This window comes from Zalophus californianus, chromosome 13 (assembly GCF_009762305.2).
Source record: "Zalophus californianus isolate mZalCal1 chromosome 13, mZalCal1.pri.v2, whole genome shotgun sequence".
In the NCBI taxonomy this organism is placed as follows: Eukaryota; Metazoa; Chordata; class Mammalia; order Carnivora; family Otariidae; genus Zalophus; species Zalophus californianus.
This window is the reverse complement of record NC_045607.1, coordinates 74984552-75128730: the sequence shown is the minus strand read 5'-3', so window position 1 is coordinate 75128730 and position 144179 is coordinate 74984552. Positions and strand designations below refer to the sequence as shown.

Sequence of the window (144179 nt, the reverse complement as noted above, 5' to 3'; positions counted from 1 at the left end):
TTTGGAGAATGTTCCATGCTCGCTAGAGAAGAATGTGTATTCTGTTGCTTTGGGAAGTAGTGGCAAAATTCTGATTTCAAATGTCCTATCCCTCTGCCTAATTGTCGTTTTTCCTGACTCTGCTGGCTGTGGATTACAGATCAACAAAGGAAAACAGTTATAGTCGTACACATCTGAAGAATTTTAAGATATCAGAGCTAGAAAAGATCCCTGAGATCTCCCATTTCATACCATGTAGGGCCAGAGGGGCCAACCTACTCCTTAAGTCAGAGAAGATTACTAAGAGAAAAAAAAACAAAAACAAAAACTAAACTTCAGACATCCTGACTCCCAGCCAGATAGACTCTTCTACCAAATTTCTTCTCTGCCTTCCTCAGAGAACTCTATGTTTGATGACAAGTAGGGTGACCAGCCACCCCAGCTTGTCTGGGATTCTGGTTTAGCACTGTATGTCTTGCATTGTGGGAAACCCCATAGCCCAAGGCAAACTGGGACAGTTGGTCACTCTAAATTGATAAGGCGCATAGAAGTATTTATGTGGATGAGTATTGCCACTCATAAGACTGTTATGTCATTCACTAGTTTTCTTGCTACATGTTCACCAAAAAATGAGTTTTGTTTCCGTCCTACTAGTGTGAGGTCAGCTGATTAAATTTGTGCCTCTGGAGAGATGATGGACTCTGAAAAACAAACTGAGGGTTCTAGAGGGGAGGAGGGTAGGGGGATGGGTTAGCCTGGTGATGGGTATTAAAGAGGGCACATTCTGCATGGAGCACTGGGTGTTATGAACAAACAATGAATCATGGAACACTACACCAAAACAAATGATGTAATATATGGTGATTAACATAACAATAAAAAATTAAAAAAAAATTTGTGCCTCTGTCCAGGAGTCTACTCAAAATCAATCCTTCCTATCTCCATTATTACTGGTCAGCTTTATCTGTCTTTCCTAGTCAGTTTCCTAATTAATGATTTCCTATTATGAGAATGTTGTCTTTATTCATTAGGATCCTATCTTTGGGTATCAACTTATAGCATTTCTACAGCCTGCTGAAATATTTTCTGAATGAACACTGGTTACCCAGCATAGAAATCTGCCTACTGTCAGAGTGGTATAAGATGTGAGAAAATAAGATCAAGGGGTCATGGGCATGTCGAGTAAGAAATAGTAGGAGATATTGCAACATCTCCCATATATATGAAACATCTTTTCAACAATGGACAAAGGTTGTTTGTTTAACATGTTCCATTAACACCAGAAATAAAATCCCAGTCTACTCACAAACATAGGTCTTTGAGATGATTGGACCTATTTGCCAAGAAAACCGGAATTAACCCCCAAAGTTAGTAAAATTCTACTTTGAGTCTCTAAATGTCTAGAGAAGAGAGCAGATGTTTTTTGTTAAATTTTTTATTTAAATTCAGTTTAATTGACATATAGTGTATTATTAGTTTCAGAGGTAGACTTTAGTGATTCATCAGTTACATATAACACCCCACACTCATTCCATCAAGTGCCCTACTTAATGCCCATCAAAACTTTTGGAATGCAGCAAAAGCGGTCCTAAGAGCGAGGTATATAGCAATACAGGCCTTTCTCAAGAAAAAAGAAAAGTTTCAAATACACAACCTAACCTTATGCCTAAAGGAGTTGGAAAAAGCAAATAAACAACAAATAAAGCAAATACACCTAAAGGAGCTGGAAAGAGAACAGCAAATAAAGCCTAAAGAAGAGAAATAATAAAGATCAGAGCAGAAATCAATGATATAGAAATAAAAAAAAAAAGCAGTAGGACAGACCAACGAAACTAGGATCTGGTTCATTGCAAAAATTAGTAAGATTGATAACCCCCTGGCCAGACTTATCAAAAAGAAAAGAGAAAGGACCCAAATTAATAAAATCATGAATGAAAGAAGAGCGATCACAACGAACACCGAAGAAATACAAACAATTACAAGAGAATATTATGAGCAATTATACGCCAACAAATTAGGCATTCTGGAGATAGATGTTTTCATTGAAATGTGAGAATCTTCCATCTTCTTGAGAATATGGCAGTATTATTAAAATTATTTGCTTGAAAATCTTAACAATCTTTACAGCACAATGAGATACCACTTCACGTATTAAAAAAAATGGCCACAATAGAAAAGTCAGATGGTAACAGTTGTTGGTGGGGATGTAGAGAAATTTGAACCAGTGGTACAGACAGTCATGTAAAAACATAATTGGTGTTGACACAAATGAAGTGCTAAGAATGTAAAATGGAACAGCCATTTTGGAAAATAGTTTGGCAGTTTTTTAAAATGTTAAACAGAGATATTTTTTATCGCCCAGCAGTTCCACTCCTGGGTATCTACTCAAGAGAAATAAAAACTCATGTCCACACCAAGACTTGCACATGAATGTTCATAGCAACGTTGTTCAGAATAGCTCAAAAATGGAAACAACCCAAATGTCCATCGGCTGGTGAACGGGTAAACAAAATGTGGTCTATCCACACAATGGAATACTATCTGCAATAAAAAAGAATAAAATACTAATACATGATACAATATTGTACCTGAAAAACAGCTAAGTGAGAGAAGCTGGGTGCAAGACGTCACCTGTTGTATGATGTCATTTATATAAAATGTCCAGAAAACTCAAATACAGAGAGACAAAAAGTACATCAGTTACTGCCTGAAGCCAGAGGTGTGAATGGGGAGTGACTGCAAGTAGACACAGGGCCCTTTCTGGGGTGATAGCAGGGTTCTAAAATTAGATGGTTGCACAAATCTGTGAGTTTATTGAAGATTGTTAAATTGTATACTTGAACAGATGAATTTTATGGTATGGAACAGAACAGTATATCTCAATAGAGCTATTTTTTCAAAAAAGAAAGCATGCTCATCTCAATTTACTGTCCTTGAAATGACAGAGGGCCAGAAAAGGACAACGAGCTTAGAAGACCAAGATAATTTGAGATTGTGCATGGAGGGATTTCTTGAAGTCCTTGTTTCCTTTTCCACGGTTATTTTACAGAAAGAATTGAACCTGTGCTGCCTGGTAGACCTTCCCTGTCAATGCATTTTGGAGAGCCTGCATTGCTTTTTCTAGTCTAGCTTTTTAGTTCTCTCTCCCTCCATCTCATCGCCTGTATCCATTTGGTGGCACTTAGAGCAAGGGCACAGTGCATTTTCTTTATATAAGTTTGAACAGAGTTTGGGGCCTCTGTACAACGAGAGAACCAAAATTGAGACTCCTTGTCATACAATAATGGAGTCTTATTATCCAGAAAAAAATGGCATCCTCCATTCTTTCTTCGCTCCACTGAAATCACCTGCAGTGAGGGAGAGCAGAGGCTCCATTCCACCAGAATCGAAGTGAGCTGTCCCAGCCCAGCGGGCACAGGCAGAGCATGGGGAGAGGAGGGAAGAGATTTGCAGTAAACAGTTGAAAAGGGCAAAAGAGGCCGACAGCTTCAGATTTTTTTCTTGAGGTTTCTTAAGATGCCTGTCTACTTATCGCTTCGCATTGAAGTTTCCAGACCAGTTTGGCTCACACATAGACTTTCCCTCTCCTCCCCCTGCCACTGCGGCTCCCTGCCCACACTCTGGCTTGTTTTCCATTGCCAATACCTGGAAGTCAGCCCTTTGTACAAGTTAGGGACCAAATCAAAGCCGGCAAATGGAATGTGTAGGTTATTTACGGATTGTTGCCGAGCAAATTTAATCACGGGCCTGCTGTAACTCCATCATCATTTCCCTTGACGAGAACATCACAGACTTAAATTTTGCAAAGGAGGGAGAAGTGGCCATAATCCAACTATAACAGTAACAGCCAATTCTGCTGTGATGGGAAGAGGTGCTGTATTAGTGCCAATACATTAACCAACTTTTCAATTGCAGCAGGGAAACTGATTGCCATTACAATTCCCACAGCACTCCTCCATGAAGGTAACAGAACTGCTTGAATGAGCATTCATTTCCAACTCTGCTGGAGTGTGTGTGTGTGTGTGTGTGTGTGTGTGTGTATGTGTGTGTAAGAGGGAGTGTGAAAGACAGCAAGTAAATGACTGGTTAAGGCTTGAGATTAGGCATGAGGGCTAGGCATCCTGATTCATTCTTTCACCTGTAGTTGTGTGGTCTTGAGCAAGTCAATGAGCTATGATGATACTTGTGCTGTATTTGCAAAATAATCATGATAATAATTAATAATGTCACCTATTAGTTGATTATAGAGGTCCACAAATTCTTGAACACTCCTCCCATCGAGAGATGAAGTCTCTGTCCCCTCCCCTTGAATCTAAGTAGGTTCTGTGACTGCTTTGACTGATAAAATATGGTAGAAGTGACTCTCTGCCAATTTCTGGGCACAGGCCTTTGAGGACTGGCAGCTTCTACCTCCTGGCTTGCGGGGAGTCCCGAGCTGCCATTTATGAAGTCTGACTGTGCTGGAACTACCAAGCTGGAGAGGCCATCTGTCGGTGTTTCAGTCAACTATCCTAGCAGAGCTCATCTTCCAGCCCTCCCGACATACCAGATGTGTGAATGAAGCCATCTTGGATTCTCCAAATTAGCCTGGTACCACCCCAAGTGACCTCAGCTGCTACCACATGGGGCAGGAGAATTGCCCTGCTGAGCCCTGTTCGAATTCCTTCGCCACACTTCATAAGGTCTATGAAATTAGTTGCTGTGTTAAGCTGCTAAGTTTGGGGATAATTTCCACAGATAACCAAAACACCTACTACAGAGCTGTTGAAAAGATTAAGTGCAATAATAAAAGCATTTATTAAATAGTTTTTAATGCTGTTTTAATAATGATAATAATAAAAAAGAATATACTCTCGCCTTGGCTAATGTAAAGAAAACTGACCTCTTAAATAACTTAAAGAACTAAAATCCTTCCTGACCTGCAGGTTTCACCTTTAACAACAGATGATATGAATAATTGAAGAGTCACACACATCAAGATGAAGCAAGCATTTAGGCACCATATACACATGTTCATATTTAATTCTCAGCAAACTTATGAGGTGACACTGCGGGTCCATGTCTTACAGTGGACTCAGAAAGGCTGAGTAACTTGCACAAAGTTTCACAGCTGAGAAGTGGATGGAGCCAAAAGCTGAACAGGAGGTTGCCTGCCTCCAAGGTGCAGAAGATGCCTGAATTGAGTTGGTTCTTGAAGGATGTGAAAAGTGGAATGACAGCTGGTGGGAGACCTGGAGACCTTGTAGGGGGATGTCTGCCCTGGGAATGATGAGGAGATGAGCTGCAATGTTTTCTAGAGCAGAGGGAAATGAGCTCCAATCAGCAGACTCTTATTCTCAGGGCTGAATGGGAAGTCCACATCCCCAATTCGCACCAGAAGGTTGGCCTGATGAGGAAAGGTGTGGCAGTGGGCCTGGAGAGACAGGCTGGGTGCTAGAAGTCAGGGTGAGAATGATCGAAAGCTCAAACGTTGCGTCGACTCACGGTTTCTGCTGAGTCTGACTTTCATCTCCTCTCTTGGCTTTCGGCGAAGTGATTGCTGGCAGAGAACAAAGTCGGCTTCCTTCAGTGCCTAAGGGATACAGCCAATATCAGAGTTGATGAAGAAACAGATTGGACTTGTCAGGATATCTTCTGAACTCCTTGCCAAATCATTGTAGCCCATGACCTAAAATAACTCCCACAATGAAACTTCTGGCCCATGCTTGCCCCCAGTCCTCGGGGAACAGCAAGGCTCCCCTTCCTGTGGCTTCTTATAACTCTGAACTGGGCAGATGGAGTGGGAGGTTCATGGTTGACAGGAGCACAATTCCAGGCTCAGTAGTATGCCCCCGCTTCCCTCCTAGGGCACAAAGCCTCATGCTGCACTTGACTCTTCCAAGTACCTCATTCTTGATGCTCTGCCCTCCCATCTTCCCCAAGTAGCTTGACCTGACAGATAGCCTCTCATTGACCTCCTCACACTTTCTTTTGTACTTTGCTGTTACAAGAGTGAAAAATTAGGAAGTACTGATGCTAGCTCCTCCCCATTCCCCGGCTTTGGAGCAGTCACTGGGTACAGCAACTAAAACGAAAGCCCACACCATCTGGAGCAATCGTGTTAGCAAAATAAAAAAAAAAAAATAAAGAAAAGAGAAAAACAGTCCAGCTGGATTAGAGTTAAGACAACTTTCCTACCTTTCTTTTCTCTGGAGGCTAAAACATCCTAAAATATCATAAGGACGATCTTGAACATGATGGCCTCTGCAGTGCTGTCATCTTATGTTTGCTGGGGACATATATCCACAACAAAACATTGTTTTTAATTAAATATAATAGGTATTACAAAGTAGAAATTAGATCTGGGCATAAAGGCTGTTTAAGAGGATCATTCCAATGCTCTTGAAAGCGAGTAACTAGTTACTTTATTTGTGGCATAACATAATGGAAGAGCTCATTAAGGGAGTGAAGGCTTTGGTAGACTATCTGGGCTCTGCTTTCTCTTCTGAAATTTTGCTGACATTTCCATTCTGGGTTTTGCAATATCTAGTCAAGGGTCTGTTGCCACGTAGAGGGGAAATGTTACGCTATACGCTTAAGATCCTTTCCCTAATTTTGTGAGATGACCTAGAGTTTTCATTCCCCACAGCAAAGTCAGCCTGTTTGTTCAATTCTTCCATTTTTGTGTTTTTCTGTTCCCCAGCAAGTCATTTCACTGTCTCCAGACTTAGATGATAAAAAAGACCCACATATCACTACATTCACTTTTTACCCAGTTTGGATGTATTAGTAAGACTTTGGGAGTCATAATTTTTTTTTTCTTTTCTGCCAGAATAGCTTCTTGGTGGTAGAAAGGAGACATGCCCTGATATTATAGAATCTTGTGTATCTTTCTTAACATTTATGGAATGAATGTGCCCCTCTTTATAGTTGCTGCTAATGAGGTTTTGTTGTGGTCATGGGTGTCATAGTTAGGTGTTTGGGTAGAAAGAGTCTGTGATCTATATTTACCCTGTTGTTCTTATACAAAATATTTAGTCCATATAATTTTAGAAATTCCTCTATAAATAACCAATCCTCAATCTTACAGTCATAGGTGTTGTTATCATTTGTTAACATGTTAATTTAATAAATCCTAGCCCTTCTGTGAGCTTTGCATGTATTAGTAACTTTAGTCTTCATAGGAACCCTATAAAGCAGCTTACTGTTATCATCATACCATTTTCCAATAAGACAGTAAGGAACAATATGTTTAAACAACTTTCCTAAGATCAGACAACTAATGAAAGGTAGGACTGAGATTGTGTCTTAGATGCTCTGGAATCTATGCCTGCAAGCTTAGGCACTGTTTTGTTTTCCTTCATGAACTCATAAGGAGGAATGAGCTGTGTTCCATCAAATAGTGCCATCACCAAGCAAACGTCTTTGTGTCAGTTCCTGGCTTTATCCAAATTTGGCTCATATAGTACCTATTATTCACTTTAAGTGCTTAGAAGTTGCATTAGGGCTAGATTTACACATATGATGGAAGCATCCTTCCAGAGACTCGCAATATCTTGTGTCATGGTAGAGAGAGCCATGCTTCTGAGTCTTACAGGGCTGTGTCCTTTGTTCTTTAAAAATTATGATACACTACTGTCACCTACTCTATTAAAATAGCCATTATTTATTTGGACTTGGAATGCTTTCCCTCTCCTGTTGCTTTGGAGAATAAACATCTCATGTCCTTAGTTCATTGCTTTTCACATTCCATTTTCCCAGATGCAACACATATTCCTCATTCTGCTGAATTCCTTCCTATGGACCAGGGGTGAGTTATTCTTCAATGAGTACATGAAAGAAGAAAGCTATAACTGACAGCAAAGAGCAGAGATAACTTGTGTCTGTTTGCCCTCATAGCCTTCTTAGGACATCATTTCAGAACTTTGGCTAGGGAAGTGGAAAAAAATAAATGAAAACATGAGTGAGGGTTTGAGTCATCCTTCTAAATAAATAATTGTTCCCCTTCTCCCAGCCAGTATGTCAGCATAAAGTCTCCCTTGACCCAGGAACCAAGAATTATATTAGTGATCAGTAAATGCATCACATTCAGGAGAAAAAAAAATGAGATCATGTGCAGGAGAGAACAAAAGTCATCTGAGAATCTACCAGGGGGTGGTCCGGGGACTGATTTCCTGTGTCTAACACTTCATTCCAGGGACTGATTCACATTCTCTCCTGGTGTCAGTGCTAGAAAGACAGGCTTTTGAGTAAAAGTATTTCAGAGCCCAGTATAGAGAGAAGCCAAGATATTATTCTATAGCATGAGCTTTGTGTAGATTCTGGAATGGTTGTTTATAATTATTTGGTAAAGAATGAAATTAGAGAAAAATTTGGGTTGCTCTTCCATTTTGAGCACAGGCAAAGAAAGGAAAGCGGAACCGTGTATCCTCAATGGCTGTAGACCTAGGAAGACTGTTGATTCTGAATAAAAGAGGGAAACTTCCAGGTGGCTAACTTGTAAGGAATAATGATTTATACTGCCTATATTTGGATAGGCACTTCTTTCTCCAATGAAATACGTAGAGGGATTTATAAGTGGTATTTTTTTAGGTTCTAGAGACAAGAGAGTGTGGTTTAAACCTACAGGGACTGGTGCTCAGCTGTGATTCTACCTGAGCTACACTACTTTGGGATCCTGGATTACCTAATTTCTCAGAGTTTCTTTGTTATTAAAATGGATATGTTAATATTAATTTACAGGGTGGTTGGAAGTATTAAATAGACTGAGTGTCTGGACCAGTAATAGTTTCTGGCATGTAACCAGCACTCAAGTATTGTTAGTGACAGTAATTATCATCAACATCTTGTGACTATCCCGTACCTGGGAGCCCCCCACTTGGGATGTCATTCATACAGAACACAGGTGGTTTGGAAGCAACCACCATTGCGCATCGTGGTTTTGTGTCCCCTTCTTCTTTTCCACATGCCCAGGTCTAGCACCATTGTAACCCCCACTGGGAGTCTTTGCCAAAGTCTTAACCTTTCAGAGCCTCAATTGGCTCATCTGTAAAATCTATTCAGTTTGCCCATTCCGTCTTAACAAATTTAAAACAGGCTCACATCTTGTGTTGCCCTCAACTCTACCCTAACTTTGTTTTTAAAGGAAGGAACAGATTAACAATCTGTAACGTGAAAGACTACCCTCAGGGACTTATTACTCTGTTGCCCAAGAACCACACCTCAGCCTGAAGGAGGGAAAGGGGTGACAAGGACAGTCACATACAAAGGTATTTTCAGTGAATTTCATGGAACAAATGAGGTATGCAGCACACACCTGCCTCTTAGGATTAATTCTCAGGTTACAGTGAAGCTCGGAAAATTGCTATTTCTTGACCTAAAAGGAGGTTAAAACACTTTCAGTGGAAATCGATTCACTTTAAGGTCTTTAGCCCTGTTCATATTTTGTAAAAGTCTCTATGACAGGACTGGTTTCAACGGGCACTTTATGTAGCGGTTGTAGGAAGCTCATCACATCCAGAGTGGGATCTGAATGAGTGTTTAACGAGATGGCCTATTTCCTTTGTTTCATTCCCAAGATAAAAGAGGAACATGCCCCAGACTCCCAGACAGCTGGGGATATTGGGAGTCTCATACATGTCTGCTATGTAAGATGTGGCAAAAATAATTGCTGGAAAAATGAAATTAATTCTTCCTGCTGCTTTTATTTTTTCTTTGCTAGGGGAATTTATGTTATACATGGCCAAGTAGCATTATGTACAATGAGGGAAATGAGGTGTGAGGAGATCATTCAATTAAAAAAATGATAAATCATAAAAGATCATTTGGAGAAAAATGCTGTTGGCAAGAGTTTGAGAAGTACAAAGATCCTTTTGCATAGGTTTTTAGGAAATGCTATCCCAGGTAAACTGGGACATTTATACAGTTATTCTTCTCTTCCTTGAAAAGAGAGTGATACATTTTGAATGAAATTAAATAAGAAATAATGCAGGCTGTCAGTCACGGACTGAGATTGGTTGGGGAAATTGCTTTGTGAGGAAACACAAAGTATGATCATGGTCATGACCAACAAATTAGAAAACAGAAGTCAAGTTATGAGAATGAGCTCACTGACTAAGATGTATGTGACCAGTGAGGGATACAGAGCGGCTAGGTAAGCTAAACCAAGGAGTAGGGAGGATGTAGAGAATGGGAAGCTTCATGCATCTCTTTGGAAGAAGGATAAGAATTTGGCAGGTGAATTTGAATATGTGCGTATCGAAAAGCCCAGTATGGCACAGTCAGGTGTATACTGGAAAATGTCTTGCCCAGGTACACAGAGTAACATGTATGAGAATGTTAATGATATTTGGAGTAGCAAAGAGATGAAAACAAACTAGAAATAAACAAATAGAAAAACAAACGGAGTATAAAATATTCTTATGAGGGCCCACTACGCAGGATTCCCCCAAAATAAACTGGGTGTACGTATATTAATGTGAAGAGATCAAAATATTAACAATAAACTGAATGACTGTATAGCTCATTGCTATAGCAAATAACTAAAACATGTACATACATAATGCATATACATAAGAAATAAAATTTGTAGGAGGTGGATCCAAAGCACCAGCATATAAAAAGGCTGACTTTGAGGGAGGAAAATATGAACAAAAATAAAAGAGAAAAGGTAGACAAATTTGAACCAAATGAAGAGGTAAGATAAATCTAGTTCTGTATGTCAGAAGTCAAAAGTTCTATCTGTATCTACATATAAAGGATATCTATTTATATATGTATAGATATATAAAAGCATATATACGTACAGTATATAAAATATCTTCTGTTTTTATATATATATAGAGAAATCTCTCTCTATATATAAAATCTGAATGGTATTGAGTTACAGTGTGGTAGTTTTGAATCCTCAGGGGAAAATCAGAAAAATTGGGGTGGTTATTCCCCAGATGAACGGAAAAGGTTGCACGGAATGCCAGAAAAACAGATGTCTACTTCTCAAACCGTGGAAACTTGAAGAAATAAAGTGATGAGATACTGTGGAGTGATTTTGGGGAAACTAAAGTTTTGGAAACAGTTTTTTTCCAAGGAATCTATAAAAAGTGAAAACATTTATTGATTTTTTAAAATGATCAGGCTGATGATGACTCTACCACTTGAGTCCCCAGAGCATTTAAGGAAACAGAGTATTTGGTTGGTGAAGACAGGGTGCCAGTTATGTTAATGCAAAGAGTTGATTTTAGCCATTCTGACTGGTATGAGTGGTATATCAATGGCTAAAATTAACAAGTCAGGAAACAACAATATTGGTGAGGATGCAGAGAAAGGGGAACCCTTTTATGCTGCTGGTGGGAATGCAAGCTGGTACAGCCCCTCTGGAAAACAGTATGGAGGTTCCTCAAGAAGTTAAAAATAGAGCAATTGCACTACTAGGTATTTACCCCAAAGATACAAATATAGTGATCCGAAGGAGCACCTGCATCCCAATGTTTATAGTAACAATGTCCACAACAGCCAAACTATGGAAAGGGCTGAGATGTCCTTCGACAGATGAATGGATGAAGAAGATGTGGTATATATACATATACATAATAAAATATTACTCAGCCATCAGAAAGGATGAATACTTAACATTTACATCGACGTGGATAGAATTGGAGGGTATTACGCTAAGCCAAATAAGTCAGTCAGAGAAAGACAATTATCATATGGTTTCACTCATACGTGAAATATAAGAAACAGCTCAGAGGATCGTAGGGGAAGGGAAGGAAAACTGAATGGGAAGTCATCAGAAAGGGAGAAATACCACGAGACAGTCAACTATAGGAAACAAACTGTGGGTTGCTGGAGGCAAGGTGGGTGGGGGATGGGGTAACTGGGTGATGGGCATTAAGGAGGGCATGTGATGTGATAAGCATCTGGGTGTTATACACAACTGATGGATTGTTGAACACTACATCTGAAACTAATGATGTACTATGTGTTGGCAAATTAAATTAAAAAAAGTTACTTTTTGTTGTTTCAGATGACACAATTTGGACAATTAATAGATAATAAAAGGGATTAAATGACAGGGTAATATTTTCTAACCGTCGGGGCGCCTGGGTGGCTCAGTTGGTTAAGTGACTGCCTTCGGCTCAGGTCATGATCCTGGAGTTCCGGGATCGAGTCCCACATCAGGCTCCCTGCTCGGCAGGGAGTCTGCTTCTCCATCTGACCCTCTTCCCTCTCGTGCTCTCTATCTCTCATTTCTCTCTCTCAAATAAATAAATAAAATCTTTAAAAAAAATATTTTCTAACCCTCTTCTAACGCAGTGGATTGGGGGTGGTGGATTGTTAATCTCTCTATTGCTTAACACCTGCCATGGGTGATGTTGACGATCTTGAGACAGGGTGGACGGAATGGCCCCCCCAAATCTTCCATCTTTAGTAGTCTGTGACTCTATGCAAGTTAAGCTGTACCCATTTTGGAAGTTGCTGAACATGATGTGGTTTCCTCAGCAGCACTGAAGTTTTTATATTGAGAGAGAATTTTTTTAATTGATAAGTTTGTAAGTCCCAACAGTCTTTATTTTTTAAGATTTTATTTGTTTATTTGACATAGAAAGAGAGAGCACAAGCAGGGGGAGCAGCGGGCAGAAGGAGAGGGAGAAGCAGACTCCCTGCTGAGCAGGGAGCCCGACGTGGGGCTCGATCCCAGGACACTGGGATCATGACCTGAGCCGAAGGCAGACACTTAACCAACTGAGCCACCCAGGAGCCCCAGTCCCAACAGTCTTTTTCACTGAGAGATCTTGGTATATGATTTTTCCTCCCCTGTGATTCATGGTGCATCATCTTTACAGTAGCCACCCAAATAACTCAGATAATTAGAGAAAAGCTATATGAACGGAAAACCTGTCCCCTATGATCACCCACACTAGAAATACAGATGACAGCCTCTTCTAATTTTGAATGTTTAATTTAAAAAATATTTTTCTATTACCAATTCAGAGTTGAGATTTTGCTACCTGCTTCAGGAAAACACCAAAACTATAACGCAAGTGTCATTTTAAGAAGGAGTTGTAGAGCTATTTTACTGCTCTCCAAGGGATAGGGATGTGGGAAAGAACTCTTTATATTTCAGGAAAATGAGACATATGATCTGACATCCTGGGGAAGCACCTAAAAGCTTGTAGGTATTCTGAGAGACAATTCCCAAGTGATGAGGGAACAGGAGTTGAAGTTATAAGAGAGAGAACAGATTTGAGAATATTAATTTTAGAGGAATGATAGTTCTGAAAGAACCGTGGGTTGAGAAATCTGGCATTATAATTGCTAATTCGCATGTGAGTCACCTGTTTCTAAATTCCTGTACATTATATATCTTTAAATGTATATGTCTTTAAAAAGTGCACATCCTTGCTTTATGGCATTCCCCTCCTTTAACTGGGACAAAGATAATAGCATTATCTAGACATTTTTTTAAATTAACATATATTACTTGTTTCAGAGGTACAGGTCTATGATTTGTCAGTAATACACAATTCACAGCGCTCACCATAGCACATACCCTCCCCAATGTCCATCACCAGCCACCCATCCCCCCCAACCCCCTCCACTCCAGCAATCCTCAGTTTGTTTCCTGAGATTAAGAGTCTCTTATGGTTTGTCTCTCTCTCTGGTTTCATCTTGTTTCATTTTCCCCTCCCTTCCACTATGATCCTCTGTCTTGTTTCTCAAATTCCTCATAGCAGTGAGATCATATGATAGTTGTCTTTCTCTGATGGACTTATTTCGCTTAACATAATACCCTCTACTTCCATCTATGTCATTGCAAATGGCAGGATTTCATTCTTTCTGATGGCTAATATTCCATTGTGTGTGTGTATACACACACACACACACACACACACACACACACACACACCCACCACATCTTCTTTATCCATTCATCTGTTGATGGACATCTAGACTCTTTCCATAGTTTGGCTATTGTGGACATTGCTGCTATAAACATTGGGGTGCACGTGCCCCTTCGGATCACTACATTTTTATCTTTGGGGTAAATACCCAGTAGTGCAATTGCTGAGTCATAGGGTAGCTCTATTTTCAACTTTTTGAGGAATCTCCGTATTGTTTTCCAGAGTGGCTGCACCAGCTTGCATTCCCTAGACATTTCTTAATTGCTTTAGCTCTAGCTCTGCCAGGAACCTGTATCCTTGTTCTGGCACCCTGAAGATGACACAATGTAACTACTTGTTTTGATCAGGTCTTTAAAAGGAGGTGGCCTCGGACACCAAGATCATGGTGGTCAGGAACCAAGATGCTATCATTGGAGACACAGGTTCCTGAGTGTGACTTCCTGTGGAAGGAGGATCAGAGTCTGCATGTAGGTGTGCCGTGGGTCTGAGTGAACTGCTTATCAAGAAATGTGTTATCTGTGCAAAACACAAAGCTGGCTGGATGTAAACATTAAACACATGGTTTATACATAGGAAATTTATCAATATATTTACAACTATATATGATTTGTATGTATGAAATTGGTCTAGCAAAGGAGCTCCTGGGGTGTAGGCTAAGTAGCAATGAGGTGAATTCTCTTGGTATGGGATGCTTGTTTCCCATTCCTGATGCTGCCTTCCATGGGAAGTGAGCTCAATCTGTCTTGCCTTTCCTCTACCTTTTACTCACTTTGTCCTAGAGGAGGTATAAGTTTCTCAGCTGGCAAAACTGGGGAGAAAAAGCCGTTCCTGGTCCGGCTCCCCTTTTTTTCTCTTATGATCCCATCTGGTCATAAGGATCATAAATCCTTCCCATCTCCTCTCACCAATGGTGTCCCTAGGTCAGCAGAGAGTCTATTTAATTCTGAAGTTCAGTATTTGGAAACCCATATGGCCTCATCCTAAGCTGTATCTTCCCAAAGCTGTTAGCAGAAATGATAGCCGTAATTTGACCTTCCATTAGCCTTAACGGTTTGTCTTCTCAGTTTATTCAGAACCTAGCATGAGGCTGAGAGCTACCACCACGGAGGATTAAAAGGCCTCATGTTTCAACATACAAGTTTAAAGTGACTCTGAGAGCTCATGCTAGGTTGGCATGTGAGAAACAGCTGCTCCTCCTTTTCTCAGGAAGAGGAGTGTGCCCCTGAGTTCAGTGACTCGTAGGACAGAAAGTTTTTATCCCAAGCAAGATGGCTGCAACTCTCTCTGGATCCTAGGTTCTGTATGTGCTGGGTTTACCAGCAGTTCCTCTGAGCAGTTAACATACAAACCAATACTGTCTCACACCTAAATACTCTGCTGCTTTCCCACTGACCTGTGTGTATTCTTGTGCCTATCTTATAAGAAGGGAGAGGAACAGGGGAGCAGAGACCTGCCCTCAAGAAGACACAGATGCATCTCACATGAGAGTGGTATATTAACTTTATTACATTTTCAGACTGATTTTTATAATAGATGTACTGTGTTCAGTTTTCACCAACCATGCACGAGATTTCCAGTTATACATTTTCACAAGCACTTTGTAGTAATATCAGTCTTTAAAATTTTAGCTGTTCTAGTAATATGTTGCTATGGTGATTTTAGTGTAGTTGTATAGTGTTATCTTAGGGTGGTTTTAATTTGCATTTACCTGGTGATGAAAGAACTTTCACAGCTTTTTACACATGTGCATATATCTTCCTTGATGAAGTAAGTTCAAACCTCTGATTTTTAAAAATTTTTATTTTTTTACTGCTTTTTAAAAAATTGCATAGCTTGTCTTAGTATTAATTTTGAGGTTTTTAAAATTACACATTCTGGATACAAGTCCTTTGTAATACATATATTTTGTAAATATTAACTCCCAGTCAGTGGTTGACTTTTTTTTCCTAACTGAATCATTCAAAGAAAATAAAGTTATAATTTTGATGAAGATTTGATGAAGGCCAATTTATCAATTTTTTTTCATGGTTTGTGCTTTTTAAATCTTATCTGAGAAATTGTTGTGTTACCCAAACCTTCAAAGATTTTTGCCTATCTTGTAAAGGTTTTATAATTTTAGCTTTTATATTTAGGTGTGTGATATATTTTAAGTTATTTTTACATGCTGTGTAAGATATGTGTCTTTATTTTCACATGACATGGGTAACTAATTGTTCCAGCATCATTTATTGGAAAAAGTGTCCTTTTACCATTGGATTACTTTGGCATATTTGTTGAATAGTAATTGACTATATATGTTGGATCTATTGCTGGACTCTGTTTTGTTCCATTGCTATGTATTTATGTTTTCTTTATTCCAAAACCACACTCTCTTGACTACTATGATTTTATAGTAAGTCTTAAAATCAGATAGTGTAAGTGCTCCAATTTTATTCTTCATTTAAAAATTATTTTGGCTATTCTACATTCTTTGCACTTCTACCTAAATTTTAGAATTGCAATGCCAATTTCTATAAGACCAGGTGAGACTTTGTTTGGGATTGCCCTGACTCTATGTATAAATCTGGAAAGAACTAACATTTTGACAGTATTAAGACTTCTGATTCAGGAACGTATATAGCTCTCCATTTATTTTTCTTTAATTTCTTTTGGTAGTGTTTTATAGTGTTTAGTGGATAGATCCTGCATGTATTTTTCTAGCTGGATCCAAAAAAATTTTAACTTTTGATGTTATGGAAGTGTTTGTCAATTTCAATTTCCAATTATTTGTTGCCAGTAGGAGAAAAAAATTGATTTTTGTGTATTGTGAATTTTATATCATTGGTTGCTGGATTTTGTTGTATTCCTTCAAAGACTGTTGGATTTTATTATAGTATGTAACAAAATTAATTTGAACCCGTTAGCTCTTTTTGAAAATTATTTTTAAGGTTTGTTATGATATTCCCCAAATGATCTTTAACCTAGGGCTTTCATCCCCATTACTAAGGTGATACTCTCCTGAGGATTCTTTTTTTTTTTTTTTAAGATTTTATTTATTTATTAGAGAGAGAGAGCACAAGCAGAGGAGCTGCAGAGGGAGAGGGAGAAGCAGACTCCCCACTGAGCAGGAAGCCCAACATGGGGCTCCATCCCAGGACCCTGACTGAGCTGAAGGCAGATGCTTAACCCACAGAGCCACCCAGGTGCCCCTCTTCTGAGGATTCTGTCAACACTTCAAGTATCACAAAGTCTTTCAACTCTAACTGGTTCAAAAGTTAGCTATTCCTAGAGCTCCATATGAACTCCAGAAATTGTTCTTTCTACTGCTTTCTCGTTGTTCTTACTCTGGCATCAGTTTTCTCTCCCTCACTCACAGATCAGCAGTTAGTTACATCTTCAAGGGGAGATTGCTCTCTTTCTGTACGGTTTTCTCCTTTCCTGGATAATGCCTCACAAATTCTAGCCATTCTGTTTCCTCAACTCAGTGAGACCACTGTGCTCCTTTGGGTTGCTCCTCTTTGTGCTGTAGCCAAGAACATTCTCTAGGCAATAGGGTGGTGCAATCTTTGGGCTCCCCTTATTTGTCTCTTTTCTCAGGGATCGCCATCCCAAGCTGCCTGTGTCCAGTGTCTGAAAACTGTTACTTAATGCATTGTATTTTGTCCAGTTTTGTAGTTGTTTCCTGTGGGAGGGAAACTGCTGCAGCTGTTCGTCTTTCATGGGAAGAGGCAGAAATCAATACTTTTTTGACCTTTTAAATATCCTAGAGAGAAGATATCCATGACTTTTGTGCAGAAAGCTGCACTAGGAACCTCATGGTGGCTTGTTCTGGAAGGACTGACACCACCCTCCACCAAGTTTCAGTCCACTCTCTTTCCTCTTGGTATGGGACAAAATAACTTTTTCTTCATTTGAATGGGGTCTAAACTTATTACAAGTCCTTTGAGCCTTCCTTGAAGAAGAGGGATAAATCTCAGGATGACAAAAATCGGCATCTGTACTCTAGAGAGGAGAGCAAGGAGCTAGATGGATTTTAAGATTGCATTCTCTGTGCCTGCTCAAGATACGATTGTCCTGGTTCCTAATAAAAGGAGACACATATTTTTATCCTGTAATCCCTATGCAGGCATGATACTGCATGATTAGTTCTAGAGATAACTTCACAAAAGAGCAGTTGAACAAATTTCAGGACACATTGCATCTGTACCACTACATACAGTCATGAATTTAGCAAGTATCTACCCCAAAGAGCTGACCTAATGGAAAGCAATTTCTGAAATCAAGAAAATGATGACATCCCACAAGAAGAAAATTTACTGATTTTTTTTTAACCTCAGCTGAACATTATTTATATTTAATTTGGGTTCCTTCCTAGTCTTGTTTGCCTAGGGACATGATGTGGAAATAAGCATATTTAATAAATGCAGTCGTGTTTTATTAACAACACCATCAAAATCATGAGTTGGCAGCAGTGTATGTGTGAAATGTGACTGGTTTAAACATGGTTTGATGTAAAATTTACCCATATCCTGGCTTTGCACATTGGCTCTTTCATTACTCATCGGTGTGACAGTGGACAACTGTCATTCTCTCTATCCTTCACATTCTTTACCTGTAACATATCTTGGTTGGTCTAGATCAACAGTTTGCAGAAGCACAAGGGATGGAAGTGGGAAGTGGTTTAAGTTATTAAAGTTGGTAATGGGCTCCTTTAAATAGGGCAGCTGGAGATTGCCCATGTTTAGGGAACAGTTAGTTGCAATGAGGTGTTCTCATAACTTAGCTCATCGTTAGCTCAAAGCCTATGGTCATTTTCTATATAAACTTGTGAGTGCTGCTTTATCTACATCGCTTAAGTTATTTTTTTTAATTTTATTTTTTATTATTATGTTAATCACCATACATTACATCATTAGTTTTTGAGGTAGTGTTCCATGATTCATTGTTTGCGTACAACATCCAGTGCTCCATGCAGAATGTGCCCTCTTTAATACCCATCACCAGGCTAACCCATGCTCCCACCCCCCTCCCCTCTAGAACCCTCAGTTTGTTTTTCAGAGTCCATCATCTCTCATGGTTTGTGTCCCCCTCCAATTTCCCCCCCTTCATTCTTCTCCTCCTGCTATCTTCTTTTTCTTTTTCTTTTAAACATATATAGCATTATTTGTTTCAGAGGTACAGATCTGTGATTCAACAGTCTTTCACAATTCACAGCACTCACCATAGCACATAGCCTCACCAATGTCTATCAGCCAGCCACTCCATCCCTCCCACCCCCCACCACTCCAGCAACACTCAGTTTGTTTCCTGAGATTAAGAATTCCTCATATCAGTGAGGTCATATGATACATGTCTCTCTGTAATTGATTTATTTACCTCATTATAACACCCTCCAGTTCCATCCACGGCATTGCAAATGGCAAGATTTCATTCCTTTTGATGGCTGCATAATATTCCATTGTGTATATATACCAACTCTTCTTTATCCATTCATCTGTCGATGGACATCTTGGCTCTTTCCACAGTTTGGCTATTGTGGACATTGCTGCTATAAACATCAGGGTGCACGTACCCCTTGGGATCCCTACATTTGTATCTTTGGGGTAAATACCCAGTAGTGCAATTGCTGGATCGGATGGTAGCTCTATTTTCAACTTTTTGAGGAACCTCCATACTGTTTTCCAGAGTGGTTGCACCAGCTTGCATTCCCACCAACAGGGTAGGAGGGTTCCCCTTTCTCCGCATCCCCGCCAACATCTGTTGTTTCTGGACTTGTTAATTTTAGCCATTCTGACTGGTGTGAGGTGGTATCTCATTGAGGTTTTGATTTGGATTTCTCTGATGCCTAGTGATGTTGAGCACTTTTTCATGTGTCTGTTGGCCATTTGGATGTCTTTGGAAAAATGTCTGTTCATGTCTTTTGCCCATTTCTTGATTGGATCATGTGTTCTTTGGGTGTTGAGTTTGATAAGTTCTTTATAGATTGTGGATACTAGCCCTTTATCTGATATGTCATTTGCAAATATCTTCTCCCATTCTGTCGGTTGTCTTTTGGTTTTGTGGACTGTTTCTTTTGCTGTGCAAAGCTTTTTATCTTGATGAAATCCCAATAGTTCATTTTTGTCCTTGCTTCCCTTGCCTTTGGTGATGTTTCTAGGAAGAAGTTGCTGTGGCTGAGGTCAAAGAGGTTGTTGCCTGTGTTCTCCGTTAGGATTTTGATGGACTTCTGTCTCACATTGAGGTCTTTCAACCATTTGAGTCTATTTTTGTGTGTGGTGTAAGGAAATGGTCCAGTTTCATCCTTCCGCATGTGGCTGTCCAATTTTTCCAACACCATTTGTTGAAGAGACTGTCTTTTTGCCATTGGACATTCTTTCCTGCTTTGTCAAAGATGAGGTGACCATAGAGTTGAGGGTCCATTTCTGGGCTCTCTATTCTGTTCCATTGATCTCTGTGTCTGTTTTTGTGCCAGTACCATACTGTCTTGATGATGACAGCTTTGTAATAGAGCTTGAAGTCCAGAATTGTGATGCCGCCAGCTTTGCTTTTCTTTATCAACATTCCTCTGGCTATTTGGGGTCTTTTCTGGTTCCATACAAATTTTAGGATTATTTGTTCCATTTCTTTGAAAAAAGTGGACGGTATTTTGAGATGGGGATTGCATTGAATGTGTAGATTGCTCTAGGTAGCGTTGACATCTTCACAATATTTGTTCTTCCAATCCATGAGCATGGAACGTTTTTCCATTTCTTTGTGTCTCCCTCAATGTCTTTCATGAGTATTTTATAGTTTTCTGAGTACAGATCCTTTGCCTCTTTGGTTAGATTTATTCCTAGGTATGTGATGGTTTTGGGTGCAGTTGTAAATGGGATTGACTCCTTAATTTCTCTCTCTTCTGTGTTGTTGTTTGTGTATAGGAATGCCACTGATTTCTGTGCATTGATTTTATATCCTGCCACTTTACTGAATTCCTGTATGAGTTCTAGCGGTTTTGGGGTGGACTCTTTTGGGTTTCCCACATAGAATATCATATCACCTGCAAAGAGTGAGAGTTTGACTTCTTCTTTGCTGATTTGGATGCCTTTGATTTCATTTTGTTGTCTGATTGCTGTGGCTAGGACTTCTAATACTACGTTGAATAGCAGTGGTGATAGTGGACATCCCTGCCGTGTTCCTGACCCTAGGGGGAAAGCTCTCAGTTTTTCCCCATTGAGAATGATATTCGCTGTGGGTTTTTCATAGATGGCTTTTATGATATTGAGGTATGTACCCTCTATCCCTCTACTCTGAAGAGTTTTGATCAAGAAAGGATGCTGTACTTTGTCAAATGCTTTTTCTGCATCTATGGAGAGGATCATATGGTTCTCGTTCTTTCCTTTATTAATGTATTGTATCACGTTGATTGATTTGCGGGTGTTGAACCAACCTTGCAGCCCAGGGATAAATCCCACTTGGTCGTGGTGAGTGACCCTTTAATGTACTGTTGGGTCCTATTGGGTAGTATTTTGTTGAGAATTTTTGCATCCATGTTCACCAAGGATATTGGTCTGTAATTCTTCTCTTTGATGGGGTCTTTGGTTTGGGGATCAAGGTAATGGTGGCCTCATAAAATGAGTTTGGAAGTTTTCCTTCCATTTCTATTTTTTGGAACAGTTTCAGAAGAATAGGTATTAATTCTTCTTGAAATGTTTGATAGAATTCCCCCGGGAAGCCATCTGGCCCTGGGCGTTTGTTTGTTGGGAGATTTTTGATGACTGCTTCAATTTCCTTAGTGGTTATAGGTCTGTTCAGGTTTTCTATTTCTTCCTGGTTCAGTTTTGGTAGTTGATACATCTCTAGGAATACACCCATTTCTTCCAGGTTATCTAATTTGTTGGCAGATAGTTGTTCATAATATGTTCTTGTAATTGTTTGTATTTCTTTGGTGTTGGTTGTGATCTCTCCTCTTTCATTCATGATTTTGTGGATTTGGGTCATTTCTCTGTTCTTTTTGTTAAGTCTGGCCAGGGGTTTATCAATCTTGTTAATTCTTTCAAAGAACCAGCTCCTAGTTTCGTTGATCTGTTCTACTGTTCTTTTGGTTTCTAGTTCATTGATTTCTGCTCTGACCTTTATTATTTCTCTTCTCCTGCTGGGTTTAGGCTGCATTTGCTGTTCTTTCTCCAGCTCCTTTTGGTGTAAGGTTAGGTTGTGTATTTGAGACCTTTCTTGTTTCTTGAGAAAGGCTTGTAGTGCTATATACTTTCCTCTTAGGACTGCCTTTGCTGTATCCCAAAGATTTTGAATAGTTGTGTTTTCATTTTCATTTGTTTCCATGAATTTTTAAAAATTCTTCTTTAATTTCCTGGTTGACCCATTCATTCTTTAGTAGAATGCTCTTTAGCCTCCATGTATTTGAGCTCTTTCCGACTTTCCTCTTGTGATTGAGTTCTAGTTTCAAAGCATTGTGGGCCAGAAATATGCAGGGAATAATCCCAATCTTTTGGTACCAGTTGAGACCTGATTTGTGACCTAGGATGTGATCTATTCTGGAGAATGTTCCATGGGCGCTAGAGAAGAATGTGTATTCTGTTGCTTTGAGATAGAATGTTCTGAATATATCTGTGAAGTCCATTTGGTCCAGTGTGTCTTTTAAAGTCTTTATTTCCTTGTTGATCTTTTGCTTAGATGATCTGTCCATTTCAGTGAGGGGGTGTTAAAGTCCCCCACTATTATTGTATTGTTGTTAATGTGTTTCTTTGCTTTTGTTATTAATTGCCTTATATAATTGGCTGCTCCCATGTTAGGGGAATAGATACTTACAATTGTAGGATAGACCCTTTAAGTAGGATATAGTGTCCTTCCTCCTCTCTTATTACAGTCTTTGGTTTAAAATCTAATTTGTCTGACATAAGGATTGCCACCCCAGCTTTCTTTTGGTGTCCATGAGCATGGTAAATGGTTTTCCACCCCTTCACTTTCAATCTGGGGGTGTCTTTGGGTCTGAAATGAGTCTCTTGCAGACAGCAAATAGATGGGTCTTGTTTTTTTATCCAATCCGATAGCCTGTGCCTTTTGATTGGGGCATTTAGTCCATTTACATTCAGGGTAACTATTGAAGGGTAGTTTAGTGCCATTTTATTGCCTGTAAGGTGACTGTTACTATATATTGTCTGTGTTCGTTTCTGGTCTATGTTGCTTTTAGGCTCTCTTTTTCTTAGAGGACCCCTTTCAATATTTCTTGTAGAGCTGGTTTTGTGTTTGCAAATTCCTTTAGTTTTTGTTTGTCCTGGAAGCTTTTTATCTCTCCTTCTATTTTCAATGATATCCTAGCTGGTTATAGTATTCTTGGCTGCATATTTTCTCGTTTAGTGCTTTGAAGATATCATGCCAGTCCTTTCTGTCCTGCCAGGTCTCTGTGGATAGGTCTGTTGCCAATCTAATGTTTCTACCATTGTAGGTTACAAATCTCTTCTCCCGAGCTGCTTTCAGGATTTTCTCTTTGTCTCTGAGACTCGTAAGTTTTACTATTAGATGTCGGGGTGTTGATCTATTTTTATTGATTTTGAGAGGGGTTCTCTGTGCCTCCTGGATTTTGATGCCTGTTTCCTTCCCCACATTAGGGAAGTTCTCTGCTATAATTTGCTCCAATATACCTTCTGCCCCTCTCTCTCTTTCTTCTTCTTCTGGGATCCCAATTATTCTAATGTCGTTTAATCTTATCATATCATTTATCTCTCGAATTCTGCCCTCGCGATCCTGTAGTTGTTTCTCTCTCTTTTTCTCAGCCTCTTTATTTTCCATCATTTGGTCTTTTATATCGCTCATTCTTTCTTCTGCCTCATTTATCCTAGCAGTTATTGCCCCCATTTTTGATTGCACCTCATTAATAGCCTTTTTGATTTCGACTTGGTTAGATTTTAGTTCTTTTATTTCTCCCGAAAGAGTTTCTCTAATAACTTCCACGCTTTTTTCAAGCCCAGCTAGTATCTTTAAAGTCATGATTCTGAACTCTAGGTCTGACATCGTACTAATGTCAGTATTGAGTAGGTCCCTGGCAGACGGTACTACCTCTTGTTCTTTTTGCTGAGGTGATTTTTTTCGTCTGGTCATTTTGTCCAGAGGAGAATAGATGAATGAGACAACAGAATGCTAACAGGTTAAGAACGTCTCCAGCAAATATACTCTATACAAATCAGAAAAGACCTGAAACCAGGGGACAAGAAAGGGAAAGAAAGAAGAGAAAAAAAAAAGGGGGGAAGAAAAAGATAAAAACAAAGAAAAACAGAACAAAACAAAACAAACAGAATATGACCAAATATGATCAGGCTAGTGCATAGATCAGTGCCACACACTAGCTTTTGGGCATATTTTGGTCTGTTAGAAGAAAGCGCCTGCTAAAATTTTAAAGGAAGAAAGACTTATATATGTACAAAATAAGGGTTGATACAATGAAGTGATGGCAGATGACTGTAAAGATGAAAATTATAAAAGATTTTATAAAAGGAATTGATAAGAAGTTTTTTAAAAAGAAAGAACATTTAAAAAGAAAAAGAAAAAAGAAAAAAAAAGGGAGAGAATGTGATCAGGCAGGAGACTAGAACAAAGCAATACACTAGTGATTTAGGGTATATTTTGATCTGTTAGAAGAAATTGTATCTCAAAATTTTAAAGAGAGAACAACTTATATGCCAAAAATAAGGGTAACTACTATGAAGGGATAAAAATATGACTCTAAAAATGAAAAACAAAAAATGTTTTTTTTAAAAAAGGTATTGATAAGATCTTGTTTGAAAAAGGGTAAAAGAAAAATTAAAAAAAAAAACAGTTAAAAAATTAACTTTGAAAAACTAATGAATTATGGTAAAAAAGCCATGAATTCTATGTGCAGTATTCCCCTAGCGCTGGAGTTCTCCCGTTCTCCTTGATCGGTAGACTTGGTCTTGGCTTGCTGGCTGTTCCTGCTGATCTTCTGGGGGAGGGGCCTGTTGCCGTGGTTCCCAAATGTCTTTGTCGGAGGCGGACTTGCCCCGCCCTTGTGAGTCCAGGCTAAGCAAGCTGCTCATGTTTGCTCTCAGGAGCTTTTGTTCCCTGCAAGCTCCCGGTACAGCTTTGGAGGACCAGGGTGAAAATGGTGGCCTCCCAGTCTCCACCCAGAGGAGCTGAGAACTCGGGGCCCCGCTCCTCAGTGCACCCCCAGAGAAAAGCAGTCACTCCCGTGTCCCCGGTCTCCGGCCGCACTCCGTGCTCACCCGGCCTGTGACCGAGTGTTTCTATGTCTGGCACCCGACCCCGTGTGGAGTCTCCAAACCCAGCAGATCCCTGCGGTGCGCTCCCGCGCCGCTCCTCCCCGGGAAGGAAGGGGAGTCTCCCCGGCTCTGCCGCTTTTTGGGTCCCTGCTGGAGGAGCAGTGGCCCGACTGTCACCAATCACAGTTTATGGCAACCCCGAGCTGAAAGCCCACTCCTCGGCTCCGTCTCTGCAGCCGGCTTCCCCGCTCTGATCCCTGGGAGCTCTGCCACACTCAGGCACCCTCGGTCTTTCTGTGACCCCGAGTGTCCTGAGACCACACTGTCCTGCGAGGGTTCCACCCCCTGCTTAGCCACTGGAGCGACGTCCCTCAGCAGAGCCGGCTTCTAAAAGTTCTGATTTTGTGCTCCTCGGCTCTATCACTTGCCAGAAGCGGCCGACAGAGGCCCCCTCCCCTGCCGTCTATCCTCCTGAATATCGCCTCGGATTCACTTCTCCGCACGTCCTACCTTCCAGAAAGTGGTCGCTTTTCTGTTCAGAGTGTTGTTACTATTCTTATCTTCCATCTCCTGTTGAGTTCGTTGGTGTTGAGAATGGTTTGATCCCTATTCAGCTGAATTCCTGAGACCAGACGAAATCCAGGTCTCCTACTCCTCTGCCATCTTGCTCCCCCCCCCCCATAGTTTTACCTTTTTAAAAATATTATATGGTTAGAATAATATGGTATGTAGCCTTTTCACATTGGCTTTTTTCACTTAGTAATATGCATTTAAGTTTCCTTCATGTCTTTTCATGGCTTAATAGCTCATTTCTTTTTTTTTTTTTTAAGATTTTATTTATTTATTTCACAGGACAGAGACACAGTGAGAGCAGAAACACAAGCAGGGGGAGTGGAAGAGGGAGAAGTGGGCTTCCTGCCGAGCAGGGAGCCTGATGTGGGACTCAATCCCAGGACCCTGGGATCATGACTTGAGCGGAAGGCAGATGCTTAACGACTGAGTCACCCAGGCATCCCTTAATAGCTCATTTCTTTTTAGTGCTGAATAATATTCCATTGTCAGGATGTATCACAGTTCATTTAGTCATTCACCTCCTGAAGGATAGCTTGGTTGCCTCCAAGTTTGAGCAATTATGAATAAAGCTGCTATAAAGATCTGTGTGAAGTTTTTTGTGTGGACATGAGTTTTCAGATCCTTTGGGTAAATGCCAAGAACTATTATTGCTAGATCCTATGGTAAGAACATACTTAGTTTTGTATGAAACTGCCAAACTATCTTCCAGAGTGGCTGTAACATTTTGCGTTCCCATTAGCAATATATAAGGGTGCTGTTTCTCCATACTCTTGCCAGCATTTGGTATTGTCAGTGTTTTGGATTTTGGCCATTCTAATAGATATACAGTAGTATCTCATTGTTTTAAATTGTATTTGCCTGTTGACATATGACGTGGAGCATCTTTTCATATGCTTTTGCCATCTGTGTAACTTCTTTGGTGTGGTGTCTGATAAGGTCTTCTGCACATTTTTTAAAAATTGTGTCCTTTTCTTATTGTTGAGATTTAAGAGTTATTTGTACATTTTGGATAACAGTCCTTTATGAGATATGTCTCTTGCAAATATTTTTCCCAGTTTGTAGTTATCTTTTCATTCTCTTGATATTATCTTTCACAGAACATTTTATTGAAGCCCGTCTTATCAATTATTTCTTTTGTGGATCATGCCTTTGGTCTTAGGAGGCATCACCATACCTTTTAGGTTTTCTCCTATGTAATCGTCTAAGAGTTTTATCATTTTGCATTTTACATTTGTGTCTCTGATCCATTTTGAGTTTTTTTGAAGAGTATGAAGTCTGTGTCTAGATTTCTTTTGCATGTGGCTGTCCAGTTATTACAGCACCATTTGTTGGAGACTATCTTTGCTTTGCTCCATCGTATTGCCTTACCTCTTTTGTCGAAGAGCAGTTGAGTAGATTTATGGGGGGGGCGCTATTTCTGGGCTCTTTATTCTGTTCCACTGATCTATTTGACTGTTTTGTTGCCAATACTATCCTGTTTTGGTTACTATAATTTTATATGACGTCTTAAAGTTGGTTGGCATCAGTCTTCTAACTTTGTTCCTCTTCTTCAATGTTGTATTGGCTATTCTGGGTCTTATGCTCTCCATGTAAACTTTGTAATTAATTTTTGATATCCACAAAATAACTATCTGGGATTTTGACTGGGATTGCATTGAATCTATAGAATCAAATTGGGAAGAACTGACAACTTGATAATATTGATTCTTCTTTTTCATGAACATGGAATATATCCCCATTTACTTAGTTCTTTGATTTCAGTCACTGAATTTTGTAGTTGTCCTCATTTAGATCAATTTACATATTTTGTTAGATTTATACCTAAATATTTCTTTTTCTGTGACCATGTAAATGGTATTGTGTTTTTAATTTCAAGTTCTACTTGTTTATTTTTGTATTTAGGAAAACAATTGATTTTTGTGTAATAAGCATGTGTCTTGTAACCTTAATTGCTTATTAGTTCTAAGCATTTTTGTTGTTATTCTTGTAGATTCTTTCAGATTTTCCATGCTGATGGTCATGCTACCTGTGAACGAAGACTGTTTTATATCTTCCTTCCCAATCTGTATACCTTTTATTTTGTTTTCTTGCCTTATTGTATTAGCAAGGACTTCCAGTATGATGTTGAAAGGGGTTATGAGAGGGAATTTCCTTCCCTTGTACTTTATTTTAGTGAGAATGCTTTGAGTTTCTCATCATTAAGTATGATGTTGACTATAGGTTTTTTGTAGATATTCTTAATCAGGTAGAAAAATGTCCTCCCTATTCCTAATTTACTGAGAGCTCTTATTATGAATGGGTATTGTATTTTGTCAGATATTTCTTCTGCATCTCTTGATATGATCATGTGATTTTTCCTTTTTGGTCTGTTGATATAATGGATTACATTTATTTTTGAATGTTGAACCAGCCTTGCATACTTGGGATCAATTCCACTGGTCATGGTGTATAAATCAAATTTTTTAACCTAAATTTGCATTAGAAATGATTTTGAAAATTTGTGTTTTGAAAGATGCGAATGGGGTTTATGAAAAAAAACTGCTCAGGAAACACTGGACCAGACAGTCTGAGTCTTCACATGAGTATATATTTAGGGCCAGTTTTTGGTCCAGCAGAAACTCAGCCTCTTGTCAAGGAAGAGAAAGGAGGATGTGCAATAAACAAAATTGTAATCATTTTTGCTCCCTTAGGAAAAACAGGTTATAAAACTATTTATTTATAAACCTTCTTCTAATTCCTATTCTATGTAGGTTTTTACATTTGACCTTCATGGTTATGTTAAATGTTTTTATCTATTACTTAGAGTGTGATGTTGGTTTTCTCAAATGCAAGTTCTGCTGTCAAAGACAAATTACCTAATCCTGCCTCCAATTCAGTATAGAATGAAACCAAAATGTGGATACAAATGTAGAACAGATAAACCAGGGGGTCAGAAACTAGTAATAGATTTACTACTTCTCATAATTTCTTGGACTGTAGACAATCAATTATACTGCTCTGTGCTTTAGTTTCCCATTTTGTTTAATTGGGAAAATATCATCTGAAATATCAGGGAGTTTGATGACTTTTTTATCCAGATCTTTTTTATATTATGTGTTGGGACTATCATCATATATCTTCAAGGCAAAAGTATTTCCTGATTACATATTTCACTTTCTTTTCCAAGTGTGTACAGACTTTTGTCTTAATTTTCAATTTAGGGGCATTTCTATTTTCCTTAAACACACTTTTTAGTGCTAATAATTTACGTGTGATATTCTTTAAAATCAGTGGAAGTTAGAGTCACAACAAGAAAATGGAGAGAAAAATGAAGAAATTTAGGCCCCTATACTTCTTTGTATATTGTATCCTTTTAAATACTGATCCTCTTATTAGCCCAGACAAGTTTCAGGAGAGATTAGGAAGAAGAAAAACTTGTCTTTGCTAACTTTCTTTACATCTTTTATTTTTCCCTCCAAAAATCTGATACACCTTCTGGTATATTGTGTCTTAGTGCTTTGCTGCCCTCAGACTAGTACTGTGTTCACTGCTCCAGTCATTTATCCATTCTAGAAGTATTTATTGAGCAACTGCTAGGTTCCAGGCTTACATTAGGCTCCTAAGATCTTACAGTGAATAAAAGAGACACAAGTCTTTCTTTCAAGAACCTAATATTTTCTGGGTGAATCCACACACTAAATACAAACATATATTTTCTTAGGCAGTACTCAGAGCTAAAGAAAAATGAAGAAGAACAAGGAGGTTAGAAAAGAACATCAGTGGAGTGGGTGTCATTTTATATAGGGTTGTTAGGAAGGACTTCTCTGATAAGACGATGGTAGAGTGGACATATGAAAAAGTGAAGGGGTGAGACATGAAGATATCTGTGGAAAGAATATTCCAGGCAAAGGGAATAGCAAGTGCAGAGCCTAACTCCGTTGGAAGCTTGACATGTGCAAAGACTAACAAATAGTCTGATGTGGCTGGGGCAGAGAGAGAGAAGGGGAAAGAGTGGGAGACGAGGCAAGGAGGTAGCAGGTGGCCAGATGATGGAGGCCACTGTATGAAATTAGTTTCTTTTGCAGATTGAGGTGGGAAACCATTGGAGTATTTTGAGTAGAGCAGTGGCATATCTAACATATTAAATAACTCATTTGGCTGTAGTGTGGAGATTAGATTGTAGGGAGTGTGGTTTCAGTAGTGCTGTTCTAATGGTACACTTCCTGGCCCTGTTGTACGGGGAGCCATGTATCTGTGATTGGTCAATGCATTATGAATAATGGGACCATGATTCACTTTCAAGTTGGAGAATCTGATTTCTGTTGTGTAAAACTCTGTATTTTTACTTTACTACAGTAACTGGGGAATTTAGACAGTGACTGCTCTGTCATTGAGAGTGAAGACCAGGGGCGCCTGTGTGGCTTAGTTGGTTGAGCATCTGACTCTTGATTTTGGCTCAGGTCATGATCTTGGGGCCCTGGGATTAGCCCTGTGTGGGGCTCTGCACTCAATGGGGAGTCTGCTTGAGGATTCTCTCTCTCCCTCTCTCTCTCTCCCCCCTCACCCCACTTGTGCTCTCTCTCTCTCAAATTAAAAAAAAAAAAAAAGAGTGAAGACCACATGGAGTAGAGCCCCTGGCTGACCTGCAATGGACATATGATATGAGTGAGAAATAAACCGTACTGTTTTAAGCCATTGAGCATTTAAGGTAGTTAATTTGCTAATTCAAAGTAGCATGCTGCCATAATAAAAAAAAATATAAAATATGTGCATTATCTTCGGGACTAGATGTAGACAGCAAGATTATTATCAGAATCCAGAAGGATGGTATTTCATGTTTTGCAATGGCAAGTTATTTGGTAAGATCTTTGATAATATGGAAGGCAGATCAAGTAGCCCCAGGGAAAGACTTTGGAAAAGTAAATATTAATAGTGTGTGTTCACTGATGTTGGCTACGTTTCATAAAATAACACACACACAGATGACCTTAGAAAAGAATATCCCAATTCATAAGCATGAATGAAAGGGATTAGAGAGTATTCACAAATTTGGCAGTATGCAGGGTTGTAAGGCACTCATTCTCAACACCAAATAGTAAAAGATAGAGCTGAGAAATGCTTTGAGGGATAAAATTCAATTAAAATTGAGAGTTACAGAAATGATCAAATCAAAAGTCTAGCTGCCCCACTCATTGTTAAAACCTCTCTATGGATTAAGTAATGACTAGAATATGATTTCAACTGGGCAAAAAACTTAGAAAACAAAACAAGACTGAAAGTCCAGCTATCTCACAGAAGTGAACAAGTCCAAGGTGTTCACCACTCAGTCTGGAAGTAGGGGGTTGGAAAAACAAAGAAATATGGTAAATTAAGTCTGTTAGGAAAACAGAACAAAACACAACTGTGTGTGTGGCTTTTGGTTCATGAGCTGACTACCTACCATCCAATGGGTAAGAAGTCTACTAAGCTTTTCAGACTGTTGTACCGTCAAAGAAACCAAGAGCTAGGCTATCCTGTCTCTCACTGTTGGAGACCATGACCCATGAGCCCCCAGCATCCTACATGCAGGAAATACAAAATTTAAGTATAAAACCTGCTTCGTCCCCAGGGATACCAGTGTCTATTGCATATGTGGTCAAGTAGAAAACTGCAAAATATAGCTCCTGGCACAGATTGGAGCCATGAACCTCAAAGGGTTGCTTGGAAGTATCATTTCAGCACACTTAGAACAGTGCCTGGTATGGAGTAAGTGGGATGTAAGTGTTAGTTGCTATTGCTGATACAGTTCTTCCCTTCTTCCTCCTCTTCTTGCTCTTTCTTCTTCTTTTTCTTCTCCTTCTCCTCCTCCTTTTTTTTTTTTTTTTTTGGCCTCCACAGGACCAGAACCTTGTTGTGAAATCAGATGTGCTTGACTGGAGCTGATGTCTCAAAGTTTTGCTGCCTCTTCCTTCCCTCAAGGTAGGTTCCAGGGTATTCCAGGGGTTGAGAATTTAGGTTTCACGTGGCCATTGTCAGTTTATGGGAAGGTATGTTTTGTTTCTAACCCAGTATTTCTCAAGCATTAGCTATATATTAGAATTACCCAGAGTCCTGAAAAAAAAATGGTAATGCTTAAGTCTCATATGTTTATGTAACCTTCTGGCTTCTAGACTTCAAGTTCTGGATATTTTTAGCTCTCTGATTCCACTTGTTTTGATGTTCTTCTTTCTTGCACATGAGAAGTTCCCACTTAGGTCTGTTCTTGGGCCCTGACAAAGAGAAAAGAGAGGTGATTTTGGACAGCTGAGCTGAGCAAATGGCAAAAGGTTTTGTCAAACTGCCTTTGCCTCAAACTTTTGATAAATTCTGTTGGAGAGAAAGGAAAACTGAAGGAAATGAACCAAATGGGCCTAATTTTTGTTGGATTATGTTTGAAGGTTTTTGTTTGTTTGTTTTCATCCAACAAATATACATTGCAAGCAACCAGCCAAATCCCTTTAGTCCTTATTCTATTATATGTGCTTTCACATCTGCTTTGGCTAACATCTGCTCTCTTTCTTATGAGCTTGAATATTGACTAAGTAGTAATCAAATGTCAAGGTGGTTCCCCATTCTCTTGTCAATTTCATATTATTAACAATTACCATATTTCTCCAAGCTTATTTGTTCTGCATCTGGGGAGCATGGACTGCTCTTTCCCGCTAGGCTGCTGCTGCCACTTGCGTATGTGATTTGATTCTGTGTATACAGCCCTCTCATAGCTACTGCCCCAATTATATTACTAAAAGTTCCAGATTCTTTGTTTTACTTCCAAGTTGCAAAAGGTAGCTTGTCTCATACATATATATTTCGTTCCCAGTATTTAATTTACTTTGCTTTTCGGTCACTCCATAATTCAGCCAACATTTATTGAGCACTTGCTGTACACAAGGGATGTGTGCTAGGTATTGGAGGCATGCAAAGCTGAGAAAGTTGTGATCCAGTATTGAAAGCATCTTTCAGTCTGAGGTGGCAAAAGGCATGTGCATGTTTAGCACAAGACAGACTTTTGTTATATGCTTTGATAGTAATTCTGTGGACAGAATGCAAAAAGTTGGAAGCAGCTAGTTCAGTTCTGACATACTGACATTTGATGTGTTCTAAATCTCCAGTCGTGAGGTCACTACGCTAATCAAAAGTGATAGTTTTCCATTTCGCTTACCTATTTGCATACCTCATATATTCATGAGTATTCATGAGGGATTGTATTCCCCCAGGCAAGTCTGTGGAGGAAAACGATGCCCATAGGCATCCCTTTTTGCTTGACCTATTTTCCTTTCCTTCTAAATGGGTATATGCTCTCAACTCTACAGTAGATTTTATGGGTGCTGAGCATTTGAACTTGGTTATTTAATTCAGTTCATACCTCACAGCAGTGTGTATGGAAGGCATTATTATTCTTGGTGAAAAACTGGGTAAAAAGAGGGGTGCCTCTGTGGTGCGATTGCTGCAGCATCCAACTCTGCGTTTCGGCTCAGGTCATGATCTCATGGTTGTGAGGTGGAGCCCCGCATCGGGCTCCATGCTCAGCGCAAAGTCCGCTTGAGGTTCTTTTTCCCTCTCCCTCTGACCCTTCCACTCGTGCTCTCTCTTTCCCTCTCTCAAATAAATAGATAAATCTTAAAAAAAAAAAAAACCTGGGTAAATAGAACAGAAAGTTTAAATGAATTTTGTAATAGCTACATATGACCAAGCCATGTTTTGAGCACTAATGTCTTGACTAAATGTCCAGTGGCCACATCACAGGTGCCACATGAATAAATTATCAGGAGAGCAACAAGGGGTGAAAGTTTTCCTTTCTTGGTCTGTGCTCAGTGCTGCCCCTGTGCCCACCTTTGATCTGTTACACAATTCTGGGGGGCATGGAACACAAAGGTTCCTGTGCCAAGGTGCACCCTGACCTGTCCTCACCACAGAATAAAGGAAGCAATGGAGTGTGACCTAATAAACTCTAGACCAGTTTTTGGTATATGTTTTAACTCTACAGAATATGTTGATACAAATTAAGATGTTTTTTGGTAACTTTCAAATCATAAATATTTAAAATACCCATCTACATTATTCATAAAGATATGAACGGCTCTGTGTGCATTTATAGTTTGTGTGTGTGTGTGTACACATATATATGTGTATTTGGAGGATCTGCCTCTTAAAACTGAGCTATGTATTCAAAGGCAAAGAGTATATTTAACTCATTTTATATGACAATATGTTTAGTCAAACTTTCCCTACTATATGTTTGTACAAATTCTGAGGCAGGCTGTGGTACCCAGAATGAAGGTGAAAGATGATTTATCCTTCCTGTGTGTTTTCTGGAAATTTGACTTCCTTTCACATTGAAGAAATTTGTGTGGTCTTACAGAGGTGCTCAATTCATTTTCTGCTCTGATATTTTATATATGATGGCTGCATTCTTGAAAAAGTACAAGCATCTAGAGGCTAAAGCTGTGCTCCCAGATTGGGCAGAACCTATTATACATCTAAGCCGAAGTAATTATATGCATTGATTTTTTTTTTTAGATTCCTTTTTTTGTAACTTGCTGTTAGATATGGAACAATAATTATAGAACCCTTTAATTTTTGTTCAGCTGCTGTCTTTTGTACTAGCAAGTTCAGTTTATAGAAGGCAGATGCTTCTCCTGCAGAGTTAGAATAAAGTCAGATGAGCAAAGGCTTTTTTTTTTTTACATTTTTAAAATTTTTATTTTAATTTTATTTTTTTCAATTATTTGTTTCTAATTTTATTATGTTATGTTAGTCACCATACAATACATCATTAGTTTTTGATGTAGTGATCCACGATCCATTGTTTTCGTATAACACCCAGTGCTCCATGCAGAACGTGCCCTCCTTAATACCCATCACCGGGCTAACCCATCCCCCCTCCCCCCTCCCCTCTAGAACCCTCAGTTTGTTTCTCAGAGTCCATAGTCTCTCATGGTTCATTCTCTCCCTCTGATTCCCCCCCTTCATTTTTCCCTTCCTTCTCCTAGTGTCCTCCATGCTGTTCCTTATGTTCCACAAATAAGTGAAACCAGATGATAATTGACTTTCTCTGCTTGACTTATTTCACTTAGCATCATCTCCAGTCCCATCCATGTGGATGTAAAAGTTGGGTATTCATCCTTTCTGATGGCTGAGTAATATTCCATTGCATACATGGACCACATCTTCTTTATCCATTCGTCTGTTGAAGGACAGGGAAAGTAACAACAAATGTTGGAGAGGTTGTGGAGAAAGGGGAACCCTCTTACACTGTTGGTGGGAATGCAAGTTGGTACAGCCACTTTGGAAAACAGTGTGGAGGTTCCTCAAAAAGTTAAAAATAGAGCTACCCTATGACCCAGCAATTGCACTCCTGGGTATTTATCCCAAAGACACAGATGTAGTGAAAAGAAAGGCCATATGCACCCCAATGTTCATAGCAGCAATGTCTGCAATAGCCAATCTGTGGAAAGAGCCAAGATGCCCTTCAACAGATGAATGGATACAGATGGGCAAAGGCTTTGAATCTGACTTCCCTTTCATGGTAGGTTAGAAATCTTGGTTTTTCTCTATAGTGCAGATGGCTAGACTTATACATCTCTCTAAAATGGGGAAATCAGACTCCTGATAGTAAAATTTAGATAACTGAGGTGCTGTTACAGCTTCATGACAAATTTGGCATCAGGATATCATGAATGGTGCAAACAATCTTAGAATTTGAAAAAGAAATTAAGGAAAAGATAGACTGAGTATATTTCCCACTTATCATAGACTGGGAAAACCTGATCTCTTGTTAATGGACTGTGGTCCATCATGTATTGAGAAGGAGTGAGAACTGGAGGAAATTAAGATAAGATGTTAGAATGTCAGGTCTTTGTAAAATCCTTCTATGTCTGTCTTAGGCCAATATATTTATAGAGTGCAATGGAGAATGAATGCCATGGGGTCATGTGGCACGTGACTATAGATCTGAGAGCTTTAATGGACTAACTGATGTGTTGTTGCAGAAATTATGTACTTCTTCTTAAGGGTCTCCCTGACTTTGGCTTCTTCCTTACTGGTTTTCATTTGTTTTAGATTTGGCCCTGGCGCTATTCTACCCCATAATGTAGAGATTTCTTGGGGAGCAGCTTTCTATACAAGGATTACAATTCCCAATACCCTTTGCACTTAGGTGTGGACATATGAGTAGTTCTTATCAATGGCGTAAGAATAGAAGTGGGTTCTATTACTTTGGACCAAGTGTATTACCACCATATTTCTTTGCTCCCTTTCTGCTGAGTAGATGCTAACAATCATGAGGGCTTTTTTTTTTTCTTCTTTTTTTTCAAGATAGAAGGAAACTGCAATCCTGAATTAAACTGAGAACCATCAAGTAGAAACACGTAGTCTGCTAGAGGAGGGAAAAAGCCCTCAAAACTTATATTGTGTTATCCACAATTTGTGGCTTTATTTGTTACTGCAGCTGGTGTTACCTAACAAAATATGTAAGACATTTTTGAGTTAATATTCTGAGTGGTGGAATTAGGAGCTAGAATACCAAGGTACAGTGAGAGTAGAGAATGTGAGAGCACTAAATTTGGAAATGATTAGCAATGAAAGCAGGGAAACTGCTGGGATGATGAATAGCTAGAGATATGTACAGAATTGGCCCCGCCATCCAGTGTCTCTCAATGAATTTTTTTTTTTTTGCTTTAATTTTACTTGTTTTAAGTAATCTCTACACCAAACATGGGACTTGAACTCATGACCCTAAGATCGAGAATCCCTCGCTCCTCTGACTGAGCCAGACTGGTACCCCACTCTCGATGAAATTTGAAAACAAATTCCTTCACAGTGTTGATATTTACTTTAGTGAAAATCTTCTAATTGATTTTGATCCAGACATCTGTTGCCTGACTTGTTTGGCAATCAAATCCAGATATGAATCTCCGTTATATTAGAAAAGTGTCCTGGTTTGAATTTTAGACAAATAATACAATTGTGTCACATTCTGATTGGATGGGGGCTGGCAGTGTGGGCAGTAAAAGAATTCACCCAAAGCAGAACAAAGAGACAGAAGTTTAGTGAATGCACTGCAAGGGAGAAGAAGGCAGGACAGCAAAGGAGAGACTGTCTGCCCCGAGGTAGTGGTGAAGGACTATAGTTACAGAGTGGAGTGAGGAAGTTCAGGAAAGTATGGAATTTTCCCTTTTTTGGTAGTATTAGGAACTGTGCCTGGTTGTAAGTAGTTTATTGGTCAGTTAGAGCCTTTGGTTATTTCAAGATGGGTCACTTATGAGGCTGTTTGTGTCAGCTTGGTAGTGACTGTGGGCCCTTTTGCCTTGCTCAAGTTTCCATTGCTCAAGCTGTTGCCTAAAAGTAGCCTCTACAATAATGATTTCAATTTTTAAATGCATATAAAGGTATCAATAAATTCCTAGTCTTAAAACCAATTCCCCTTGGAAGAAAATACTTGTTTACAGTGATCCTCAGAAAAGGCACTCTCTGACAGTTTTAGTGTCACAACATCTGTTTTGCTTTGTTTTTTTTTAAAGATTTTTATTTATTTATTTGACAGAGAGAGACACAGTGAGAGAGGGAACACAAGCAGGGGGAGTGGGAGAGGGAGAAGCAGGCCTCCCGCTGAGCAGGGAGCCCGATGCAGGGCTCGATCCCAGGACCCTGGGATCATGACCTGAGCTGAAGGCAGACGCTTAACGACTGAGCCACCCAGGGGCCCCACAACATCTGTTTTTTAAAGCTTCATTTAAATGTACTTTTTTTTCTACCACCAAACTTTAATGTATTGATGAATTGTCTATAGCAGTTGCTGGGGCCAAAGAAACTCTAAGATTTTTTTTTCCCCCAAGAGATAAAATATCTACAAAGTGACAACACTCTACAGAGGATCAGTGGAGAAAAGCAAGTCAACAGTGATAATTGTAACACATGTCCGATCTCTAAAGAAAACAACTTTATTTGGAAGGCTTTAGTTTGGTTCAAGTGCTCAGTCTGTTTTCTGAACAAGGACTAAAGAAATAGTGGGTTGACCTGTTGCTGCAAAAATTATATGGTTCCTCCCATAGAGAATGTGAGCTGGGTGGGGGTAGGAAGAGGGGCAGAGGGAGAGAATCTCCAGCAGACTCCAAGCTGAGTGTAGTGCCCAACTCAGGGCTCAATCTCACTACACATGAGATCGTGACCTGAGCCAAAATCACAAGTCTGAGGCTCAACTGATTGAGCCACCCAGGTACCCCACAGATTTCTTTTTTAAAACACACTCCTTAAAGTGACTTAGTACTTTAAAATGATGCAGATTTTATTTCTTTTTTATATTCTGACCAAACATCTTTCAAAGATAATGTACTAAATTATTTTTCCATCTATGACAGAATTTGTTTCCATATGTATCTTTCGTATAAAGAGATATATGTAAAAAATTCTAAATGTGTCTTTGTTTTAATTTATATTTCTTTGCTCACTAGCTTGGTGGTTTCTGGCCATTCCTTTTTTACAATTTGCTCCTGCCTTTGCCATTTTTAAGATAATTACCTTCCTTCCTCCCTCTTTCCTTCCTTTTTTTCTTCCTGTTTTTCTCCAGCTTTTTAAAAAGTGTATTCATTTTGAGTGTACCATTTAAATAATTATGTACACTTTTGGTATTATCCCATAATTGAGACATGGAAATTTTCATCACCCCTGTAGCAGGCAAAAAAAAGAAAAAGACCTCCCCCACCCTCACCCCACCGCAAAAAAAAAAAAAAAAAAAAAAAATCTCCATGTTCTAATCCTTGGAGTGTTACCTTATAAGGCAAATTAAAACAAAAAAGACTTTACAGATGTGACTGAATTAAGGATCTTGAAGTGGGGAGATTTAGATTTTCAGGATGGGCCCTAAACGCGATCACACATATCTTTATAAGACAGAGGCATAGATTTAATAGGCAGAACCATGTGACAGAAACAGAGAGAAGCAGAGATAGAGGAATTTTATGCCACTGGCTTTGAAAATGGAAGAAGGGCCATGAGCCCAAGGAATATTCTACACACTGGAAAAGGCAAGAAAACAGATTTTCCCTAGAGCCTCCGAGGGAGGGTGGCCCTGGTTGATGTTAGCCCTGTAAGTCACATTTTAGACTTGTGTCCCCTTAGAACTCTAAAAGAATACATTTCTGCCCCCCCCTTTTTTTAAAACCACTGAATTTGTGGTAATTTGTTATAGCAGCCATAGGAAACTAATACTGTCCCCAAGAAACAGTGGGTGCTTTTGTGCCCTTAGCAGTCAGCTACTGAGTGACTGAGTGATATTCTGGGTGATCTACTTTCAGTTTTTATGATTTTGCTTTTTTTATAATTTCATGTAATGAAATCATAAGTGTGTAGCATTTTATGTTTCTATGGAAGTATAATGTTTTTGAGGCTTCTCTGTGTTGTTCTGTGTGTCAGTAGTTAATTTTTTTTTATTGCTAGGTAGTTTTTTATCATATGCATATACTGCATTTTAACTGTCCATTCTCCATTTGGTGGTCATTTGGATTGTTTCCAGTTTTGCACTACCACGAATAACACTGTTATAAACATCCATGTAAACATGTTTGTGAATATATGTGTTCACTTTTCATATGTAGGTACCAGGTTGTGTGCTCCACGTTTAACTTTTTAAGAAACTGCTAAACCTTTTCCCAAAGCAGTTTTAATATTTTAACTACCAACAATGTATGAGTTTTCAAAGTGAGAGAAGGAGAGAAGGGGGGTGGGGGTGTGGAGAGAGGGGGTGGAGGAGAAGGAGGGAAGAAGAAGAAATTATAAGAAAAGTATCAGAAGATATTAAGGGTGAAGAATTATCCTGATCCTTTGTAGTCTGGCCTGCCAGAAAAAAGAGGTGGTTTCCTAAAAAACTCTGTGGTAATTATCCATAGCCGTGTGCATAAGGCAATCAATCCTGGTCAACCTGAAAGTTTGAACTCAGCCACTGTTATGGACTGAACGTTTGTGTTTCCCCCAAATTCTTATGTTGAAGTCTTAACCTCCATTGTGATGGTATTTGGGGGCCTTTGGGGAGTAATTACAGTTAGATGAGGTCATAATTGTATTAATGCCCTTATAAGGAGAGACATGAGAGGCTTTCTCTTTCTCTCCCCATGCACACACACGGAGAAAAGGTCCTGTGAGCACACACTGAGAAGGTAAGCATCTGCCAGCCAGGAAGGGAGCTCTCACCAGAAACTGAACCCTTGATCTTGGACATTCCAGCCTCTAGAACTGCAAGAAGATAAATTTCTGTTGTTTACACCACACAGGTTATGGTATTTTGTTATGGCAGCTGGAGGTGTCTCTCAGTCAAGCCAGAGAATGGGCTAAGCCATTGCCCTCTCTCCCACTGTGAGTGAAGAATGAAATATCATGTCATTCACTTCCTGGAGGCACAGTTACAAAGCCTGACTCCTAGTACTGTGCTCAGGCCAGGGAAGGAGTTGGTGCTTTCTTAAGCATAATATAAAGCTGATAGAAAAAGGCTAGAGTTATGTTTCCACTGTGTCATATCACTAGTGTACCACACTCAACTGTTAATATATAAGGACTTATTTTCAAAGATGTTTATTATAGCATCATTAGTCTTGGCATGAAATGAAATACAGAGGAAATGCCCAACTAAAAAACATGGTTCCATAATTTATTATTCTCGGCCCTATGGAATATCATGCAGGAATTAAAAAGAATGAACTAGAGCCGGTTGAATTTGAAGGATCAATATTTTTACCAGATATTTATTAGGGAAACAACTTAGGATGAAAAGAGGTATGTACAAAATGACCCCATTTAAAAATATAGTGAACAAAATTGCAGATGATATTAAATATATTTATGTTTTTAAATGATTATTAAAAAAAAAAAGGAAGATACTCTCCCAGAAATCAAGATTCTTTTACAGGCTATTCTAATCTTACTCTTTCACTGACTTCTAATATCAGGTATATAATGAGGACCCCCAAATCTCCATCTCTTGCCCAGATCTTTTTTCTCTCTTCATTCAAACTTGCATTTTCTACTGCCTACTCAGCATCTCAACTTTGAGATTTATAGGTCCTGGGAACTCTGCCTGTCCAGACTAATACTTTCTTTCACCTCTACTCTTCCTCTCTTCCCTCTGATCTCAGTGAATGACATCAGTCACCCTCCTGCTCAAACCAGAATCCCCAGCTCCATCTGTTATCCTTCCTTCTCCTTCGTACCCGCATTCAGTCAACCACCAATAGGCTGACCCTGTTTCTAAAGTATCTCATAAGTGCATCCATGTTTCTTCATATCCACTGTCCTTTATTTCAGGCTACCATCATCTCTTGCCTAGATTACTCCATATATCCTTAACAAATCTTTTTGTATCTAATCCTGCTCCTCTGTACTGCCTTTTTCACATGGAAATCAAAAAGATTTTTCTGTAGTAAGATGTGATTGGTCCTGTCCACAGTTTAAACCCTTCAGTGGTTTTCTCAATTACTCCCAGGTTAATAATCAAGCCTATTTATATGGATTCATAACCATAATAGCATGTAATTGTATGATCTACTCTGGAAAATCACAAATGAAAAGAACAAACACAACAAGAATCAATCATTAAGAAATAAAAAAAATTACTCTCCAGAATAATTCTTGTAACAAAATGATATCAAAACTATAATTGCATACAATAAAAAAAATAATAACAACACTTCAACCTAAGCTGTACTCAGAGGGAAATCCATAGTCTGGAATCCTTTTATTATGAAACAAGAGAAAATAAAACATTCAGATACAAGAAGCTACAAAAAAAAATCAAAACACTGAAAAGCATAAAGAATGAATTAATAAAACTGAAAACAGAAGTTAATGATTTAGGAAACGAACAAGAGATTGATAAGTAATTGAAAAGTTAATAAAATAGTCAATTTCATGAAAGGTTTACTGAAGGGAGAAAGTGGGGAAACAAAACTATAATGAAGTGGAGAGAAGATAGAGCCACATGTAGGGAAGATACGGAAATGTTTGTGAGAAGATATCTTTTAAAGCTTATATTAATAAGTCTTGATAAAATGGATAATTTTAAGGAAAATACAAAGTGAACCAAACTGTCTCACCAAGAAGTTAAGTAAGAGGAACAGACTAATAACCATGGATATGTTTAGAAAAGTTACCAAAAATTACTTCCCCAAAATGCCTTAGGCCATGTGATTTTACGGTTGGATTCCCATCCCCTCCCACACACACATTCTAAAAAGGCTTAATTCTTCTATGTAGAAAATAGTATGATCCTGTATTCAGTCTCTAAAGCTAACATTACCATACCCAAACCAGGTAAAGAGATCAAAAGGCCCATAGACCAATCAAATCATGTGCGTGAAAAACTCCTAAATGAGATCTTTTTAGGTCTTTAATACGAGAAAAATAGACAATGACCAAGAAGGACTTAGACCAATTATTAAAATTTAAACCATTAATACAAAATAAAAAGACCATATGATCTTTATCAAAACAGTGCCTTTGAATAAAATTCAGCATCTGTTCCTAATAAAATTCTTTAAAAACTAAGAATATCATATTAATTATATTATTCCTCAATATTGTAAAAAATTGTTTAGCTTAAATTAACAGTCAACATTATAGTTAATAGTAAATGTTATGCTACATTAGAGGTATCCCCTTTAAAGCGAGAAAGTTCGCAAGGATGTTATTTTAGAAGTTCTGGAGGTTTTATTCTGGAAGTTTTATTGTAATAACTTGGAAAGCAAAATAAATGACTACTGATAGTGGAAAAGAGGAAGTAAAAATTGCCCTGTGAATATGAAGACAATGATTATCAACCTGAAAAGCTCAAGAAAACCAGATGAAAAATGATAAGAATAGTATAATTCATTAAGTTACAAAAATCAAAACAAAACAAACATAAAACTCTGACATTTTCAGCCTACTATATATTATCACAGGTCTGTTGGTAAACATTATTTGAGAGTCCCATTTTCAGTTCTAAGGATGAAAGTCCCATTTATGTTGAGGTGAAATAGATTTCAGAGGAATTGAACTGGGGAGAAGCAAGATGTCGATTTGAATATGTCAAGTTAGGGACACCTATGAGATTCAAATGCTATTGAATTTAATCTATCAATATAGAGTTTAGTGGGCTAGAGATACAAGTTGGGAGTTGTTGGGATGTGTACAATATTTAAAGTGGTAAGACTTGATGAATTCACTTCAGAGTGAACGTAGTGAGAAAAAAACTGATGCAAGGATTGAGCCTTGGGTTGCTTCAAAATTTAGAGGTTGCTAAATGAACCAGCAAAGGAGGCTGGGAGACTGATAGATTTAGAAGTGATCCAGGAGTTAGTGCTATTCTGAAGGCCAATTTGTGTTTTAAGAACAAGGGGGTGATCTTCTTTGTCAAATGCTACCCGCTAGTCAAGTAGGATGATTGGATTTGGTAATGTGGGATTATTCATGATCTTGACAAGAGGCATTTTGGTGAAATGGTATGGATGCACAACCTGATTAAAGTGAGTTCAGGAGGGGTGCCTGGGTGGCTCAGTCATTAAGCATCTGCCTTCGGCTCGGGTCATGGTCCCAGGGTCCTGGGATCAAGCCCCACATGGGGCTACCTGCTCGGCGGGAAGCCTGCTTCTCCCTCTCCCACTCCCCCTGCTTCTGTTCCCTCTCTCGCTGTCTCTCTCAGTCAAATAAATAAATAAAATCTTTAAAAAGAAAGCGAGTTCAGGAAAGAATAGGAGAGGAATTAGACATGGTAAGAACAACAGCAGAATCTCTTAAGGGATTTTTCCATAAAGGGAAACAAAAATGTTAGAACATTAGCTAAAGAAGACTACAGTTGAGAAGTTTTTTGTTTTTTTTTTACCTTTTTGAAAGATAGAAGATATCACAGCACTTTTATTCACAGGTGGGAGTAATCCAGAAGAGAGTGTAAAATTGATGTTGTATGAGAGAAGGGTAGAGTTCGTAAAACTAAATCCTTGAATAGGTAGGAGGTTATAGATCTAATTGGCGTATAAGCAGAGCAGATGGCATCGGAAGCAGAGACAGTCCATTTATGACAACGGTAGGAGAAAGTGTCGTGATGTTTATAGATACAGGTTCGAGTAGGTTGGTAATTGTGATAATTAGAATATGTAGAAATTTTCTTCATCTCCTTCTGATTATAATTTTGCCTTTTTTTTTGTATTCCATTTATCAGGTTTGGCAATAAAAATTTTAAGAGCTTTGTAACCTAAATGGGGGACTGTTTATGTTTTAACATTTTTAAAATAAATTTTTAACAGTCTCTTATTTAAACACCATAGGATATTTCCTTGTGAAACTGGTTTACCTGGGTATGCAGTTTTGAACATTTTTGTACTAAGCTTGTTTCACTTTAATGTATTTATACTTGCTGCTTCCTCTGCATGGCTCATCTTTCTTCCGGATTTATATATGGCTGGCTTCCTGTTATTATTTATACCTCTGCTTAAATTTCACTTCATCTGATAAAATTTGGCTGCCCTGCCCAAAAGAACCTGTATCTTTCAATCATTTTCATTCCTATTGTCTTGATATTTTTTTCATAGAATTTATCACTCCCTGCAATTATCTTATAGACAGTCTTGCTAGTTTCATTTCTGTCTTTTCCCACAAAACTGTAAGTTCCACGAGGTTAGCGATATTGCTGGTCTCTTTTGTCACTGTGCACCCAGCATCTTTGTATCCCTTGTGTCTTCAGCAATTATTATTTGTTGAATGAATGAATTAGTGCATGAATGATCAGGAAATGGTGGAGTAAGGATACTGAAATGGTAACCCATGTCGTATATCTAATCATTTTTATGAAAGGATGAAATTATAATCGTTCTAGAACAATTGTATAGATAAACACACTGGGGACTCAGTGAGGGAAGGGATCATTTTATTTTACCTTGTAGCTTCCATATTAACTAGTGCAATGTTTTATAAATAAAATCATTTTGGCTAACACTCATTGAACAAATTCATATATTAATTGGCAAAATAATGAAATATGCTAAAACTGAGGTATACTTTAGGTTTGTTACTTTATTTTTCCAAAACCAGAATTTTACTGTGGGTGCTACTTTAAAAAACAAGGAATAGTACATGTGACAATATACCTGATCTTTACAGCAACTTTGGGTCTTAAAGACATTAGCATCTCCTCCTAGGTTCTAACTTAGAGAGTTAAGGAACATATAATTAGCTTTATAAAAAGCTGATTATAGAGTATCACCAGTGTGGAGCAACAAATCATCTTATGATCTAGAGTACTGTTTGAGACTCAGGGAGAGAAACACTATTATATTTTAAAAAAAGAAAAGTTACATTTCCCATTTAGTACAAGAGAACTACATAAAACTGGCAGTGTTAACAGAGAAAAATGCTTAGACACAATTTCCATTTCCAGGTGAATTTTGCATTTATATATTAGTATCGTACTGAAGTTCTTAGGATAGAAAGCAGTTATGATTACTGGCAGGTGTTCATAGGCATATTTTATTATGAGTAGTATGGGGAAAAACTAAAGGTTGCCTCTTCTCAACAAATCCTGTGCAAGAAAACTATTCAGAAGGTTTTGGCATAGTCAAGGTCGGCTTCTTGGCCTATTTGTGATGCTGGGGTTGGCATTGTGGCATTCGGATGGCTGATTTTTAAATTCCTAAACAGAAAATGTTGAGGGTCAGTGTGAGTGCACTGACATTATATAAAACAAACTCACTCAGTGTCTAGCTCCTTCATTAATTTGTTAAGTAATTCATTTAACATTGTAGAATGCCTTCTATAAGGCAGTCCTAAGCATTGACGATAAGTGAATAAGCAGTCATAGAAACTGCCCTCCTGAGCATATAATGGGCCAGCAATCCTAAGTGAAGAAAGAAGAATTAGGTGAAATTAATTTTAATAAGCCTATGAATCACCTAGGTGGAGTTTTATTACAATGATTATTGGTTAAATAGGTCTGTGGTAGGAACTGAGCTTCTGCATTTCTAAACAAGCTCCCAGGTGCTATTTTTGATCCTTGGACCACATGATAAGTAACGAGAAAATATAAAACAACAACAACAAAAAAGGGGAGATCTTTGGTTTTCTGAAATTCTCAGTGATCTGAGGGCATACAAGGGTCAAAAACATGTTTACACTGAAATGCTGAAGAGCCATGTATGCCCTTGTGAGGATATCCTAACCTGCACCTCCAAGCCCTGTTTACTATCATAGGCAAATAGTTCTTTGGGCATTCTTCACGTGTTAGAGCCCCACCACCCTTGAGAGGATTAGACTGGTAGCAATGCCCACCTAGGCCCTAGTGACATACTTGAGGCTATTTAGGAAAAGAATTCTAGATGCTTCACAATATAAATTGACTCTAGTGGGTGGGAGCATGAGATCGTAGATCCAGATAAAATAGAATCTACAGACATGGAACTGAGTTCATAATGTGAATGGACTCAAATCCTCAAGTATAATTGCGTATACATACTTGAGTGGAATGTAGGAGTTGGGTCTAAGGTCCCCTGAACAAGGATAGAGAGAAAAGAGGAGAAAGTAGAGCTCTTCGCTTTATATTCTCAATTCTGTACTATGTATATGTCTCAAGGATTCTCCGGTATATGACAGAATGAGGGTCCATAGCACAGAGTAAGAGATAAAATATCAGTTAGCCTGGAGTTCCTAGAACTTTAGAATGATTAATCATCATTTTTTTTTCACTTTAGTCAATGGCTCACCATTCCAGTGAGAAAAAGCCCTATCACTGGAAGATCTATTAATAGTTTGTTGCCACTAGTCCCTTCTTTGGGTCACCTGGGTGGCTCAGTCAGTTAAGTGTCTGACTTTGGCTCAGGTCATGATCTCAGGGTCCTGAGACTGAGCCCGGCATTAGGCTCCCCACTCAGCAAGGAGTCTGCTTCTCCCTCTCCCTCTCCCTTTGCCACTGCCCCTGCTCATTCTCTCTCTCTCTCAAATAAATAAATAAAATATCAAAAAAAATAGTTTGTTGTCACTGATAAAGTGCTTTTAATAAGTACTTTCCCTATTTTCTGCTCTCATTTCCCATTATCCTCAAGAAAAGATATGTAAAACAAAGACACAAATTAGATTATAAGCCAAATCGTTTATGACAACAGAATTCTGATCCACAGCCTTGGTGGCAGTCAGCCCAAAAGGCCAAGGACACCTCTATGGTCGTCAGCCCAGAATGGTCAGGACATGATCAATGACTACCACCTTCTCTATGTTTTTTGCCCTCACTTTCAAATCAGAACCAATCAGAGATAAAAAAATCCTCTGAAAGTAATCATATAAGATGTCTTATGTCTCCTTAGCTTACCTACAGCTTCTGCCTCTAGCATGAAGTGTAGAAGCATTACTTATGACCAATTGTTGCTAGCTCTCATGGGGTCTTCTAAGTCTAAATCCTCTCCCAATACAGGAAAACCTTCTGCTTCTTATATATATTTTCATTATAATTTTAATTCTTGTGCCTCTCTCTCTAAATGGTATAACTTCACCAAGGATGCTTTTGACCTTGTGTCCACTCTAAGGAATAATTGACTGGAACAAAAATGTTCATTGGAGAATCAGGGGAAAAAAATGAAAGAGAATGTGGGCAGCATTTTTTACTGTTATGTAGAGGCCAACAAACAACATTCTTATTCAGAAATTGCTTCACTAAAATGTTCTTTGGCCAAATCTAATGAGCAACTTGACAAGCTTATGCAATAAGAAACCAGGCTCATTGCCCTCATTATCTTCACTCTCCTTATTCTCCATTTGACTCCCTAACATCTGGTTCCCTTCTTCCCCTTTGCTACTGTGTCTGCTCTCCTTCCACATTTCCCATTGACTACTTCCTTCTCTTCTTTTTTCTTTATTTTAAAAACAATTTTTTTAGAAAAAGATTTTATTTATTTATTTATTAGAGAGAGAGTGAGGGGAGCAGCAGAGGGAGAGGGAGACAAGCAGACTCCATGCTGAGCACGGGGCTTGATTCATGACCTGAGCCAAAACTAAGAGTCGGACATTTAATCCACTGAGCCACCTAGGCTCCTTTTCTTCTTGTCCAGACTCTTTACCCTTTTCCCAGTGACTGTCCTAAGACCCCAGAATACAATTTGCCTCTAAATACACATCCATTCCATGAGCTGAGTCTGCAAGCTACTGTAGATTTCAAACCTTAAATCCATGTTAAATTTAAGGCTATAATTTGGGACTTGCCCAAACACAGAGAAGGCCAGTAACTATTTATAGGAGCATCAGAATTCTTTTGGATGCACATGACCCAGGGCTGCCTGACCTATATCACCTTGTATACATATGGGTCAGAACCTCAGATGCTAAAGTTTGAATGGCAAAAGATGGTGGAACTGACCCAGAAAGGGACCTCCTTTCTGCAAAGTAAAGATTCTTCTTTCTACAATAAACCCAAGGGTTAAAAGAGACCCCAGACGTAGAAAAACATATCCTGAAAGTCATACTGAAATATTTCCAATAAAAATCAATTGGACCATAATTCAATAACGCAAATAGAGAAAAGATGATATTAGAGTGGGATATATCCCCTTACCTGAACTACAGGTGTTGTAACACCTAGCAGAACATTTTGAGATTGTTTTTGAAGAATAACAAGGCAAGATTCAAACTGTGGCCTTGCCAATCAGCCAGGGGGGCATTTCCCAACAGACAACCTATTGACAAGGACACTTGTAGGTATTTTAAACAGAAGGGATAGTTTGAACAAAAGATAAAGCAAGACAAAAAAAATCTCAACTCAGATCAAAGACGACACACCAAGGAAAGAAAAAACATCCATTATCCTGCTTTACCTTTAAACACTCAAGGTGAACTAACTATAAATATATATGGCCAATCTCATCAATTTCTGACACATATGGGCACTACTTCCTACATTAAATCCTGTGACTTTTGCTCAAGTTCTTCCTTGGCATAAATACAGCACACAGGTGTTAGGTATTTATAATAGCCCACAGGTTTTTCCTGTCTTTTAGCCCTTAAATGTAACCCTTAGGTCTTCGACTAAACAACATTAGTTCCTGTTCTTTGATACCACCCTTGAGAATTTAATAGGGAGAGATTTATTTTGAAAATGGAATTGTAGGGGCACCTGGGTGATGCAGTCAATTAAGCTCCTGACTCTTGGTTTCAGCTCAGGTCATGATCTCTATGGCCTGAGATCGAGCTCAGCGTGGAATGTGCTTGGGATTCTTTCTCCCTCTCTCTCTCTGTCCCTCCCACTCATGCTCTCTCCGATAAATAAATCTTTTTAAAAAGAAAGAAAATGGAATTGTAACATTAAATGCACGCCAGAGAGACTATTTCTTGGGGTTTCAGAGGACTCCAATATTCAGATCAAGTTGTGTCTGCTCTGGATATAGCTCTGTCTTCTCCATTGTATGTATTTGATGCATACCCCAGCTGACGATCTTACACCCTACCAGACACTATATAAACTAAAAATTCTACTGACATAGGAAAAACAACTGGAGCAGAACCTATTAAAGTTCAGATAGATCCTGCCAACCTATAACACAAACTTACTCAGTATCTTTTGGAGCCAGAGGCAAAGAAAAGGAATCAGACTTATAGTTGAATACCTTATGTCCAAGGGCCTTCTCATACTCTGTAGTAGTCCTTGTAACACTTCTGTCTTGCCAATAAATATACTAAAGGGATGAAGATCCAGATTTGTTCAAGATCTTAGACTATTTAAAAAAAATTATGTCTCTCTCCCCAGTAGTACTTAGCCCAAATACCATCATGGCATCAAATATGCCTAGAGTGGCCTGTTTCCATACAGTGGACTTTTTTTCTGCTCTTTTCAGGGTACCCCTAGCCCAGGACAGTTAATACCTGTGGTTACATGTGGAAAGTTATGCTCCAGGGGTTCACTGAAGCCCCCTCCTATTTTTCCCAGATCTTCATTCAAAAATTGGATCTAAATTTCCTGTGTGACTCAGTTTTGATACAATAAGTGGATGACTTGCTCAAAGACCAAATACTTTGTTCAGAGAACAAGGAAGCCTATAAAAAAAATTCCATTTGTTTGCTCTCAGCCTTAGCAGAAAAGGGACATAAAGCTTCAAAAGATAAATTACAAATTTGCCAAAGTACAGTCCATTATTTATCCAAGAGGGAAAAACACTCTCCAAATAGACTAAAGATTATCCAAACATAGTGTAGACCCCTCATCAAGTGATAACTTAGAGAATTTCTAGGTTCATCTGGATATTGAAAGAAATGGGTGTCAAGTTTTTCTGAGATTGCAACAACTCTATAAACTGAACAAGTGATCAGTAAGAGATCCTCTACTTGGGGAGCCAAGCATGAACAGGTCTTCTTACCTACAAAAGACCGTTTTATCTACTTATGCATATGCAATTTGGGATTTTAACTCAACATCATGGGAACCATGAAAAACCTACCATGTAAGGATGCCTGGGTGGCTCAGTCAGTTGGGCATTCAACTCTTGGTTTTGGCTCGGGTCGTGATTTTGGGGTCATGGATCAGGCTCTGTGCTCAGCATGAATTCTGCTTGAGAGTCTCTGTCTTCCTCCCTCACCCGCTGCCTCTACTCACTCTCTTTCTCTATTTATAAATAAATACATAAAATTTAAAAAAAAATCATGTATGGTAACTTCACCCTTGACTTGAATGTAAGACTTATCTTCCTTGTAGAGCGATTGCTGCCATTTCAAAACTTGAAGCTTTTGTGGAACTAGTTCTAAACAACCCATTTGGCTTTATTGTTCCTCACACCATACAGCCTCACTATTGTTTGAGAACATACAGTGTTTTCCAGCAATCCAGTTAACCTCTTGTGATGCTGTTACTCTTTCCTTCTCAAATACTGTTCCCTGTTGCATCATCCTGAAACCTACCATTCTCTGCTCTCCTCCCTTCCGGAAAAAGGAAACCTCACAGTTGTCTTACTTCAGATAGGGAACTTTCTAGAACTTGCTTAGATTTATGGAGACTTTCATTGAGAACTGTGACTTAATATTATTTCTTAATGGATCATACCTCAAGGGTGGAACTGGAGGCTATGAAAACAGGATATATTTTCACTAAATTAAGCTCCCCTTTAGAGTATAGTTCTCTATCTGAGATAAAAATTACCCAAGAAGGCATAACTTTTGGCACTTACTAGAACCTTTAAACTAGCCAAAGAACAGAGAGTAACCATCTCTATAGATACTATGTTTTTCGAGTAGTACGTGACTTTGGGATGCTTTTGAAACAAAAGAGGCTTCTTATCTCTGCTGCAGCATCCACAAAAATGCCCAAAAAGCTGAGAAACTTTTAAATGCACTGTTACTTCCTAAAGAGCTGGCTGTTATAAAGTTTGAGACCCATGTGAAAGGAGACAATATGGAAACTAAAGGAAAATATCAGATGATTATGCAAAATAAGCAGCCTTAACTAAAGATATGATCCCATTTAAACCCTTAAAAGATATGCTCTTTAGGGGTTGAAAGAGGCTATTAGGCAATATCAATGTATAGGGAAGGAAGGAAAGGAAGAATGGAAAAAATCTGGTTGTACCCTTCACTCAGGTAGTATCTGTGATCACAAGATGGCTGGTTGGTGGCACCAGATGATTTCAGAGATATCAACTAAATTTCTCCATGAAGCCACTCATCATGTTATAGACAGATTCCTTATTATCTTAAATCAGCATTGGCTGGGAAACTAAAAATAACCAAGAGAGCTTATATTCAGGTCTTGTGCCACACATGAACAATATAATATTTGAAAAACATGAACATGAAAAAGCCTTAAGAGCCATTTGACCACCTCAGATGAGTTTTATCTAGCCCCCATCCTCCATGGGATCTGAACATGTTTCCATTATTATTTCTTTTCAGAATGGGTTAAACCTTTTATTTGCTCAAAAGATGCAGTCTCCGAAATGCTGTTTGATTTTGTGTTTTCAACCTAGGTTTACCAACTTTTGTATCAAGTGACTGCAGCACAAATTTAGAGGAAACATAAGAGAAATCTGTAAGGTGTTACCTCTTACTCAAAGACTACACCGTCTTTACTATCCACAACCTTCTGGAAAGGTTGAAAGAACCAATGACATCTATGGATATACCTAGCAAAATTTTCAGAAACCCTTGCGCTCCCTGGGGTAAAGTTATTCCCATTGTCCCTTATGATGTATGGTTCGCTTCCTTGGGGACACGTCTGTTATTCTTCTATGAACTGAGAACAGGAAGGCCCAGGCATTTACAGATTTAGTGTCTGATACTAGACTCCGCTGCACAGGCCCAGGCATGACAAAATATTTCAAGGGACCTGGGTACTATACTCAATCTTATTATTGACAAATTAAGGCTGCCTTTCTACAACATCAATATGATCTTTCGTCTCTTCCTGACCTTCAATCAGGAGATTTGTCTGTGGGAGGCGACATCAGAGAAGAACTTCTCTTGAAACTCCTAGGAAGTAATCTTACTAGGTAACTGTTAATAACAAATGCAGCAGTAAAACTCCAGAAGGTCAGTCCTTGGGTTCGTGTTTCACAACTAAAGAAGCCATTGGGAATTCACACAATTAAAGAGCTACCAATAGGGGAACTCAAACCGAGAATTCTCAGAAATCTTAGCTGCTTATCTTATGAAATAGCTCAACAAGCCGATGACCTTGGAATATAGATAGCTTCTGCTCAAGATATCAGACCAAGACCCCTGTGTAATGTCTGTCTTGTTTTTCTGTTTGCTTATAATCATTTCTTTTTTATTTTCCTTGACTATGGAGTAATGGCCTTTTTCTCTTTCCTTTAATTTTTATTATTATTTTTAGGTCAGAATATACTAATACCTTACTAGTGCCATACTAATTCTTAGATAAACCAAATAGTAGCCACTGCCCTCAATCTTACCATGCTGCATATGCCACCCATCACTGGATCTTATGATAAAAACCTTCTGGCAATTCCGATCTCATCATATGAGACCATAGGGAATTACAGCTGATGGCATTTCCACTTGAATCTAGGTGAAAATGACTTTCAGCAACTCAGTCTATACCTTTGCTAGTATTACTTTCTCTCAGAAAAAAACAAAAACAAATTATTACCATCTATTGATCAGACCCTAGGTAAATCTAAATTTAATTCAACAATTTTTGCAAGGCAGTGAGCTAACTACTTGCCAAATGAAAAAAAAAATAATAGAGATTCAAATATGTAATCCAGTTAATGTGAGGTATTGGCTCTGACCTTTTGTCACGTACAATTCATCTTTTTTATCCTGGATCTCCATGTGCTCCTACTTCCTTTGTCAGAGATGCCTGGTCCTCACTGCCTCTTATTACTACCTCATGCACCTTTGGAATTCCAAGACAAAGTGTGTATGCAGGGAGTCTAATTCTATAAAATCTGGGAATTCTTATTCATGTATGAGCTCCAAAAGGAGATCACCTTTGATTACTGGTACACCCCCCCATGGGAGGATTACTGACTCATTATTTATATAAGCTATCAGAGCATTGTTTCCCATGGTGGCAATCATACAAACAGAAAAGGCAGTAAAAAAAACTTATCACTAATTGACAGAAGTTGTTAATGATATGGTCAATGCCCTACATGGAATACAGATCAATTGTAACTCATGGGCATGGGTAGAGATGGACAATTGTATTGCTTGAGGTTTGTTGTTGGCTAGTCATTTTGGTGTCTAGGCCATTGGCAGTATTTCTCCCTCCAGTTGGATCAGTAACACAGGCAAGATAGAACAGGTGGCATGTATCAGCTTTGGGATAAAGCTACTTGGCTCTCAGGTTAATTCTTATGGCCTATGATTTAGTTCTCCTGGCTTGAGTTGAGCAATTGGGGTTTCCTGTTCCAAAGATTTAATAAAGAGTATTAATTGTTCTTGCTTTAGTCAGAGTGATCATGATGCTGGTTCACTGCTTTGTTTCTGGAGTCTTAAGAGATCCTGTGTAGTTACTTTCTTGTCAGTTGTTTGCCATGATGATATAACAACACAAAGGTCAAGAAGATCTCATGATGCGATGGACTGTGGAAAAACCCATTAAATGCCTGAGCAGTGAAGACCTGGATCTTTCCTCTTCCCTGAATTGTGCATTCTCTCTCAAGTGTGAAAATGACCAAAGAGGCGGAGTTGGAGGTGGGGGATGGGCTGTGAGGCTAAATATACCAACAGACAGTGGCCAGACCAAATGTGATAATAGGACTCTGATCCACCAACCTTGGTGGCATCTATTCCAGTAAGCCAAACCACACCTCTGTAGCAAGTGGCCCAGAATGGTCAACGATTGCCAGCTTCCCTCTTTTTAAACCCTGCTTCCAGCTCAGAACCAAGCAGAAAAAGCCAGATATGTTCCTGAAACCAGTCACATAAGATGTCTCGTTTCTAGTGAGTTCTCCAGCTTCCCTATGCCAACAACTTCCAATCAGAATATATCCAAAGCCTCCCCCACACATTTTTTTAAACTATGAAGCTTTCCCACTCCCCTGCTTTCCTTGAGTCTGTGAAATGCAGTTGATAGTAGCTGACTCCCTTGCATAGAAAACTGAATAAATGTCATCTGTTTGTTCTTCTTTATTTATTTTATTTTTTTTAAAGATTTTATTTATTTTTCAACAGAGAGAGAGAGAGAGAGACAGCGAGAGAGGGAACACAAGCAGGGGGAGTGGGAGAGGGAGAAGCAGGCTTCCCGCTGAGCGGGGAGCCCGATGTGGGACTCGATCCCAGGATCCTGGGATCATGACCTGAGCCGAAGGCAGACACTTAACGACTGAGCCACCCAGGCGCCCTGTTTGTTCTTCTTTAGATGGTTTTTGTTGATGCTGTAGCTCTCAGCCAATATCCCTGTTAACTGAATCGAATATTTTAAGTGTTACTTAAGACAGTGTTTATCAAAATGTTAGTGTACATTAGAATCACCTAGAAGGGTTGTTAAGCAACAGATGGCTGGGTCTTACCCTCAGAGTTTCTAATTCAGCAGATCTTGGGTGGGGCCAAGCATGTGCCCTCTAGTTTTCAGATGATGCTAATGTTGCTGGTCAGCTAACAATAATTTTGAGAAATGTCACCTTAAACTGCCAATATGATTTAGTAACAACAGCAATAATACCTGAATTTATGTGGTGTTCTTGCTCACTGTGAGACAATTGTGTAAAGTCTATGGGCCCAAAGTCATATTTTAAAGCATGACCTTCTTTGGAAACATACACCTTGAGTTGGAGTTATGAGGTTATAAGAGGGAGAGAAATGAATTTGATCAGAGTTGGAGGGAAATGTCTTCACCTTGTCCATAATTATGATTTGTTTTGTCCTTCCAGGGTAATTAGCCATACTTCAGGAATGAGAACTACGAGGCTTGGTACTTACTCATTCATGATCTAGGGATGAAAAGACAAGCTCTTACTAAGTAAAAAAGGTGAAAAGAAAATTATTCGGGTTATGATCGCTCTCTACTAGAGAAAGATTAATAGGTTAGCGGTGGTATCTGGCCATTAATTGATTACTCCCTTAGTAGATTCTACTGTCATTTGACTGGAAATGGTGATGCAGAAAGCCGTGACTGGGGAAAGGGTATAGATGCAGTTCCTGCCAAGGCAGCAAGGAAGACACAAAACAACACAAGGTGACGTTAAAAATCGAGGGATTGGTAAGTGAGTCCCATTTTGGAAGCCCGTGGTCTTATTGCTGCATATAGATCTTGGATGGCTTGTGACTGTCACCCCCTTTGCCCCCACTCCACCAGTATTCCCCATTCTTTCCTACCAGCATTAGTTTTCCTCCTTGGTTTTGTTCCTCACAACCTGTTAAATACATTGACAGTTCCAATAACCAAACGATACTCTTTGTTTTCAACTTTATTTTGCATTTTTGCTTGAATTGTCTGAATTTAAGAAATAACCATGATAAAGCTCAGCATAAATTGGACAGGTTCCTGTGTAATCTGCTTTCTCAGTTAAGATTTCCTCGTAATAAAAAGAACAGTCAAGTACTTCCTTCTTTGTACATTCAACACTAGAGAGCATTGAGAAAACAGTTTTTATGATAGCCAGTGTTGGTCTTTGCTTTTGAAAATTTGAAAAACAGAAATGAATAAAAAAAACACAGTAGTGATTAAGGGGTGAAAACCGATCTAAAGGGGACTATTTAAAGAACTGGATTGTTTAGCTAAGTAACAGAGCAGATTCAAGGTTGCATAAAAGGGTCTACCTTGTGGTCAGTTATTACCACCTAATAATTTTTTATGAATGACATCTGGGAGAATGAAGAATGAAACCAATTACAATTTCTAATGGAACATTTGATCTAGTCAATGATTCTGAGGCACCAAATGCCTTCAGGAAGCTTTCTTCTCAGCTGGAACCTAATTTTACTGGAGCCATTTTACTCTGTATGATAATGCAGCTGTCCTTTGTGGCTTCTCTGAGGTCAAAGAGGCATCACTGTGTGCTGTTTAGGAGTATGTTTCTTTCTAAATAAGATCTGACTGGGTCATTACCCAGAAGCAATAATTGGGCCATCAGGGACAAGATGAGCTCAAAATGAAAGAATTATTCACGGGCTAAAGATGATAAGCCACTACGGCAAAATCAGCGAAGACCACAGATTATGTCATCAGAATTAGGCCTTTCTCTTGCTTATTTACATAGAAGGAGGAATTCACCATATAAGGCTTGTTTAATAAATATTTTAAGGTGGCACTTTTAACCAAAATTGATTTTTGTTACCCCTTCCCCAAAAAAGAGAGAAAATAAGAAAATTTCAATTATTGTAAGCCAGCCAACAGTTGAGGAGAAAATATTATGTATATTTAGAGAGAAAATGATATTATTTATGAAAATACTATCTAAACATGGCTATGAAGGGATTGGGCTACTTTCAATAAATTTTTAAAAAGCATTTAATATTTTTTAATAATTTAGTATATAAGACATTATTATGAACAATGATTTTTTTCATATGTAACTGTAGTAAAGTAAATGCTTTGTAAATAGGCACAAATATCTATCTCACTTGCATTGTTTTTGTTTTTTATCATAAGTCTGAAAATAGGGGATCAATGTGTTTTGCAGTTCAATCATTAAACTGCCAAAAATAAAATAATAAATTTTCATCTTTAATTGCAACCCTCTAAGGGATTAGTTGCTTTCTTTGTTGGTTTTCTTGAACGTAAAAAAGTACTTCTTATGAATAGAAAACAATGACAATAATAACTCTATACTTACATGTTTTCATATTTATTTTGTTTAGAGAATTTTATTAAAAGTATATTGTCATACCTGGTATGTATCCAGCTTTCTATTAACAAACCTTTATTAAATATACCACTAATGTGAACAGTATTTTCTCAGTTCAGTATTCAAAGGTATGCTTGTAAAGCACACCTTATTCATGAGTCTTAGTGGGTATTACTCCTAAGTATATGGTGTGGTTATACCTCTAGATTTTGTGCATTCATATTCAGGCAATATAATCGTGGTCTTTTGTTTAGTTTGAAAATTGGTTGTTTGCAATCCAGAGTAGTTGATTTTTTGCAATCTATAGCAATATTGTGGTTAAAGCTCACAAAAGCCTATTTAATTTAAATGAGATAGTGACTCAGTGGAACCACTGTGAGAAAGTGGGCTTAGTTACGGTTTGTAAACATACTGTAGAATGATCAACTGTCCCAATTTGACTAGGACTGAGGGGTTTCCGGGAACACAGGGCTTTCAGTGCTAAAACCAGGACCGCCGCAGGACAAACTAGGAGGATCTGGTCATCCTAATACATGTCTTCTGATGGCTATACTGGAAAGAGCATCCCTATGCTGAATTCCAACCAGGGACAACACTGGGCTGTTTCTACCAGCTTACCTAAGGCCATCGTTGCAATGGAAGTGAGGGAACAAGGCATGCAAATATCTTGGGAAAAAGCACCAGAGCAGTAAGGAAAGGATGTTAGATTGTATTGTTTCTTGCTCAAATGCCAATTCTGATTCCACAAGTGTCCAAGAGGGGGTGGGTGCTACTGGTTGGGGCACGGGCTTTCAGGAGTGAGGAGCTCAGTGCTTCTCATGGTGAATTAGAGTAAGATGGGAAAGACAGGACGAATTGAGGAGGGTCCTGAAGATCAGATTGAAGAGTTGGATATTTAAATGTAGACGGCGGGGCACCCATTGATGATTTAGATGAACTGTCATGAAATAAATCATGATTTTAGGACTGATCATAAGATATGCAGCAAACAGATCAAGCAGGATAGGACAGATTCCCAAGAAGTTGAAAAGATTTGATAGGATTTGAGGATATTTAAAATGTGTTTGAGGCAAAGAAGGTAGTAAAAGTCCCAAAGTTGTGAGACAAGATGAAGAGAAAAATATTTCCATTACAAAAATTGTTAAGCTAAGAATGTTGGTGGGTGGTTAAAAGTGAACACTGCCCCATTCATATCTGGAGGTATGCTAATATCATTAAAAATATTGGCAGAAAATAAAGGAAAACCCAGCCGTTAGCTGAGAGCTAATAAATATGTGCATGCCAAAAGAAGGTGAAAAGTTTGGGGGGAAAATTCAATGTTAAATTTTTGAAAGGGTATTATTATGAGCTGCAGAGTGAAGGAATAAAGGAAATGAATGGAAATGAGAAGGTATGTTCAGAAAGATATGAAACTTCTAGAGCAACATATAAACATTGCAGGGTAGAGAACAAACAAGCTTCAGTTGAGGTCTTATTCATAAAACATCAGCTAGAATGTGTCATTCAAGCTACTTCTGCTGCCTTTGCTATTTATCTGGCTCAGTTTGTTACTGCAACTTAGGACCAGAACTTTAGGTGATTCATTAATTGTGTGTGTGTGTGTGTGTGTGTGTGTGTGTGTGTGTGTGTGTGTGTGTGTGTGTGTGTGTGTGTGTCCTGTGTGTGGTGTATTCTTTTTTAAATTAAAGATGCCTTACCCACATTTAGCTCTAAGAAGATTTGATTATGAAGTAGCTCTAAGGAGTGTTACGATGGTAGACAAAGGCTTGAGCTCTTAGAATATGTTCCTGTTCCTTGTATCGAATCATCTGGGAGTATGCTGTGGCAGGAACTTCTTGTTGTCTGCCAACATCTATTGCTTTCTTTTTTCCAAGGCATGGCACTTTTATTTACATAAATGTCCAGTTACAGACTAATTTCCCCAGCTTCTCTCGTGGCTAGATACAGTCATTTTGGCCAACGTGATATGAGTAGAAGTGATTTCTGAAACCTCTTCGAGGAGGAATGAGGTTGTGTCCTCCTTCTGCAGTTTCCTTCTGTATCTGCTTATTGAGACATGGACATGGTGGTAGAGCAGCCTGGGCGATGAAGACCATGCGCGTGATGAAGTGGGAGGGCAGAGCGATGAGAGGATGTGAGCCTCGTTTCCTATATCCAGGAGCTGTCAGTCACCCCCACACTCAGACTCTTTCAAGAAAGAAATACATTTCCGTCTTGTGTATTTGGGGCTTTGTGACAGCAACAACCAAACCTACATCCTAATGAATACAAGGAACTTTGAAAAGGGTCAAAATCTAGTGTCCCTCTCCACCTTCCTCGCTAAGCAGGGGCCCTCTCAGGTGTCACTGGGGTGTTAAGTTTTAGAGTATCCTTCCGCCTTGACCTGTGTCCTTAACCTTTCTGTACCTGTTCATCTATCCCTCTCAGCCCAGCCTTCCACAAATACTCTCAATCCTATCCCCTCTTAATTCTGGATTCATTAAATGGCATAACCTGGCCATTATCTCATTGTACTGTGCCCTGCATTCCTGCTTTCAACTAGTTTCTGTTTTCCAAAGATGTATAGTTCTCCTTAAACCGGGAAATGAAATATTCAGTTGAGTACGCTGTGGTTCCATATCTTCATTCCCTTTTACGTCAGACAACTTAAATGATAGGGCCATGTACACTGTCTTCAAGTAGTGCCCTACAAGAACTCTCCCATTCTAACTATGGTTCTTGAAACTGCCTTTTTTAAAGGTCATCCATTGTTTTCTTTCCCCCTGATTATTAAAGTAATAAATGCTAATTCAAAAAAAATCAGAAAGAATAAAGGGCAGAGACCTAATCCCTAATCTACCATCTAGGATACATGAACATATAATAAACATGAATAATAAACATGAATATTATTATAGTTAGGATAGATGCCAAATATCATATAATATTTATATTAATTATATGATATTTGCTATATATCCTAGTATTTATAATATTTGGTATATATTCTATATAGGACTATATATGGTATTTTGTATAAATATAAATATTAAGATGCATGCCAAATGTTATATATAATACAAAATTTCATATTATGTACTAAAAATAATGTTGGGTGTGCATACCAGTATTTACAGCTATGCCTATTTTTATATTTCTTTTACATAATCATGTTACATATGCCTTGTTGTAGTCTGCTTTTAAAATTTATTTTTATTTAATTTTTTTAAGATTTATTTAAGAGAGAGAGGGAGAGTCCATGAACAGAGGGAGGGACAGAGAGAGAGGAGAAGCAGACTCCCCACTGAGTGTGGAGCCCAACTCAGAGCTCGATCCTAGGACCCTGAGATCATGACCTGAGCCAAAACCAAGAGTCAGATGCCCAACTAACTGAGCCACCCAGGCACCTTGTGTTCTGCTTTTTAGATGAATAATATAATTTGGACATCCTTCCTCACCAACAAATGGATCATGTAAAGACCTAGGGAATATTGTATTAAATAGATAAGCATTAATTTATTTTTAGAATTACTCCTTTAAACATCTATACCCTTATGGTTGAACCTTGAACTGTTTTCAGTTTTTGCCATTATAAACAGTGTTAAACTATTTATCTCCATGTGCCATGCTTGCTTCCTCTTTTTTGTTTTCATTGATGTTGGTTTCTTCCCCACGAAAAGTGTTTTCCTCTACAGTCTCCCATATTCAATTCAAGCAGAATAAGATGCAAATCTGATCTCACTTCTCCATCAACCTGCTCATTTTCCTCTCCTCATTGGTATCTATCTATCACAATTTATGTAGCCATTTCCCCATGCATTTTGGTACTTAATTATATATGGTCTTCAGTTAATCATGACTGTATTCATGTTAATAGTGAGATCTATTAGGCAAGGGATAGGCTTCTCTAACCTCTGATTGACTCAGCACCATTACTTCCTGTAAAGCTACATCTCCTGTTTGAAAAACTTTGTGTCTCACTTATAGGGTGTGTGTGTGTGTGTGTGTGTGTGTGTGTGTGTGTGTGTGTGTGAGAGAGAGAGAGAGAGAGAGAGAGAGAGAGAAAGAGAGAAATGGAGGGGAAGGGGCTAGGCAGAGAGGTTAGAAGTTTTATTCTGCTTTATTTTGTATTTAAGACTATCACTGCACCCAGTTCCCAGAATAAATTTGCCCAGGATCCCTGGTCAGATTAAGTTTTGTCAGCTCAATTGACATTTGAGCAAGAACATCATGTTTATGGCTCTGATGGAGTCACGGGGTGCCACAAGCGAGCAGGGCGGCAGGAGGACAAAAATGGAGCCGGGAGCAGCAAGGAAAGGAACTGGGGGTCTGGAAGCAGAAATGCACCAGAAGAGACAAAGGGGTGGGGCGAAGTTACTCAGGATTAAGTCTACATTTAGAGACTAAGAACCAGAGCTTTCTTTTTACATGACTCTGGTTGGCAGCCAGAGGTATAGAGGGTCTGGATTTTGGTTCTGGACCCACCTAGGCCACATACTAATTCTTTACCTTTCTTTCATGGGCCTCAGTTTGCGAAGTGGAGGTCATATTTACTATCTAGACTATATCGGTGTAGCTTCAGTCTCCAATTATGTAACAAATGTGCTTCAAAAACTATGCTCTGCAAATCCGTGGCAGATTGCATTTTCTAAAGATGGCTGCGTAACATCTCCTATCCCATGTGATTTTGTTACTGTCCCATCAAGATCCCCTTGCCCTTGAATCTGGATAGGCTTGTGACTACTTCAACCACTAGAGTACAGCAGATGTGATGCTATCAGAATTCCAAGGCTAGGCCATGGGAGACAACGCAGATCCTGTCTGCTTTGTTTTCTGGAACACGCTCATGAGAGCCTTGCGAAACCATGTAGGAAATCCAACTACCCTGAGGCAATTACGTTTTTTTTTTAAAAGATTTTATTTATTTATTTATTTATTTGAGAGAGAGAGAGAGAGAGAGAGAGAAACAGCATGAGAGGGGAAAGGGTCAGAGGGAGAAGCAGGCTCCCCGCTGAGCCGGGAGCCCCATGTGGGACTCGATCCCAGGACTTCGGGATCATGACCTGAGCTGAAGGCAGTCGCTTAACCAACTGAGCCACCCAGGCGCCCAGGCAATTACCTTTTGATGATGCGTTGATCACATCAAGAGGCCTGGTGGAGGTGCTGAGTGAAGATGCCTCCAAATGACTACAACTCCTACATTAGCCATTCTAGTCTCCTCAGCTGAGGCCCCAGACATCATGAAGCAGAGACAAGCCGTGTTCGCTGTACCTGTACCAATTCTTGACCCATAGAATCTTTGACCATGATGAAATGCTTGTTTATGATCCCAAGTTTGGGATGGTTTGTTATACGGCAAGTAAAACCAGAACAAAATCTAAGATAGGACAGTCATTAACATCATGATTGACTGGTTTAGGGAAACATACTAGTATCATTTGTTTTAATCTCTGACAAAAAGCAAAGGTGAATGAGTTGGAGGCTACAGTGAGGAAGTAACAGAGATTTGGTATCAGTGCTTTTTTCAAAAGTGATGTCTCAGGACAGAACGTATGTGAACACTCAGCCTATAACAAAGTAGAGACTGCTTTCCCTGGCATCAGCTGGATTACGAAACTCACCAAGACACTCTGGCCTTGGTCTTTAACAATGAACCTTGGAAAGGTGCAGGCTACCTCAATCCCCGAGTGTTCTCCTTGTGTCTCTGCCAGACAGAACATCATGAGCCAGCACACACAAACTGTCGCCCTGATCCAGAGCAGCTGTCTAATTACAATTTTGTTTTTATTAATTACAGAGTAGAAAATCATTTGTAATTAGCTCAGCCTAAATCATAGTTTAAACAGCCAAAAATTACATTACAAACTAAAGTGTAATTAAAGCACTACACTAAAGTGTTTATTTAAACCCAGTTTAGTTACTGCAAATTTTTCAATCAGCTTCTCAGGCTCATACATAGATTTAATTAGTCTCCAGTACTGACAGTTTAGTGCGTTTATTCATTAAGCATCAATATTGCCGAACAAATGTAAATAAAATATAGACAGAGATGCTTTAAAGGGGCAGTCACGAAACATCTGGGAGAGATAATGAGGCTGGGAAAGATGTGAATGTTAATCAGTTTCCCAAGCTGCTGGAGGAGCACTAGCTCTGGGAAGCCTGGGATCTCTGTACTGAGCAAATCGGGAGAGTAGGTTTGCACTGCAGGTTGGTGGGAATGGTGCTGTGGGGTGGGGCAGAAGTCAGTGTAATTCGATTTTTGCCATTGCTCTAGGCTAGATCTCAGGTGCCATTCAACAGAATTCCAGATGGAGAGAAAAGGGATCATCCCACTCTGCCAACCTCTGGGGCTGTATGTATCTTCTTCAGAAACAGAAGAGCTTATAAAGGGATTTTCAGGATGAAGTAGCTTCTTAATTGAAGTGTTTGGAGAAAGTGGTCTCTATGATAATAAGTATCATGCACATTAAGGAGTAAATTTTCTATTTAAGGACTGTTGTTCGGAAAACCACCCTTTGCCACACACGCTTCTAAACGAGTTCTAGATTCTTGAAAGTACTCTTCAGGGGAGCTCTCCACATTGGTCAATAGGACTGCTGTTTCTCAACATATTCTTGGTAGTGGCTTTGAATGCTTTCAGAATCACGCTCATCATTTTTGCCTGGATTGCGTCCATAGCCTCCAGACACACCCCCATTTTCCAGTCTTGTTCCCCCAGCATCATTTTTTTCTTTTTTCATCCTACTGCCAGAATTATTTCTCTAGAATGGAAATCCCTTTATGGCATTCCTCTACCTGCAACTTTAGGGTAGCGCCTCATTCCTGCCAGTATTCAGAAGCTGAAACGTCTCACACAGGGCCCTCTGTGAACTGGCCAGCCTCCGCTTCTCTGTCATTATCTCAGTGCTCTGTCCTGTGCCCTAATTCTTTAGGGTTCCCTAAAATCATCAGGGCATTTTTTTACCTAGCTGCCTTTTACACACATGGTATCCCAATGTCCAAGCTGACTACCTTGCCTTGGCTTGGCCAAGTCCAATGCATCATTCGAAATTCAGCTCTGGCAATATCTTGTTGGGAAGCCCTTCCTGATATTCTTGCTCTGTTCTTCACTGTAAATGAGTATCTGCCCCCAACACACACACACACACAATATTTCCATGCTGTTATCACTTTTATATCACTAACACCATATACAGTAATCATCTAGGACTGCTGAAACCAATAAAACATGACCTCTTTGGATTAAAGGAGGTGGCAATACATAATAACTTTAGGAAGTCATTATTCATTGTTCATTTCAGAATTCCCAACACCATCCATGGTGCTTTTCACATCCCAGGTGCCATGTGAAATATTTGATGTGTGAAACATGGCACTATTATTTTGGGTGTTGTCGGTGATTACCAACCTTTACTTTTTTGAAATAAATTATAGTTTTGAAAATAGTCATAAGTTATTTGACAAAAAGATTAATAAATGACAGTGGTAATAATTGTGTCAAATGCTTTTTGGTAAAACAAAATCATATATGACTAAAAGTACCTACATATTATAGAATAAAGTAGATGTGGATTAATTATTTCTGAAAAATCTCTCAAGTATGATAACATTATTGGAATAAAGACAATGCCAATTTGGTTGCTTTTTAAATACCTACAAAATGATTTTTATAATTACCTTGTGGCATTTTTGTCATAGCTAAATATTAGTATTGTTGCTGGATAGAAATATTTGGACAAATTTTGCTTTATAAGTAAGTAACAACGATTGTCACAAACACTCTCTAGAATCACGTATTCTTTAGGGAATACCAGTTTTGCCCTTACCAGCTATGTAACTTTGGGCAATTTATTTAACTACTGTGTGATTCAGTTTCCTTGTTTGTAAAATGAGCATTTATAATATCTGCCTCATAGGCTGTGATGAGAATTAAAGCAGTTAATGCATGTAAATCTTTTAGGACAATGCCTAGCATATAGTGGTGCTCCATTATAGTTTGCAAGTTTTACTTTTATATTACCAATATTATTTGCTTTCCTAACTGAGATGTCAAGTTTTATGTAGAAGCTCAGCATAGCTTAAGTAAGTCCTTGATATCTGGGACAATCTCATTGCAACAGAGTTAAAAGAGTGGATCTTAACTTAGATGTTTGTATTTGTCTAATTATTTTGATTCTCATTTGTGTTGATGGTATTCATTTTTTAGATGAGAATTAGATGATACATCTAGAGTGTACCTGGATAGTTCCTACTGGAATATGTGTAATTTATCCTCAGAATTTAAGAGTGAAAGGGAAGAGGCATGTAAAACCATTTAAAACCAATGAAAAGATCTAGATTTGAGTTGCAAATTGTCGATGTCTCTTTGAAAATAAAGTCTATAAAAGCATTGAAATTCTTGGTGTGCAGATATGAGATTGTCAGATTTTGAGGACTTACTTGAGTATATTTGACAAGAAAAGAAAGAACTGACCTTGTCTCCTGCCATTTCCTGTTTTCCTTTGTTACCACTAAATATCCATTTACAGAATAACTTCTAATGTCATGTACCGATCTAGTTCTGGGAAAGAATGTGTTCTACTTAAGTTAAAGCTGATACTCCCGGTGAATTTAAATAACCCTATAGAACTGCTCTTTTCAGAGTAAGTCTTTGGAATTATGCCACTGGTTTAGATTGAGGAATGTCATCACAAACAATTCAGTGAGACTTGTCACTCTGTTTGTTGTAAGAGTGATTTGTTCATGACAAAACTCAAGATCCTTCTTAAAAGAATCAATGAGAGAAATTTCTTTTTGTATTTTCTTGTTTGTTCAGAACTGGTTTTGATTCCTTTCTAGTTATTTAGAAAATCCAGAGTCAAATTCATGATCATCTTCTGGCAGACAAATGACATTTTGCAACGTGTAGTTTGCATACTTATTACTTCTCTCTCACTCTCAATTTCCCTTTTAATGCTTTGTCCACCGATTTCAATGTATTATTATTGAAAAAATGTATTATTGAATATGATATTATGTATTTATGAATGCACCTTTATATGTTTTAGAATAAGGACAAGAATAAATGAAAAAGATGGAGGAAGGAAAGTGGAAGGAAGGAGGGAAGGAAAGAAAGGAAGAAAGGAAGAAAGGAAGGAAAAAGAAAGAAAGAAAAAGAAAGAAAGAAAGAAAGAAGAAAGAAAAAAGAAATATGGAAAAGGAAAAGTTTTGCAGCTCCTTTAATTTAGTCCAAATGTAGAGTGCCATATGGTGAGATTTCTTATATGGTATTATATTTATGTCTCTTATATGGCAAAGCAAATACATTATATTCCTTGTAGAGTGGGACACTATTAACAATGACTAATATCTATATCTGCACATGTGTGAGCTCCTTCACCCAGTTCTCACTTTCAGAAATGTTTGCAGAACATTCCGTATTATCACGAGAAGGAGTCATTCACTTGGGTGATAAGATGTATATATGAAACATGTTGAGAATCCCAAAGCTGTATAGATGCCAATAACTCAGAATAACACTTTTATCATGAAAATAAAACTATCTGATGTATGCTATTCTTTGCACGGGATGGTGTTCATTAAAAAGCAAAATGTCTTCTGACTTATAGTGTGGTTGCCAAAAACATGGGGACACCATGCAAGATCATTGAATTTATTATTTAAATTCCTCCTCCTTTTTGGTTTTCCCTTCCTTTTATTTCATTTGAAATGAATTCAGAGTTCATTAGAAAAGCCTGTAGCAGCTTTTAGCAAATTGCTCGCTTCTACCAAAGTTCTTCACACCCTGACAGCAAATTGTTTGAAGTATTCAAGGTTATAAAAAAGTTGATCTTCAAGGAAAAAAATGTTTTCTTTTGAATATTCTTTTGCGTTTTTCTTTATATTGTACATTTAAAGTGGAGAATGAAAATTTAGGGGATGAACATGATATTGTTATAATGTGAGTTAAGAATACAAAATTGAAGTTGGTAAGTGGTCGGCAGTTTCATCCTAGGAATTGGGGAAGGTGGTAGTCTTATACATTTAAAGCCCTTGCCTCCAGGGGCTCCTGGGTGGCTCAGTTGGTTAAACATCTGACTCGATATCAGCTCAGACCATGATCTTAGGGTTGTGGGATCGAGCCTCGAGGTCAGGCTCTGCGCTGAGCGTGGAGCCTGCTTAAGATTCTCTCTCTCCCTCTCCCGCTGCCCCTTCCCCTGCTTGCTCTCTTTCTCTCTCTCAAAAAAAAAAAAAAAAAGCCCTTGCCTCCAGAAATATCTCTCCTTTGTTCCCCTAAAATTCCTCAGAGGGTAAAAATCATCATGCCATAATTGGATAGAAAGTTTATTATATAAACATCTTAAGGGGGAAATATGGTTTTCTTAAATCCATGCTCATATAAACAAGATAAGTATCTCCCAGCTCTAGGATCACGGTTTGGGCCTCAACTCTGAGAAAGCATGACCTCCAGGTATAAATATGAGTTATATTCCAATGCCTGGGGTGGAAGCTTGTGGTGCTTCCCCCCGCCCCTGCTTTTGCTAATACATCATGGAGAGTAAACCCTAAGTCTTCAGGCACTCTAATGGGACAGAGAGAACAGAGTCTGGCATGTAGAGAACCACCGTTAGAATGTATGATTGTTCTGGGATTTGACTGAAAAGAACCCATCAGATTCAGTGTGATAGTTTTAGAATTGGACTTAAATTGGAGCCAGATATCTGGAAAGAAGAATTACACCAAAGCTGAGACTTCCCACCACCACTACCAAGAGATCTTTTTTCTTTGAGTAGCTGAAGTGGGATATGCCATTAAAAGAACACATGTTGGAGGGGCACCTGGGTGGCTCAGTTGGTTAAGCGTCTGCTTTCGGCTCAGGTCATGATCTCAGGGTCCTAGGATTGAGCCCCGTGTCGCACTCCCTGCTCAGCAGGGAGCCTGCTTCTCCCTCTCCCCTGCCCCTGCTCATGCTCTCTCTCGCTCAAATAAATAAATAAATAAAATCTTAAAAAACAAAGCAAAGCAAAACAAAATACATGCTGGAGTGGGGATCACTGGAACAATTCCTGGCCCCTCCATTCCTGGAGATACAGTGCCATCAGACCGATCCTTTCAAAATGCATCTCTGTTCATGTCACTTCTCCACTTGCAAGACCTTAATGGATAAGTTTCTTCCTCTTAGTATACCTGGTTTTCTGAGTATACTCCGATTACTTTTGGAGCCCATGGCCCATTTGGTAGGGGTCTGTCCTCCTAACCCCAGCTGTCTTTCTCTCTCTTTCTCATTAAGGGCTTTATCCTCAGCCTTTACCCAAGATCCTGCTGCGGTCTCAGTGAACCACCAAAAATGACAGTGCTATCAGTGGCCTGACTTCAAGCATTCATTTGGGCTTATGGCCAGCCCCCTGTAACCACAGTCTATTTGGGGCCTGCCTTTGAATTCCCAGCATGATGCTCTTTTCTCATGTCACCTTCCTCTATGGTGAACAGCTCTGCCTATATGCTCTCAGATCTTCTTCTCACCATTTCTCCACTCTGCTTTGTATTACACGGGCTGGCCCATTCAAACTAGATTTCCCAGGCTCTGTGGTCCACTGGCTTCCATCTGATATCAGCTAACATGAGAAAGAGTTGGGATGTTAGAGAAAGGGAGGATCTAGGCTATTATACCTCTCTCACTCTGCTCAAGGTGGCTGTCACCTCCTCTGTGATCACAGTTCCCCGTGGGTAGCTCTTGTTGTGGTTCCGGAACCCCCAGGTGGCCTCAACTCCTCAGCTCTGGTCACTGCATCTCCTTTTGTCTCTCCAGCCCTAGGGGTGGTATGGGGTTGCTGCTCTTCTGTTCTGTCACTTGCTTACTGTAAGGCTTTCCAGGCCTTCCAGCTTTTTGAGAACGGGTCCCCAGTACTATAGTCCCTCTACTCAGGTTCTTGTTGGGAGGTGCTGTTTTCCCGAGTGGACTCTTACTGATGTGATATTCTTCATTATTCTCCTCCTGATTACCCAAACCAAACTTTTCTTAGTGACTAGTTATTTAGCAAGATGACTCTTACGTTATATTGAAGAGCAAAATAATTCATGAACTTTGCCAGTTGAATGTCTGTAAGTTTGCTTAATGTCATTAGACTGTGTGAAATACATCCCGGGCCTACAGGATGATAAACAAAAGGGGAAGGTGTTTCTGGGCTTGTTGCTGATGGTGCTGGAAAATCAATCCCCTGTGAGAAAGAGCTCCCAGCAATATAGATTGTTTGAACTACTTACCATTATGTCAAATTCACTTTAGCATCTGCAAACAGACAACTGTATGAACACTGTAGAAGCACTGTTTTCTCTGTTTGCACTTAAAGGCCTAAAGTTACATAGATTTTCATAATCAAGAAAGCTTAATTCAATAACAGGTCCTTTATTTAACCCTTAAATACTTAATGTCTGGGGTCAGTTTCTGTCTTTCTCATTAAAAAATATTAATTCACACACGATTCATTCCTTTAAGACATAACTATTTAGAAGGACACTTTCATTTTGAATGTTGGTGTCTACCCATTTTCAGTTCCTTGAAGAGTCATTCCATTTCTTTTCCGCTTTGAGCAATTGTGATATCAGTCAATGAAACTCCCAGAGTAAAACACATTTCCACAAGACTTCAGCAAAGTATACCAGCTACCTCAGTCCCAGGACAGATTAAGTACAAACAATATTATCAGTCTCTTCAGGTGAATAGTCAAGGGTTTGGCTAGATTTTCTGTGTGTATTGATGAGCATTGAAGAGATGACTGGATGAGGGATACAGGCATGCTCCAGGTGGTGAGATGCTGACCAAGAAGGTAGAGGGAAAGATGCTTGGGCTGTTACTCTTCAGAATATTTCACCGTGGCCATGGACTCCCTGCCTTTTTCCAGGTCATACTTTTGTAACCAGAGCATCACGCATTTAATCATTTCCTCATTCAAATGTCCCCATCCTGGCTCCTTGCCCCACATCTTCCTGCTAATGACTTGGAAGGAAAGAAGGACTCACTCTTCATGTTCACATGCAGTTCTCTTATAACAGAAACAGTTTTCCTTATATACTTTATCAGATTTTGTACAATTTTGCCTGACTACCCAAAATGGCAGTGGTGTAGTCAGAACTTTTTATGGCTCTGTGCTCAGGGCTAGTTTTCAGCTGTAATGCAAGCCATGCCATGCATCAAGGATGTGGTGCCCAGGGACTCCTGGGTGGCTCATTCACTGGTTAAGCCCAACTCTTGATTTCGGCTCAGGTGGTCTCAGGGTCATGAGATTGAGCCCCATATTGGACTCTGTGCTGGGTTGGAGCCTGCTTAAGATTCTCTTTCTCCCTCTCCTCCCATGCACTCTCTCAAAAAAAAAAAAAAAAAAAGGAAAAGAAAAGAAAAGATGTGGTGTCTGTACCATACCATACCATACCAGTCATTTAGTATTTTAAATGTCTCCTACCCTTGCTAGTACATTTAATTAATGAGTTCCTAAAACATGCCAGGCATTGTGCTTATATTGTAAGGTATGACTCTTACCCCCATAGAGAGAAAGCAAGCAGTATTAACAAATAATCAAAATAAAATATGATGGTTGGGGTGCCTGGCTGGCTCAGTCAGTAGAGCATACGCCTCTTGATCCTGGGGTTGTTGAGTTCAAGCCTCACATTGTGTATGGGGCCTACTTAAAAAAAAATGATGGTTGCTTTGGTAGGGGCAAGGGTATTATGGGAGCATACTTCAGGTGGTTTAAGTAATGTAAAAAACAGAGAAACCATCCTTGAGTAAGTGACATTCATGATGAGAGCTGAAGGATGAGTGGAAGTTACCTAGAAAATGTTTGTGTTACCTAAAATATGCATGTTGGGGCTAGGGGAGGGAAGGGGGCTAGGGAAGGGAACGGGAGGGAAGATCTTTCTGCAGGATGAAAAAACAATGTTTTGAGGTGTTTTAAAGAGTGAGGAGATAAAAAAGATGCCCATTGGGGCACCTGGGTGGTTCAGTTGGTTAAGTGTCTGCCTTCAGCTCAGGTCATGATCTCAGGGTCCTAGGATCCAAGGCCATATCAGGCTTCCTGCTCAGTGGAGAGCCTGCTTCTCGCTCTCCCTCTTCCCCTCCCCCAACTGTGCTCTCTCTCTCTCTCTCTCTCTCACTCTCTCTATTTCAAATAAATAAAATCTTTAAAAAACAAAACAAAAGAAAGATGCCTATTACTGTAATCCAGGTAAGACAGTTGGCAATGGTCAGGGCTGAATTCTGGTAATCAGAACTGGATTGGAGATGGAGGAAATGGATCGATTCAAAAGGTATTTAAGAGCTAAGGCCATTTGTGATTTATCGTACATTGTGCAGCTTGAATAGTGTGTTTCATACATATATATTTACATATATATAATAAGAAATTATTATATACATATGTATAGCAATTTCTATGCTGCTCATATATTCTGAACCAAAAATGAGGACCTGTTGGTCATCAGTGGGGCACAATGCTTGGAGTTATACCTATCTTGGAAAAATCTGGGATTTTGATATTTACACTGACTTTCCCAATTGTATTGTAAGCCATTATGATGTGTCTCACAGCACCTAGCACAGAGTATATATTAGGTGCTCAGTAATGTTGTTTGATGAGCTCAATGTGGCTGTGTGAAATTCAACAACTAAGCAATCTAACCAATGTCAACACAAATTCTGACCTATTCCTACATGAAGGGGTGCTGGATTATTTGTTGCTGATATGTTAGATAGAATGGATTTAGTAGGTAGTGATAAACAATATGGTGTTTCTGGAATATCTGGAGTCTGATGACCCCTTGACCAACACTGAGTTCATCACACTTCCAGTTCATAAACACATTTGCCCTGAGGTTGTTTGAGAGGCAGAGGGCTTTCATTTAATATGAAGCTGATATTATTGATTTTTTCTTTCACACATAGTGGGGGTATGATAACCTAGACTTCATATTTATTAGCCCGACTAATCATTAGTAGTTGTTGAACTTCAGAGAGTTCAGGGCTTTGGTTGAGTTTCAAGTACTCAAATCTGGATGCTCATTGAAGTGTACATTGAGTAGAGAAAGCCCTAAAGATCTCCTTCTTATTCCTGAACTGTATAAATTCCATTCTCTATATTTTTTTGGGTCCATTATTAAGTTTCAGTCCAGTTAATTCTAGAGACCTCTTAAACAGAAAGATTTTTTTTTTCTTACCATGGGAGAGTGCAAAAAAATACTATTTCAAATAGTCTTTGTGCAGCATGGTGTATTAGAAAGGACATAGACTTGTGGCCAAATACCCCAATTTGAAGACAATTTTAGCCACTTACGGTATAAAGTGGAACATATGACTTACCTTTTTAGCTTTTGTTCCTTTATTTACTGAATAGGAATAAACAGACTCTAATTCACAGGATACTAATACTAAACACAAAACACAAAGAGGTTTTTTTGTTTTTGTTTTTGTTTTTGTTTTTGTTTTAACATAGCCTGGCATATAGTAAATGGTTAAAAAAAAAAGCTAAGTCCACTGTCATGGTCTTTTTTAATTATCAACTTCTCTAATTAGAGATTGAGCTGAGGTTATCTAATGCTTTTTAGCCACCGCTCTCTGACTTCCAAATAAACTATAACCATCTAAAGAGCCATGTCCATGATGAATTGATTTTATATTTCCCATAGCACTTATCACAATCTTGACCTGGTACATACTCAGTAAACTTTTTTGAATAAATTCATGAAATAAACTTATTGAAGAGGTTGTGAAATTTTCTCTGTCACGGAGACTGTTATAACAAACAAGTGTGTCCCTGTAAACATTTTGAGAGAAGGAGCAGACCTCATTCACTGCTATATTCCTAGTTCCTGTCTCACAGTAGAGACTCAATAAATGTTTGTCATTGAGTGAATAAATAAGTGAGTGAATGAAAATAATGATCTATTCCAACCTACAAGTAGAGAGAAAACCTATCATTTATGCAAAGTAGGATATAACTTGGGTAGCCTGCAAGAAAAGACATCAAAAAGGAAGAGAAAAATCACAGAGAAAATGGGTTGGGATTTGGTTTGAGAAAACCCCTTATGAGGATATTATATCAGTTTAGGTAAATTCTAGGACTCAAGGACAGGTTTTTGAGTTAGGGCAGAAACCAGCAGATTGGGTGTTTTCTATTGTAGGCGTAAGTCAAATTACAATGTGTCATAATCTGGGAGAAGATAAGGTTTATCTCTATACCTCTTCTCTCCTTTATTCATATCCTTTTTGTTTCTTTCCACTTTTTGTTTTTGTTTTTTTTTTTTTCAATCTTCCCAAACCCTGACTGCTTGCTTTAAACCACACCTGGTATCCTGAAGCTTTTTTTTTTTTTTTTTCTTTTTACTGGTCCTTCATTCAACAATCACCCACATTTCTGAAGCATCGTGGGACACTGGTGGTGCACTATCCAGATACCTATAGATTTCCTTTACTTATTCCCTACACCTGTCGTCTGACTTCTGCCTGCTTGACTTACAGCTACTTCAACCTGCAACCTTCTTCCAAAGTTACCCTCACTGGGACCACTTCCCCCAGACATAGCTGGAAATATCTGGGAGTTTACAACATTTCACAGGCAGACTGTACACAAGGACTGACTGATGGCAGGTTTGAAAGTTCATCTACCCTAGTGGCAGGACAACTCGGTGATATCACTTATGCTCGAATCTTCCTGTGGAATAGGACTGGGTCCAGAAATTACCGGAAATTGTATAATTTCTTGGTTTCTCTCCTTGTCCTACTGTACCACTTCCTCACTAATATCTCTTGGGATCATTTTCTTAATAAATCACTTACACAGAGACCCTCATCTCAGGGTCTGCTTTTTGAGAACTTGAGTGAAGATATTGAAACACTACCATAGGCCATGCGTTTCTCTGTAATTCTACCTGAAAATACTCCTCACCAGATATCCATTGACTAATGAGGTTAAGATGAGGGTCCTCCAGTTACTTTTGTGGTAATAACTCTGGACTATCCAGAACTTGTTTGTTTCTAACCTGCTCTTTTTTTTTTTTTAAAGATTTTATTTATTTATTTGAGAGAGAGAGAATGAGAGATAGAGAGCACGAGAGGGAAGAGGGTCAGAGGGAGAAGCAGACTCCCTGCTGAGCAGGGAGCCTGATGCGGGACTCGATCCCGGGACTCCAGGATCATGACCTGAGCCGAAGGCAGTCGCTTAACCAACTGAGCCACCCAGGCGCCCTCTAACCTGCTCTTAATTAAATCCAGTTTCCTACCCAGTTTTTATTCCAATTTTCTGTGCACATGTAATAGCCCCCATGTTCTTGAACTTTCTTTTCTCTCAAGCTCCTAACTTTGACTCCAAATCAAAGATGCTGGTTTGGATTGACAAGTAAATATTCCTAACTTCAGTCTTCATTTAGTAGTTGGACACATTTCCCAGTTGGTTCAGGCCTAGGACTCTACATGCTTTCCTATCCTCTACAAACTTGGAATGAGGGCAGGGGAAGTGAAGCTTCAGGTACTCTGCTAGACCAGATTCCAAGATGGCTGAAACTGTGTCTTGAAAAATAGCACTAGGTTAGCAGTCATTGGTTCTATGTCTCCAAAATTCTAAATAAAACACCTTTAAAAACAGAAGAAGAAAAAAAAGGAAATCTGCAACACTATTTTAACTAAGAATAACAGTCAACCTACTATAGTAGTGATGCCCTTCTTATAACTAAGTCTGTGGAATGGAACTGACAAAGCATTGGTGGCCCCTGTTGCACAGTTGCTGTCTTGAAAGAGAGCAAGGAGATCTTTCAATTATATACTACCTATTCCTAGAATTGAATAGACAAGATATGTCATTCATGCTATCTAGAAAAATGGGCGGGTATCTTTCTAATGCAAAGAAAATACTTTCTGTGGGGCCACCAGAATGCACTCTTTTCTCTAGTATCTATGCCAACCCTAGTATTTTCTAGTAAACCAAGTAGTTGTTCATGTGGAAAGGAGAAAGAAAGATTCTTAGAAATGGGTGGGGACAGAGGAAGGTGGGCATATCCTATTCCATCCACGCCTATTTGTGAAATAATAATAGATAGATAAAAGACAATTGACTAAGAGAAAAGTCAACATTAAGAATTTAGGAAGACAAAGGTGTTGGCATAAAAATTTGGTAATGAGTAAAACCAATTAAAGTAGAATTAAAACTAAACATTGTAAAAAACTACACATTGTAAATATGGTTTCAATTTTGAAATTTGTCTGAAGAATACACATAATGTATGGAAAAATAATTTGAAACTACAATTTGATTCTAACTCAACTCCAGATTTTATTTTGATACAGATCATGAAATGAAAAGGTTTAAAGACAGAAGTAAAAATTGGTACATCCTTCGTTTTATGTAAGGAACAATCACTTTTTTCAAAAGATTTTATTTATTTATGAGATTGAGAGAGAGAGTATGAGAGGGGGGGAGGGTCAGAGGGAGAAGCAGACTCTCCGCCGAGCAGGGAGCCCGATATGGGACTCCATCCCAGGATTCCAGGATCATGACCTGAGCCGAAGGCAGTCGCTTAACTGACTGAGCCACCAGGTGCCCCAGGAACAATCATTTTTTATTTTGCTAATTAGTTTTATATGGGTTAAGATTGTATTTTGAAAACCTTAAAAGTAACCACAAAATAGCTTAGGATTTATAGCTTTGAAATCACTAAAGACAAATGGAGCCAGGAATATAGTAAAAGAGAGGAGAGGAGTGCCTGGCTGGCTCGGTCAGTAGAGCATGTGGCTTTGATCTTGGGATCATGAGTTCAAGCACCACGTTGGGTCTAGAGATTACTTAAAAAATAAATAAATAAGAAGAAAAAAGTAAAAACATTTTAAAGAAAAGTTTTTAAAAATGTACAAAAATAATTATAAATAGTTTAAATTATCTTGATGAAAGATAATAATCCATATGTGGCTAACAGCAAAATTTTTGTGATGTTAAATTGACATGTTTTAATGTAAGATGTAACTAACCTGGGTGTAGAGCATTAAAGAGTAAATTTTAAAAATAAAAGATAACATTTCACAGTGGATATGTAATACTAGTTTATCATGAAAATAGCATCAATAACTCAAAAGCAAAAATAAAAATACAAAGAGTAATTAAATCTAACATAATGGTGTAGGACATTGGAATTATTGGAATAAAAAATGGAATGTTTTTATATCTATACACTCATTGGAATTTTATTTTATTGGAATTAAAAGATGGAATGTTTTTATATCTATATACTCATACTCACATACACACACACACGTACCTAGCAAGACTACATATTCTTTTCAAGATTCTATAAATATCTCAAAAGTAATCATATACTGGGCCCCCAAGACATGTACAGATCTTTAAAAAAATTTTAAATTAGCAATAAAAAGAATTTTAAAATAAAAAAAACAAAAATGAATCTTTTAAGATAAAACAAACATAATGTTAAGTAACTATTGCACTAAAAGAAACCAAATTTTGCAATACAGATTTTTTAAAATATAATTCAAATTTAAATTCTGCACATCAAAAATTATGAGATGTGACCAAGATGGTAAAGAGAGAGCAGTGCATAGCTTTAAGTGTTTATGCTATTTGAAAATAAACATGAAAGAAGTGATTAAAACAGTTTAAGAAGTTATTTAAAAAATAGTAAACTTATCTAAAGAAAAGAGAATCTGATAAAAGTAGAAATCATTGAATCAGAATACAAAGTTGATTTGATAAATCCATATTTTGTTGAGAAAATGTTAAAATGAAAAGCTCCTAGAAAATCTAATTAAGTGGCTATGACACATAAAGAGAAAATGAAAAAAAAATATAATATAGTCTTTTTATCATTCACATCCCTAAAACACATCTGGTTAGTAATTCAGCTGACAAATAAACTGTCAGAGACACAGTCTTAAATAGTGTTGCCTGGTCTCAAAAAAAAAAGGAAAGAAAACATGTAATTATTTTAAATTCTCAAACCAGTTTCTATAGGAAACTAAAGCACAGTCTTCTTTAACTAGATGTCAGTTAGGAAATAAGAGAGACAGGATTCAGATTTAGGTGTGCTTGATCCTCACACTTCAATGTCCTGTGAGCTTGCACAGAACACTTTTCATATAGTTCTAGGTTTCCAATTTAGTTAACACAAAGGCATCTCTTGAAGTATCAGCCTGCACAGTTATGGGTGACTTTCTCTAGCAGTCTTCTGCAAATGAGCACAGGGACTAGATCACAAGGTACAGGAGAAATCTTGTACTAGGGAGAAATCTAAAATGGAGAATCTATTGGAAGTTGCGACAATGATAACAATGAAAAGAGGAATGTGTGGGGACAAGCTCCCCTTCCACTAAACTTCATTGACTAAATGGAAGGCAAATTTGCAAACTTCCCAAGGTCCAAATATGGGTGCTGAAGAGGCAAGCAGATCTGGGCTCCTGGTATAAGGAATTCCACTCAAGAAGGGCTCCTTGAGGTGGAGATAAGACCCCAGTGAGGGAGGCTAGTTGGAAAACTAGGGGTTGTTGGGGTCCCAAGTGGCAGCTGGATAAGAAGTCTTGTCCTCGCCAAATAGCTTCAGCCAAACTCCCAGCAAAGGATCCCTAAGGAACCCAGTTAAAGTGCCCCAAGAGAGAAGGAATCAGCTTTCTGTACCTCCCAAGAGATGACACTAATTCCAGATCATTATTGCTTTGATCAAGTATATCTTGTCTGCTCTTTTCTCTCCTTCTTTTTCCACCCCGGCCATAAAGGAGCCAAAGAAGAAGCTGAGGAGTAGAAGAGGAGGTAGAGAGAGAGGAAGAGGAAGGAGGTTGGCCATACCTACTTTTTCCTTGGGTTTCAGTTTATGGCAGTTGGGACCTAGAAAAAGGAAGAAGCTTTGAGTGAGATAAGAGTCTAGAGTTCTGATATTATATGGATGCAATTTGCTAATTATTGAAACAAGATAAATCTTATGACTAAAAAGATTTTTAAGAAATTACTTCTGGCCTGAGATTTATCCAAGAGATGGCAAAGAATGAACTCATAGAATAGGGTTGAAAGGGCAAAGAAAAAGAAAGAAAGAAAGAAAGAAAGAAACAATAGGTACAAACTTCCAGTTATAAAATAAGTGATGTGTATGTAATGTACAACATGGGGAATATAGTTATTAAGACTGTAATGCATATTTGAAAGTTGCTAGAGACTTAAAAGTCCTCATAATAAGAAAAAAACACATTTGTAACTATGTATGGTGATGAATATCAGCTAGACTTATTGTGGTGAACATTTTGCAATATATGCAAATACTGAATCATTATGTTGTACTCTTAAAACTAATATAATGTTATATGTCATTTATACCTCAAAAAGGAAACAACAAAGTTGGTTTTGACTTCCATGTTATCAAATCCAACTCATTAGAAAAAGATTTTGTAAATATTCACTAAATACCTATCATGTACCAGGCACTGGGGTTTCAGAGATGAACAAAACAGACAAGGTTATTACACTCATGGCAACTACATTGTGGTAAGACACTTAGATGGTAGATAAATAAACAATGAAGATAGCAGCATGAATTTCATGTACAGAATAAAATTGGAATGATGTGATACAGAATTTATTAGGGGAATACTTAAGATAGGGTGGGTCCTCTGAGGAGCTATTTAAACTGAGGTCAGAATGACAAGAGGGATCCAGCATGCAAGTTATGGGAAAAATGCATCACAAGCAGAGAAAACACCTATAAAAAGACATAAGATGGATATGAGCTAGGTGCAAGCCAAAAATAGAAAGGCCAGGGTGGGCTTGAGCACCATGGACAAGGGAGGTCATAGGCTGGGACAAGATTAGAGATAGTAGGAGAGGCAAAAAACCAGAGACCTCTGTAAGGTAGAGATATGGACTCAATATTATCTTAAGTGATAGAAAGACAAGGTAGGGTTAGGAACAGGGAACAATGTGATCTGGTTTACATTTTGCAAAAATCTCTCTGGGTGCTCTATGGAAATACTTCTGCCATGTTCAGTTTCAAGAATGACTGTGTTAAACACAAAGACCTTGCAAAATTTCTGGAAATTCAGCAATAGACTCTTGGAGCCATGAGGCCAGCTCTAGCTATTGCTGAATTTCCAGAAATTTTGCAAGCCCTTTGTGTTTAACACAGCCATAATTGGCCATGGCAGAAGTATTTATACCATGGAAATTGGCAAATGCTACAAGTCAAGGTTTTCCTCCCTCTGTTAAACATTTAACAGCACACTACTGAAAACAGATGATAGGCAAGCAAAAAACCTGTGAGACCAGTCAGGAAAGACATCCCATATACATGGATTGGAAAAATTACTATTGTTAAGATATCCATGATAGCCAAAGCCATTTTTAGATTCAGTGAAATCCCTGTCAAAATTCCAATGGCATTTTTCACAGAAATAGAAAAAAAAATCCAAACCTTTGTATGGAACTGGAAAAGACCCTGAATAACCAAAGCAATCGTGAAAAAGAAAACAAAGTTGGGGGCATCACACTTCCCAATTTCAAATGATATTACAGAGCTGTATTAATCATTTATTAATCCAGTATGGTTCTAGCTTGGAAACAGACACAGACCAGTGGAACACACTGAAAGCCCAGAAAGAAACTCTGACATATACAGTCAATTAATATTTGACAAGGGAGCCAAAAATACTCAATGGGAAAGAATAAACAACTCTTCAATAAATGGTGCTTGGAAAACTAGATAATCAGGTGCGGAAGAATGAAACTTAACCTTTATCTTACACCACTCAAAAAATTAACTCAAAGTGGATTAAAGACTTAAACAGAAGACCTGAAACCATAAAACTAGAAGGAAACAAAGGGAGAAAGATTCTTGACATTGATCTTGGCAATAGTTGTTTTTATAGATATGACACCAAAAGCACAAGCAATAAAAGCAAAAATAAATATGTGATACTACCTCCAACTAAAAAGCTTCTGCATAGGAAAATAAATAATCAACAAAATGAAAAAGCAATCTGACTTGGAAAAATATTTGCAAACCATATCTGATAAAGGGTTAATGTCCAAAATATATAAGAACTCCTGCAACTCAATAGCAAAACAAAACAAAATAAAACAAGCAGTCCAATTAAAAAATGGGCAGAAGATCTGAGTAGACATTTTTCCAAAGAAGACATACAAATGGCCAGCAGGTTCATGAAAATGTGCTCGATATCACTATTAATCACAGAAATGCAAATCAAAACCATAATGAGATATCACCTCACACATATTAGAATGGCTATTATCAAAAAGACAAGAGATAACAAGTGTTGGTAAGGATGTGGAGAAAAGGGAACCTTTGTGCACTGTTGATAGGAATATAAATTGGTACAGTCACTATGGAAAAAATTATGGAGGTTCTGCAAAAAATTAAAAATGGGACTACCAGCAATCCCATTTGTAGGTATATATCCAAAGGGAATGAAGCCAGGAACTTGAAGAGATAATCTGTACTCTCATCTTCATTACATCACTATTCAGAACAGCCACAATATGGAAACAACTTAAGAGTGTCTATGGATTAATGGATAAAGATGTGGTATGTATGTGTACACACACACACACACACACACACACACAGAGAGAGAGAGAGAGAGAGAGAGAGAGAGAGACACTGGAATAGTATTTAGCCATGGAAAAGAATGAAATCCTGTCATCATATGTAACAGCATGGTTGGGCCTTGGGGACTTTATGCGAAGTAAGATAGAGAAAGACAAATACTGTATGTCTGTTTATATGTGTAATCTAAAAAAGGCCATACTCAGGAACAGAGAGTAGATGGTGGTTGCAAGGTGAGTTAGGGGAAATGGGCAGATTTTGTTCAATGGTTATTGTTGTAAGGTAAGTGCTGGGGATTTAATGGACAGCATGATGAGTTAACAATACTGTATTATATACTTGAAAGTTGCTAAGAGAGTAAATCTTAAATGTTCTCGCTCCCCCCCAAAATTATATGAGGTGATGGAGGTGTTAACTAACCCAACTGTGATTATTATTCTGCAATATATAAGTTTATCAAATCATCGAGTTTTATACCTTGTACTTATACAGTGTGATGGGTCAGTTATATCTCAATGAAGCTGGAGGGGAAAAAAAAAAGCCTACAAAATCAAACCAGTAATTCTAATTCTCCAAAGAGGATCACATTTTATGCTGCTGTTGTTTCTCCTTTCACCATTTGGTGTCGCTGTGGAACACGGATTCACTGAAGCATGGTGAAGTCCTTTAGAATTGCAGAAGCATGGTGGTGACCCAGGCACATATGGCTAAACAGCTGGCTCTCCAGTAGGTACTTATACACTGTCACAAGCACAGTAGTAACTGAGGTCAGAATTACTTGCCTGACAGTGATTTCTCAAGACTTGGAAGTTGAAGTCAGTCTTCCACGTGGTTCCACTGAGCTACAATATCGCTCCACTGTCCCTTAACTGTGTACATCCAGTGTCATAGCTCTTTATTACATCATTGCCCAGGGCACAGAAGTCCTTTGCCAGTTCCAAAACTTATTCCTGTTCCTGCTCCAGCACGTGTGACATTTTCTTGTTCACATGGATCAGAGAACAAGATATTGACATGATTTGTTACAATTGTGAGATTAGAAGTAGCTTATTTCTTTTTTGCTTTTGATTGTTATAGTAGTATTGTTTCTGTCATTCACTTTTTAAGGGAAATCTTTTAAAAAGCAAGCTTGACAAATTCTTGATTTGATCTCCAAATGCTGCATTGTCTCCATGCAGATTAATCAATATCATACTACTGAACATTTCTTAGTCTTCCCATTGCTTTGCAAATTGCCAATCTAGTGCATACCAGCCTCAACCGGTCATAAAAGCAGTCAGAGTGGCTTTACAGCACTATGGAGAGATGGACGGCCATCTTCTTCTAAATTGTCCCAGCTGCCCAGTTCATTACTCTCGCAATGAGTCCAGCCTCCTGGGGAAATGAAGTGCTCTGTCATGCAGTGATCATGCTTACAAGAAGATCTCTTCATCCTCTTATTATCAAACAGAAGGTCTGTTGTCATTCACAGTTTATTAGTAATGATGCTGGAGGTGGAGTGGATCATGCATACCAGGTCTTTGCAATGAGGTCTAATAGGTTTCCTCATGGATAGAGCAAGAGGAGTTTCCATGGACATGCTATGACCACCTTCCCCCTCCACCTCATGCTCCCGTCAAAAAGACATCATGATTCATAGAAGCTGGAGAATTTGAACCAACTTTGAATTTGGTTTCCAGGGTTCTGGTCTCATTGCCACAAATGGATTACCAGAGCAGCTCCTCAGCCCCACCCAGTGTCCAAGAGCATGGTAATGATCCTTGGTTCTTTTGGTTTTGAAAAGTATTTGCTTATCTGGGTTCATTTGCGTAAAATTCTAAGCTGAGTAGTTTTGTTCTTTTAACTCATCAATTGTCTATTCCCCAAAATTCGTTAAGCCCTAACCCCTAATGTGGCTGTATTTGGAGACAGGGCTTGGGAGGAGGTGATAAAGGTCAAAGGAGGTCATAAGGGTGGGGCCCTAACTTGGTAGGATTAGAGGAAGAGCCCCCATAACTCTGTCATGTGAAGAAGCTATCTGCAGAGTAGGGAGAGGTCCTCCAGGATCTGACCGCACTGGCCCCCTGACACCCGACTTGGCAGTCTCCAGAACTGCGAGATTATAAATGTCTATTGCAGGCACCTAGCCTGTGGTATTTTGTGCAGGTAGCCCGAGCTGACTGACACCGTACAACATGGGGAGGGTGAATGTCCTTGTCCTCTGTCCACACTCACTGCCCTGTGGGAATGGACGGCCATTTGCAATAGTAAAGGTTTCTGGGGGAAGAACAGAATGCCTCTCAGGTACCTTGTTACAAGTTGTAATGCTTCCTATAACTTACCTTGGTAAAATAAATCCAGATGTGTGACAAAGGAGTGAACCTCACTTTATAAACTTGTATTGCTTCTTCATAGGCTTGCCAAACAGGTCCAAACAGGCTATTAGATAGAATAGCTCATCAGTGTCTCTCTCGCTCTCTGTATATCATATCTGCATCTAATATTGTTATAGGTTTGAAACATATCAGTTTTTCCATGATGTCTAATTTTATTAAAATCCCTTATCACATTTGTAATTCCTTGTTTGATATCTGTTTTTTCAGTTGTACTGTAAGTTCTGTAGTAGCAGGATTTATATCTGTTTAGCTCAAGAATTTATTCCCAGTAACTACCACAATACTTGGCAAAGAATAAGTGCCCAATGAATATTTATTGAATGAATGAAATTGAATAAATGAATTCCTGTTTCATCATGGCCTCATTTATTTTGGGGCTTAGGCCAAAATCCTTCATATCTCAATTAAATTGACAGCTCTAGATCTCCTGGCAAAATTACAGGAGATCAGAAATAAAGATGTTTGGATGAATATGCTCAGTTTGGGCAGGAGGCACATTTATCAGAATCTGATCATCCATGTCTGTATCTATTTCTCTGCTTTTTTTTTTTCACCCCTCGTGCAACCCACATAAAAGGTATTTAATATCCTTTTCCCATTCCCTCCAGTGTAGGGACTCCGAGTTAGATGACTACTCTCTACCCCAGTTCAGTCCTAGAAAAGGAACCTGATCAAGCATATCTAAAGACTGAACAAAGAGGTTAGCAGTAAATGGATCCAATCCCCGCATGGCTCTGTCTTTGTCTACATCCTTAGGAACTTATACCATGTGGATTCAACCAAATTCTGAAATTATTTTGTCCAGCATGGCATTTAGTAAGATTATTTTAAAACATACATGTAATTGAATTCATCGAATTATCACCTCTCCATTCTCCACAAGTTTGATTATGCATTGTGGAATGGAGCCTGATTCTCTGTACTGAAAGACTGTCACACCCTGATGTAAGGAGAATAGATCTGTGCGTAGAGGGTAGCCAGGATAATCAGAGAGAGCCGAACACTCCAGCACCTTGAGAATGTCCCTGCTTTCGAAAATAAAGAGCACTGCTGTTGATCTGGGAATTCATAGTTTTTCTAGGTTTTTCTCTTTCCTGTCTCCTTTCTTTAACATGGGCTCTCAGTACATTATCCCATTTTATTGATAAACAGTCTAATGATGAAATCTATGCCCTTATGCCTTTTACATGGAGTGTGTTTGTGTGTGTGAGAGAGAGAGAGAGAGAGAAAATCTGCTATGTGAAATTTCAACCTCTGGACTTTCAACCTATACTTTGGAGCCAGTTCTTCTCTGACTGCTTGGATGACATTCAGGTGGCTCCTGTAGTTTTTTTTTTTTGTTGTTGTTGTTGTTGTTGACTTGAAAACATTCTCTGGTTATTATTAGTCACTAGAAGTCTCATTTCAGTTTAAATATCTATTTTCAAGTAATAGTCAAAATTCTGAAACTAATGCTGGTTTAGTTCCCCACTTCTTTGCTGTCCCAGACTCTGACATCCTTTAGAGAAGGGAGGATATTTTCTCTTGTTGGCCATTCACAGCTCTCCAGGTATCTGATCATTCAGCCAACTCAGGTCCTCTCTTGGAGTCCCATTCCTCACTAGATGGCTCTCTTGGACACATTCCTTTAAGATGATTTCAAGCTGACTTTCTCTTCTACAAGGCCCACATCTGGCCCATGCAAAAAACTTCTCTTATTGCTGGGGCTGCCTCTAGCTTTTGTGGTACCCCTCCGTGAATGAGAAAAAGATGATCCCTTGGGAAAGATGCATCCTTGTAGAGCCCATGTTCCTAGTCACTCGTTCCTTGGTGCAAAGAAAGGTGCACCCCTTGGAGGGGGCAGATAAGGTCTTACCCATGAGGATCAGAGAGAGGGTGTGTTTCAGCCTCCACTTGCCACCTCTGCCAACCACCTTTACACGGCACACACATGGTGCAGCCTTCTACATGCAAGGCAGGTGTAGGCCAGCGCAAGTCCCACCTGGTTCTCCTCTCTGAGTCAGAGTGGCTAGCTAGCCACAGCCGCCCGCCCTTGGGCTTTTGCTGGTGTGGATCTGGCTCCAGTCTTTGTGCTCCTCGTACCCCAGAGACATAAATCATGTTCTCTGGGTGCTTCCACCTGTCACAGCCTGCTGCCTCGGAAAGGCTAGTACCCCTTTTAGACCACTGCCCTCCAACAACTCTTTCTTTCTCTCTCTCTCTCTCTCTCTCAAAAAAAAAAATGCCACTCAACTCCTACAACATTAACCCCTTTCTATCTTTGAAGTAGTGTTACACTTGTCAAACTGTTCGGGGCCACCTCCTTTGCAAGTCGGGTTCAGATGATCAGGCACCTCCCTTTGGGATGTGTAAATGGCTGTCACTTAGTGTTCGTTGTAGCCTTTTGTGATCTCAGTCAAAAAGGAGATTTTTTAAGAAGCTCCATTTTAATATCCTCTCATATTCATTAAAAAAAACCCGTATTCACGGTGTTTCCGAACAACGCAGAATTCTCTCATTTCCATCCAACCAGTTCAGATATCTGAAGACAGCTATTATGTCATCTATACCACCTAGCCTGCTTTCCATTGCCTCTTCCTCAAAATGACAGTGGCTTTCAAGACTCTTCCCCATCCTGATTTCCTCTTTGGTCATATTCTAATTTGCCATGGTCCTTAAAATGCTGACCTGTAATTGAACATAATACTCCAGATGTGGCTTGATCAGAATATAGAAAGACGATTACTTCCCATAAACCAGAAATTACACTTTTATTAATGCAGTCTAAGATCCTTGGCTTTTTAGCAGCCACATCACACTGAATTACAGAGTTGACTGTAATTCAGAATAATATCCAATTTAAAGCAAGTGCTATTCCCCTGCCAGCTGGATAGGGTTTCCCATTTTAATGGAGCATTTAAACCAAAATGAGGTTAATATGTGACCAGAGGTGGGATTAGACCACCAAAGCACGTTGTGCTCCCAAATTGGTTGACTAATAAGTGTCACAAATCAGCTCAAGTGAAACTGGAAGTGTCAACTACCTTGACTCCTTGTCAACAGGAGGAGAAATTGGGATGGTAGTGGTAATAAACAAGTCATTTTTTCAGAATTATTCATAGGTATTTTGTCTGAAGGAATAGGCCTATTTATTACATGACTTGCTCTCCTCAGATTTTAATGTGATATTTAAAATTCAGCTCTCTTTAATTTTTAAAATTTGTTTTAAAATGTTTCCGATTTAAAAATACATGTTCATTGTAGAAATTTGGAAAATATGGCAAAGTATAAAGAAGAAAAAATAATATATATCCACTACTTCAGTTAACTTTTTTTTAGTGCAATGCTTTTTTGTTTGAAATTGCTTTCGCAGAAGGGAATAGTCACCTGAATGAACACGGCTTTCTGATATTCATCTTTAATAGCCAAAGACAAATGCCACTGAGTTTCTTCAACCAGGAAGTGCTTTCCTGAACAACGCTCATGGGGGACATGACTAGTAATTTATTATGCAAGAATTCGAGAAACCTGACCCATAATTTGTATCTATTAGAACCATATGGCACTACCATATTTGTGGGGAAAAAGTAGTTGAATATTAGCAATATGATATGGTTCAACATATTATATTTGTGGCAGGCTTGCAAAGAGCTTCTAGAATTTTGTGAATGTCAAGACAGTTTTTCTATATTTGTTGTAAATAGCTCCATTTGGCAGGAGAATGGCGGAGACTGGAAACAAACAAGCTGCCCACACCTATGTTTTTCAGTGAGTAAAATGCAAAGACTAAGAAGGTTTAACAATTTGCATAAATGCTGATATGTGAAGCATATTTTAATATATCTCTAATGTGTTCGGTAATGTGGACTTGGGTACTATATTTCTAACTAAAAATTTCTTTGGTGGTACCCCTTTGTTTTGTATTCTATTTCTAATGCAGAGTGTGCTGACCAGGAACTATAGATTAGTATCCTCAGGAGGGTTAAAATTACATGGAGTTTCTTTGGTTCCACTCTTTTACACTTTAAGGAAGCTCTAGGCCTGTATGTCCATGCAAACACATTTTCAGATAGGTTAAATAAAACATCCCTCTCTTGATCCAAATAAAATATCTTAAGAAGAGTAACACAAATCAAATTACTGATACCAGTCTTCCACGTGGGCAGCACTTGAGTGAAATAGAGATACATTTTTTTGTGTTGTGATTATTGCTTAGTGATCAACTGTTCAATTGAATTAGCCTTCGTTTTCCATTTCCTTGCCTCTCAAGGTATAATTAAAGCCTGATGTCAAATCTCACTCGAGGTCTCATCAATAACTTCCACTTAACCACTTTTAAGAAGACAGTCAGCCTTTGGGCTCAGACAAGGAGTCTACAATTCACAACTTACTGTTTCAATGACCCTTAAAAGCCATCCCTGGTCAATAATTCAAACCAGTGTCCAACTCCCTGTATAAGGGGGAAGGAATTAACCTTTTGTGCCCTCCTAGCAATGTTTCATCTAGGTAATGTAAATCATTTAGATTGAAAACATAACAAGATAAAGAATAGATTTTCTCTCTGCACATGAGTGAAGGGGACTGTCTAAGAAAAGCAAAGCAGTCATTTCCCTGATGCTGGAAACACAAAGAATAAACAGTGCTGTGGTTGGGCTGAAAGCTGCTCATTAGGCTGGTATTGGAGATAGAAGAGGTCAGAGCAGCACCAAATCGCTGCCGTGATTGCCAAGAAGCAGGTCATATGGAAAACAAATGACATCTGAGCTATTATACTAAACGTTGTTTCATTACTTACAATAAGCAAGTACATTTCTATTTGTTACCTCCATGAATCTCCTCCCAAACTCTGGTATTCTACCTGCTTTACACAAAGGAAACTGAAGCCACAGACTTTAAATGACAAACTGGCTGTTGTTAAAGTGAAGGCAGAACTTGAATTCAAAACTTCTGATTCCGTGATCTGTGCTTTTTCTGCTAATCCCACAGCTCTTGAAATGGTCTTGAGTGTTCTCCACAGAAAGCCAGGTGGGGAAGTACATTCGAGGCCAGATGGTGGAGAGGTTCATCTCCTATCTGTGGTGATATCACAGAGCTGATGACCTTTTAACAAAGGAGGACGAAGCCAGATTCATTGTCCAACTTCAAGTCCGCAGTGATATCAGCATGAGACTTGACAAGTAATTGTAGAGCTTAGTGCAATCACCTTTCTTTAATTTTTTTGGAAGTCATAAAATTGAGTATGTGTATATATATTTTTTTCTTTTTTAACAAAGTCCAAATAGTTCAGAAGTTATAAAATATAAACTATCTCCCCATCCCAATTTTTCACTCTCATGCCCATTCGTGTTCCTAAACTGCAAGCATTTTAACTCTAACTCATTTTAGTTAATCTGGTGCTTATCACCAGACTTTTAAATAGTAGGCTCACATTTAACTCTGTTCTTTGACTTATAAATGTATAGTTTTTCTTTAAATTGTATTTAGAAAGATGAGTACTTAAACCCACATTTACTACCTCCCACATGGCCTCCATTCCTTTGTGTTTTTAAAATAATAATGACAGATAATATATATTTTATAATAATTGTGCATTTAATTATAATTTGATTATAATATATTAAAGATAATATATTAAACATATAATACTTATCACAGATTTTATATTATTAAGTTTTGTTTTTCTTTCAGCTACCTTTGCAATTCTAAGTGATACACTTGGTTAAATACCCATATGAGGCTGAAACCCTGGGAAGTTTGACAGCAAGCTTTCATATATGGGTAGGGCTTGGGATGGGAGGCTTCACCTCAGGATAAACGGGAAGATAACAACTTTGCATGAGAGGACTTGTCATAGAGCTAGGTCCAATTTATTGTGTTACAGTGTGGAAAAATTATTAGCTTAGGCAGATACAGGAAAGCTTCTATATTTGATGATTAATGTGGAAATATTCTGTGTGTTACATCTTGTTGGTAGAAGTTGACCTTGTTAAATCAGTAAATTGAAGCAATCATGCCCTGGTCAAGAAGAAAAATTTTTGGCCAGAAAGATACTTGATTTAGAAATGATAAGGGGGAAGAGGCAGTTTTTGGGGCCCTGAGAAAGGGAAGGGGGAAGGTGGTTCCCAAGTGTTATAGAAGACAGTCATCAAAAGGCCGTGATAATTGAGATTTCAAACCAGGGGTAAAAGAGAAAACAGTGAGTCTGCAAGGTCTCAAGCATGTTTTGGCATGTTTTCTGTCTTTCTCCCACTGACATATTTCTGAACAGCATAGATAAACCAAGTGTTTTGGGATCAACTTTGATTTGCTTGTATGACTAGCTAACTCTTTGAAGGAAACATGGAAATGAGAAATCGTGGAGACCATTCTCCTAGAGGTTTCTATGAATTAAGAGTGGGTTGCTTAAAAGTGTGCAGCAATGGAATGATCTCCCTGTCTCTTGTATTCATTGTCTGAGAGTATTGAGCACCCTCAGATAAAGTCAACATACACACTCACACACACACAAACACACAGAAAGTAAACTAATGTCTTTTATATAACTGCACTTAGAGTAACAAGCTCTGGCCAAGATTTTGTTCTTCTCTTACTATGTTGCCCACCTTCATCAAATAGAATTATCACATAAGATTTTGTTTGGAGATATTTCTCTTGACACAGATATGTGGCCTCTGCATTGCAAGGGAAGTTATTTTTTACGATGTACACAGAATCCATAGACACTACATTTGATCATTCAGAAAAACTGAAAAGATTTCAATATAGAATAATGGTTTCATTTTGCCCATGAAAACTGACCCTCCATGCAACTTCATGAGTTGAGTGGAGGTGGCCCCTATGGATAGAAGGTCTATAATTTGGATATTTGGGGTAGATATAACTTTATGATCTTATTGGATTTAATGTTTGTATTGCAAAAATATTACCAGATGATTTTATAAGGAGAAAAAAACTTTGTAAAAATATGTTTCCTGATTTGGGGCTTAGAAACTGGTCACCATACTTAATCAGCATATATTTTAATAGCTAACCGATGGTCTTTAAGGTGCTTGGGTTCTGTATGTTTCTCCCAGACAACATAAACTACACAAAGATGAACTTCTCCAAAAACACATTCTACGCTAAATTATCAAATATTTGAAATGAGAGGATTTATGGGAGGTTTTATGTTTGCTATTTTAGCATGGCCTGTCCTCTTTCGTTTATTATTTTTTTTCCTTTATAGAACAGGTCGATAAATTTTACCTGAGTAATAAAGCAATTTTGCGGAAATCAATCTCCAATCCTGATTTATTCTGAGGGGTTTGTGTCAGTGACTAGGAGATAATTCACAAGATATGTCTGCCATTTGTCTGCCAACAGGTCTCAAAGACTGGCCAGAGAACAGTTGTGTCTAATCCTCCTCTGTAACTCATCCCCAGAGATTCTTCATTCTGTTGGTTATTGAAATGATTTGGGTGGCTAGCATGTAGGAACACGGACTTAGAAAGAAAAGGGAGAGAGAGAAAGAGGGGAGTGGGGGAGAAAGGTGAAGAGGGAGAGAGGGAGAGAGGTAGAAAGAATAAAAGCAAGAGAACATTTTAATTTGGTCTGGTGGAAACCAGTTTTTGTCGTGCATGTTAGGGGTGGGTGTTTCCTACCAGAATGCAATAAGCAATAATTGTGGGTTATCAGAAGGTCTGGATTTATTAAAGGAAATGCAGTAATTTTCTCAACTGAGGTAGAAGCTCACAGGAGGAAGTTCCATAAACAATCTCAATGTGTGACTTAACAGCTGTCTTTTGCAGCCACTAACATTTTTAATATGGCGGGAAAAGATGGAGAGCAACACTGTAGAATCTTCTTCTTTTGTCTTTTCTTTCAACATACACGTGGCCCGTGCACACACACACACACGCACACACACACGTGCGCGCGCACACACACCAGTCAAATGTTTTAATGATTAACTCTTTAGACTTCGGTTTGAGACAGATTGAAAAAAATAATAATACAAGGTGCCAGCAAAAACCACAGCTGACTGGCAAGTGGAGGGCTTTTATCTTCTGCCCATCATCTCAGATTGTCTTGTTTACCCCCCTGAATCCTGATCAGGCACCATTACTGCACTCAGTGTCCACAGCAGTCTTGTGAAGGAAAAATTAATTCTGAATTAGTGGCCCCATAACTGCCTGTTCTTCACATTATCTGTCAGGAAAGTAAGCAGACAATAGCTAGCTAAGTGGATTTCTGTTAGCTGCCATTCAAAGGAGAAGGGACAGGTGTTCAATGGGGCTTCTTTCTTTCTTCAACTGCTATTTAACGGTACATACAAGAGGAGTTTAATTGCCTGCACCCACCTGCACCCTTGTCATTCCTTGGTTTTATTGGTTTTAATGAAAATATTAAGTGCACTCGAGTAACAGTGGCTAAGTGACATTTTGATTGAAATATTCAGGGAAATGTATAATGGAAGCAGGCACTATTACTGTTTTAATAGAAACTGAAAGAAGTAACATCCAGAACAACATTTTTGCTATTGTTATGCATATAGCTAGTCCTGAGAAGGGCAACTGGGGACTGAAAAAAAAATGTTTGTTGTTTAAAAGAGTCTTTCACCTTAGCTCCCTGACTTTTTTCCCTAGAAGAATGAAGTGGCCAGGTTTTGGCATTTTTCTTCTATTAGGTACTGATTAGGTAGCACCCATCATCCGTTATGCATTGAACTACCTTTCCTCTTCTCTAGAATCACAATTTATTAGTTTCTGGAGAGAACTTGGATTTGTGGATAAGAGTATGGGATGGAAAATAATGATTCATTGCATCTGACCAGGTAGAAAAGGGGCTTTCTAACTAGCTGACAAAGACTTGTGTTCGCCAGAGCCCATCTCCTAGACTCAAAATTGAGAAAGAAAACAGTCGAAGTAAAAACAATGCTATGAATTATTTTCAGTGCATGTAATGGCTTTAAGTTTTACTGTAGTTAAATCTTGTTTGTTATAAGAATGGTAGCATTCTTGTGTCATGAATGCAAAAGAAATAGAAAACACCATCATTCCCAATGAACATATATGCACATACAGGCACCCACACAAATTACCCCTTAGAGTTTTAACTGCTAGGATACAGAATTAGAGATCTCATAAATTTCACATATTTTTATTTAAAGTTAGGATATTTTCTAGCGAGCATGGAGTGGTGGAGAGCAATTTGTCCTTCATTAAGAAGGTTCCTAAATATATATAGTCATGTGAAAGTAATTAATGTGCATACATTTTCTTCAGTGAGAAGCTCTTTGTTCATCCATGATAAAAAAAAAATGTGTAAGTTTTACAATATATTATAATGCAAAAGGGTGAAATAGAAATCCAGCAGGACATGTGTTACATACCTGTGCATACACGTAATTATCCCTGTACAAATAATCTTATTCATTCATTCATTCATTCATTCACTTATTCATTGGTTCATGGGTTTGTTTGTTTGTTCATTCATTCATTCATTCATTCATCCATCCATCCACCCACCTATCCATTCACTGTATTAGAATCTTTGGGTTGCGAGTTGTGAAACATTCAACTAAAATTGCCCTGAGAAATAAAGGTCATTTGCTCACTCATAACAAAATGGCCTGAGGCAGAGTAGTTCCATGTTTTGTGGAGTTACTTAACAGAGTCATCAAAGAACCATATCATCTTCATATTTCTTTTCATTCATTTAAGCCTGTTGCTTTTCATGTCTATCCTTCCCTCTCTCTTTTTTTTTAAAGATTTTATTTATTCATTTGAGAGAGAGAGAGTGAGGGAGGACGAGAAGTGGGAGGGGCAGAGGAAGGGGGAAAGCAGACTCCCTGCTGAGCCAGGATCCCATTGTCGGGCTCAATCCCAGGACCCCGAGATCATGACCTGAGCCGAAGGCAGACACCGACTGAGCCACCCAGACGCCGACCGAGCCATTCCCTCTCGATTGCAGATTGGCTAGAGGTATCACATTCTTAAAAGACACTGTTCAAAGGCAGGAAATTTGAGCATTTTTATTTTTATTTGGAAGAAAATCCAAGAGAACCCAGGTCCCATTGGTAGAACTGGGTCACAGGCCCTCCCCTTAATCAATCCTGGAAATGAGGCTTGGGATTTCCATTATGAGCTTAGACCAACCATGATTCTGGCTGGGCTAGTGGAATGCTAATAAATGTTTAATAATCCGTTCTCTGGGGAGGAAAAAAAAATAACAAGGACTGATTATAGCCCTGGCTAATTTCCATGGTACAAATATTCTCATCATGGCTGTTTTAGGCTACCAACATGACTTGGCAGAGCTGGGAAGACATGTGCATAACTGGCTCCCACAAACCAATGTGAAATATCTCCAGCACATTACCAGGCTGGGTCCATGTTTCCTGGCCTATTGTCACCCACTACCCAGCTAAATTGGCATGATTTTAGAGAGAAATAAGGGGAAATTGACATGTTACCTGCAATGTCTGCCACATCCTTGTGTTCATTCATTTAACACATGATTTTGATGCCCTCTGGGGGTCAGATATTAAGGATAAGTACTAGACAACTTTGAGGGAACTACCTTAACTATGCCCTTTATCAGGGAATCTGCTCATTCCCACCATTTCTACTGTTGGAGCAGTGAGCAATGTACCACGTGACTGATCCCCATTCCCCCTCCCATTTATAACTGACCTGATTGGGAACTATGTACAACCTGATAATAGGGCTCTGCACAAGGAAGACTTGGACAAATCAGACTTTTGAAGTCATTTATCAGTATTTAATGTTGGACCTAATAGGTTTCGTTGAATTAAGGCAAGCGGGTTTATGCGATTTGAATAATCAATAGAATATAATCAAAAAAGGGAAAATGGAGCTGGTCATCAGAGAACAGAAAAATAAGAGATGTGATGGGGTCAGAGATATATGAAAAGAGATCTCAATGCCTGACTTTTGGTTCTAATCTACCTGAGGCCCAGCAAATGGTATCTTCCTCCCTGTCCTTTGAATAAAGCCTTCAAATATATCCTTGTGGCCCACCATTTTATTTTCTCCATTGATTAGAGGGTTTTTTTTAACAATTATTTTTATTATCTCAAATGGTTCCCATTCCTTGCAATCAAAACAGTCCTTTTTGTTTAAAGATTTAATTAATTAATTAGTGCACTCGAGCAGGGGGAGGGGCAGAGGCAGAGGGATAGGGAGAGAATCTCAAGCAGACTCCCCGTTGACCACAGACCCCAACACGGGGCTTGATCTCACCACCCTGAGATCAGGACCTGAGCTAAAACCAAGAGTCGGACACTCAACTGACTGAACCACCCAGGCACCCCAACAATCAAAATAGTCTTAACTGGAAAAGAGCACAGCAGTGAGCATGAACTTCCTCCTGTCAGTGAGCTCATGATCTAGCAGTGGAGATACAGAACTAAAACAGCAGGCAATGACTTTGTAGGGCAAAAATGCTTCACTTAGATAAAGTACACAACATAATGGGAGCACATTGGAGGGAGGCTTTTGCCTAGTCCTCAGCGAGCAAGAGAATATTTTTAAGAGTTGCAGAATTCCTTGTTGTGCCATCAGGAGAACTTTTGTTCACCTAAATATAAGACTATGTTTTCAGGTATGAAGGTTTTGGTCTTAACTCTATCCCTATTCTTCCCAGGTTCCAGATTCTGGGGTCTCTGATTTATTAGACTGCTCTTGGACCTAGAGAAGGGAGATAAGCAATTGTCATTAATACCTCTAGGTCAAGGCAGAAACTCTCTCTAATAAAGAAGGGGAAAGGCATGTCTCACACACCTTTCACGTGGAGCACATTTGTGCAAGGGACGTTAAGGAACTGATGTGGTGGCATTATTTTCTCTAAAGTAGTTCTGAAGAATTAGGGTGTTCAGGCACAGTAAAAAAGCAAGCCAAAACAAAACAAAACAAAAAGATAACAAGAAAAAAAAACAGAAAATAGTGTCTAAAACACCTTTCTTCTGAAGTATGAGGAAGGGGTTCTACCTTGTATAGGTAAATTAGAATGTGTGGCTCCGTACACAGAGTTTTCTGTTTGAAGGCACTTCTGGCGCTAGATTAAGTCCCTCTCAGTGAATATAGACCATCCATCCTGGAGACGCATTTTTAGTTAAAATACAAAAAGAATCAGTTATATATTTTGTGCAAACCCTTCCTCTTACTCCGCTGTTGGCCTTTACTTGCCTGCTCAATTCCAGTTTATGCAATTATACCCTGATTATCTGAAGCTCACCCTGCTGTCACTTCAATTGGTTATGGGGTTCTTCTTTACCTCTCCTTTAACAATCTTGCTAAGTGGCTGTAGGACAGTTATTACATTTGCTGCATCTTACCTCAGTTATCACTGAAACCATCTTAGGGCCACATATTAATAGCAGACACTACCAGCATTGGATGGCAGAAATCCTACAAGTGTGTTAAAAATGTCTTTGGCTTCCAATGAAAGAACACAGAGGATTTTAGGGCAGTGAAACTACTCTGTGACCGCTTCACGATGGATTTGTGCCATTCTCATTTGGTCCAAACCCATAGAATACACAATACCAAGAATGTTCCCTAAAGTAAATCATGGACCCTTGGTGATAATGATGTGTCAGTGTAGGGTCATCCTTTGTAACAAATGTATCATTCTAGTGGGAGAGGTTGCTAATAGGGGAGCCTCTGCATGGGAAAAGCCAGAGAGTATGTGGGAAATCTCTGTACCTTCCCTCAGATCTGCTGTGAACCTGAAAGTACTCTAAAAAATAAATCCTGTTATTAAAAAAAAAAAAAGGCACATGTTTACAGTCTGAGAGCTCAAGCAAGAAGGTGGAGCATTGCCTTGTTCAGACTCAGCCGAGAATACGTGTGTCAGGCAACTTAAATTTTTTGCCACTCTGCACATATCCACAAAGACCATGGAAGTACTGTTTTTGATTTGGGGTTTACCAATGAATTTTAGGCAAATTTACAAATATGGGATTCATGAATAATAAGAATCAACTGCATATCCAGCCTGATTCTAAGTTAGTCTAACCATGATTCTTAATTTGTAACAGCTATTTGGCTTATGGTAGATTATATCTATCATTTCTGTGATTTTAATATGAGAAGCTAAATTTCCTTTCCCTCCTATGATCTCCATCTTGACTTTCAGACTGATGTGCTCTCAAATAACAGTTCTGCTTATTAACGGTATGTCCTTGGACAGGTTGTTTAGCCTCTTGGAACTTTAGGTTTGTTACCTATAAACGGGAGGGAAATAACACCTAAACCTGTGCAACTGTTGCGAGAAGTAGGGAGATGATGACGATAGAACAACCACCACCCCACTTGGCCCGTTGTAGGAGTTGATGGTTACCTACTCCAGTAGCTACCAAAGAAAAGTAATTAGGTCCTGTGAGTTTGACATAGGCACACATGGAAGCTCATTTATGTAAAGAGTCAGTCTTTCAATCATTTGTTCATTCATAATTCAATATTTACTGAATACTTAGAGTATGCCAGATCCTAAGCAGGTGCTAACAATGCAAAAACTAACATTGAATTGAATAAAGAGCTATCTGAGCAAATCACATAAAATGCAAATACATGTTTGGTTGAAGCAGCACAGACTGGCAAGGTTAGGAGGAGTTCACAAAGGAGAAAGTGGCTATGCTAAACCTTAAGGAGGTATAAGAATTTATTACATGAGCAAAATCAAGAATCATATTTTAGGAGGAGAAACGCGTTTGTATGAAAGCCATGAAGTGCAGAGAATATGGCACATTTTGAGCAAGAATTTTGATAACATGCAAACCTAAGGTTCAGTGTCAAAAGAAGGAGCAGGACATATCAGAGGAAACCAAATCAGTCTGGCTGAAGATGTTAAACCTTATTCGGAGGTCAATGGAAAAAAACAGAGAAAACTGCTAAAATAGGAATTGATATAATTCAGCTTGCATTTATGACACTCACTTGGTCACTGATATGGAAGAAATTTGGAGGAGCAATACTGAGAGAAAAGGAGATAGTTTTATCATGATACTGGTTTATTGTGAAGAGGTTGAGAACTAAACCGTGGTGTGGCAATAAATGAAGATTCACCCAAATGAGAATGAGCAGAAGCTATTTATCAGAACTTGTAAGAGCAAGGGAGTGAGCCACCATTTGGCAGAGACTCAAATGCAGGCACAGGAATGGGAAAGCTTACAGTGGAAAGAAGGGGAGAGCCTCCAGTATGCTCTGAATGAAGGCGGTTGACATGTGAAAGCCATAGGTAGACAGCTAACAAGAAGCCGGCCATGCTGTGTGATTGGTTAGGGGTATGAAAATGGCTTCCTCTGGTTGATCTTAAGTTAGAAATGGGGGCCAAACAGACACATGAAAAAGTGCTCAACATCACTCGGCATCAGGGAAATCCAAGTCAAAACCACAATGAGATACCACCTCACACCCGTCAGAATGGCTAAAATTAACAAGTCAGGAAATGACAGATGTTGGCAGGGATGCGGAGAAAGGGGAACCCTCCTACACTGTTGGTGGGAATGCAAGCTGGTGCAACCCCTCTGGAAAACAGTATGGAGGTTCCTCAAACAGTTGAAAATAGAGCTACCGTATGATCCAGCAATTGCACTACTGGGTATTTACCCCAAAGATACAAATGTAGGGATCCGAAGGGGTACGTGCACCCAGATGTTTATAGCAGCAATGTCCACAATAGCCAAACTGTGGAAAGAGCCAAGATGTCCATCGACAGATGAATGCATAAAGAAGAGGTGGTGTATATATGTGTGTGTGTGTGTGTGTGTGTGTGTGTGTGTGTGTGTGTGTGTGTGTGTACACAATGGAATGTTATGCAGCCATCAAAAGGAATGAAATCTTGCCATTTGCAATGACATGGATGGAACTGGAGGGTGTTATGCTGAGTGAAATAATTCAATCAGAGAAAGACATGTATCATATAACCTCACTGATACGAGGAATTTTTAATCTCAGGAAACAAACTGAGGGTTGCTGGAGTGGTGGGGGGTGGGAGGGATGGGGTGGCTGGCTGATAGACATTGGGGAGGGTATGTGCTATGGTGAGCGCTGTGAATTCTGTAGGACTGTTGAATCACAGATCTGTACCTCTGAAACAAATAATACATTATATGTTAAAAAAAAAAAAGCAGAAGATAGCAGGAGGGGAAGAATGAAGAGGGGGAAATCGGAGGGGGAGATGAACCGTGAGAGACGATGGACTCTGAGAAACAAACTGTGGGTTCTAGAGGGGAGGGGGGAGGGGGATGGGTTAGCCTGGTGATGGGTATTAAAGAGGGCACATTCTGCATGGAGCACTGGGTGTTATATGCAAACAACGAATCATGGAACACTACATCAAAAACTAATGATGTAATGTATGGCGATTAACATAACATGATTTAAAAAAATACTTTTTTATGAAAAAAAAAAGAAAAGAAATGGGGGCCAAATTAGAGAAGCTGTCAGTTGTTAGTAAAGTCTTGGAAGTTTTGGACCAAGGGCTACCAGGGTTATTATTTTGCTTGATAGAGATATTATTTAGACTTTTTGGATTCATTGCAGTAGGTAGTAGGTTGCCTTCCTGGGCTGATTGCTGCAGGTTGTGGGCCAGAATTCCATTTTTACATATAGTCTGGCCACTGTCTGACTGCATATTCAGTCTCTAAGTGGGTCGTGCATTTTAGGAAATCATAAGGGAGCATGGAGGTAGAAAAGAAAACTTATACTCAGACAAGAGCTGTGACTTGCCCATGGTCACATATTACAGAGAGCGTGGTGGGGCAAGAATGAAAATCCCCTGATCCTCTCTAGTGCAGTTACTGATTTTCTATTCTGCATCTAAACTAACTGATCAATAGCTATAATAAGAGGTGGGAGGATGAAAAGGAAAATTCCTATTCTATGTTAAGAGCAGAATTAATTCAGATTAGTAAATACGAGCATGTTCTAGTCTTTCCATAATCTCCGGAAGGGGGAAACTCTTCACTGCCCTTCTAAATATTATCTCCTGTCTTCAAAACATGCTTTTTCATCAAGTGCATTAGGATTTTTCTACTACTATGTGCTTTATTTGGTGTATTCTGTGCAAACTTGGAACTAAAAGACTAAAGTAGAAACTGAATGAATGGAACAGTTTTTATTTGGATGAACTGCCCAAACCTGTATGTCTTACCTCAAGGAAAAGCTACTTCTTTATTCCATCTCTCCATGCCATGTAAAATATTTTTCCTTACTGGATTAAAAAATCTTGAATCATTTAATTTGAGATAAGGATTAAATGTTAGTAAAAGTTTCATATTTGATCCTGAGCATAGAGATGAATGTCTGGACTCACAAGTTATAAGCACACCAAGGAAGCCTGACAAATACTACAGATAAAATAGAGCCAATAAGCATATCATTTTCGTCTTCCATGCCCAAAAAAGTCCAGTAAGTAAAGACTGATGATATGAAAGTGCTTTAAAAAAAAAAAAAAAGATTGAGAGGTATCTGGGTGGTTACGTGTCCAACTCTTGATCTCAGGGTTGTAAGTTCAGGCCGTGAATGGGCTCCGTGCTGGGCTTGGAGCCTACTTAATAAGTAAGTAAGTAAGTAAATAACTAAATAAATAACTAAATATTTTTTTAAAAAGATTTGGAGGGTGTGGGGGGCAGTTAAAAGAAACTGCTAGTAAATTATTTCAAAATGTCAAAAACAAAATATTTCTTCTGCCTCCAATACAGTGATTTATACCCAGTCAGTGGCAGAGGCAGAGTGAAGAAGCTGTTTGCCTAGAACTCAGGCCTTCTGTACTGTTACCTCTTAATTTCACCCGGCCAGGCTCCTTACATTTTATAGGCTAGCCACACCTCAGTGAACACTTTAAATGCCTAATGACTGAAATTATTTCACTTCATAGCTCCTTCAGCTTTGCTTTCTTTCACTGAAGACTGTTGGAAGGAATGAATTTAGGGCAGAGCATTTTTGTCCACTCCCCTTGTTATCAAAGGACTTAAAGGAAACATATTTTAAGCAGGGGAAATTCTCCTCCCATGTTGGGCTTCACATTTCCCCTCAACCCTCTTTGTGCCCCAGGAACTGACTGTTTAATGGGGGAACTCATCAGGAACCTCACTCTGATCTCTGGGGGTGTGGGGAGAAAACACCAAACTGAGATCACAAGGCAGAACACATACTAAAGTTTCATTAATTAACGATATGAAAATAACATTCATAATCATGTGGATCAAATGCTACTCATCTTCTTTAACTGCCTTACGGAAGTAGACCCTCCAGACAGTCAAAGAAGAAGTAGGCTACCAAGACCTCTTTTCTACATAACCACATACCCCAAAATAAGATCTGAAGAAGGTGCTGGGACTGCCAATTGCAGAAAATCTCAAGACTCCTACTTCCTGGGAAGAGGGAGAAGAGGTAAGAATCCAAAAAACCGGAGAATAGAACTGTACATTATGTCAAGCTCACGATTCAGAGTTCCCCACTGATTAAAATTCTTAACAGCTTCCTGCTGCGTAGGATCAAGTTCACACTCTTGGCCAGGCATATCCAGCCTTTCATGACCTGGCCTTTGGCCACTTGTCCACCTTCTTCTGCTGCCAGCGCACTCCATTTTCCCCTCCCTCCACCACCGTTAGTGCTCCTTTCCAAGCATAGAGCATTTGACATTGCTCCTTCCCTCCTTACAGTTCGCCTGCCTGACCAAATTTTCCATTTCTCAAGACCTTAGGCCATTATTATTTCTTCTATGAAGGCTCTTCTGGCTTCCCTTGTCCCAAGACAATTATATCTCTTTTTTCCTCTATTTTGCCACCACCATTTCTTGTATTTACTCAGTAATCTTTCCACTCCATAATGTTTATCGCAAATATGTCTGTCTTCTTTCCCAGAGATAGAGCCCCTTGAAAGCAGTAAGTATATCTGTCATTACTGGTCTCCAAGCTAAACACATTTCCTGGCACAATAAGAGTGGTTGCACATAATAATTATTTACTGAATAAATGAATTAGTGTATGACAGTGGTTACAAAATTCTGTCTCTGACAATAGATGTTTAATAAAAAGACCCAGATAAGTCATTTTCCTTGTTAGGGCATTATAGATATGGCCTCCATAAATGTAACTAATGCTTTTGTGATACAGATATTTTTAGTCTCTTTGGGTAATGTTTATTTCACACTTTGTAAATATTTAGTTCATCTTAAATTTTTTTTGAGGAAGGGCTTCAGGGGATAACACCAGTTTCTAAATTATGCTGAATAAGTCCAGTCCAATTTTATACTATTTTGGTCCCCCATGATTTTCTGTTTACACTTTATTCCTTTGGAAAACTGAAAAGTTATTACTTTTAAATTGTGTATTTGTCGGGATAATGGTAACTGGCTGACACATGTAATTTGGAATCCTGGCCAGAGCTGTGTCCAGGAGATCAAATGATTAAGTGTCTAACTCCTGATTTCGCCTCAGGTCCTGATCAGGGTCATAGGCTCAAGCCTTGTGCTGGGCATGGAGCCTGCTTGAGATTTTTCTCTCTTCCTCTCCCTCTGCCCCTGCCTCCCCTCCCACTCTCTCGCTCTCTTTAAAAAACAAACAAACAAAAAACACCAAAAAAGAAATCTCACACTTTTCCTGTTTCCCTTAGCTCTGCTTATCTCTGTGTTGTTTTCATTCCTTTAAGCAATATCCATATGATGGCAAAGATAACCACTAGCAGCTTTAGGCTCCCCTAGTGTTTCCGCTAAGTGATCCCAGTGAAAGACCATGTTTCCCTCCCTGTGGCATAAGCACGAGTCACGCAGTTGGCTCATTGGCCCGAATTGTGCCCCATGGCCCTCTTTGGACCAGTCACTGTCGCATTGGACACTAATTGGATAGAACTAGGTCATAAACAGATCCTCATGCTAGGGGTGGTATGGGAGTAATTTTGGTTTACTGTACCAGAACTAGATGTTTTAAAAATGTAAAAGAGATGATTTCCCAAAAGAGATACCAAGCAAACAAAACAAATTAACAAAAAATCTTTTGGCTTACCACAAGTATCTTTTGCTTGTTCTCTACAGCTGTTCTATGTCTTCCTTGAACTTAAAGCAATCAGAATGCCATAAATATACAGTATTAGAACTGCCATCATATTGTAGAAGACAGTAACATTCTGTTTTGCTTTTAAACATTAGTACTAAACACTAGAAGATTTATGGATTTCCTTTTTGTCTTTTTTCCACATAAAGCTTTGTCTTGAGCAAGTATTTATAACTCTTTGCTCCCATTCCTGAATCATAATTGATTGCTTTGAGCCTGGCCTTCTCTGAAGAGAGTTCAATTGTTATTTTTCCTCGAATATTTGCCTTGCACTAAGATCTTATTAAATCCACTTGCCACTTTGCTGCTCACTTTCAAAGCTTCGAAGATTGCCTTGCCATTTATCCCACCCTGTATCTGTCCAAGGATGGAACACTGAGAAGGGTTTACTCTAATATTTAAACTAAATAAGTTTTCTGTGCCTACTTTCTTGAGAGTAACTTGTGATATCATCCTCACATCAAAACATAATGACAATAAGCCTAATCACAATGGCAAAATATCCCAGTTTGACACCCTTGCTGTTTATGGAGCTAGTGTCAAGTTCTATTGTTCTGATCTTTCAAAGCCACAGCTGAATCTGGGGGATGCAACTATGGGGAACACAGTACCTAGTTGTGGAATGCTATTCTAGGGAGGGTACCCGCATTCCCGTCACAAGGCAGAACCTGACTGCAGTTGGCATTTCTTTATAGAGCTGTTTGAAATTCGTCTAACCATAAGGAAATAAGATTTCCTTTTCAGAAAGCCACTTTGGCCAAGTATACAGAAATGCAAAGAAATCATAATATACTTCAACAATCACATAGTTAATCATATAGCTAATCTGCTCAGTTACCAAATGTAGCAATCATACCTTCACCACCATTTTTTTCCTAAATTGATTTCCATGACACCTGTATATATGCTATGGGTTGTCTTTGCAGTCTCCTTCTTTATGTTCTCCTTCTTTTCTACCTTATAAAAGTGTGTCCCCATGACCCCTCCATAGACTATAATCTTGCCCCTTTGCACCCTCTTTTTGGCAGTTTCTTGTATTTGCACCATTTCAGTGAATAATGCATACACCTGTATTTTTAGCCACACTTTGCTTCCAGACTCTAGACCTGAATATTTTCATGTGCACTAAATATCTCCATTCAAGTTGCCCTTTACGACTTCACATTCTTTACCTGTAAAACACAATTTAACACTTCTTCACAAAACATTTCTTTCTCCTAATTTTCTTTCCTCTATCTCTCCCTCCTGTTTCCTTTTTTCTTTATTTAGCTCATTATACTAAACTATTTTATTCTAATAATACCCAAATGTGTACAACAGTAATAATATAAAAACAGGTAAAAATTTCTTAGGATTTTAACTTTTATGTGTCGACTAAACCAAAAGAGCCAAATATTTCTTAGGATTTTAGTTCTTATGCAGTTATTACCAAAAAAAAAAAAAAAAGGTAATGTTACAGATTTAAAACATTCAATATGACAACAGTAAATTTATCTTTTGTTTCATAATAATCCAGTGGACTATTGGCTAAGAAATGATAACTTTTTAATATAGACAATGGCAACATAGAGTTCATTATAATATTCTACATAGATAGATGGACAGATATACTGTTCAAAATAATAGGAATGTTGGAATCATCCCAATTTACCATCACCGTAAAATAGATCAATATTTTTGTCATAATCACACAAAGAAATATTAAGAATAAAAATGAAGGAGATATATATTGATACAGAAGAATTATATAAACAAAATGTTGAGCAAAGAATAAATCACAGAAAAAATTACAATATGATTTTATTTATAAAAAGTTCTAAAGGAAACAAAACTACGCACAGGGATAATATATGTGTGGTTAATATGGGCTGTGTATATATGTGATGTATCCATAAACTGTAACATATGGCTCCTTGGGTTGGTAGAAGAGGGGTACATAAAGACTATAAAAGATATTTTTAATATTTCTCTTCAGCTGGGTGGAGAGTACATGAACATTTTTATCATTTTTTCACAACTATTATACATAAATTATATACATTCTTTTATATGTCTGATACCTCTCACAAAAAGAGTAGAGGCAGAATCAGTTTCTAAATGATGAATTCATAAAATTTAAGACAAGTTACATAAAGTTTTCACTCTAGTTCAAAAGGACAAATAAGGGGCACCTGGGTGACTCAGTCAGTCAGGTGTCTGCCTTCAGCTCAGGTCATGATCCCAGAGTCCTGAGATCGAGTCCTGTGTCAGGCTCCCTGCTCAGCAGGGAGTTGGCGTCCCCCTCTGCCTGCCTCTCCCCCTGCTTGTACTCTCTCTCTGACAAATAAATAAAATCTTAAAAAAAAAATCAAAAGGACAGACAAGATGATAGTTTAGTTATCAAAAAGCATCTGATACATGATAAAAAAAATGGATGACTGGCCTAGCAGTCACTATCATATTCCATTTTAAAGTTATCTTTCTGTCATTAGTTTACAACTTAATACCATTGGGGCCAGAGAATACAGACTTCATACGATCAGTTTCTTTGGAATTTGTTAAAATTTACCTTATGGAAAGTCACTTATTGCAAAAATTAATTTTGTGTTTGAAATGAATGTATATTCTCCACTTGTAAAAGCCAGGAAGTCTATCTATAACAACTTAATTAAGCTGTTCAAATTTCCTTATCCGTACTGATTTTTGTATGTTTGTTTAGTATATCAATTGCAAAGAGAAGTACATTAAAATTTTCAATTATGATATATTTGTCCAAGTCTATTCAGGCTGCTGTAACAAATTATAGTAGACAGAGTTGTTTATAAAGAACAGAAATTTATTTCCCACAGTTTTGGAGGTTGGGAAATCCAAGATCAAGATTCAATCTCAGATTCAGTGTCTGGTGAGAACCCACTTCCTGGTTCATCAACAGTAGTCTTCTTGCTGTGTCAACGTGGTAGGAGAGGGAGAGAGGGAGCTCCCTGGGCTCTCTTTTTATAAGAGTATTAGTCCCATTCATGAAGTCTCTGTTCTCATAATCTGATCACTTCCAAAAGGCCCCACTTCCAAATGCCTTCACACTGGGTATTAGGTGTCAATGTATAAATTTGGGGGAGGACACAAACATTCGGTTTATAGCAGTATTTTTGTCATTTTTTCCTTGGGATTTTGCCAGTTTGCCCTATACATTTTGAAGCTATGTTATCAGGTGCATACAAGATTAGATTTTTAAAATCTTCCTTGTTCAGTTGAACTTTTATCTATATGTTATAATATTTTTATATTTTCTTATAATCTGAGCTTAAAATATAAAGAACTTATACAACTCAGCACCAAAAAAGCAAATAATAAAATTTTAAAAGTGGGCAGAGAACATGAATAGACATTTTTTCCAAAGAACGCATACAGATGGCCCACAGACACATGAAAAGATGTTCAACATCACTAATCATCAGGGAAATGCAAATCAAAACCACAATGAGGTATCACCTCACACTGTCAGAATGGCTAAAATTAAAAACATAAGAAAGAACAAGTAAAAAAATAATAATTTCCGCTTAATGAGTTTTTTTAATGTTAATATATTTATAGAAGCTTTCTTTTGGTTGGTTTTTATAAGGATACACTTTAATATTCAAATTTTCTAGGTCTTTGTGTTTGTGTGTGTGTGTGTGTGTGTGTTTTAGAGAGAGTGTGTGTGCACGTGCCTGTGGGGGGATGGGGGTGGGTAGAAGGAGAGATAGAATCTTAAGCAGGCTCCACTCCCAGTGCAGAGCCCAACGTGGGGCTTGATATCATAACCCCAAGATCATGACCTGAGCTGAAATAAAGAGTTGGACGCTCAACCAACTGATTCACCAAGGCACCGCTCTAGGTCTTTATGTTTAAATGTGAATTTTGTAAACAGGAAAACTTGAATTTTGCTTTCAATCTTTGTTTTTTAACCAGAATGTTTGCAGTATTTATTTATTTTGATTACTGATGTTTTTGGTTTTATTTTCCTATTTTATTTAGCATTTAATTATTATGTATATTTTAATATGCATATTCTTTTGGGTTAACTGGGCTTTTCCCCTTCAATTTCCCTACTTCCCTTCTAATAGTTAGGAGGTTATATATTTTGTAAAAATTATTTTAATAATGTAGAAGAGCTACATGCCCATTTCAACAATAAACTCCAAGGTTAATTGATATTTATCTTTTGCTTGGTTAACAGTATTAACACAAATTGAGTGACTTAAAACCCCACATTCATTATCTTTCAGTTTCTATGGGTCAGGTGTCTGGGTAGCTGGATCATCAGCTCAGAGTCTCACAGAGTTACAATGAAGATGTCTTTGACTCAATAAATATACTTGTTTTATATTAGACATTTGGCTTTATAATATCTACAGTCTTTTGGGGTCTGAGTCCATATTGGTTATATCTTCTGTATTAACACATGATAGCTTGTTTCCAGTTAATTTTGGTGACTTATTTTATTGTGAGTTTATATACCTTTTACTCTTACCTGTGGAAAATCTTTGAGACCAGGTCTTTGGTGTGTTCTTCCAAAGAGGTTTTTTATTTGGCACATGCTAGGCATCTCAGGGCAGTCATTTAAAGGTCAGATTTTAACTAAATTTAGCGTTTGTGGATTTTTCAGACTAGGTAGTTATTACAAATTCTGGCCTCCAATCCAAATTTATGTAGGTATCAGTTAGAATATTAGGTATTAGTTAATTCTCAGAACATGAATTTATTTTTCTAGTTCTACCAGAGCAAGGACAAACACGGTGAAATTTGAGAGTTCCATTACATCACATTCAGTTTTAGCAATTTAGTAGGAAGCTTGAACATGAGCTTCCAGTTGTTTTTCTGGTGGAGTCATGCAGGCAACACTTACTTCCAGCCACGGTGTATGTATTGCTAACTAGAGAAGAGCCTTGAGGTCCAGAGTTTTTATTAAGGGTCAGTCATGTAGACATAACTGACAGTCTTTGTGTTTGACCTTAGTCTCTAGCTCCTCTAAGAGTCAAGTTGATTCTGCAGGGACCAAGGCTGTCACCATAAATCATACTGTTAACATGGACTATCTGGTATGGTCCAAGAATATCAGGTAAACAAACACATTTTTATCAGTCAGGGCATCCGAAGGGCCTAGAGGTTATTTCCTAGGAACAAAAGACAAGGGAAATATCTCTCTTAGGACAAGATTAATCTTTTATTAAATAGTTTGTATCCTTATTGTCTCCCTATGTGGGTTTACCCAACCCCCAACCCCCTTACTTTGCCTTTTAAATTTGCCTCACTTGATAAGGCCTAGATTAATTTGGGATCTCAGAACTAATCTTGTACCTGAGTACATCCCAGGTTTTATTTCTAGATAAGTAATAATAATAATGGATGGTATATTAAAACCTAAGTTCTGGTCTGTCTGGGATGGACACATCTCCCAGACAAAACACTGGCCCCATATTTCTCTTACCTCTAAATTCATGATATTTTGTCACTTTGGGCTTCTAGGGAATTATCATACTTCCTCATCCTCTCAACCATGAACTGAACTGAATGTAATGTTCTTTTAACCTAAAACTTTTAATTGTAATGAACTGAGTGGATTTTATAAACATCTAATCGTCCATATTTTTAGTAATGGAAATTAGGGCATCTGGAACTTAAATCTTAGAAACATATTTGCATCTCGCATTTTACGTGGAACCAACTGGTGAAAAGTAGCTATTTAAATCTACCTTACCTGAAGCAGTCTCCTTTGAAGTAAAATTCCTATTGAGGTGTACCCTCAAGAAAATGCCATACATGGGGCTTGAGATTCTCCTGACCTCCATTTTCCCTTCTCATAGAAAACAGGTCCAATTAAAAGACTTTAATTATTAGGCACAAGCAGCCTATACAAAAATTTCTGACTCTTTCCAGTAAGAGGCTGTCTATTTGCAATTAGAGAGGAGGACACATAATATCTAAGTCCTCTGTTATTCATCTCTCGCTTGCTGTTTTGATGTACCTCTATGATCTATCTCGTTTCCCTTGTTCTGGAAAAGATTAAGGGACAGCTTGCTTATCAGAATCTCCAAGAAGGTAAAAGAAGATATGGTTGTAAATCACAAATGGATACTTTCTTTCTGCATTGAGTAATACAGTTGCCCACTGCAACATCTTCTAGATTGTCTCCTGAGGGACTTGATTGTGGGCAGCAGGCAGATCCCTCTGGCATCTATTCCCATTTTAGCTCTATGATCTACTCTTGTAAGGCTAATGGAGTTCAGAAACTGTTAAGGTAGCTGAACATTTTAAGCACCCCCTTTTTTGGTAGAGTCATTGAAGGCTAAACATGATATTTAATTTTATTAGTCAGATTAAAAATGAATTAGAGGGAAAGAAGTGAAGGAAGAAAAGGAAGAAGGGAAGGAAGAAGTTTTGTGAGGAGGCCTATATTGTTTGTTTATATGAAATTCCATTCCAATTATAGTGGGAAATATTTGAGAATGTTAATTATGATCTACTACTGTCCCATGGTAAAATTTTAGATCAGTTGAAGAGAATATAAAACATTTCTTCTGTTCTAACTTCACGGATGAAGCAAGGGGCTCTAGGAACTTAATTGTAGTTTAGACTCAGAAGTGTGCTTTTTAACATCATGTAGAGTGAATGAAAAATTTGTCTGCCAAGAACAAGTTTTCTGACTTTTCACCTTAATTTTCTCACAGAAGGAATAGGAAAAGAAGCCTCTGGAAAAATTTTCAAATGCAGACATATTTTAATTCTTGGATCCTATTAATGGGATGTTATATATAGATTTTCTTTTCTTATTCTCTGAGTGGCAATATAGTGCAACATTTAAAAATACAATGATATAAAGTGCCCCCCTCTTTGGGCTTTTAGGACTGAAATTAAAGTTTCTCAAAGGTGATTTCCCACCAAGTAGGGCAAAGGTTCAGCAATGTGGATCTTTCTGAGACTAAGATTTATTTTCACTTTCCCAGAGGTTTCTGAGAATTGTCTGTTACTGCTCTTTGACTATCTTCAGAGATTGTGACCTGGTATGTGACCCTCAGCATATTAAAATTCTGAGATAATGAGTTTAAAAAAGAAAACTCCACAATTTATGTGCTGTCATTAAAAGACACCGGGCTGTGAATAAGATGATTATTTGCAAATAGAAATAGGAAAAAAAAAGATGCTCTTAGAGGATATTATTTGAGTCCTCATTATCTCTAGCCTATATTACTGTCCAGTTTGCTTACTGGTCTCCTGCCTAAGTGACCTCCATCTGAGTGCTCTTTCTGATATGATTGTATTACTGCCTTGCTTAGAATTCCTCAGTAATTCACCATCGTCTAGAGGGAAGAAAAATCTACTAAATTTTGTTGCGTATCTCCTATGGAGTTGTATGTGATCCATTCCCCTGTCCATTTTGTTTAAGTTACAGTAATGAGCTTCCTGTCCTCCACCTCAAACCTGACATTCTTTCTTATGCCTCCCTAGACGTTTCCCTTAACTTTCTTTACTTTGGAAAAACCCTTCTATTTCAAACTCTGTCTGCTCCATCCCCTAATTTGTTGTTGTTAATTTTTAACCATCCAAATGCCTACTAGGCCTTATACTAAAAATTTGTGAGTCTTTTTTTTTTTTTCCCCCCACCCTGACTTGGCCAGATCTTCTTATATACCCCTCTGTGGGTGGCTGGATAATGCCTCCCAAGGATGTCTAGGTCCTGATCCCTAGGACCTCTGAATTTTACTTTATATGACAGGTATGACTTTGCCAGTATGACTAAGTTAAGGATATCAAAAGATTATCCTAGATTATCCAAGTGACCTTAAGTGTAATCATACATGTCCTTGTAAAAGGCAGGCAAAGTGAAATTAGGCTTTAGATGACATTAGTGGCAGAAGCGGAGATTGGAGTCATGTGCTTTAAAGATGGAGGAAGAGGTCACAAGCCAATGAATAGATGTAGCCACTAGAAGCTGGAAAAAGCAAGGAAATTAATTCTCCCCTAAAGACTGTGAAGGAAGCATGGCCTTGCCAACATTGTGGTGTCAAGCTGGTGAAACCCATTTTGGACTTCTGGGCTCCAGAAGTACAAGAGAATACATTTCTGATGTTTTAAGCCACTGAATGTGTGATAACTTGTTACAGTAGCAATAGGAAACTAATAAACCTTCTCTTGCTTGTATGTTCGTCCATTTTAGCAAGTGTTTCATGCTTTTGTAGTCATTTCTGTACTTGCCTTCTCTCTAGATGGGTGGATCTTTAATCAGATCCAACAACTCATCATGCCCCTTGCACTGTCCTAAAGTGAAATTCACCTGCACTCATAATTTGAAAAATCATCACAATGCCTTCCCTGTAATATATGGAGAAATGAAAGGAAAATTAAAATTTATAATAAAATGGTATCTGTTTCATATGTGTAAATATTAAGCATGATTAAATGTCAAGACAACTAAGAGACACTGGCTCAAATAAATAGGATAATTGTGAAGGTGACAGCTTCATATGCAAACCAGTGCAGCTGTGTTTCGTTGGTGACTCAAATCCTAGAGAGTAATTGCTGTTTTTTAAATTTTTTTCCATTTATTATTTTTTTATTGTTTATAAAACCATGTAGAGCTCTTGGCAACTTCCAAAAACAAAACAAAACAAAACAAAGTATGTATAATTATTCCTAGACTTTCATAATGGTTGCATTCTTGGAGAATTCACTGTAAATTAAAACTGTAAAATTTTGTTGTGCATTTTGGTTAATGTCTGGGCTCAGATAATGTCAAAAATGTTTTCACCACATGAATGTCTGGTAAGAGATTGGGAAATCATGTGGGAGATGGGGCATTTCTTCATGTGTGAAGTATCCTGTGACCTGTAGGATGTCCAACATCTTGAGCCTGTGCCTACTAAATGCTAAAAGCACCTTGTAATCATCACAGCAACCAGGAATGTCCCCAAAAACATCCAGAATCCTTCACTGAGAACCACTGCTATGTACTCTCAGCTCTATGTAACCAGTGAATGTGTCTTAGTCATCTAGATAGTCCCCAAATCTATCGTGGCTTTTAACACATGGCAGATGTTAAGCACCTGCATGTGGTGTGAAGAAAAGGTTGTGTAAATATTGTGTAGTGTTTTTTAGTATCAGTAAGGTCAAGGTGATTGATAATGTTCAGATCCTCTATCTCATTTTTGTTTGGTTTAAACAGCTTTATGGAGATATGATTCATACCATACAATTGACCAATTAATTGGCTTTGATACGTATATTCACAGAGATGTGAAACCATCATTATCATCAGTTTTAGAACCTCCTTTATCATCTCAAAAAGGGATCCAGTGTTGTCTGGCCATCGATTCCATATCTCTCAATTTCTCTCAACCCTAAACAATTTCTGATGTACTTTATTTCTCTAGATTTGCTAATCTGGATATTTCATAGAAATGGAATCCTGTAATATTGTCTTTTGTGAGTGGCTGCTTTCATTTATTATTTTCAAGATTCATCCATTTTACAGTATGTATCAGCACTTCCTACATTTTTCATGGCCAGACAATATGTCATTGTATGGATATCTCACCTTGTGCTTATCCATTCAGTTAATCAAATCCTCCTTACTCTCTTTATCCTCTATCATTTTTAAAATTTTTCTGTAGTTGCTGAGATGTATTAAAAGTTAAATTTACCTACTATGATTGTGCACCTGTTAATTTCTTTTTTGATTTTGTCAATTGCTTCATATATTTTGAAGCATTTTAAGCGTTTATACATTTATGATTATATATCTTCCTACTTTATTGACTCTTCTATTGTTATGATCTATACTCTTTACCCCCAACAGTAAATACTCTTTGTCTTGAAGTCTGTTTTATGTAATATTAATATATACAAGCCAGCTTTCTTATACTTCTTCCTTGCATCATATATTTTTCTACATGTTTGCTTACACATTTTCTGTGCATACAGTTGGATCTTGCTTTTGTATTCGTTCTGATAATCTCTTCCTTGTAATTGGATAATTTATTCTATAGACATTTAATGGAATTATTTTTATGTTTGGATTTAGGTGTACCATCATGTTGTTGTTAGTTTCTTTTCTTACCCTCTTCTGATACTGTATAGAATTTGACTAATTTTTTATTGATTATTTCACTCTAGATCTTTGAATACATTATAAACTTCTCATTTTTTTCTTTAAAGTCACATGTACTTTAAATTAATTATTACATAAAATAGTTTTTAATAATTGCCCATGATTTTGTAATAATTCATGAAATCCTTTATTGCCATTTAGATTCTTTTCTTTCATTCCTAAAGATCTGACTTTTCTTCTGGCATGATTTCTCTCTAGCCTGAAGATCTTCCTTTATTATATCTTGCACCATTGCCTTGTCATGACAAATTCCCTTAGCTTTCCTTTGAGGGTGACTTGCTCAGGAACATGGGTTCTTGTAATTAATCCAATTTGGGGTTTGCTAAGCTTTTTGTATAAATGTGTATCTTTCACCAAATTGGGAAGTTTGTTGTCATTATATGTCCAAATATCTTGTTCTGTCCCATCATCTCTCTCCTCTTCTTCTCAGATAAATACTTGTATACAATACCTTTTAAAACTTGTCCCATATATCCCTGATCTCTTTTTATTTTTTTTCTAGTCTTTTTCTCTCTCTCCTTCAACTGTTATGCTTCCTATTGATCTGTCTTCAAGATCATCAACATTTCTTTATCATTTCTATGCTCTTTTGATACTAATCCAGTGAATTTTTAATTTGAGATCTTCTATTTTCACTTTTAAACTTTCCATTTGGTTCTTTTTTTACATGTTTCCTACTTATGTGCTGTTTCTATCTTTTAATTAAACACAGGTGTGTTTTCTTTTACCTCATTGATCATAGTTAAAATAGTGGCTTTAAAGTCCTTGTCTAATGGTTCTAGCACCTGGGTCATCTCAGGATTAGCTTGTATCAATTGTCTTTTCCTTTGAGAATGGGTTACATTTTCCTGGCTATTGGTGTGTCAAGTAATTTTGGATTATAAACTGGGTATTATAAATGTTGTGTTGTGGATTGTCTGGACTGTATATATTTTTATATTGCAACAATATATTGGTTGTTACATCATCAAAACATTGATATTTTTATTTTTCTGAGTTATTAATTCAGGTAGATGAAAAGTGCTGTCACACCTGTGGTAGACAGTGGCTCAGTACTGAGTGCAGTTATTTAAACCTCAGGTCTTAGAAGCTTTCAGTCATCCCTATGCAAGCCTGATTCAAGGGTCAGCCTGTGATTTTCTTCTCTGCCTCTCTCCATTCTGGAGTTCCTTTATTACGCTAATGGTTGTACTTACCTGAGGGCTCCTTTCTATGATTTCTCTGGGCAAAAAGATGATTAGTTTTTGGTGTTTTTCTTTTCTTTTCTTTATTTTATTATATTAATCACCATACATTACATCATTAGTTTTTGATGTAGTGTTCATCATAGTTTTAAAGATCACTTCAACTATGGCTGACCTCAGGGTAAAGCTGCAACGAAACAAAGAACTCAGTCCAAGTTTCAACTCTCCCCCAAAATATGTCAACTTATGAGTCTTCAGATCCGTCCAGATCCTTCCATTATTTTTTTTTTTCTTTTTGGCCAGAGTTGATGACTGTTCTCTGTGGGAGGACTAGTTTCTTAAAACACTCTCCTATATCAAAAGCATGTTAATTTCCTTTTCAGAAAAGAATTTTACAAACATATAAAAATAAATCATAGCTAGTTAAGATTTATATTATTTTATATGAAGTTGTCATGCACAGTTCATGATATGTGTTCTTCTTACATATAAACAACCAAAGGTATTAGTCTGTCATTTGCTCTGGAAATTCAACAATTTATGTGTGTGTGTGTGTGTGTATATATATATATATATATATACATATATATATTACATATATATGTCTATATAAATTACATATATATATATGTAATAGTTCAGACCTCTGGATAGCAGTGTGCTTGTTCAAAGCTACAACGATGACTCTGTTAGAATGGGAAGGTTCTGTGATAATTTTGCAAATGGATGAAAATACTAGAGGGCTTTCTTGAACTCACCCTGGGTGTTAATTGCCCCTACTACTGAAGACAGCAGGGGAGAGAGAAGTCGGCCAGGAAGAGTAAGAGCAGCCAACATTGCCTTCTCTTTTCTCTCTGCTCTAGTGAAGAGAGGATGAAACATCACAGAGAGATGAAAATCTTTTGGTTTGCTGTGAATCAGGCCAGCATGTTTGATGACTCAGGGAAGGCATTGATGGGTACCATGTTAGAAGAAGAAAGTAACAGCAAGGGCAGGTTATGAACATATTGTTCTGCCTGTAAAGTAGCCACTTGCCTACTTGCCCTACACAAAGAACGACTCATCCAGGCAAGAACACCCTGTAGGGAAGTGGATCAAAAGAGAAACCCAGCAAGTGAGATGAACTAGCACAAGGCTTCTCCAACTTTAGTGTGCAAGCCAATTTCCCGGGGTCCCTTGTTCAAATGCAGATTCATACTCAGAAGTTCTGGGTGGGCCTAAGAGTATGCATTTCCAACAAGTTCCAGTGTGGTGCAGACGCTGCTAGGGAGTGACAAACCAGAAGCTTTCCTATAGCAGCATTTTATCAAGAGCTGACCCTGGTGCCAGGTGAGGGGAGTGAAATGATGATTTCATTTATTTTGCTGCCAGGGAAAATTCCATGGGGGAAAGTGGAAACATTTTTGCTTGAGTTGGTCCATTTTTTGTGCCTATTCAAAATATGTTCTTAATTTATTATCAGGGATAGCACTTATTAAGATCGCACTTATTCTGGCTGCTGTATTATGTGTTGTGAGGTGTCAACAGCTGTGTTATTGATGCTGTTGCAATTTTCCTCACTAATAATTATTATAAAACTATGATTTTAAGTTGGGGATTATTTTACCCTGGTATTCCTTCTGTGGCATTTCACACCGTACTTTAAATCTGTGGGATTTCCCCCCCTATGTATTAAGAAATAAACATCTATTTCTATTTGCAGTTAAGTTTGGGTCTTTATGTTATATTTTACTCTAGCGTTTCATACTTGTGGTCATAAAACACATAGGGAAAATTAAATAGTTTATTCTCTGCTCTGTCACTATATTCTCTGAAACACAAAGTGAGACGGATAGGAGAAATGATTGCCATGCTTCTTCTGGGTATGAAGGACAGTTTAGAGAGCAAGGACAGTAAAGTGTTAGAATATTAGAAATCGGGCGCCTGGGTGGCTCAGTTGGTTAAGCGACTGCCTTCGGCTCAGGTCATGATGCTGGAGTCCCGAAATCGAGTCCCACATCCAGCTCCCTGCTCAGCAGGGAGTCTGCTTCTCCCTCTGACCCTCTTCCCTCTCGTGCTCTCTCTCTCTCATTCTCTCTCTCAAATAAATAAATAAAAATCTTTAAAAAAAAGAAACAATTAAAAAAAAGAATATTAGAAATCAGGGCATTTAGTAGTTTAATAGGGCAATGAGAAATAATATCAGAAAAATACTTGCAGAGGAATTTGATAACTCTGGTTGGTTAATCTTTAAAATATGTTGCTAAGGGGCGCCTGGGTGGCTCAGCTGGTTAAGCGTCTGCCTTCGGCTCATGTCATGATCTCAGGGTCCTGGGATCAAGCCCCACGTCGGGCTCCCTGCTCAGCAGGGAGCCTGCTTCTCCCTCTCGCGCTCCCCCTGCTTGTGCTTTCCTCTCTCTCTCTCTCTCTCCGTCAAATAAACAAAATCTTTATATATATATATATATGTTGCTTAAATCTTGAAAATTTATCTGACCCCCAAAAACACTCTTCCCCATTTTACTCAGCTTGATCTTAATTAACATTGTCCAAACAGAACTCAATCACTGTCTTTAGTTCCACAAGTATGGTGTTTTACTCTGAAAGGTTAGGTGCTCATTGAGAATTTATACTCTCATTCAACAAATATTCAACTGTTTTTTAAAAGGCATTGTTGAGAGGCACAGATGAAAAATTACAAATTTGACCCAGTAGGTAAGAAATTTATTTAATTTCTTAAATAAATTAAAAAGACGATTAAAAGAAAATTAAATCAATCACATAAATGAGAGGCAAATGATTTCGTGGCTCAAAGGAGATGGACAAAACCACATTCCCTGGAAGCTTTGGAGGAGGTTCCTGGCAAAGGAGAATCAAAGAACCTGGTCTTGCAGGATTAGTGGATTTTGGATGGGCATAGGAGGCTGGCCATGCTTGGAGCCAAAGGAACCTCATTATCAGATGTTCACATGATCATAAACTTAAGGACAGGGGAGCGTGGTTATGTTTAGACAATAAATACTGTAAGTGAGTTACAGATAAGCTGAGCCTCACCTTGGTCTACTCAGCCTCAACTGTTTACTCCAGTGAGGTTAGACAAATGTTACCATTTTCATGCAGATTTAAATTAGTGTTTCTATTATCTATTACTGTGAAATAAACGACTCCTAATGGTTTCAGAGAGCTTTTCTTCTCCTGATTCTCTGGGTTGACTGGGTGAGATTTTCCACTGTTCTCATATGATACCCCTCATGTGATGATAGTCAGACAGTAACTGGAGCTGAATTCATCTACAGTTTGGCAAAGATGCTATAATAGCTGGAGCTCTCTTCCTCTCATTATGGTTTCTCCATTTAGACTGTCAATCAGGAAAGTAGGAGTTCTTACATGGTGACTCAGGGTTCCCCAAAGTGAGCATTCTGAGAGAAAGGAATTAAAATCTGCCCATTGTCTTAAATTCTAGTCTTAGAATTGACACCTCTGCCATATTCTATTGGTTAATATATGGTAGGCAGCCCAGTTTCAATGTGGAAGGCGTGTTAATATCAAAAGAAGTGGTTCATTGGAGTTCATATTTGGAAACTAGCTATCCCCAGAAGCAATATTGGAGGTTTAAATATGTAATGTCAACAAAAATTTAAGTAGGAAAATCCCGTTTTTTGTCTCCGTAGGGTCATTTTTCTTTTCTTTTTCTTGGTTTGGCTCATTTGGTGATCAGTTTGGCAGTGGAATGTAGTGAAGAGAAAATCAAGGACAAGGCTACGATTTGAGCCTGGCATAGCTGTAAAAAATCACGGTATGATTGGTAATGATAACTCATACAAAAGAAAGACTTAGGGTAACTTATTCATAGAAAAATGATGTCCTCGGGGTGCCTGGGTGGCTCAGATGGTTAAGCGTCTGCCTTCGGCTCAGGTCATGATCCCAGGGTCCTGGGATCAAGCCCCACATTGAGCTCCTGGCTCAGTGAGGAGCCTACTTCTCCCTCTGCCTCTCTCCCTGCTCATGCTTTCTCTCTCTGTATCTGTGTCTCAAATGAATAAATAAAATCTTAAAAAAAAAGAAAGAAAAATGATGTCCTGAAGTATATCTTCAGTATAAGATTATGAATTTGATTGGATAATCTGGGTTTCCAACCCAACACTCATGGTATGTGAAGACTGGTGCACCAGAGCGTCATTCATAGCGAGGGGAGGGCAGGTGATGCAGGTGTGAAAGTCATGCACTGCGTCCGGAGATTTGTCAAGTCTTCATTTTTGATTTTGTGTTGTATGTGTATCTTCATTTGACTCGTCCTTTCAAAAAACCTGCCTTTAATTTTTTTAAATCTTTACGTCATGTCTGTGGTAGGCAGAATATTGGTCCCCCTCAAGACGTCCATGTCCTAATCTCTAGAACTTGTGAATGGGTTGTTACGTGACAAAGTGATTAAGGTTGTAGATGAAATTAAGCTTTCTAATCATTTGACCTTAAAATAAGGCTGTTATCTTGGATTACCTAGTGGGCCCAATATAACCACAGGGATCCTTAGTGCCATGAAGCAATAGGAGAACTTGACCGGCCATTCTTGGCTTTAAATATGAAAGGAGGCCACAAGTCAAGGAATGTGGTAGCCTGTAGAAACTGGAGAAGGCAAGGAAATGGATTGGCCCCTGGAACCTCTATAAGAAATGCAGCCTTCCTGACAATTTGATTTTAGCCCATTAAAACACATTTCAGACTTCTGACCTTCAAAGCAGTAGGATAATAATTTTTTTTAAATTACTAACATTGTGATAATTTCTTATAGCAGCAATATGAATTTGCTGTTTTGATATCTGGTATAGGGCTGCTGTACCCTAAAAATGTGAAAGAGGCTTTGGAATTGGGCAGTGAGCTGAGGCTGAAAGAATTTGGAAGAAGACAGAATGAGCCTGGATTGCCTTGAAGAGACTGTTAATAGATACACAGATGTTAACAACTGCCTCTGAGGGCTCAGAAGGAATTGAAGAAAATGGTAGAGAAAACATACCTTATTTCAGAAAACACTTCAATCAGCATGAACAGACTATTAGGAGAAATAGGACGTTGAAGGCTCCACCAGTGAGGATTCAGATGTAAGTGAAATGAGCATGTTATTGGAAACAGGAGGAAAGTAGATTCTCTTAGTGGCAGAAACGTAGCTGAATTCTGGCCTGAGGCTACATGAAAAGCAAAGCTTGTCAATGATGAACTTGGATATTTAGCTGTGGAGACTTCCAAGCAAAGAGTTGGAGGTGTAGCCTTTTGCTTATAATGCAACAGGAATGCCTTACATTGCACTTTTTCCAGAATCTCAATTTGTAAACATCCTACTCTGCAACCACTGCCTACTCTCTTTTTATCCCATTCCCTCCATTCATGCCCTGAATGTAGCATCTTTTAAATCCTACTTGCTTCTACAATTCATTGATTTTCACCATTCCACACCTCTCTTTGAAATTTCTAGAACTAAAATAAATGAGAGATTTGACATCTTGAATGTCAGCTTGTTATTTTTAATGGCCTATCATCTTCCTCCAAAAGACTGGGAGACAGAAGTTAAAAAGACAAAAAACAAAAGAAGACCTAATGCCAACCACAATTAGATCTTTAATGTTGGATTTGGCCATAATGAAGGATTTAAACAACTAAAAGAAAAACCTGAGTATCCTGCATTTTAAATCCCATTTTACTGATAACTCTGTTTTCTTTCATCATTTGGGATTGAATGCAGCATAAAAACTTTTATAAGAGGATCAAGGTAGAAGAAACAGATGGAGAAATCCTACCATTCTACCAATTGTCACACATTTCTTGGGGAAAATTAATTTATACATTTACGTATGCACTGAACATATTTATTAAGCATCTATTTTCCGTCAGACACCAAGATAGAAGCTGGGGATTCAAAGATGAGCAAAAGGAAGACAAAAACAATTGCCAAATATGTTTATTAGAATAAGAATAATTTATAAAGAAATGGATAGTATATTATTTGTTCACACAAGACACTGATTGTGTCCCTAGTGGACCCCTTCCAAACACCTGTGAATAAGAGGATTGATAGTAAATTCCAAGTGGAATTATTTAATTGAAATATACTTAGAGGAATTTTAGAGGGACAGGGCAGAAAGAACTGAGGAATAAATCCAAAGATTGTACCTATGGTAGCACAGATTTCACTAAAACCCCAAAAATGCTTTTAGAAACAATATTTATACTTGCCCACACCACCTTCACCTGTAGGTCATCTGTGGTTCTATTCCAGTGTCCCTTCACTATTCTGGATTCTGAGCTGAGGGAACATCCTTTATCCAAGGCAAATCGTTCTTATGGGAGAGAGGAAATAGCAATATTGTATAAGCCAATGGCTCCTAAAGCATCTACTCACACATAGCTTATGTTCTACTCCCATTCCATTGGCCATAGCAGATCAGATGGCCAAGCTAATGTCAATGTGTGAGGGGAGATAATGTCTCTTGAAAGAGGAGAGAAAATACTTGGGAATAATAAATTGATATTTATTTAAATAAGATGTAAGTGGTTCTTTGAAAAGGCAGAGTAGAAAGATTGAGGGAAAAAAAAAAGAGACCATACATTGAAAATAAATTCAGCAGTGTTTTAGAAATTCTAATTAATACTGATCTTCTATGGCTAAAGAGGAAGACTGGTCTATTGAACAAGGTTAAATTGCAGACAATAGAATATAATCTAATTAATCAGAACAGTTTTACACCAGCAAATAGAAACTCATAAAATTATTGAAAAGCCCAGGAATCAGTTCTAGGCTAAAGTTAAGGAACGATTTCTAGGCTCAGGACCGATGTACTGCAATTGTTAAATTTACCTCTGCCTTCACGGAAAGCTGATAATCCCGGAAGCTGTTGTCACCACTGCTGTTTGCAAAACATACTAGTTCTGCCATGGAAATGCCAGGAAAATAAGCTGCAAATTGAGAAGTTGCTAATAGAGCTCTAGAGCCACTACCTTATCTGCTATATTCTGTGCCAGCAAAATAAATGTACCCCCTAGCTATCACACATAACTTTTCTAGGGATCAAAGTTTACACAGGGCATTAACTGGTGAATATAAGTCACACTGAGAAGCCTAGCTACAAGAGAATCTGGGAAGGTATTCTTTTTTTTTTTTTTTTGTAATAGAAAGGCTTTATTTAATCTTTATAATAATTATGCTATTTTATTACAGTGTTCTTTTGACTTAGACACTAATCACACACATAAAGAGAAACAGAACTTAATTAGAAACTTAATTAGAAATTGGATAAACATCACACTTGTTTTATATTGTCTTTTTTCAGAAGTGTGATATTTTAGGTAAAAAATTCAGAGTCCTAAGAATTGGAAGACATTCTTTTCTAAGGCTGATGAGAAAAAAAATTAGCAATGATTTTCTTTTAATCAACTCTTATTTAGAGAGAACATACTGATTAACATTTGACAGAAACTGATGAAATTAAATATACTTTTGTTTACCTATTCACTTTTTAAAAATTTCAGCACTTTTTCTACAAATTTTGTTTAAAAAAAAAAGAAAGAAAAGCTACGGGGAAGTTGAAGGAATAGTATTTGAATACCTTCTAAACATTACGTATTTTATCAACTGTTAAACTATCGCCATATTTTCATTCTCTCTTTCCCTCCCTCCCCCGTGCATCTCCCTCTCCCTCATAAAATACATGCTGCCCTCTCTATGTCCCTCCACACATGACTTGTTTTTTTGAAGAACCATTTTGAAAGTAAGGTGCACACATCATGACACTTCACCCCTAAATAATTCAACACGAATATCATAAGAACAAGAGCATTTTCCTACATAACCACAATACCATTAACACATCCGTGGATTTTAACATTGACTCATCGGGGAAAATGTAACTTCTAGCTTTCTCTGCATTAAAGAGAGGTTGGAATGGATGTTTACTGAACCCAGGCACATTATCTTCCATTTTTAAGTTCAAGAACTGCCTTCCCTTATATAGGGGTTGACTTTGATGTCTAACACTGCCACTATCCTGCCAGTCCCTGAAGGTGAATTTTCTACTCAATTCCATTCAAAATCATTTCCCCTAGGGATAGAAATTATCATAAATGTAACAATTTATTCCTGTTATGCCCTGAGAATAAACTCCGGGTAAGCTGAACTTGCAGCGCTGAAGTCAGGCTCTGACAGAACCCATCTGTTTTGGTGTCAGCAGCTGTGGCTTTGGTCATGGAATTTATTTTCAAAGTGATGAACAGGGAGAAAGCGGGGTGGTTCGTTTACCTGTCTGGTTTTAATGACGTTCTCAATGAAGAGGGAAGGAAATATGCTACATTATTGCCTCCGTTACTTCTGTAACTGATTCTGAAGCACGTTCGTGTAAAATAAAAATTCAGACGGAAAAGAAAAAAAAGGTTTTCCTTTCTAAATTCTGTAAACATAATTCAATTCAGTTCCTTTTGTAGCACTGAGGTGCAGAGTCACTACCTAGAACCACAATTAACTACAGCCTCTCTTATCTCCTCCATCTCTAGAGAGAGAGAGCCTTAAAAACATACAAAAACAGACCTCCACAGACTTTAAGAGCGGTCCACATGGAGAGAGAGAAAGGTGAGGACTTCTGAAATAGAAAGAAGGAGCTCCCTGGGTTGATTTCCTCTGAATGACCCTGCCTTTCTTTTGGAGATGGCATTGCTATAAATCAGACTTGCACATTTCAATTATAAAAATGACTCAAACTTTTCATACCCTCAAGTATGAGCATTTCTGGAAAAGTTTAAAGTCCACCATTCTTAGATATTCCTTAAGCTGCCCATCCCTGGCCACTTCCACTGCAGTGATGAGGAAGCTTTCATTTTGTAAGAACTTAAAATGAACCCAGATTAGATTTTTCACAGTTTTCAATTTTTTTTCCCTAGAAAGTTGAAACTTCTGAGAGAAGAATTTCAGAAGTGTTTAAAATTGATGATAAGAAAAGCGACTCATGAAGAAACCATTCTCCACTGAGGGCTGAGGTATCATCTATGGGCTCCTCAATCATTTTGCAATAAGTCTAGATTAATTGATGGTATTTTTTGATGCATATGTATGAAGGAGCTAATAGATGTTAATTTAGTATTTATCAAACACTAAGATACTTTTTTGGGGAAAGGTCCAATTAAATTTGAGCATGTAAATCTAACAAAGAGGGAAGATATATATGTTTAAGGGCAGTGACCATAACAGGAAATGTACATCTATCTTTTTATGTTCTACCTAGTAGAGAGATACCATGATGCTTAAAAGATGGTCTCAAGAAATAAAAGTACATTGTGATTGGCCTTAGAAAGAAAAATTAACTTTTTAAAAGTTTTTAAATCTTTTTTAAAAAGATGACTTAAGAATGTACTTGAGGATCTGCTCTGTCCAAGCCACTGTGTTAAAATAGATCTTTATTAAATAATGAAAGAAATTTTCATATATTCTCTTCAGAAAACAGGTACCAACCATCCAACTTAAACCAAAGAGAACATCATCTAGCACCCTCGTGTCAAGCCCACTTCCACTCCCAGACCTGTTCCACCCTCTACCACTTAACTGCTGTGAGTGCATCAATGGCAAAACACTGATGGATTGATACATTGAGGAAAGGATGCTGTTTCCATTCTTATGATTTGAAGAGAAAGAAGTATTTTTCATTCTGACTTTGCTCTTATGTCTATGCACTGTCCTTAGTTAATGTATGATGTTTTGGTCTAGTGGTATAGTAGATGCAGTGCTTGAAACATGGACCAAATGTGTACAACCTATCTGTCTAGTCCTAACTTCTGTGATATCCCAATATGGACCATGGTCCCCCACCTTTCTGAATTTTTCCTCTTTCCTACACGTTCATATTTTCTTACTTAGGTTCTCCCCTAAACAGCCTTGGTGGAAGGGTTCACATTTGTTTGGGGGGTGCAGGAAATACCAGTAGGAAAATGGAAAAGTGAGACAGAGACAAGAAAGCTACAAGTGAAGGATTATGAATAAAGGGTTATAGAGTCTCTCCTATTGCAGGCAATTAGAACTTAATTCCATTGGGAAAATTCTGAGAGGCGGTGTAGATTCATCAGCCAGGGAAACTGAGCTTTTATTTCTATACCAACTGCGGAAGGTACTAATTCCCCAGCTCTCTGCCAGTAATATGTATGAAAAAAGGCATTCTGCCATTTCAGAGAAAACACTCAGGCAAATGGATAAAGATACTGGTGGTTGGAAGTTGGCCACTGAAGTTGGATACCCTGGGGATATGAGTTGGGATGAATCTATTATTCGTGCGTGGCCTTGCTTATTCGTTTCCCTAGATCTTTTTTTTTTTTTAAGACTTTATTTATTTGATAGAGAGACAGCGAGAGAGGGAATGCAAATGGGGGGAGTGGGAGAGGGAGAAGCAGGCTTCCTGCCGAGCATGATATGGGGCTCGATCCCAGGACCCTGGGGTCATGACCTGAGCCGAAGGCAGACGCTTAACGACTGAGCCACCCAGGCGCCCCTCATTTCCCTAGATCTTTGCTCCTGGTCTCCTTCTACCTTCTACTTACCCTGTTTCTTCTCAAGTTATCCCAAATATCATCTCTTTGATGTCGTCTCTGACTGTCAAATAAGGTTTATCCTTCCTTTATTATTCTCCATTACACCTACAATGGTTCTTGTACTACTTTGCACTGAGAATATTTGGGTACATGCTTCATTTTTACTATTAAAAGAAGTGACTTAGGGGTGCCTGGGTGGCTCAGTCAGTTAAGCATCTGCCTTTGGCTCAGGTCATGATCCCAGAGTCCTGGGATTGAGCCCCCGCATCGGGCTCCCTGCTCAGCGGGAAGCCTGCTTCTCCCTCTCCCGCTTCCCGCTGCTTCTCTCTCTCTCTCTCTCTCTCTCTCTCTCTCTGTCAAATGAATAAATAAAATCTTTAAAAAGAAAAAGAAGTGATTAAAAAAAAACCCCAGGGACCTTGTAAATTTGTATCTCTTTCAAGGTCTAGTAGAGTGTCTTGTACACAATTGGTATTGTAAAAACTTTGTTGAGTGAATTTACTGAATTGATTGTGTCCTGAGAACCAAATATAGGGAAAGAAAATACCAGTATTTTAGTATGATTTAGCAAAATGTATGTAAGTACATTTACTATTAAAAATACATCTCGTAGTACCAAATGAAGCAAGGATTTCCAAAGAAAAACTCAAAGCACAAAGTGATTTGATATATATTCTTTTCAACCTGATTGTGATAACTTTTCTTCAGCTCTTTCTCTCAGCCTTTTGTTATCTAGGTTCAAGCCCTCAAAGTCCCACTTGTTAAATACATTTTTAGTATTATTTACAAAGGTATTATAAATCCCATAGGACTGAAATCATCACAGTTGAATCTTTCATTATTCTCATAGCAGGTAATATCTGTTCATCTTTGTCATTCTGAAGTTACCTCTTTTTTACTAACAGCAAAAGATCTCTTTCTCCTACTCTGTATGCCTTCTTAGTGAATGTGTCTGATGTCATTCTGTGTGTTATTTTCAATTTGCCTTCCTGCACCATTGCCCCAGGCTCTTTCTTGTTTATGGCCTTATTTCAAATTTAAAGTGCCATCTGCATAAATTTAATTTATTAAAATTATTTAAAATCATATTTTAAAATAGGTACTTTTTGCAATAGAAATAGGGGAAAGATCTTGATAGCCAGGCACATTTAGATTGATGGAAAAAGAAATTGAAAAATAAAGAAGGTAAAATTATAGGAGTTTATTGGTTGGCTTTCATTCAATGGTTAAGAATTTTTCTCTAGCTCTATTTGAAAGATAAACATTTCAATGTAGGATTTTGTAAAACCATGGTCCATGAGTTAGAAATCATTCCAGTTGCCTATGTCTTGTCTTGCCTTTAGTCGTCCAACATTTTTAGATGATAATTCATGAGTGACTGTGGATGGACCTATGTATAATAGATAATGCTATTCCATGATTTCACTGATGAATACTACTGTCATCGTGTGCAAATATTTTGCTAAATTAACTTTACAACTATAGAACTATTCTGATTACCAAATCTGATGCAGGTGTTTTGGGGGGATGGGGTGGTTTCCCACACCACCAAGCAATTAACTCAGTTCTGACACTGTCTGCCTGGAGATAGCATCAGATCCCACAGGTTAAGGGCTCAGTCCTATAAAACTGCCCTCCTGCTCCGACTTCAGATGCCAGTCACAAGTCCAGGTTGTCACCTGTGCTTCTTACCAACTGGCTATAGGTCTGAGGTTCCAACAACTCCCTTTCTGAGCTGAACTTATTTGCTAGAGTGAAAGCAGTGTTTTACTTACTAAATACCCAGTTTATTATAAAAGTCTATAAATCAGGAATGGCCAGATTGAAAAGATGTTCAGGGCTAGGTATGGGGAACAGGCACAGAGATTCCATGCCCTTTCCAGACGTGTGACTCTATAGCATCTCCACGTGGTCACCAATCCAGAAGCTCTTTTGAACTCTCTCTTTTGTTTTTTGGGGGTTTTTTTGGAGACATAAATGCTTAAATAATTGGACATTAGTGATTGGTTCAACCTTCAGCCACTATCCCCGACCTGAAAATCAGGGGATGGGACTGAAAGTTCTGATCCTCTATTCAAGATTGTTTCCCCCGGCAACCAGTCTCCTTCCTTAGGTACTTTCCAAAAGTTACCTCATTAACATAAACCCAATTATGAATAACAAGACAGCCATTTCACCTTTATGGCTCTGAAGCCATAATTTCATAATTTCAGGAAGTGAGGACAAGAGACCAAATATTATTACAAAAGATGCTCCTATTGCTCTTATTGCTCAGGAAGTTGCAAGGGTTCTGGAAGCTGTGAGCCAGGAACTGTGGACAAAGACCATTTGGTCTTTGAGAAATACATTTTGCTGATTTGAAGGACCAAATTTATGTTTCTTATAAGTCATTATAATATAGTATATTAGTGTATATAGTATATTCTTGAAGAATAGCCATTAGTTTGGGATAAATTAGTCATTGTGTAGGAAAAATTAATATGTGCTCATTTTATTTTCCTTTTGGGTTGAAACTCAAAAAATGACGTTTGTAATATTCTTTCCTAAATGTATCGATGTCATCATCTTCAATCTTCAAAAAGGATGAGGGTTAGGATACGGCCCAATAAGAAGGTAAAATCAACTATTATAATTAAAGCAACTCTTCATCTCTGTCATCATATTTTATGCAAAGTTTCATATGTTGTATGTATTTCCACATCCAGAGAATGAAAGAAATGAGATAACATGTGATATTGGTCTACACAGTGTCTCAGCAGAGAAAGCTCAGATTTGAGTCATTTAAGTCTAGGAAATATTAATTTTCTTATAAAACAAACCATTTTCTAAAGAATTCTGGGCTTGCTTCAAAAGACCAGATTTGAGTTCTACTTCTGTCACTTACTGGCTGTGTGATGTTGGGTAAATTACATACATTTCCTAAGGTTTATTTTTCTCATTTGGAAAAAGAGTTAGGATTAAATGAGATATTATATTTGAAAATACATTGTAGCATGCTATACTATACTTTAGAAATCTTTATACTGTTTACACTTGAGATATGGAAATTAAAAATCACCTTCAGAGGAAAAATACTTAACCTCATCTGATTGGACATCTGATATCCCTTCACAGTTTTTTGGTTGGTGTTGCTTTTAAAACAAAAAAAGTCTTCCTCTGTCTAATTTAAGGCCCACTTGTTGGCTGATCATCTCAGGAGAGAATGTTTTGTTACTTACGTTTCACCAGACAAGTAAATAAACAGATATGTCTGAAGTCTACTAATTCTAGGATAGAGATCCTTCCTAGCGGATTGTATCCAGTTCTGCCGGACAAGTATATTTCCAAAGCCTCAATTTGTTGAATGAAAGCAAATCACCCTGTGACTTTAGTTACGAAGAAATGCGGTTGGAAATCAATAAAACAGCAGGTTTTTCCTAACCCAACGTCTTTTCTGTCAATAAAAGTATACAATTATATGATAGAAAAATATGACATTTAGGGAGATTTCAGTAGAACTAAAGACTGTATTCCACCTGATATATTCAGAGACAACTTGTAGGTGGTGTGTTTAAACTTGCCCCTAAAGACTATTAATTTGTTATGATTGAAAGAGAACAGCTGGGGTCAAGGACTGAGTTGAGAGCACAGCTGGGTAAACAGCAGTCTTTCATCCCCACTGAGGGTATATGGCAGGTCAGAGTCACTATTTCCCGCCAGTGTGTTTAGCTACCCAGGAATATCCCCTAATTTATCTTCTTGAGTTATATTCCCAATTTCTCAGAGCATCTGAAATGTCATCAGTTCTGAGAGGGAGGGATCTTTAGAGTGCTAATATCCTGGGAATATTTTTACTTCCCTCTGTGTGGAGCAGTATTTGCTTCTGAATTGGAGAAATCCCAGGAAATTCCTTTTAAGTGGCCGGAAATATCTTTCCAAATTTTATTTCTGGGATGGTAGGAAGAGGCAGACTGGTCATTTGGGTGACTACTAAGGAAGAGTTGACAGTGGTTCTACTTCTCTGCACCTTAAAAGATAACAGGCCTAAACAGATGCTCATTTTTGGGTGGGGGTGTTTCTGGTTTTTTGTTTGTTTGTTTGTTTTTGCTACGATTTTGACTGAAATGTATTTTTTCTATTCATTTTTAAATAGAATCACTTTTTATTTTTCATTGATTTTTCTTTTTCTCTTTATTCATTTTATTGAGGTAAAATTCACATAAAAGTTACCATCTTGACCATTTTAAAATATACAGTGCAGTAGTTTCTATCGTACTCATAATGTGGTGCAACCATCACCACTATCTAATTCCAGAACATGTTCATTACCTTGAAAAGAAACCCCAACCCCATCAGGCAGTCACTCTCCAACTGCCCTTCACCCCAGCTGCTGGCAATCACTAATCTACTTTCTGTCTCTATTTATTTGGATCACTGGAATTGCTGGGTCATATGATAACTCTATATTTGACGTTTTGTGGAAAGGCCAAAATGTTTTCCACATGGACGTACTGCTTTACGTTCTCACCAGCAATGTAATTTTTCCACATTCTCATCAATACTTGTAGTTTTCTGGGGTTTTGTTTGTTTAAAATTAGCCATCCTCATGGGTGTAAAGTAATATCTCATTGTGGTATTAATTTGCATTTCCTAATGACTCGTGGTGTTCAGCATCTTTTCATGTGCCCAGTGGCCTTTCGTATATCTTCTTTGGTAAAATAGCTATTCAAAATTTCTATCTTTGTTCACTTATTAATTGTCTTTTCTTTGGTCATTGAATTTTAAGTGTTCTTTATATATTCTGGATACTAGAGTCTTATCAGATATATGATTTGCAAATGTTTTTTCCCATTCTGTGGGTTGCTTTTTTTTTTTTTTTTCACTTTCTTGGTAGTGTTTCTTGAAGCACAAATGTTTTTAATTTTGACAAAGTTCAATATATCTCACTTGTTCCTCGTACTTTTGGTATCATACTTAGGAAAGAGCTGATCCAAAGTCACAAAGACCTGCACCTATATTCCCTTCTAGGTTTTATAGTTTTAGCCCTTACATTTAGGTCTTTGATCTATTTTGAGTTAATTTTTGTATATGGTGTGACGCTAGGGTCAAAGTTTATTCTTCTGCAAGTGGCTATCCCATTGTTCCATCACCATTTGTTAAAAAGACTATTCTTTCCTCAGTGAATGATCTTGACAATCTTGTTGAAAATCAGTTGATCGTAGATGAATGGGTTTATTTCTGGATTCTTGATTGTATTCCATTATTATGCTTGTACTTATGCTTTTTTGATTACGGTAGCTTTGAATTAAGTTTTGAAGTAGGGATATGTGAATTCTGCAACTTTGTATTTCTTTTTCAAGATTTTTTTAGTGATTCAGTGTCTCTTGCAATTCTATATGCATTTAATGATCAACTTATTTTTTCTGGAAGAAAAAGAAAAGAAAAGTTAGAATTTTGAGAGAGATTACATTGAATCTGTAGCTAAATTTAGAGAGTATTGCTGTGTTAACAAAATTAAGTCTTTCAGTCAGTGAACATATATGCCTTTCTATATTTGGAAAGTTTCTGTTAACAATGTTTTGTAATTTTCTACACATCTAATGTGTCCTGGACTAAAGTTATTCCTAGATATTTTAATATTTTTGATGTTATTGTAAGGGAATTTTCTTAATTTCATTCACAGATTATTGCATGCATATAGAAATATAATTATTTTGTTTATCTTATATTCTGCAACTTTGCTGAAATTATGTATTCTAATAGATTTTAAGTAGATTCATTAAGCTTTTCTATATACAAAGATTATGTCATCTGCATGATTCTCAATAAGTCATCATAATCATCTATAATCATCTATTTCTTTTATATATATGTAGTTTTACTTATTCCTGTTCAATGTAGATGCCTTCATATATCTTTTTTTCTTGTTTAATTGCCCTGGATTGAACTTCCAATACAGAGTTGAGTTAAAGAGGTGAGAGTGGACATTCTTGTCTTGGTCTTGATTTTAAAGGGAAAACTTTCAGTCTTTCACCCTTTAGTGTGATATCAGCTGTGAGTTTTTCATATATACTCTTTATCAAATTGAGAAAGTTCCTTTTACCCCTAGTTTCTTGATTGTTTTTATCATGAAAGATCATTGTATTTTGTCAAATAATTTTCCTGTATCTGTTAGATGATCATGTGGGGTCCTCCCCCCCTTAATTCTATTAATATAGTGTATTATATTGAATTATTTTTGCACATTGAACTACCCTTGCATTTCTAGGATAAATCTCATTTGGTCCTTTTAATATACTGAGTTATTTGTTTCATCAGTGTTTTGCTAATGATTTTTGTGTGTATATTCATGAGAAATAGTGATCTGTACTTTGCTTTTGTTGTCTTTGCTTTGGTAATAATAGTGTCATAGAATGAGTTAGAGGTATTCCTTCCTCGTGTGTGTGTGTGTGTGTGTGTGTGTGTGTGTGTGTGTGTGTGTGTGGAAAAGTTTGGGAAGGATTAGCTAAATGTTTGGTAGAATTAACTAGTGAAGATATTTGGTTCTGGGCTTTTCTTTGTTAGAGGATTTTTGATCACTGATTCAGTTTTTTACTTGTGGATCTATTTGGATTTTCTGTTTCTTCCTCAGTTTTATGGTTTGTGAGTTTTGAAATATTTGTTCATTTCATTTAGGTTACCAAGTTTTTGGTCATATAATCATTCTTATTATTCCCTTACAATCTTTTAATTTCTGTAAAGATGATAGCATTGTCCCCACTTTAATTCCTGATATTAGTGACCTTAGTCTCTCACTTTTTGTTGGTCAGTGTAACTAAAGATTTGTCAATTTTGTTGATTTTTATCAAGGAACCAACTCTTGGTTTTGTTGACCCTCTCTGTTTCTTTATTCTCTAGTTTATTTATCTCTGCTATACTCCACTATTTACTTCCTTCTTGCTTTGGCTTAAATTTATTCTTTTCCTAGTTTTTTTAAGGTGGAAGTTTAGGTTAAGAACTTGAGATTTTTCTCCTTTTTTAAAATGTAGATATTTAAAATTATAATTTTCCTCTGAGCACTGCTTTAGCTATATACCATAAATTTTGATATATTTGGTTATCATGTAATTCCTCTCAAAATATCTTCTAATTGTCCTTGTGATTTCTTCTTTGTCCTATTGAGTATTGAAGTGTTGTTTAATATCTATATATTTGTGATTTCCCCAAATTCCCTTTTGTTATTAATTTCTAATTTCATTCCATTATGGTTGGAGAACATACTTTATATGATTCTAGTGTTTTTATTTTTATTATTTTTTTTAATTAAAAAAAATTTTTTTTTTTTTAAGTTTGCTCCACTCCCAACACGGGGCTTGAACTCACAATCCTGAGATCAAGAGTTGCATGCTCTACCAACGGAGCCAGACAGGCACCCCCTGGTTCTAGTATTTAAATTTCTGAGATTTATTTTGTGGCCTAACGCCTATTCTGGAGAATGTTCCTTGTACCCTTGAGAAGAATGTCTATTTTGCTGTTGTTGAAAGAAGAATTTTAGGTCTGTTAGGTCTAGTTGATATAGTGTTGTTCACATTTTGTATTTCTTTGCTGATCTTCAACTAGGTGTTCTGTTCCTTATTGAAATTGGGTTATTGACATCTCTCACGGTAATCATTGAACTGGCTATATCTCCCTTCAATTCTGTCAGTTTTGCTTCATTTATGTTGTGACCCTGTTGTCATTTTCATTTGTGTTTTCAATGTTTAGGTCTTCTTGATGGATTGACCCTTTTATATAATGATAATCTTTGTCTTTCAAGTACATGTTTGTCTTAAAGTTTTATTATGTCTGATATTAGTATAGCCATGTCAATGTCTTTTTGTTACTGTTTGTGTGGAATATCTTTTTCAATCCTTTTTCTGTCAAATCCTTTGTCTCTTTGGATTAAAAATGAGTCTCTTATGGACAGGTTATTGTCTGATCATGTGCTTTATTTTTTTAAATTCATTTTGGCACTCTACCTGTTAATTGGGGATTTTAATTCACTTATTGTTAATGTGATTACTGATAAATAAGAACTTCTGCCATTTTACTATTTTTTTCTATGTATTATATATCTTTTTTTGTTTCTCGATACTTCCATTACTTCTTTGTTTTTTGGTTAAATAGTTATTGTCTTGTGTATCATTTTAGTTCACTTGTTTCTTTTACTACACATTTTTGAGTTATTTTGGGGGGTTGCCCTCAGGATTACAATTAACATGTTAATTTATAACTATCTAATTCAGATTAATACAACTTTATTATAATAGTATACATAAGCTTTCCTCCAATATAGCCATTGCCCTCCTTTTATGTTGTTATTGTCACAAATTACATTAATGTACTCATTAATATAGATTTAATATTGTTCTATGCTCTTATTTTTTTTAAATCACACTTAAAAATGAAGGTGCAAAGGAAATACATACATATTGAGTTTTATAATTACCTCTGTAGTTACCTTTACTGGTATTCTTTGTTTCTTTTTGAAGATTTGAGTTACTGTCTGTTGTCCTTTTATTTCTGCCTGAAAGATTTCCTTTAGCGTTTCTTGTAGGGCAGGTCTACTAGTAACAAGTTCTTAATTTTTGCTTATTTAAAAATGTATTAATTTCTTTTTCATTTTTAAAGACATTTTCACTGGACATAAAACTTTTAGTTGACAGGGTTTTTTTCCTTTTAGCACTTTGAACATGCCATCCACCTGGCTTTTGTCCTTAATGGTTTTTGATGAAAAATCAGCTGTCAGTCTTATTGATGGCCTCTTGTGTATAACAAGGTGCTTCTCTCTTGCTGCTTTCAGGTGCTCTCTTTATGTTTAGTTTTTGCCAGTTTAATAATGTTGTGTCTTGGTGTGGATCTCATTAAGTTTATCCTACTTGGAATTTGTGGAGCTTCTTGGATGTGTAGATTAAAGTTTTTCATCAAATTTGAGAAGGTTCGGCTATTATGACTTCAAATAGATTCTTTCTCTCTCTTTATCCCCCTTTCCTCCCACTCTCCCTCCATCCCTCCCTCTCTCTCTTCATTTTGTTTCATTTTTTGGTCTCTTTGTTTCTCTGGATAGTCTCAGTAGATCTATGTTCAAGTTCACTGATTCTTTCTTCAGTCTTCTCAAATCTACCACGAAGCAGCTTTAGTGAGTTTTCCGCTTCGGTTATTATAGACGGCAACTACAAAATTTCTATTTTACTACTTTTTAAATTTCTGTCCTTTTATTGATATTCTCTACTTGGTGAGACATATTTTCTTGGTTTTTCTTTTGTTCTCTTCATCATACTTATTACAGTTGTTTTAAAGTATTTTTCTAATAGTCAACGCCTGGGCTTTCTCAGAGAGAGTTTCTATTAATTACTTTTGTTCCTCTGTACGGAGCATAGTTTCCAGTTTGGTTCAGGGCACATCCTCTTTTTAATATTGTCTTAAACAATGGTACCTATGTAGAGCTTGCATCCCAGGTGTCTGTGTCTAGTAGGTATTCACCTTGTTCAATACCACCGGAATTAGGGAAGATTTTTCTCTTATCCTTGTATCGGGCACTGTAACCCTCCAAACTGGTAAGATGCACAGAAATATATATTTTTCTGCATTTGCAATGTCTAATACTTGAAGACAAAATAACTGCTAATGTAATTTCTTAGCTCGCAGTATTGCCCCAACCATTCACTCATATTCTGTATTATTTTGTATAATTTCAGTCCTGGGATAGATGTTGAAAGATTAATGGTAGGTGGCAGAATCCTCTCTCTGCTTCTAAAAGTGAAGGAATATCTACCTGGTTTTGTTTTTTGGCATGGAGCAGACACCGAGGAGAGGTGAAATAACTCCCTACCCTATTTATTTTCTGTTTCATAAAACATTGCATGCAAAGCTACAAGTGTATTTTTCTTAACCCAGCACCTAGAGCTGAGTAGCAATTGGAAATTCTAGAGTGAAGTAATAGGTTTTCCATCAGTCTTTATTTTTGGAAGGTGTGAATTTTCATCTTGTTCTGTTGCTTCATAGGTATTTTAGTGATAAATTGGAAAGGCTGCTGCAGAAGTTCCCAGCCAGATGCACTTTAAGCTGGAAGAAGAGAATGTGTTCTTTGTGTTCACACATGTCCTGCAGCCAAAGTGTGCTATCATATTCCTTTAGAATTTTTAATTTTTTTTCCCCAGCAGGACGAGCCCTGACTGGAAATATTTAAAGTTGGTGGACTGTAAAGTGATCAGATTCACTGACACTATGTAAAACACAAAGCCTTTGGGTTTCATTATTTGTGCTGAATTTAATGAGCTATATGAGAAAAATAAAATCAACACCTCATCATTGTGGGATGTTTAACACAAAGACAATTAGCAGCACAGGGAGATGTCCAACCTAATCTGAGGTCCTAGCAACCCTTAAGGGTTAGTTTTTTTTGTTCGATGTGCTTACCAGGAGTTGTGGACTGAAATTTCTTATTGGTTAGGTCTAGAGCATGAACAATCAGAGGGATGAATGCTCTGGATATGTTCTGTCATGTTGACTACATCAAAGGCACTTTCCTCTTAGGTTCCAATTCCCTTTAGAAGCTTGAAAAAGAATGGAAGTTCCAATTAATGAGTCACCAAGTGAAAAATCCTTCATCAGCACAGCACATCTGTGGGACAAATGTGGAAAACGAGTAAGAAAAGTCACAAGGGCTGATGATGGGGACCATTCATTTCACTTCCCTCAGAAAGGACATTTAGTTTTCCTAAAACTGAGTTCAAAAGAGGAAACCATCACTCTTTAAACACACACAAACATGCATGCAATTACACACACAGATCACCTTTGGTTTCATCTGTCTCTGCTCTGAATTCTTGTTACCTTAAACAGAAGCTTGCAGTCTAGTGGTTTAGTTTGATTAACCCTCCATCCGGAGGGCGTCTGAGAGTACATGTATGGGCAATCTAATTCTGAGATTTAATGTTTATTAGCAGTAACCACAAACACATCTGTGACAGCAGTTCAAATAGAAGTAGAGAAATAGATTGAACTGAGATGATGCTATTCTATTTAAGCCTGTGATTTTGTTTTACTTTAAAAAAACACATGCCTATACTTGGCTTGATAGCCTTCAATCATGTGGCTCATCCTACCTGGCCTCTCCCTGCACTTCTGTACCAAAATTCTATTTCCTCCTCACCTTTTTCTTCTAGATCAGTTTTGTCCAATACAACTCGCTATAATTACAGAAATGTTCTCTATCTGCGCTGTATAATAAGGAAGCCAATAGCCACACATGCCTATTGAGCACTTGAAATGAGGGTAATGCAACTGAAGAATAGAATTTTCTACTTTATGTTAACTAATTTAAATTAAAATGTAAATAGCCTCCCATGGCTAGTGGCTACTATATTGTACAACATAACTCTAGATTCTTACTATTTACAGCTTGATGCGTACAGCAGTAGCATCACCTGGGAACTTTAAGGTATTCAAAATCTTGGACTCCACCCTAGATAAACTGAATCTGAATCCCATGTTTAACAAGACTCTGGATGATGTTCATGTTCTGTAAAGTTTGAAAAGCACTGCTCTAGATAACTTCGTCCTTCAAAATTCACGTCCAGAGTCATTCCTTTAGGTGGCCAGGACCAACTTACCAGCAGTAGACGCAGTGTTATAGGACCCACAGTACTTTTAGGGACCCATGAAAATCTTTTAATTTCTTTTAAAATCATAAGAAAACCGTGAACTTCAAGGTCAAAGAAAATATCTTAGTATATACTTGTTTATACACACACAATCATAAGTTATCATTTTGTGTATATATGGAGGAGGGGACCAATGAAGGCAAAAATGCCTAGGACACATGGAAGTCATAGTATGGCCCTGTTGGTAACATATTTGCCCCTAAGTCTGACTCAGCATCATCTCTTCCTCCTTCTTATGGCTTGCGAATCATTCTCATCACCCAGTCCTACGATTATGTGCTCTTATGCCCACTTCCTCATTATTCTCTAAGCCCCTTAAAGGCAAGGACGGTGTCTTACCTGGATCCATAGCACCAAGCCTGTGTCATGTCGCACATCTGGTACTCGATAAATATACAAAAGAAGGAAGAAAAGAAGGCAGGGGGAGATTCTGATAGATTAAGTAGTTTATGGGAGGGACTAAAACTAACAGCCATATCCCTTAAGCTGTTTTCGATGAGATGAAAAACAAAATGTAACCCTCAAAGTCATTATAAATCAGCCTCTCATTAGGAGGTATGCAGAAGTAAATCTGTGTTTCTTGGCAGAAGACCATGACTAATGTGCTGTGGTGAAGAGAAAGAGTAGTTCCCTTAGGGTTGGGACACCTGAGTTTTCTTTGCCGTTTCACTAATTGCTTTTATGTTTGGGCAGGTCATTTTACTTTTGATTTCTCAATTTTCCATTGGTAAAATAATGAAAAGCTAACTCTTATTGGATTCTTACTGTGTCAGTGACGTTTCTGACAACTTTTAGTGATTAATTCATTTACTTTCCATAAAACTTTGTTGTTATCCCATTTTACAGATGAGGAAACTAAGGCAAAAGGGCTTAACTGTCTTGCCTAAGATTAAACAGCCAGGAACTAGTGGAGTCTGTCCTGAAATGGGCTATCTGACCCTAGAATCTAAGTTGAACCATTACTCTATGTTGTCGGAGATAAATGACTGCATTTTACATAGTGTTATGGAAAGAGTTGTGTCCCCCACAAATTCATGTAGTGAATTCTTAACCAATGAATTATTATCTCAGAATCTGAGAGTATTGGAGAGAGGATCTTTAAAGAGACAATTAATTTACAAACCAAGAAACAGACTGTTAACTACAGAGAACAAACTGATGGTCACCAGAGGGGAGATGGGTGGGGGGATGGGTGAAATAGGTGATGGGGATTAGGGAGGGCACCTGTCGTGATGAGCCCTGGGTGTTTTATGGAAGTGTTGAATCACTATATTATACACCTGAAATTAATATAACACTGTATGTCAACTATACTAGAATTTTAAAAAAGATAATTTAAAATCGGATCATTAGGCCCTAATCTAATGTACCTGCTTTCCTTGTAACAAGAGGAAGTTAGGACACAGATGCGTACAGAAGGAAGGCCATGTGAAGATACAGGATGAAGATGGTCATCTATAAGCCAGGAAAAAAAAAATTCTCCCAACACCTTGATCTCAGACTTCTAGCTTCCAGAACTATGAAAATAAATTTCCTTTGATTAAGTTACCCAGTTTGTGGTACTTTGTTATGGCAACCTTAGCAAGCTAATGGATATATCATGAGACTCCTTATATGATAATAAATAAAGGGTACTGCTAAAATGTAGGTTCTCATTTATTTATTCAATGAACATTATCTTTTATTATGTAAAAGCAGTAGTTGGTTGCAGCAAAGGATAAAAAAGGAATCAATTAGATGTGGCTGTATGACTGCATCACTAACTAATATTTTATTGATTTGTCTCAGTCTCCTCCACCAGAATGTCAGCTCCATGGAGGCAGAGTGCTTTGAATAAATATCTGTGATTGGATGAATGACTGAGCAAAGCTACTGAACAAGGTCCATTGTTGGGTTGTAGGATGACAGTCTAAATAGGCCATTGTTGTCATTGTTGCTATTTTATTATATTCTCTTTGTTCTTTTTAAACAGGCTTTCCTTGTCAATTACCAGTAAAGCTATCCCTTTCTGTTCCTAGCTCATGGGCTTACATTCTCACGTTTCTCACCTTGCTCCCCTTCCTGCCAGCCCTGTAACATTTTTTAAATCTTTCCCTTCCTCCTCCAGCCTCACAGGTCTCTCCCTCTGGGTCCTCCCTTGGTGTAGCATTACAAAATATTGGACTGTTGCTGGTAGAGTAAATACTTTTTGGGTGGTGGAGGTGGAAAAATGATGGTTGGAGGAGGAAATGAGAAGGGAGAAAATTGTGCTGGCAACTTCAAGGTTTACTTTGGTGGTCTGGGTGAAGGAGGGCATTTTGTGAGCATTGTGAACTCCCATGCATATACTTTTTATTCCATCAAAGAAGAATCCTGTTTTCCAGATGCCTGTAATCCAGTAGCAAGCAAAAGACATGTGCATAAAAAATGACAATACTAAAAAAGATGTGATAATTTCATATTAGTGTGCTTAGCTCTATGCTTTACTTGCCTATTGCTGCATAACAAATTACTCCAAAATCTAATAGCTTGAAAGGACAAATATTTATTATCTCACAATTTTTTTGAGTCAAGGATCTAATGCAGCTTACGTTTTTATTGGCAGGATTCAGTTCCTCACAGGTTATTGGACTGAGTTCCTTGGCTCGTGGGTGTCTCCATGAGCAGCTCACAGCATGGCAGCTGGCTCCCCTCAGAAGGCAGAGCCAAGGGAAGTGAGCAAGATGAAAGCCAGATTCTTTTTTAAATCTAATCTCAGAAGTGATACCCTCACTTTTGCCTTGTTTTATTTGTTGGAAGCAAGCCACAATGTGCAGCCCTCAGTCGAGGGTAGGGCATTAGACAAGGACATGAATACTAGGAAGTGGGGATCATGGGAGCCATCTTAGAGACTACCTACCACATTCTCATTGCCACTGAAGAAATGCATTATGAACGAATATAATGTCAGAGGCACAGATAAGGGGTTAGACAAATTGGGAGAAGGAAATTGATATAGGAAAAGTTCTTTGAGGGAGAAGACTCTTTAGTTGGACTTTAGTGGTGAGTAGGATTAGGTCATGTGGAAGTGAATGAAACATGTTTATAGGTAAAGAAATAGCACCAGAGACAGGAAAAATATGAGATCTGATATCATTAAAGGTGTCGCTATATATACACCATAAAGACTTTTGTTATATATTAGTATAATGAAGTTTTGTTTTTGGTGAGTGATGGCCTGTCCTACACTGCTATAACTAAATACCATAGACTGGGTGGCTTGAAATAACAGACATTTATTTCTCACCATTCTGGAGGTAGACCTACTTACCTCCCAATACCATCTTCTTAGGGTTAAGACTTCATATGAATTTCTGGGGGACACAACATTCAGTCCATAACATTGCCTTGTTCAGAATTTCTGCAAAAAAAACCCTTCAAATTCACGAAGAGTGTTTATTTATTTGACACGGAGAGCAAGGGAGGCATAGTGGTAGACAGAGGGAGAGGGAGAAGCAGGCTCTCTGTTGAGCAGGGAGCCCAGCGCGGGGCTCAATCCCAGGACCCTGGGATCAGGACCTGAGCCAAAGGCAGACGTTGAACCGACTGAGCCACCCAGGCGCCCCAAAACTATAGTTCTTAAGATGTTTCTCCTAATCCAAGGATTCAAAAATGCAGATGGTCATTATATTCATTTAATTGGCTTCCTCTGATTTTGGAAACTGTCCCTGCTCATTCTTCCTCTCTGTCCCTGCTGCTTCAATTAATGTACCTGCCATGTAGTGGTTCTGTAGCATCACCATCAAACTTTTCAGAACTATCCCAAAGCATTCATAACATGAATTGATGTAGAAGTAAAAAAATTAAAATGGAAGTGATTCATGGTGACACATGGTTTTGAGCTATACAGTAAATAATAGGATTAAGTAGCAAGGGCAGATTTCATTTTTGTTTTCAGCCAGAAGAAAGTTCCTCCCAAGAGATTGCTTGAGTCTGAAAATACCAGGCATTAGGCATATACTAGAAAGGGCATTAGTACCCTCCTAGTCAAAAATGAACAGAATCTCTCGAGTGGCTTTCACATTTCCTTGCCTGCTTTCTGCTCTCAATGACAGTATGGGTAGATAAGGAAACAGGCAGATTTATCTATGTGGGAACAAATGTCTGTCATAAGGAAAGCTGAAGTATAGTCACTTGGTTAAAAATAAAATAACCAACATTGATTTCTTGAAAAAAAAAAAGTATTCAACATTTTATGTATTAGGCAAATTCCTGAATTAAATATCAATATTTCAAGGTCTGCAGTTATATTTTAAGTAGCTTGTCTTTGGATGATAGAAAGAAATAATAATTGTGAATAACAATTAAGAATTATTTTATCTTTTCCATTTGTCACATTTTTTAAAAGAATCATTCATTGTTATTTAAAATTCTGGGCAAATTTCAAAGTGATACTTTAAGTCGTCTATTAATACAATATGGAAAGGTCTGAAATTTTAACTTTAAAAAATGTTTTGACATCTTTATTCATTTTACTGTTCAATCTATTACTTTAATACCTTCAGAAAAAAGGGGAAAAATCTAAGGATTTTAAATGACTGAAAAGGGAAGGCGTACAAATGATCTGTTGCCAGGAGTTGTAAAAATACATCTCTTTAAAGGTACAATGTTAAGACTGTGTGTGTTGGTGGCTGCAGGGGCAGGTGTGGGTAGATGATGGGTGGCGATGGGGGGAGTGTACAAAAATGGAATGGAGGGAGGGACGTGTTAACGTTAATCTGCAGTGTTCTGTTATCTTGAATTGTGGCTTGTCTTCCTTCCTTTCTTCCCTCCATCCTATTTTCCCTCCTCCCTTTTCTTCCCTCTTTAAATGGAGAATGAAACAATTTCTTATAATTTTGAGAATGGGTTAGAGGTGAGTCAATGGGGAATTGGAAAGGCCTGATAAACTACAGGCACATATATGATTTAGGAGACTCCTGAAATGCATCTAGAGTCTGCTTTTAGTCCTTTTCTGGAAAGGCATCGTTTATCATCGTTTCTCACATTGGGAGGCCCTATGCAAATAAATTCTTGGTTATATTTATATGGACAAAATAATGGACATGAGCAGAGTTGGCCTGTGCATTTCCTCCATTTTGACAAGTGATGGCGGTCCTCAGGCAAAAAGAAATTGAGGCAGTTTTCTGTTTGCCTGTCCTAGAGAAACCCATTTGGCCTGCTGTCCTCTCTTCTCAGACTCTCTGAGCTTCATTATTTCTCTTGCTGAATAGTTGACCTTCCAGAACAAACCATAACAAGAATCAAAAAATCACGTTGGTTGAATGAAGCTTTATTAAAAAAAAGAAAGAAAAGAAAAGAGGGCGCCTGGGTGGCTCAGATGGTTAAGCGTCTGCCTTCGGCTCAGGTCATGATCCCAGGGTCCTGGGATCGAGTCCCGCATCGGGCTCCCTGCTCCTTGGGAGCCTGCTTCTCCCTCTGCCTCTCTCTCTCTCTCTCTCTGTCTTTCATGAATAAATAAATAGAATCTTTAAAAAAAAAAGAAAAAGAAAAAGTGTATCCTGCTAGTGTTCAACCGAATAAGCAGTCAACTCCACCACTTCATAGTCTATTGGAGTTGATTACCCCACCTCCTTATTCTCAGAGAATGCAGAAATCAGGAAGGGACCACCGCCAGTTTCCTTCCCTGCCATAGCCCCTGCAGATTACTCTGTCTCTACGCCCATTCTTGTCTTCTTGGATCCTATGTTAGAGCATGAGGTTGATCTGTGATGAGAATTCTATGTCTTCCTAGGATGTGCCCGTTGTTCCATTTTGCTCTCCCCCCCCACCCCACTCCCAGCCACCACACCTTACCTCCATCTTCTCTCTTGCAAATGGCTCTTTCCTGTAGCCAGTGAAATATGCTTTCCTACACAACAATAAATAAAACCTCCTTTAAATGTATGTGTGCCTCTAATTGCCATCCCATTGCTCTCCTCTCACAGTTCATCTCAATGAAAAATTAGGCATCTAGGGGTGCTGGGGTGGCTCAGTTAGTTAAGCATCCGACTCTTGATTTCGGCTCACATCGTGATCTTAGGGTCATGAGATCAAACCCTATGTCGGGCTTTGTGTTGGGTGTGGAGCTTGCTTAAGATTCTTTCTCTCTCTCGCCCCCCCACCCCCACAAATTAGGCATCTCACAGCACCTCCTCTCTCTGATACCATCTAGTTTCATTTCTCTCTATTACATCTACTTTTGGTAAAGTCAACAAGTGATGTCAAATCTAATTGGCACTTTCCAGTCTTTCCCTTATTACCTCTGATTTCATGCCTTTGGCCACTCATTCTCAGCACCTTCACCTTCCTGGGCATCCCCAACCATTTTTCCTTCTGATTTTCCTTCAAAGTTTCTAAATGCAGTTTCTCTTTCTTCTTCATGTATTCCCCCGACTCTGCTCTTCCCACGGAGGGAATGCCACAAGGTACCACCCACATCCCCCTCAGGAATGAAGGACTATTCCCCCCTTGGTTGGCAATGCTGCCAGAAGTTGGCCGTCAGCTGACCGCCCTCTTTGGGCACTGCCTTGATTGCAAAGCCCTGTTTCATCTGAGGTCACACCTCATCAAGGGAGAGCCTACAGCCAAACACCGATCAATACAGGGGCATAAAGACCCCCTAACCCCAAATCTGAAGAATTATTCCAGCTCTCTTGGGTTTACAGATAAGTCACCTGTGACTGTATGCTCCTCAGCTTTATCCTTTGTTGAATCGTACTTCCTTCTACAGGTATGCATCCCACAAGAACTTCCTAATAGATATCCTGCATGCTTGTCTCCATCTCAGGGTTGTTTCCTGAGGAACCCAATCTGTAGAACCCCAGAAATGTTTGACTTAGTGGATCACTAAATCATTTTAATGAGTAATCTGCAAATTGCTGACCTGGCTTTATCAGAAATGAGGCTCCGTCTTAGAGTTTTTTGCACTCGAACACTTTACGATCTAGTGAGAGAGAAATGCTTAGAAAATGTTGAACAAAGTAAGATGACAGAAAAAGTAAAAATCCTAATTTTGTATAGGGCCATGTCACTTTTAATGTATTTTAGCCCTCAAATTCCTTTGTAATTTACAGGACAGACTAAAGTTAATAAAGATGCCAAAGGATAACTGAAGTATGTCAGAATGAGTAGTTATAATAACTTTTACAAAGAACCATGCAGGTTATAAAGAACTTCCACTGGTGTTCTCTCATTTGATTGTTAAACCATTGCTTGGAGTGTGGTTCTTAGGACAAGTTTATGAGTGAAAAAGGGAACTCTGAGAGTTTAAGTAATCTAGCTGAGACCACAGAGCTAGGAAACAGAGCAGAGCATGTGCAGAGCAGGGAGAGAATGAGAAGAGCTGCCTTCCTACGTGCTTGTGTCATTTGTCCATCCTCTGTTATGGCACTGGATCCATGTGGCCGGGAATGGCGTGTGCTAATGATTCTACATTTAGCTTTTGTCTCATCTCTCCTTTGACAATATAACTATATGAGAAGAGAAAGCGGTCCTCAGTCAGAGTCCTGTCCCTCCTCAAGATCTAACAATCTTGGGGACGTCTGGGTGGCTCAGTTGGTTAAGCGGCTGCCTTCAGCTCAGCTCATGATCCCAGGGTCCTGGGATCGAGTCCCGCATCGGGCTCCTTGCTCAGCGGTGAGCCTGCTTCTCCCTCTGCCTGCAGCTCCTCCTGCTTGTCCTTGCTCTCTCTCTCGCCTATGCTCTCTCTCTCTAGCAGATAAATAAAATCTTAAAAAAAAAAAAGATCTAACGATCTTGATCGAACACTCTCTTCTCTTTTACTCATAACGTTAAGCCAGTATCATTCCATAGAACATTGTGCGATGACATCAATGTTCTGTATCTGCACCGATCAGCTGGTAGCCACTCGTCGCTGGGGCCATTGCGTTCTTAGAACGTGGTTATGGACTGAGGAAAAGACTTTGTAATTTCATTCCACTTTAATTATTTACATTTACATTTAGGTGCCGTTAGTGGCTCCTGTGTTAGTCAGTATATAGTCTACACTCTCTGGTGCCAGAGCCTGGCTGCCTCTCAAATCCTCCGGTTTCCTCCTCCCACCCTGATTTTCCATACGAAGAGGGTGCAGTTCCACCCTTTCTCTCCTTATCCTACTCTTTGCCTGTCCAGCCAACACTGCCATGGGAACCAGTTCCCACTGCGAGGCACAAATGAGGCTGCTCTGAAGACGGACATGAGGCTCACGCTGCTGCAGTAGAGGCTACTTGGTCTCAGGGTAGCACTTTACTCTCAAATATTGTAGAAATACTCTGAAATTCATCTTGGTTTGTTTCTCATGGTATGAAAAAAAAAAAAGAGAGAGCAGCTTTCTTTAAGCCTTCCCTGGTTTGTGTAGATACGATACGTGACTGGTTAGTTCACCATCACTCCAAAGAAATGATTTTATATCTCTATCACATGTTGACTATTCTGCTTAGCAGGGAGCCTTCTCATCTGTCCCTATCTAAACTCAGAATAGCCCCTTGCCTAGTGTTTCTCTACCCGAATAAATGACTCACTTCTGTGTGTCTTCAGAGCTCTCTATTGCCTCGCTCATTACAGCCTGAACCAGATGATAAGAATTTGTGTATCTTTGCATTACTGAACTGTGGTCTCTTTAAGGACAGGATCATGCTGCATGCCTCTTTGTATCCATCACTGTGAGACAGAATGCTTGGCCCAAAGTAGGACCTCGGTAAGTCTTCTTAGAATCCATATATCCACTTAGGCTCTGAAAGTCACACCTTCTTTTCACTGGTCCATCTACTTCCTTTTCCTGAGGTTCCACTCTAAAAAATGGTATTCTGAGATAAGAATTCTTTTCACATACTA

At 38.2% G+C, this 144179-nt stretch overlaps 1 long non-coding RNA gene across 1 annotated transcript; it reads left to right on the top strand.

Annotated features, from left to right (window-relative positions):
* Positions 1–39745: 39745 nt before the first annotated feature.
* LOC113934833 lies at positions 39746–122893 on the top strand. The gene is made up of 6 exons (XR_003523812.1): positions 39746–39789; positions 54958–55055; positions 55155–55286; positions 121666–121741; positions 122050–122145; positions 122603–122893. It is a non-coding gene; the product is annotated as an uncharacterized LOC113934833 (long non-coding RNA).
* Positions 122894–144179: the final 21286 nt, after the last annotated feature.